Here is a 144,179-nt window from a genome sequence, read left to right on the forward strand (position 1 = left end):
AAGACAAGTGTGCTTTTGAATTCAGCCACCGGCCACCGGCCATTGACTTCCGACCACCGGCCACCGGCCATTGACTCCTGGCCACCGGCCAACCGATCGGTTGTTTTCCGACCACTTTCCGGCCGCCGTCCGGCCACAATATTCCGGCGGAAAAAAAAGTCTCGGGGGCCTCCGCCCCCAAGGCCTTTAAAGTTGCCCCTGATTCTTGTCCGTGAAAATTTTGGTTTCCGGTGAGTGATTTTCCTTCACGCACGATGGCTTCTCCTCATAATGGGGGCCTTACAAATGTGCGCTTTTACCATAGAAAATTACAAGGGTAAATCAGGCTCCATACTTAACAATCTTATCTTTCCATTGCACACTAAGTAATATACTCTCTGCTGTGTGCCTTGAGCTTCTTTTGTCTTCTCCAAGCTGTGTGTCTTGATTTGGGCCCAAACTCCTTTATATATTTTCTCAATTCTTGCAACTTCATGGCTAGCTTCTCTCAAAAAATGAACTAATAAAAATTCCATTCCAACATCACAAATTACACACAAACTGTTGGGTATGCAAGCCCGGTAATGGTGTCTTAGCCTGTGGGAACACTCTCAAAATGCATGCAACTGTAGGCCACCGGTTCAGTTGAGTTTGCATGATACACATTTGGCTATATATTTTAAGTAACAAAAGAAATGAACATATAGCGTTAGTTTTGTATTGTAGTGTCGAATTCTCTCTCTCTCTCTCTCTCTCTCTCTCTCTCTCTCTCTCTCTCTCTTGCTCGTCATCTCTACACGCTGCTTCACAGCCACCATGGCCCCTATCAAGCGACATCCTCCATAGCCCAAGGTCTTAACATATGGTATCAGAGCCCAGGTGGGCCGCCTAAGCAAGGAGGAGCCTGGCATTGGCCTTGGCTTGACTCAGCTTTGTGGGAGCAGTCGCTTGCAGAGGGAGGAAGAAGCTCGTCGGACCTACAAGCCAAGAAAAACTTGCACCAACATGGTCGCCTTGGCCTTCTGGTGACATCTCGACACGTTCTCGCCTTCTAATATACGCTCTACAGCCTGCTACAAGTGCAACCCGCCATCGCGCTGCTGTTCTGCTCAGCACTGCTACTATAGAGGGTGTTTTTTTCAATACTTGTGTTCACACTTTCATAAAGTGGCCAACCTAATTTGACAAACCTAAGAGATCATTCATACGAGCTTCTTACCCTCAGTCCCTCGAGCTTATTCACACCCTATTCCCATTTTCGGTACTCGATACCCGATTTGCAACAAGTGGTGAACTGGCGAGGAGTGTTTGCAGCATATCAAAAGGTAGCATAAGCCATCTGCAACATGTCTGTGAAGAGCTATGATAGATGTAGACCTATTTGGTACTGCAGATCAAGAAGGTGATAGTTTGCAATTGCAATACATGCGGTGCATAGGGATGTTCAAAGTGCCAAGCACGGTTTACGACATGCTCAAACACATCGACAACCACAAGAACGAAGAAGATTTTCTTTTAAGAACTTGGTCCATCACCAATTTGCAGAGTTCAAAGTCAATTTTACATGTTCAGTGTCATAGGTTTATTTCAAATTTGGTATGTTGTCAATATCAATTTCAAAGCCTTGTTTTAGCCTCTCGGTAGTCTGTTACTGTCATGCTAAAAACCTTGTACGGGTTATAGACGCTGCCAAAAAAATAAAGTGGTAAGACCACCCTTTTGTTGTTTGGTTGAGTTCTAGTATGTCTCACACTGATGGTTGTTTGAGGGAAGTGCACACACACACCTATGTTATAGTCAAGGGGGGGACTTCTACTCATAGTTTCATGTGATTGGACTCTACCATGGTCTGTCTCGAGTCCATTGTCAGTGGTTTGGGCTTGAGGGGGGGTTGTTGGGTATGCAAGCCCGGTAATGGTGTCTTAGCCTGTGGGAACACTCTCATAATGCATGCAGCTGTAGGCCACCGGTTCTGTTGAGTTTGCATGATACACATTTGGCTATATATTGTGAGTAACAAAAGAAATAGCGTTAGTTTTGTATTGTAGTGTCGAATTCTCTCTCTCTCTCTCTCTCTCTCTCTCTCTCTCTCTTTCTTGCTTGTCATCTCACCATGGCACCTCTCAGGTGACATCCTCCATAGCCCAAGGTCTTAACACAAACCAGGCTCAAGAGCAAGTAAGATATATGCTTTTGGGGTGCCCCAAAGCCAAAAAAACTCCAAAAACAAACACACACACAAAAACACAAAAACAAACAAACAAACACACACACACATAGATACCACTCTTCTCTTGTGTCAAGCAAGGGCTATGTACACACACAAATGAAAAATAAAACCTATGCTATGACACAGAGAGGCCCATTTATACACAAATCATCCTCACGATCTTACGTCTTCTCCACTCTCCATAGATTCTTGCTTCTTGCATTGTAACAAAAGAGGGACAATAACAAGAAATAAAGAGATTCCTACCAAGGGAAGAGAGAAGGGACGAATCAAGGTCTTAGAAGATAAAGGAAGGGATAATTAACCAACTTCCAACCTTCCAAGACCCCAAAAAAATCGCATGACACGCTCTATGCAAATATCAAAACAATTTTATGAAGGTTTAAATGGCATAGGCTTCTCATTGGCACTATACTTGTTGGGCATGAGTAATTGGACTTTTGAAAGAGAAATGTTTATTGGGTTTGTAGACCTATTATTTATTGAGCCAAACATTACTAATATGGAAGAAGAAGTTCTTGACGAATAGCATCGTTGTCACACATTGCATTGATTGAAAGAATAATGCTTGCAGATTTAATACATTTCAAAGGCCATTGGAGTACAGTGCCAAGAAACATCGGGATAAGAAATGAATACTTGTTTACAAGCACGCACACAAGAAGATCTAGAATTTTTCTCATGTAGAAAAATAGAGTCTTTTTCAGTGTTTTTCAATCATACCTAGCTAGGTACGATTGGGGGCAAGGGGACCCCCAGCCCGATGGTCCCTTGCCCCCAATCGTACCTAGCTAGTCACAATGTGGGAATTATTGTGAGAATTTATCCAAAACTTCTTGTGTCAAAAAGCAAGTTTCATACCCATGGGATCTCAAATGAGGGTGGTGTTCAGAAACACCAAGACTGCCAAATCTATGAGGTCCAGATGTACCTTGAGATTTGTACAATCCCATATAAAAATCATATTTTTGCTTTATGCGAGGCTTTTCTGTACTCAATAAAACAAATGTCTTTTTCTTTAGAAAACAAAAATAGAGCAAGAGAGTAGAGAGGGAAAGGGAAAAACCTATTCTATAAGCTACAACAACCCCTTATATGTAGGGAGAGAGAGACTCTTCGATGTCGCATAAAATGGCATGATCCTTGTTCTAGGTCACAAATCGCATGAGGCCAAGATGTGAAGCATCCTCTCTTGCAATCAGAACACGTTCTTTACTCCTAACAATCCAAGAAACACAAATAGCATTATTATTATTTTTTATTTCTATTCTAAACAGAGAGAACTTTTATAGAGATTATTTACAAAGTGAATTTATTTCATTTCCAATTTAGAGGTTTTAACTTAGACGATATAGAATATGAGTTTTCTTTTATTCATATCTAATTATGGAACATGAAAAAGGCATGCCTTAAATTCTGGTTTGAATAAAATCAATGCTTAGTATTATCTATACTTGCTTCTTTTAATTATCTATATCGTAATCCAATTCGAGCAAAATAAATCTCAAAGTGGCTCTATAAGTTTATATTAATTTGAAGGCTTTGCTTGCTCGAAATAGGGCTGCACAAACTTTCACGCTGATTTTGGTGGTTTTGGTGCACCCCTACATCAGTTTCCATGTCAACAAGAGTAGTTTCTTGCGGGCCACAATCTCAACACTATTTAAAACGGGTTTTAAAATTGTAATATGGAGGGAGAAATTAGAGTATGAAGGGCATTAGAAGGTGTTTTTTGGAAAGGGGCAAAAACATGGAAAAGAGAATGAGCAACAAGACATGGTATTTGGAACAAGCAACGACAGGAAAAAGAAGAGTTTTTGCAGATAACAAGCAGCAAGGGCGAGGAGAAGAGGAAAAAGAGGTAGGACCTCAACCTCGATCTCTTTCCTGCTTTGGATCTCTCCTTTGCTCTTGAACTCACTCTCTCGACATCTAAAGGAAATGGAGAGTGGGGTGGCCTCTAAGAGGAGGATAGGAAGGCGAGGAACCAATTTGAAGAAGGAGAAATAAAAGATATATAATTTTTTGGGGATTTTTGAATGGTTTTTTGGAGAACAACTGATTGAAGGAGACTCTTTGGTGCAATTTCAAGACAAAGGTGTATTAGAGCATCCAAGTGTGCGCATTTTTGTGATGAAAGCTAAAGATCAAGGGAAGTTGGCAGGGTGAAGTAGACTACAAAAGCAAGGGGGAAGAGCATAGAGTAGGAAGAGGAAGAGTACGCCCTCTTCCACACTCTCCTTTGATTGCAGCTTTCCTTACCTCTCTTTCGCTCATGATTACAACTAAGGGAAAGAGACATGCCCGTTTGAGGTCAATTTTTGTAATCAAATTTTAAATTTATTAAAACATATAATTTTACAGGGTTTCAAGGTGTCTTTTCTGTAACTTTTGTGTGTCAAGTATCTCTCTCTCTCTCTCTTTCCACAGCCAAAGGCCTCTTGCCTTCTTGGCTCACCTCTCAAATCCATATCCCCTGACATCTTTGGTGAGCCCGACACGAAATGAGATGGGGTGGGAAATTTGTGATTGGGAAGATGTTGACATTGCAAGAGGCAACCATGCATTGGATGATGCAACAATTTGCTACTTTCATGCAGTAGAGCAAAAGGTTATATCAATTGCAGCTAATGAATCAAAACTTTGGTACAAGTTTAGTGTAATGGAAATGGCCTATGAACTTTGAGAATAGCGGAATTAAAAAATTCGAGTGAGCATTTTTGTGAGATTACTTTGAGAATATAGAGGGTGAACTTAATTGATGGTAGCAACATAAACATATACTTAATTAACTTGGCATGAACAATAATTTTGCAAGAGAGAGAGAGAGAGAGTATTAGAGAACATGACAATAGTTGAGGACCAGATTTACTTGGAGCCGGGTCCCCCCTCCAAAAGGCCTTTGTATTATAGATTTTCCCATCAAGAGAGACTTGATACAATACAATCTTTGTGTTCCTTGTGACCTATGTGATGCAATGAAGATGGAAAGCTTCATGCATCACAAGCATACCATAAAATTTGCAAAAAGCATTAACTATCCCAAGCCTCGATCCCAAGGCCTCAAACACCTTCGAAGGTGGAGAGAGCTAGTGGGGAATGAGGATAGAAAAGAGGAAGAAGAATCATCCATAGGAGAAAGAAATAGTTCATCACTTATCATCACTCTTCTTGCTTAGCATAGTAATGAAGATGAAGAAGATGGCAAGCTTAAGCATTGAAGCATGGCTCTTGGTTGGATTTGCATTTCATAGCCAAGGGTGTTGGTATAGGCTCTCCACTTCTCAACGAACTTGGACAAGGAGATGGAGCTCTTGAATTTTGCACTCCACACAATGAGATAATGTGTGTGTGTGTGTGTGTGTGTGTGTGTGTAGGAGAGTATACCCCCCCTCTCATGCTTGGTCCACACCTCTCTCTCTCTCTCTCTCTCTCTCTCTCTCTCTCTCTTTTATTATTTAATTATTTCATTTGGACACGTGTCCTCTTTTTCCTCTTTGAGAGAAAAAGCTTAATTATTTATTTTTATGCATCTAAATTCTTATTGGACCCCTTTAAAACTTATCCAATAGGATTCAAGCACCTCATGAGGGCCACATGTGGAGGATCATTTGAACATGTGTCTTTTATGCTTCTTAAGTCATTTGATTTGAATTGAATACTTCAAGCACTTAGTCAATCAAGCATGGAAACCCTTGATGCCTCAAGATGAGAGTTTATCTTTGAATTGAACATTTCAAGAACCTTAGTTATTTTAAGCATAAAAATCACCTCAAGCTTTGGGCAAGGTTCCCACAAACATTTTAAGCACATTAGTTAGCAAGCCGACAAGCACCTCATGCTTGAGTAGGGTTCCCACCTCAAGGTCAACCCTAGCTTGCCTAAGGTCAAATGACTTTTTAACACTAACTTTTAAAGGTCTTTAATGAAGCTAACCCTAAGGTCTTTAAGTTCCATTAGGTAGCATTGCTCTTTAAGATACCATCTCTCATTTGGACCCCTTTAACCTTGGCCCAGTGTTGAGACAGATCCATAAATATGTGTCTATATTCTAACCCTTGTTCTCGTTTATTATCCCACATTAAATGATCAGTTTAATATGAGAAAATCATTTGGATTGGTTAGATATTAGATTTTATGACATTACCTTTCTTTTGAAATCATAGTCGTCCTCGACTATGAGATAGAAGAGATAAAGTCTTAGTCATTAGTCTACGTTTCTTAGCAGGTAGAGGATCTCTTTTCACCCTATGACATCATTTTAGAATGGATGACTAGTCCATTTGGTGCTTGGGAGACGTAGCTGTCGCAAGCATGTCTACTCTTTAGTCCATATCATACTCCCAAAGTAGAGTGACAAATTCTACTTAGTGTTTGAGTGACGCCGTCATCACAAACATGATTCCAAGCATGCATACTATTTAAATTTGTGCAAAAAAAGGATACATTGTTCATTTAGAAAGCATTTACATTTGCTTACTTTAGTGCAACATTGTAAGCATTAACAAGGTTCATACTATCCTTAAGTTGTATTCCTTGCATCCATCTAATATCTTCAAAACGATAGTTTTTGAACTTAATAAGATACCGTTGGATAATCTTACCATGCCGTAGTACCTTGTCTTCATGCCAAAGGATAGCTTCGGGTTGTAGCACCTCTTCTTGGTCTTCAATTTCTGGAGGGTCTTCAATAATTGGTTCTCTTGGTGGCTCTTCTTTATAGGGCTTAAGTAGGCTCACATGAAAAGCATTGTGTATGAGCCAATGGTTGGGCAACTTGAGTTGATAAGACATGTCATTGATTGGCTTCAAGATTTGAAAAGGACCATAGTATCTTTTTGCTAATTTAGCATAATACTTTTGATGGCCCGTAGGATTTTTGTCCGTCGTTTGCCTCAATCGAGCCTTGGGAAACTTAAGTAACACCCAATCATTTTCTTTGAACGTTAAGGCCCTTCTGTGCTTGTTAGCACAGAAGGGCCCTTCTGTGCTTGTTAGCAGCAGCTTTTTGCCTTTGTTGAGAGATGGATATAGCCTCCTTAACCTTTTAAAAAGATTCTTGTAGGTCACGGCTATACTCATTAGCAACAAAGATCTTCCCATGTACTTTAAGTAGCAAAGGACTTTTAGGTCTTCCCTCTATGATTTCAAAAGGTGCTTTTCCTGTAGTAGTATGGATAGTATTATTGTACGCATACTCTACAAGGTGTAAGTACTCCTCCCATTGTGAGCGTTGATCTACTTCTGTAACATAAGTCTTTAATAGATCGAGTATTGTAAGATTGGCTATCTCACTTTGGCCATCCGTTTGTAGGTGATAGGCCGAAGAGAAATTCAATCTTGTACCTAGATTTTCCAAGAGACCTTTCCAAAAATTACTAGTCATTCTAGGATCTCTATCTGACACGATGGATGTTGGTAATCCATGGTGTTTGAAAATCTGACAAATGAAGATGGTTTCCATTTAATGTGCCTTAATAGTCTCTTCGACAGGAATAAAGTGTACTTGCTTGCTAAGCCCGTCGACTATTGTCCATATTCTCGTATTCCCATGGATAGACTTGGATAATCCAAAGATAAAATCCATGGATATACTCTCCCATGGTGAATTAGGGATTGGCAATGGCTGGAGTCAGGTTTCTTCCCTCTATCATACTTAGTCTTTTGGCATACCACACATTTTGAAACATACTCTTGTATGTCCACTTTCATGGTAGGCCAATAGAAGTATATCTCTACTCCTCGAAGAGTAGGTTGAATGCCTCTATGCCCCGCATAGGGAGGAGCATGGGATTCATACATGACTTTTTTACGAAGGGAGTGGATAACACATAGCCTATTGCCATGGAGAAGATAACCATCTTGCAAGGTAAATGGTTCCTCTTTCTTTCCCAGTGCAAGGAATGACATTACATCTTTTTATAGTTAGGGTTAGTAGCATACTCATCTATTATAGAAGATAGATCATTGTGAGTTGCTATAGACATCGCATTGACTGTGCTTACAAGCAATGTGAGCAATATGAAAATAAAATTGTGAAAGAAAATTTTCCCACCTCATTTGTTTGTCGGAAAGCTTAGTTTGCATCATGAAGTACTTGAGACTTTGGTGGTATGTTCGTAAAATGAATGTAGTCCACAATAAATAGGGCTTCCATGTGTCTAGGGCATGTAGAACAGTTAAAAGCTCTTTCTTATAAATGCCCAAGACCCGTTCATCCGTATTGAGCCTTCGGCTCTCATATAGTATGTCATGCCCTTCTTGAAGCAAGACTGCTCCAAGGCAATCACCACAAGCATCACATTGGACCTCAAATGGCTTTGAGAGATCCGGAAGGATGAGGATTGGTTGTGAGGTAAGCTTCTCTTTGAGCTTGTCGAAAGCATTTTGCTCCTTAGCAGTGCATGAATACTTAACGTTCTTCTTTGTTAAGTCATGTAATGGTCCTACTATTTGAGAAAATTTTGCTATGAAGCGTCTATAGTATGCACACATACCAATAAAGCTTCTTAGTTCATGTAGATTCCTTGGATTAGGCCATGCTTTTATTACCTCTAACTTTGATGGATCCATACGGATACCATCTTGAGAAATAATATGACCTAAGTATTGAATCTTTTGAAGGAAAAATTCACTTTGCTTTTGGTTGAGAAAAAGCTTGTTCTCCCTCAATGCTTGAAAAATCACTTGGAGATGTTGCTTGTGTTCCTCCAAGGACTTGGAGTAGATGATGATATCATCAAAGAACATTCCTTTGAACTTGCGATAGGGTCTAAATATTTTCTCCATCAAATGATTGAATGTGGCAGGTGCATTGGCCAAGCCAAAAGGTATGACTAGATATTCATAAAGACCAAACGTTGTACGAAACGCGGTCTTTAGGATATCTTCATCCACTATCCTTATTTGATGATAGCCACTTTTAAGGTCAATCCTACTGAAGTAGGTAGATCCTTGTAGCTTATCAAACAGACCTTCTACCCGAGGCACGTGAAATCTGTTTTTGATAGTGATATGGTTTAGTGCGCGATAATCCACACACATACGATATGTACCATCTTTCGTTTGCACTAAAAGGACTGGAGAACAAAAGGGAGAGGATCTAGGCCTCAACATCCCTTTGTCTACCAATCCTTGTACTTGCCTCATGATCTCCTCTTGTTGAGCTTAGGAAACTCAATAAGGAGGCTTGTTAGGCGGTGAGCTTCCTAGTAGGAGTTCAATTCGATGGTCATCATCCCCTTGTTTTGGAGGTAAGTCCATAGGGATATCATCAATGAAAACATCTTGGAATCCATTTAGAAAAGTATACAAGTCTAATTCTTCTTGATTCTTACCATTTTCATTTGATAAATCATTAGCATCATTAGTGGATTCTTTGACAAAAATCATGTACGCAAACATCGAGCTTTTCATTGACTTATCAAAAGCTGGTGAATTTACAAGTGGTATAATACAACCAGACTCATTAGCATCTATATACATGTTCTTTTCTCTATAGGTGAGGTGATTCTCCTTTCAGGGAACTTCATGTTGGCAGCCATGCCATCAAACCATGGCGTCCCTAGGATAGCATCCTCATGTTGGAGAGGAGAGATGAAAAAGTCTTCTTTGTCAACATAGCTTTGGACATGAAGCCTCAACTTACCAATCAAGGGAGTAACGGAGGCTAGTTGTCCCTTGAAAGTTGTGTGAGCCATTACAATATCTCCCATCTCGAAATCTTGAATGCCCAACTTGGTGGCCAACTCCATTGATATGAATTTGTGAGTAGAGTCAGGGTCAAACAAGATGAAGGCACCATGCTCCCGTACCTTTCCCCAAGCATAGGAGAGAGATGATCCTTTGCAATGAGCATTCTCTATTGGAGCTTCGATGATGGAATCCCTAGGAGTCTCATTGCGAGCATTTTTCTTGGGGCAAGAACAATAGCCATGTCCTTGCTCCCCACACTTAAAACACTTATGGTCCTTGCAAAAAGTTTCAAGCTCTACATGAGAGAGTTTGTTTTTACCTTTGTAAACTTCCTTCTCCTTGGACCTATTGTTGTTGCTGTAGGAAGTGCCTTGGGAAGTATTTTGCCCCTTGTTGGAAATTGATGCGGGAAGCAACCATGGTGTGGTGGATTACTTCGGTGATAGAACCAGGCCGTTGGGAGTTGACATACTCGGCCATTTCTTCAGGTGATCCTGCATAAAATTGTTGCTTTTGCTTGGCGAAGTCTACTTGAGATGTAAATCGCAAAACTTGTCCACATATTTGTGAATAGACTCATGTGAGAGAAGCTTCAAACTGCACCATTCGGTAAGTACTTTGTCCTTTGCATCGCTTGCAAGGGATGGCTTCATGATGGAAACTTGTAGAGTTTTCCATGTCTTTGGGGCTTCACCGTTGCCACGAAGGCTAGCCCATCATTGGCGAGCCGATTTATAGGAGTGCATAGCTACATGATGGTGTAGCTTGAAGGACTCTGTGAAGCCCTCGTCTCCAAAGGCCACATCAAATTGTTGGATGAAGGACAATACTTTGTCGGTGGCCAAATGTGCCATCATAGGTGATAAAAGAGATACTCTTTCCTCCCTCTTTGAACTTCTTGAGCTTTTGTGATCTTCGCCATGCAGGGTATGATTTGCGATGTCATCCCCTCTTGGATTCTCTAGGAGAATAGCCATAGCTTTCGTCGTGAGAGGAGGAAGGTGAAGAAGAAGGATAAGACCATGACCTCTTTCTTGACCTTTTCTTCATTTGTTTCCTCTCTTCCCTTTCGGAGTGACGAGGAGAAGGACTATGTGTTGATCGTCTCCTCATGGGAGGAGTTGGCAATCGTCTAGACCGCCATCTTTGTGGAGCCACATCTTTAGAGGAACTTAGGGATTCATTGATTTCTTGCTCTTTGGATTCCTCCTCTCGTATGGAGAGAGTCTTCTTTTGGGTCCTCATCAAGAGGCCTCCTAAGCTCTCTCTCCTCTTGGAGAGGAAGGGAAATCCCATAAGCACGAAGTTGTTGAGTAACTTTGGCTTGATGCAACCTAGTAACAAGATAATTGATAACATGGGGGCATCATCATTAGCACCTTCATGTGCAAAATCAAAGTTATGGATGTTCATTCTACTCTCTTGGTTATTGTCAGCCATGCTATTATACTTATGTGTTTACTTAGTGTATTCTTTGGCAATTCAAAACCTTAGTTGCTACTCCTCTTAGCCTTTGAAATAAGCACCTAAATATCTACACCCGCGGCTCGAATTGGTTAATTATAGAGAGTAGTAGGGTTGGTCTAACATAACAGAATTGTCAAGGCATAGCTCCTTTTGGACTTCTTATGGCTCAATAATGGAAAATCCGTAGGCAAGTCTAAAAAGACCCTATTATTAAGACCAAAGCTCCCGAGGTGTGCACCATATCCCACATGGTGGGCTCAACAAAACCAATAATAGATCCCAGTCCCACTTACCCTAATATAATTAACAAAATCAATCATTAATAGGCTACCTAAGGACCTCTCTTCTTAAGCAAGAAAAGAGAAACCAAATGCTCTGATAGCAATGTAATGGAAATGGCTTATGAACTTTGAGAATTGCGAAATTAAGAGAAATCGAGTGAGCATTTTTGTGAGATTACTTTCAGAACATAGAGGGTGAACTTAATGGATGGTAGCAACATAAAAATAGTACTTAATTAACTTGGCATGAACAATACTTTTGCAAGAGAGTATTAGAGAACATGACAATAGTTGAGGACAGGATTTACTTGGAGCCGGTCGCCCTCCAAAGGCGTTTGTATTATAGATTCTCCCATCAAGAGAGACTTGATACAATACAATCTTTGTGTTCCTTGTGACCTAGGTGATGCAATGAAGATGGAAAGCTTCATGCATCACAAGCATACCATAAAAGTTGCAAAAAGCATTAACTATCCCAAGCCTCAGTCCCAAGGCCTCAAACACCTTCGAAGGTGGAGAGAGCTAGTGGGGAATGAGGATAGAAAAGAGGAAGAAGAATCATCCATAGGAGAAAGAAATAGTTCATCACTTATCATCACTTCTCTTGCTTAGCATAGTAATGAAGATGAAGAAGATGGCAAGCTTAAGCATTGAAGCATGGCTCTTGGTTGGATTTGCATTCCATAGCCAAGAGTGTTGGTGTAGGCTCTTCACTTCTCAACAAGCTTGGATAAGGAGATGGAGCTCTTACACTTTGCACTCAACACAATGAGAGAATGTGTGTGTGTGTGTGTGTGTGTGTGTGAGAGAGAGAGAGAGAGAGAGAGAGAGAGAGAGAGAGAGAGAGTATACCCCACTCTCATGCTTGGTCCACCTCTCTCTTGCACTTTGCACTGCACACAATGAGAGAATATGTGTGTGTGTGTGCGTGTGCGGGAGAGTATACCCCCCTCTCATGCTTGGTCTACCTCTCTCTCCCTCTCTCTCTCTCTCTCTCTCTCTCGTATTATTTAATTATTTCATTTGGACGTGTCCTCTTTTTCCTATTTGAGAGAAAGAACTTAATTATTTATTTTTATGCATCTAAATTCTCATTGGACCCCTTTAAAACCTATCTAATAGGATTCAAGCACCTCATGAGGGCCACATGTGGAGGATCATTTGAACATGTGTCTTTTATGCTTCTTAAGTCATTTGGTTTGAATTGAATACTTCAAGCACTTAATCAATCAAGCATGGAACCGTTGATGCCGCTTGAGAGTTTATCTTTGAATTGAACACTTCAAGAACCTTAATTATTTTAAGCATAAAAATCACCTCAAGCTTTGAACAAGGTTCCCACAAACATTTTAAGCACTTTAGTTAGCAAGCCGACAAGCACCTCATGCTTGGGCAGGGTTCCCATCTCAAGGTCAGACCTAGCTTGCCTAAGGTCAAATGACTTTTTAACGCTAACTTTTGGAGATCTTTAATGAAGCTAACCCTAAGGTCTTTAAGCTCCATTAGGTAGCATTTCTCTTTAACATACCTTCTCTCATTTGGACCCCTTTAACCTTGGCCCCGTGTTGAGACATATCCATAAGCACATGTCTATAGTCTAACCCTTGTCCCCATTTATTCTCTCACATTAAATGATCAGTTTAATATGAGAAAATCATTTGGGTTGGTTAGATATTAGATTTTATGACATTTAGAAAGCAAGAAGTATAGCGTGGAGCAATCAAGAGGAGATAAGAATATTTGAAGAGCAAGATGTAATATATATTTTGTAAGTATCCGAGTCAGCGATGAAAAAAAGGAAGTTTGATGAGCCAAAAAGCTAGAAACAATAGATAATGCAATAGTTAGCTCTTGAAAATGCCAAACACTCAGTTTTTGACAAGCGAGATATCTTTGATGGCTATGATCTAGCAAGATATCTCGAGTGCTATGAAGAGGAACTGAAGTTACATGACATATCAAAGGAGAAATAGATTCAAAAATATGATAGATTTGTGATTCCAAGTTTTGTTGAGCGAGTTCAGGAGCTTCAACAATAATATATCTATAGCTAAAGTAAGTTTAAGTGAGCTATTATCTAAGAGCATCGAGACCCAAGTATAGATGATGATGAATTGGATTGTGCTAATATGTATACCTATGCATATGTTTCAAATAAATTCAAGCTAAGTTTGAAGCCTTTGTAGATGAGTGCTTGCTTGAGAACAACAAGTTATTAAAAGTTGAAGATGATGAAGAAGTTGCAAAGGTTGTTCATACAAAGCTTGGAATTTAGATAAGAATTTACAAGGTCTAGAAATACATGAGGAACTACAGATCTTGGATGTACAAGTGCATGTGTTTGATGAGGTTGAGGATTTATAGAGCTTGGATGTACAAGAGTATATGTTTGATGAAGCTGAGGATTTACAAAGCTTGATGTACTATTGGAATTAGGGTTGCACGAAAACACACACAAATTGGAGAAGACGAAGGAAGCTCAAGAGGGCACACAACAGAGAGTATATTACTTGTGAAACGGAAAGATAATATAGCCCTAGAGTGATGGGAGTATATACAATGCACAAGGGAAAAAACCTCATAATGAGGAAAAAAATGCCACGGTGGTCCTAGATGCGTTCACACACATCACTACCACATTTATATGGTAACAAATCCCCCCTGAAAGTGATGCAGTGAACAAGAGCTGGCACATAGAGTATAGGGAAGTGCCATGTCCTGAGGACATGATCAATGCACAAAGGGGAGTAAGTCCAAAGCTTTGCGAAAAGCTTCAAACTTCTCAAAAGAAAATGCCATTGTGAAAAAATATGCAAGGTTGTCCTATGTTGGCACATAAGCCAAGTCGATCTCTCCTACTAAGAGCCTCTCCCTGACATAGTGGTAATGCACCTCAATGTGCTAATTTGTGCGAGCATGAAAAACTGGGTTCCTCACAATTGCCAATGCATTATGACTGTCAGTGTAGATAGTGTTGGTAGTGCAACCAGCCTAATCCAAGTTTGAAAAAGCATGTAAATATGGCGACAATGATCCCCCCTTGAGATAAAACAAGCCAAGACGTAAAGTGCCCCTCAAGTAGCAAAAAATCCTCTTGACAGCCTGCCAATGCTTACACCCTGGGCTACGCATAAATTTGCAGACCTGAGAAACTGAATATCCGACCTTGTGTTGTGTACATAAATAAGGCAACCAACAACAGTTTGGTAAAGAATGGCATCAACAAGATCACCAACATCATGAAGACTCAATTTCAAACATGCATGGGAGCGGCAATAGGTTTGCAATCCTCAAGTCCAACTTACATAGCAATGTCTCGATGTAACTTGTCTGACACAAGGCAATACCACCATCACACTGCTTAAACTCTATACCCAAGTAGTGCAACAACCCCAGATCTTTCATCTAGAAAGGAGAGTTCAAATCAGCCTTAAATTTAGCAATATGTCTCTCATTCGGTCCAATGATCAACAAATCATCCACGTAAAGAACCACAATGAGAAGTACATCATCCTGACACTTTCTATACAATGTGCTTTCTGTTGGACTGTTACCAAAGCCACGTTTGACCAAATGAGTGTCGTACCAAGCACGAGGAGATTGCTTCAAACCATACAAAGCTTTCTTACATTTGATCACTTTATCTTCCTACCCTTTAATGAAAAAACCGCTAGGCTGCGTTACATAAACTTCCTCAAATATGTCACCATTCAAGAAAGCAATAACAATGTCTGACTGATATACTTCCCCAAACAAAAGAAGCTGCCAATGCACATAGAAAATGCACAGTAGTCATACGACAAGTGGAAGCAAAAGTCTCTTCATAGTCTATACCTTTTTGTTGTGCATAACCCTTTGCAACAAGTCGAGCCTTATAGCGATGAATCTCACATCCGGGTTGCATTTCAACTTGTAAACCCACTTCGTACCAATGGCCTTTTTTCCAGGAGGCAAAATCATGGCACATAAAGTCCATGTGTAATTTTCTATAAGGGCATCATATTCTGATTGCATGGCAACCATCCAATTTTTTAAATTTTGTGATTCATCAAAAGATAGAGATGCCTCAGCATCACATAAGCTGGACATAGTCAAAGCATAACAATCTGATGTATAAGATGCATGGACATAACCTGAAGGAGTACGACTAGACAAAGGTGCATCCAATTTACTGTCACACAAAGTATGCACCAACCATTTTGGCATACCTCTAGCCTGCTCATTCTCAGCCCTTTCCTCATCAAGTACATCATGTAGATCTGCATCAGTTAATAGGCTGATCTGTAACATTTTCAAAACCCCCCATAGACTGTACATTTGCCTTATTGGAATTTACATTCAAACTTCCACCACTGAAAGGAGACAGCAGAGTGTCATAAATGTCCCGTGAGCTTACGTTATTGTCTCTAGTACATGACACCAAGGGCTGGACAAAATCTTCCACAAATATAACATCTTGTGAAATCAAGACACGCTTGTTTGTGGATGATACAACCTGCAACCTTTACTTTCAACACTATAATCAACAAAAAGGCATTTGACAGCCTTATAATCCCCTTTTTTGCGTTGTGTTTGTGGTACAAAAGCATAAGCCAAACAACCAGAAATGCCCATGTGACCATACATCGTTCCATTTTTGTAAGTGACATGTTTTTCCTCTCATCAACTTTTGCTGAGGTGTATAAGGCACTGTACATTGGAGTTTTATCCCACGACTAGCCAAAAATGCATTTAGTTCATGAGACATGTACTCCTCCCCTCGATTTGAATGGAGGGTGCCCATAGAACATTTCGAGGCATTTTCAGCAATAGCCAAAAATTGTTTGAAGCACATAAACACTTCAAACTTATCTTTAAGCAGATACACCCATGCATGACTGGAGTAATTATCAATGAAAGTCACAAAGTAAAGGTAATTGCCTAAGGACGGAGTTTGCATGGGCTCACAAACATCACTATGCACAAGTTGCAACCTGCATGTGGCCCTAATTGAACCATCCTTTGGAAACTTTAAACGTTACATCTTACCCAAAATACAACCTTCACAAACATGTTTGACATGTGCTTCAAGAGGGGATAACAACCATTTCTGCAAATGCAGCAAATTGGCAAAATTCAGATGCCTAAAACGTTCATGCCAAAGTTTTGTATCTGAAACAACCTCTGAATCTACAACATCATTTGCAAAATTTTGCCCAGGCTTGTCATACAAAGTGAGCTTATATAGCCCACGACATCAAATTCCAAATGCAACAATTTCATCACCAAAAGTGAGATCATGTATTGTACATATGTCATTCACAAATTTGACTACAAGACCAAGTCTAGCAAGTGCAGATACAGACAAAAGATTCTTCTTGATCCCAAGTACATACAATGCATCAAAAAATGTGAAAGAACTACCATTTGCAACAGTAAGCGCAATCTTTCCAACTCTCTGAACTGGATAAGAGGCGTTGTTGGCACAAGTGATTGAATTCTGGCACAAGTGATTGAATTCCCTTGAGGGACAGATTCAAAAGAGGTAAAAAATGTGCTTGTAACACCACTGTCAAAATACCACACATGTGAATCTGCAGCAACTCACATGTATGCATCATGGACAATAGGATCATAAGTACACTCTACACTAAAAGCCCACTCTACATCTACATTAGTATCATAATCTCTTTTCACAGAAGACTCCACAATAGCTGCACTTGTATTGGACCATGTAGTTAATCCAACCTCTTTCTTCTTAGCCTCTTTTGCCTTCAATTTCGGACACTACTTGATCAAGTGATATTAGCTTTACAATAATGGCAACACATTTTCTTTTTTCCCTTTTCACCAGAATTGCCAGACAAATTGCTGTTAGCATAAGCATTAGAAACACATGATTTACCAATGGTAGAAGAACCATGAGAAGTGGCTACATTGCTGTTACCACCGTTTCTTTGAGCATCAATAAAGGCCTGTTCAATTGCACATTGTTTAGTCGTGTTTTTTTTTTTGAAAGTGACTCTTGTAGCAGCAATGTGCACAATGCATCGAACTTGACAACTTCTGGATTTCCTTGGGTCATAAGTCTCCAAGTAGTAGAAAAAGTCTGGTAAGAATTTGGCAAAGCATCAAGAATAGTCTGCACAAAAGAACTGTCAGAAATGACTTCGCATGTAGAAATAAGTTGCTGATTGATATCCTTGACACCAGCAAGGAAAGTGTCCATCTCATCTTCCTTATGCATAATCTCCGACTCTAGATCTCTATGCAACAATGCAATTTTAGCCTCATTGTGAATTGCATAAAGACCAACCAGAATATCCCAAGCCTGTTTTGCAGATTTTGTTGAACAAATATGAGGAGTAATAGTGCTTTTCACAGAAAACACAATCAAAGCATGATCTTGCACATCTTTTACATCCCAACGAGCTTGCTCATTCGTAGGCAAAACAACTCTAGCATAGCAGCAATCCTACCACCAAAACCTGCAACATTCTCAACATCGCCTACATCCTCAGAACCAAGACGTACATCAATGCCCTGCACAATATTCCAAACGCCCTTTGACAAAAGGAGATGTTGCATCATATAAGCCCACATAGGGTAATTGTCCCCATCCCATCTTTCCTCAACAGCAAACATCTTGAACACTTATGTGTTGTTGTCAGCCATGGAAAATGTTACACCTGATGTGAAAACTGCCCAAAAAGAGGAGAAACGAAGTGGGAACAACACGTGTTATATAGCACAAACTATAGAAGACTGTAAGGGACCTGTTAAGTAGAAAATGACATTGACAAAAATTCTACACAAAATGACAAAATTGTCTATGCAACACTGCATGTAGTGGAAATATAGGCCGAAATGAACCTGAGTAAAAAATATGAGCAGACCAAGCTCTACGAGCTCACCCGAAGCACTTGTCGACCTAACATCTTACGGTGTTGGAGTAGGCAAATGTTATTTGTTGTTCAATTAACACAATGTTTGCAAATAGGGCCTATAATTCCAAATATTACAGAAAGTGGAGTCCATTTGTAGCCAAAAGTTAGGGAGTTTAGAAGGCAAAAGACGAATGCAAAGTAGTATAAGTACGCCCCAAAGTTTGAGAAGAGGAGAGATGGGGTGGAGAAGGCATCCACGACTATGTATGATAGAAATGGCAAGGCCAATGGTCTGGTGGTAGCAAGTATGCAAGATGGAAGACATGGTGAAAAGAGGCTGGGAGAAAGAAGAAGGTCCAAACTTGGAGAAAAACATGGAGAACATAGGGATTAATAGAGAAATTGAGAAGGCAAGGATACAACTCGAGATGACGTGATTATAAGGCATGTCACAAGGAAAGTGCAACAGAGAGGGCCAAATTATTCAAGTCCACAAAAAACCACCAAAAGGGTGATACGATGCAACACTAGACAAAGGAGTGGTTTGTAGGTCCAAGAAGTTGTGGATAGTGGTAGTTTTCTTCTTTTTACTGTTAAGTTTTTTCAATGCTGAATTTTTTAATACTCTTTACTAATCTTGTAAATTGAGGCATGAGGGGCGGGGAGGGGGGTCTCGCCAACAGTCAAAACTCATAAAGTTTGGTGTTGTGAAGGGGTGCCAAGAATCCTTACACCATAATATTTTGTTTTAAAGGGGTGCTGAAAATCCTTACACCGAAAGATTTTGTTGCAGCATAGCTTAACAGATGGTGGTGCTTTACTAGTAATGTTGAGTCAGAGAGGTCTTTAATGCTTTTATTTTTTGTTTGGTTTTATGTTGGTACTTGGAAGTGGGAGTCCTTGTTTCTTACTTATAAAGTATGTGGGTTTGTGTGGGCAAGATGTTGGTGATAATTTTCTTGATCCTATGTCTTTGTTAGAGTGATGATTTTAGCATAGGTCAGTTAGTAGGCATTAGATGTAGTGAGTGCTAGTTTGGAGAGATTACGAGATGTGTAATGAGGTTATGGGGTTTCATTTAGTTGAATTGGTGTGGGAAAGTGTGATGGAGATATGGAGATGATTAAGTATGCACAAAGGGGATGGGAATGGAAAGAGCTTTTGGAGGGAAAATTTTCAATCCTTTCATTGGATTAGTGTTTGCAAGGAAAAAGCTTTGCATGCCCTCATTGGAGAGAACTTTTTGGAGGGAGCTTTCTTTGCTATTTTAAAATCCAATTGAACCTTCAATATTACATGTACATTGAAAAAAATTATCCTTCAAACTTAGGGCTAGGACAAGAAGATACACACCACCCTATTAAAACATAAAATTCTCCATGGAGAATTACAATATTAAATTGGCATCTAACATGTAGTAGCCAAAAAATATGATTCACACATAGCAGATGAACATTAAGACACAAGCCACCCTCTCAAGTTATGAATTCCCACAAAAGGAATCACAATATTAAATTAGTAGTTACAGTTAATGCCCTACAATTAAATGTGGGCACCCGTGGATTTGATCGAAACAATTTAATTATAATTATTTTTTATGATGTGCGATGATAGTTGAACACGCGAAGCAGATCCTCATTTGTCAGCTTTCTCTGATGGATAAACATATTGTGGTTTAAATCCAAGCCAAAGCAGTAAATGAAGATGAAATAAATATGCTTGTAGGTCATGTATGCATCGGGCTACTTGCAACATGAACTTTATACCTCTCGCCCCGAACTTGTGAAAAAAATGTCTCTACCATGAATTTAAATCCAAACCGAAGCAGCAAATGAAGATGAAGTAATTATGCTTGTAGGCCATATATGCATCGGGCTACTTGCAACATGAACTTCATGCCTCTCACCCTGGACTTGTGAAAAAAATGTCTCTACCATGAATTTTTCATGCATGCTTGCCTTCACGACAATGTGCTACACAATCCGAACTTCCATTGTTACTGCCGACTCAACTCTCTTGGAGGCTTGTATTGGTACTCCTGGATGATAGCGCACATTTGTCCGTTGCCCAGTTGTCTGTTGCCTAGCAACATCGAATTCATCATTTCCCAAAACATGATCTACGTCTATGTGTCTTCTTCCTTCATCTTGCAGATGGCAATTGTTTGCATTTCTTAAATCCTACAAAGTTTAATCATTAAACAATGCTACAAATGAACAAAGGAAGAGTAGGAAATTGTAGAGCTGGCCTTATGTAGGATCATAGACATGTGCTGCCATTGTTATCCACCCCACTACCCTACTAGGTGATCGAAGAAAACCCAGCTTCTTCGCAAGCCTCCACTTCCGTCTTGTCGCATTCTATTTGCTAGGTTGACACCAGATCCAGGCCCATTGACAGACATTTTGAACATATGACATATTTTGTTATGCTCTGTGGATTGCCCTAAAATAGTATAATGTGGAAAAACCTATAGCCGTAGTGGTTTTTGAGCCGAATCAATTGGGACTCTGCACCGTCTCCAATTTGTATAGTAGTTTCTTCTCTCATCCATTGTTTAAACTTGACATTAATATTACGTACATGCATGTTAGCCAGATGGAAGTGAAAAAGGTTCGGAGACAAGAAAATAAAACAACACCTTTGCGTACGGATCAATGGATGCATCTTCTCCAATGTAGAGAAAAGCTCATTGCTTGCTTCCCATTTTCTCAAACTACTACTCCCATCACCATCTGCTTCGCAAGATTCAATTGCAAATGCCTCGATCCAGTCATCACTGGTGATTCAGACACTACACAAGACACAAGTCCTCTTGTCTATTGAATTGCCGACCGCAAAGCTCCCTTTTGCGACGAGGTGGTTATGCTTACCAATGTGGATGAACATTGTCAGCAAAAACAAGTAATAGAAAGCACAAGAACACTCTCAAAGCAGAACTAGACTCTGACCACAATGGAAGCATTGTAGTGTTCCATTTTTGGAGATCAACATACCAGTTGATGAAATTGAAGTTAGAAACTTCCCTGTCCAAGAAGTCTCATTCAGCCGTCCGCTCATTGCATTGATCGAGCACGGGCTATTTTTGCAGATGAGATGCCCGCCACATTTACTTCACTTGGATACCTCATTCTAGAATGAACAGGTTTGACCCAACAATGGCCATCATACTTCTGCTCCATCCCCAACATTTTGGGGACACCATCCAACACATCGTCCAATTCATAAACGCAATCTCCATTGTACACTTGGGGAACTTCACCTACCTTTTTATTAATCAAACACCTAGAAATCATGCGGTTCAACTTGGGGTATGTATCGCTATTAAGCACAATGTACTCCAGTGTGCCCTATGTTCTTTCCACTTGGTTTGAACTCGAAGATATTTTGTTGTTTTCTTTTTCTTCTTCTAGACAAACATCTTGCATTGACTCCTGGCGAACAAAAAAAGTTTCATGACGTTTCTTGGTTGACTTTCCAGCCAAAAAAACTTCTTTTTCACCATTGGAGCTGTCAGATAACTCCACAATTGAAACATTTGTTCTTGAGGACATACCCACACCCATATTTTTTACCTACATAAACTTTGTGGACAAGGTTGAATCCAATACAAATTGAAATTGATCACCTAATATCACATCTTTCACTTGAATCTTAATGTCACCATCTGAATGAGAAATGATGGCAAACATCTTTTTGTTACTACAACCCCCATATTCTCTAGTATTGACCATGGCAAATCTTGCACGGAAATCAAGTAACAAAGGTTCACTGCTATTAGAATTCAAGAACAAACTCACCTTGCATCATGAGATTGAAGCCATTGTTGGGAGAATCTATTAGAGCTTACACGCTATCTTGATATATTTCACTTGACACCCAAGCCTATATTTCTAGACAATCTCTATTTGCCCAACTGTCTCTCTCCCCTTTCTATATACCTCCACATCTCTCTCTCTCTCTCTCTCTCTCTCTCTCTCTCTCTCTCTCTCTCTCTCTCTCTCTCTCTCTTTCCTTATCTCTCTCTACCTCTCTCTCCATGCGCTCTATCTATATCTCTATACATCTTTCTTTTATGTCCCTGCTCTTTTCCCGTACTCTCTCTCTCTCTCTCTCTCTCTCTCTCTCTCTCTCTCTCTCTCTCTCTCTCTCTCTCTCTCTCTCTCTCTCTCTCTCAATTCCTCTGTCTCTCTTCCATCTTTCTATCTATCTCCATTTCTTTCTCTTTTCCCTCCCTCTTTTTTGCCATTCTCTCTCTATCAATTGCTCCCGGACTCTCTTTCTACCTCCATCCCTCTTTTCCCCTCTTTCTCTCCCTCCCTCCCTCTCCCTCTCTCTCTCTCTCTCTCTCTCTCTCTCTCTCTCTCTCTCTCTCTCTCTCTCTCTCTCTCTCTCTCTCTCTCTCTCTCTCTCTCCCCTCCCCTCTATTTATCTCTCTCCATATCTTTCTCTTCTCCCTCCCTCTTTCTGCTATTCTCTCTCTCTATTTTTGAAGGACTCTTTCTCTACCTCCATCCTTCTTTCTCTCTCTCTCTCTCTCTCTCTCTCTCTCTCTCTCTCTCTCTCTCTCTCTCTCTCTCTCTCTCTCTCTCTCTCTCTCTCTCTTTTAATGTGCTTCTCTCTCTTTCTCTCCCTCTATCTCTTTCTCTTTCTCTCTCTCTCTCTCTCTCTCTCTCTCTCTCTCTCTCTCTCTCTCTCTCTCTCTCTCTCCATTTCTACTTGACTCGCTATCTCTACCTCTCTCCCTATTTTCCCCTCTTTCTCTTTCTATCCCACCAAATCTCTTTAGTTACCTCTTTTCTCTCTCTATCCCTCTCTCTCTCTCTCTAAATAGGGAGAGAGGCACACACACACACACACACATTTATATATGTATATATGTGTGTGTGTCTACCTCTCTCCCTATTTTCCCCTCTTTCTCTTTCTATCCCACCAAATCTCTTTATCTATCTCTTCTCTCTCTCTCTCTCTCTCTCTCTCTCTCTCTCTCTCTCTCTCTCTCTCTCTCTCTCTCTCTCTCTCTTTGTGCCCCCGTGCACTCTCCCAAAATAAAATTAAATTTCGCCAATTGTTCATATCTTCAGAATTTTAGAAGGGCAGAGGTTTTTCAAGTTTTCAGACTTGCAGTAAATTCACAGTGGCAGAGAATGTAGTTGGGTGTGGCAAGCATGTATGCATGATGTGGAAACACAATACAAAGGTATACATAATGTGGAAACACGTATGTGCATAGTGGGGTCCCCTCCCTCCCCTCCCCTCCCCCACGCTTTTCTCCTCTCTATCCCCCACCGTGCTTCTCAAACATGAAGAAGCTTGCTGACAAAGGCGACCCCTTGGAGCAAGCCATTCAAAAATGCAAAGAAGAAATGAGTGAGGTCATTAAAAAAAATTAATTGCAATCTCCTAGGCACAATAAAGGTGTTTGAAGAACGCGTGTCGACCCAGGAAAGCAAGATAAACACACTTGAGTGTCGTGTGACCGCCCAAGAGGTGGAGGTTGCATTACTCAAAAAGAGGTGCAATCACGAAACACAGTTGAAGAGGGAGAGCTTTCAGTAATTGAAGAACTCCACATGATCAAAGAGCAAGTGCGGGCCATCAAAGAGGGTGAGGAACAACACAGAGAAATGACAACTTCTTGGGTGGATGTTATCACAAAGACCCAACAGAAAGGGACGAGGCCGAGAAATGGATCGAGGTTGCCAAGAAAGGGAAAGGCAAAGAAACAACTTCCACACCTACCATTATTAACTTGACACTCGAAGAGGAGCAAAGACGTGTGTGTGTCTTACATGTGAGGATCTGTTTCCTTAAAGACAAAGATCATGTGGAAGAGGAAGTAAAAGAACTTATGGCTATGATGGGGGTTAATGAGTCGACGCACACAAGAGCTTGGAGAATGGGCAATAAGAAAAATGGCAGCAATGGAGAAAACTCAAAAGAAAGGGCACTTATCCTTCATTTCCCCTCCATGGAAGCGAAGGACTTCCTGAAGAAGAGGCCAACTCTTAAGAAGACAGGCATCTTCCTCGGAGATGATCTCACCCTATCACAAATTGCCCATATGCAGGAGGTAATGTCAGATATTAGAGCGGTAAGAGAAAAGGGAAAGATTGCTTTTTATCGAGACAGAAGAGTGGTGATATTGGAGCGACGCCCCGCATCATGGTGTGAGACCTATGGACCACACTCAAAGTTGCTACTTGGAATTATAATGGATCCCTATGCCTTGAGGTGGGTGCCGTGGAGGATAGTTTCATGGGAGGGACATCATCTTCTAGTCTGAGACACATTAGGCCCCCGGACAGTCTATGCCACATGTCAGCGGATATAGATGGGAGACAACCTGCAAATATGAGACTCAATTAGAGCATAGAGGATGGGGCTTGGGGGAGTGGCAGTTCTCTTTAGGGAGGACTTGCAACCATTGGTACATATAGCTTGCACGGATGAGTAGGCTAGGTACATGTGGGTGAGACTGAGGGCAAAGACAAGCATATATCTCTACATTGCTATTTGCTACTTTCCCCTAAGTATATCAGTATATGCACCACCTAAAGGACTTTGACATATGAAAGTTCTCACGGGATGGTGACATTATCATCCCGGGGGACTTCAATGCTAGGATTGCCCAGCACCAGACAATATTTTATGATACGTCAGAGGAGATGTTGAGGGAAATGGATACTATAGAGATGGGCATATCTAGACTATCACAGGATGTGGAGCATTGTGAGTATGGATGATACTTGATAGACATGGGAACTACACATGGCCTAGCCATCTTGAATGGCCTACAAAGATTTCTTGTTGCGCGAGGTTTTACATGCTTTCCACACAGACATGGAGCCATCACAATGGATTATGTCATGGCACAACCGAGCTTTATCTCTAGTATCCCAGGACCCCACAATTGGACCTAGACCTGTTGGAGTGGCGGTAGATCATGCCCTTGTGTCGATGACCATTTGTTTCCACTTTAGTGTAGCACATATGCCACGGGCAGCAGCCCCTATTCGCTACACCTTTACGCGGGAGACGGACTCTGTCTACATAGAAGGGATCTACTGACACTTTTGCATTGAGGAGCCTTGGCTACCCCTAGAGCAACTTACTACTATACTGACATAGACTCTACATGATGCAGCAATGGAGGCATACCCACACTCCAGCCTGAGCAGAGATGACGCTCTGGGAGAATGCCCCATAACAATTGGTATGATGAGGAGTGCCGCAAGATGAGAGCGAGACTTTAGATGGAGGTGCTTTTGGGGGACCTCACTTATAGACAGTCTCAAATTGCCTTTCGGTGAACCGACTAGAGTAGGATCTATATCATCTATTCCTTAGTCAGGACTCACGTGAGGCATGGCGACTCTTTCATGAGCATTTCCCCCTTCCTGCCATTACTTCTATAAAGCTTGGGGTCATTATGCATCATCTCTGTACATAGTTCCTGCATAGCCACCTCTTCTCGATCCCCTCGAGCCATGCCCACACACGTGTGCTTTTTCACCACTGAGATGGTGAAGAAGGCCATTGGGATGAGAACTTGGAGAGCATATGATCATGGTGGCTTAGTGGTGGAGCATTTTATACATGCCAGGGACCTGCTCGTAGAAGGGCTATCAACATTGGTTCACTCCACTATCGAGGTGAAGCAAGGCTGCTCGCTCTCCCCTACTCTATTTGGTATGTATGTGGATGGGGCTCGGATGGGGTTTCTAACTATATGGAGAGACATGGTGATAGAGGGGCACAATTGGCAGGGACATGGATTCCACTATTGCTATATGTGGATGATATTGTGTTGATATTCGACTCTTCAGAGGGGATGCAAACTTGAACGCATTGCATAGGTTTGCCCACGACAGTGGTTTGTCTGTCAACCTTGATAAAACCAAGGTTATGATGTTTGACACCACCCACAGTGGACCAGGAAGGAAACACCCACATTCACCTATGGCCATGAGACAGTGGAGTATACAAATTCTTACACCTACCTTGGGGTGGTGTTTGGTAGAACAACATTCTCATTGAGGAGAGCAGTAGAGACAAGACCGATAGCCTGTGGAGCATTGGGGGGATTGGAGAGGATGTGTTCACAGAAAGTTTCAGGAGCCTCGGATGAAGCTCTATCTTTTTGACACCTTGGTGGCCTCCACATTGCTCTATGGAGTTCAGATATGGAGTCCCTCTTTGGACCATCGTGGGAGGTTGGGTCGCACTGATGGATGGAGAGACATGGAGAAGCCTTTGGTCTCTATGATGTCGCGACTCATCAAAGCCAAGGCTTCAATACTACATGTCATTATTTGAGCAGAGCTAGCTGTCCCCCACTAGTGGTTGAGGTGCTCATCAGATCAATCTCCTTTATACACTGCTTATGGGACCTCGTAAGAGAGAGATATGCCCACCTAGCACTTGAGTCCTCTCGACAGTTAGCTATGCAGGGAGATACAACATGATGGTATGGGGAGATGACATCATGGTTTCAGGGACATGGGTTCAACATGGATAGATTCCCCCCTTTCCAATACTCATTAGATGCACCCTCTCCAATTCTTACATAGTCTGAGATCACCAGGCTCATCCGCCAGGACCTCACTCAGCTTGATACCAGGAGGACCTGTATACAGCCGTCGTCGGCACAAGAACTGAGCACGAAGATGGCTTTCTATAGAGAGCATCTTCTCCAGCTCACTAAGGATGGTTTCTACCACTCTTTAGAGCCCTTTTTCTCTTTGTAAAATTTTCCAAAGTAGACTTTATTTTCCAAGTCTAAAGTATATTAATAAAACATAATCTAAAGAGCTCAAAATATATATTAAAAAAGCAAAATCACTCTCTCCCTATTGAGCTTGGCGCTAGCACCCATGCTGAGAAAGAAAGTGAAAACCCTTAAGGACAAACAAATTGGATTAGATTGCATGCACAACATCATGCATCATTTGAGTCAGAACCATGGGCAATAGAGAGCTTATGACCCGTGCTATTAGCCGATATCAGCATTAAGGGTGAAAAAGGTGAGAATAGTGTTGATGAACAATTGATTGTTGTGAAGAGGAAAATTGTGGCCTACCATACCAAAAAGGGGGATGGTTTGATTCTTGGAGAAGTCCGGTTACCACCTTACCAGGTAGACCGTGGAGTCGCAAACTTGACATAGAGTGCCCTGCCCCAAGGAGCTTCATGGATATGCTCTCATCTTTGAGGAAAAAAACATGTAAATGTTGTTGGGTAAAGCCTACATGGTGCACACCTCCACCCCTTTAGGAGTTCAGTGGGATTTTTGCCATGCTTGTAGGGTCTAGAGTGTGGGGTGTGGGTGGAGCTTGAAGCATAGTCATTTTATGTTTCTTGATATCGAAAGAGGGAAAAGAATAGGAGGAAGAGGCATACCTTGAGAAGGTGGAAGACTTGTTAGAGGTTTTGATGCCATTGGGGATAATTCAAGATGCCACGAGTCAATAGAAGGGGCTTCTTGGGGCTCTTGGGAGAGGTTAAGGAGTTTTCTTACCCCGAAGAAGTACTGTTCAACAATGAGAAGGGAGGAGGAAGGGCGAAGATCAAACGAGCATGAAGTGAAAAGCATGGGGGGTGAGCTTGGTGATAGTAAAAGAGCAAAGGCAACAGGCACAAGAAGTTTTGGACAAATTCTCACAATATTTCCCACATTGTGACTTACCTCAACATCATTAGCTTCTGCAAGGGAGGCGCTGCATAACTAGCTAGGTACGATTGGGGGGGGGCGGTGGTCCCCTGCCCCCAATCGTACCTAGCTAGGTATGCGGTGCCTCTCGAGCAGAAGCTCATGATGTTATGCATTGTATGAAAAACACTGAGAAAGACTCCGTTTTCCTACATGAGAAAATTTCTAAATCTTCTTGTGAGGTGAGCTTGGAATCCTTGCATCTAAGGAAAAGGTAGCAAGGTTGCCACCGCTAGGTTATGCAGGCACTCATTTCACTATTCCTTAATGAAAAATTCCAGTTAATTTTCTTTTACATATTGGGACGTGTTTATAAGCAATTGGTCTAAGCTTCTTATGGATTTATCCAAAGTATTAAGCTTCATGTTCTTGGATCGATTGAATCATTTTAGAAGGATTTTGCTATGGTCTTTAGATATTCCATAAAGGCCAAAAACTTTACATCCAATACATCCAAGATTGACAATAAGTGTTAATAACTTTTGGCCATAGACAATTTAAAGGGCGCGCTTTCCTTGTGGTGGAGTACATTGTCAATTGTTTATTAACATCTGAGGAGGCCTAAAATTGTGTCGTTAGGAAAATAGAGCTATCCAAAAGTCTACAAAAGCATAGATCTCTGTTATATAAGTGAGCACTTTATGATGAAAAAACACTTTTTTTTTTTGGAGAAAACCTTAACAGCTTGTGATGCTTTTATGTTTTCTTGCATACAATGAAATATGCTATTTTTCTAAATCTATCAACAATAGTCAAATCATATCATGTTGTGATGATGTGAGAGGAAAACCTGTAATGGATACCTAGTCTTGCCAAAACCAAGAAGAAACTCGCGAGGACGTGAGAAATTCTTGGGGCTTGCCATATGCACGGTATACACATTGACGTACAATGTAAGTAGACACAAAGTGACACACATTGTGTTTCATATTAGGCTGATCAAATATCCTTCATGAGCATACAAGGTAGTTAAATTATCCATGTGATAGAGTCTAACCATAGCTCGTGTGAGTTTTCTTGAGCAAATAAATTGAACAACCCCCATGGATATAAATGGGGTCCCAAAAACTATGAAAACTACATTTTTCCTTTCCTTCATTAAATGACCAAATTGCAAATGCCCATATATACCTCCCCCTTTCCCCTTCCTTCAAAGGAATGCCTTAAAGTTATGTAGTCTAAAGCAAGAATAAAAGGTTCATATCACTCTTTTTCTATATCTTTTGTTTAGATAGAGACTCTCCCTCCATTCCATCTTGCTTATTCTTTTGCTTGCTTGCTGAGTTATCACCATTTTTGTTTGTGTGTGTGCATGCACATCCATCATACCACCAACAAGTGTGCTCGTGCACTCATGCATCTGCGCACACTGGAGTCAATTGAACAACATTAGTGCATAATAGTCGACGAGGGTGTAGGAAGAGATGTCATACTCTGACAACTTATCAAATAGGATGCAAAATGGTGCACTAATGCACGAGTAGTGAAAGAAGGAAGAAAGAAGCTCTCAAGATCCATGATGAGGAAGCTGCGTGCTTGGTTTTAAGCTTGTGGCAAGTAATTACAGTGACAAAGAGCTCTATGTTAGTGTAACTATTGTAAGTTGACCAAGCACCCATAGTACAAGCACTAAAGTCATTTTCCCTTCTCCCCCTAATGTTTGCAAATGTAGCCTGCACCGCCTTCAAAAAAGAAAAAATCTTTCTTCAATTAAAAAGAGTTTTGAGTGTAGATAGGGATGATATATTATTGTTTTCTCTATAGAAGCTCACAAGAAGATTTAGAAATTTTCTCATGTAGGAAAACAGAGTCTTTTTCAGTGTTTTTCATACAATGCATAACATCATGATTTTCTGTTTGAGAGGCACCACATACCTAGCTAGGTACGATTGGGGGCAGGGGACCGCCGGCCCCCCCCATCGGGCCAGCGGTCCCCTGCCCCCAATCGTACCTAGCTAGGTATGCGGCGCCTCCCTCACAGAAGCTCATGATGTTGAGGTAAGTCACAATGTGGGAATTTGTCCAAAACTTCTTGTGAAGCTAAATCTATGTCCCAAAATCCATTCTAAAGGATGTAGAAAATGCCATATTCTCTCTTCTCTCGTTTAGAGGAGACCATTTTGTAGAGGATAGAGAGGGTCGATTCTTTTTGGTATGTTAAAACATGACTTGCAGGACATGGAGAAAGGCGTACAAATCCTTTCATGCAATGTTTATTATATGAATCCCACCCTTCGTTCAAGAGTCTTATTTTTCGTTTCGACTTTTTTGTTTTAAAATGCAAGAGTGATCCTTCACCTTGTATTATCTACGACTTTTGTTTTAAAATGGAGCCAAAAAGAACTTTCTCAAATGGTCCATGCCGCATTAACGGTTTAAGATTCATATGTGACCACCCTCATTAGAAATTGCACAATAGCAACATTAGAGAACTAGGTATGCCAACCCATATAGCCCGTTGGTTGTTTAAGCTCTCATCCTCTCCCTGCTTAATTAATTTTCCACGTGTCGAACACTTCAACCTGAGCGTCAAGGGCAATGGATGCTTGGCCAACGTTTCTATGGTCAAAACTAATAATATGGGAGCTCTAACTAAAGATAAGTTGATACAATCAAAGTGAAGTGTACACATAGTAGCAAAGGGGAGCATAGCGAGGATGGGGGACAACCATGACCAAAAGTTAGAAAACAAGGCCTTGAAGGAGAATGCACGAGGAAAAAAATTTCAACTCTTTCCCTTGTTGAATTTATCCATATTGGCACACCCAATGTTCGAGGGGAGAGAGAAAATTGGTTGCCTTCATATTGCAATTGGGTTAGCCATTATTGCTCATGGTCTGGTGAATGCAGCAAGGTGAGTGTCTTCTTTGAACTATAGTATTGCACCCATGTGCATTGGGTAACACTCCTCTGGTGCTACCACATGATATTACAACAAAAGTAGGACCCATAGTGGATGAAAGTCGCAACTCATGGGATCTTCATTTCAAAGCTTGCATCTTGGATGATATGATGGTATTAGCCACGTTTTCATTATATAACGCCGAGTGAGGCAACACCAACTCTTGCGTAGATTTCCAACTGAGGCCAAATTGTATAGATTGTTGATCGAGGTAGCACACCTAAGGACAATTGCTTTCAACCTTAAGGATATGTTATGAAAATAGGAATTACTTGTATACTAGTAGGCTCTTTATTCTATTCACCCGAATCTTTGTGGATACCTTAAGATTCCATGCATTCTAGGCTATCCCGAGTAAAACTCTAATGCGGCTCCTAGATTTGAACCACGAACATCTCGTGCAGAAGATTTCTGCGCTAACCATGACGCCCATGGCTGCTCGGTGTGCGCTACACGGCCGCCTTAATATAAAAAAAGAAGAGCACCTGGCTGTTCCCCTCCGATACATTCCCCTCTTCAAACCACTCAATGCATCAGCTATGATAGCATCTGCTCTAAGATGATCTTCCACCTGTCAAAGATCCTTTTCCTCTCGCCACTTCGTCTTGCAGGCCACACTATCAAAGGATTTCACAAGATTCGTATCAATAGGCATTTTTTAAAAATCGTTAGCACATACTAATGATGGTTTATTTTTAATCCACATTAGATATAACTTAAGTGAGAATTACGAACTATCATACGATTGATGTTGTATTGATAAATGAGTAGACTGGATATGAGCACCCGTTCACTTTAGATGGCTTCACTTCTACAATAAAGACTAAAGCCTATTTAGCTCTTACATCATGGGAAACCTCTTTTAATCCATGCAAACTCTATTTTCAATAAAATGAATTAATACATACATGAGGGAGGAGCTCACTCATTTGTAATGGCGATATCGTCTCCTTCACCGTTGTCTCTATTCTGCACACAATTTCTTTTGCATAGCCATATTATGTCTACATATCATCGATCACAACAAATGTACATCAAATTTGTCAAGGTTCACATAGTTCATATTTTTGTAGATCTACTCGTAAAACGACTACCCTCTGAGAAGATTGCAACTTTGCACATTGTGAATGCTTTTGGACATTGGGTATAGATTCACACTCTACATGCCTTATTTTTAATGCTTACTTAAAGGCACATTGGCATTTAAATAAAGGGTCAACGAGCCCCACCATTCATCCATGTCCAAGAGATTGCACAACTCACTAACAAGACTAACTTATATTTTATCTTTACACATAAAAGAATAATGGAGCTCTCTCTCTCTCTCTCTCTCTCTCTCTCTCTCTCTCTCTCACACACACACACATACACACACACACACACACACACACACACACACATCCTGTTTGTGCATGCCTTTGTAACCATCCTCCTCCTTTGGCTTGTTATATTTCCATTCTTCTGTTTTTTCTTGCTTCTGTCCACCTACTTCTTGAAGGACTTCTTTTTCTTCCAGCCCAATACTCATTATTAAAGGAGCACAAGCTTTATCTTCTTCTTTCCATTATAACTCTTCATTCTCATTGTTGAATTCATCAATGTCTCTTGACTTAGACTTGAGCATTGTTTTAGCTATCAATACCGATTGTACTATGTCATTAAAGTCATTAGCGTTTCATAGCACTTCCTTGAATGTAAGTCCTTACTATAGCAATCCGACAATTGCTATGGACTTGTTTTGATTATTCAAGAGCATGTTCTAAAAATTTGAGAGTAGTCTCATTTGACGACTTCTATTTAAGACTCCTGATCTTGAAAACATTCTCACTAGTTTTCTCCTTGACGATTGCCAAGAAAGCTCTACACAAGGCTTCATAATCTCTAAGTGTGCAAACCCACATGGGTCGACTAACTCATTGCTTTCCCTTATAGTGTGGCTCCAAAATGCTGGAAGTCATTTTTTATGAAATTCAAAGCCACCTGCTTGTCATCTCGTCACAAATTACCTGGCATGACCCCATAGACACCGAGAGTTTAATTGGTTGATCCTTGAAGTGCCGAAGGGCAATCCCAACGCAAACCGTAGACATTGATAGTTCCTCTAACGAGGAGGCCCGCCCTTTGCCAACCTCTCCAAGAAGGTTATCCCTTACGGGAATCGAGCCCGTTTCTTCGACATGAAAAGATGATGTCCTAACCACTAGACGAAAGGGACTTGGCAGGAATGAAATTGCTTGACTATCAACATTGGATTTCAAGGTGCACATTTGTCATCCCTGTATGAGGAGGTGATTTCCTAAGCAATGGATGAAATGTCGATTGTGGGGTCAACTTCAAGACTTGTGCAACCAAGGCCTTGACAATTGTAAATGTGGGCATTGGCTAATGTATCTATTTGTTCAAAATTCAGGTCTTTGTCTTGCTTTCATCAGGATAAGCCCTCCTGAGGTTGAAGAACTTGGTGATTTCTTGGCAAACCTATCTCTTGTTCTCGATCTTGGCTTCTTGTTAGGTTAAGCCTCGTGGTATAGTGATGAAGTACAACTTCGAATTGTTGCTTTTTGTCACTCGTCCACATTGAGTGTAATGCTTGAAACGATTGTAGTACCAACATTCCAAGAAACACTTTGCCCTTCATAGGGCTTTGGGTACTCCAAATGGAAGTCATCCTACCAAATCACCTCGACGCTTCAACGCTTATGAAAACATAAGCTCATGTACCTCAAAGAGTTGACTCATGTACACGGGGTGTTTGGGTGGTGGGGGGAGGGCGCGGGGGTTAATAACAACTTCCTAAGGCCTCAGAACAACACACTGTGATTGTAACTGACCAGAGCTTAGGTATCCTGCTGGAGTGTAGCTGGTCGTTCCAAAGCTTTCATTGGACCTCACATGCTCGTGGCAAAGCACACCCAATGCCAAAGGAAAGAGGAAATGTATCTGCCTCTCTTGGAGCACATAGCCAACCATCCACCACCATCTTCAAGTCTACATGGTGTATAAATGATAAGAGCAGGCACCAACGGATGCCACAGCTGCTTGCTTGTTTGTTATAGAGAAAAAGACAGGATGCCAAATCCACAGAAAAGTAGGAGCCATCAGATGACATTCACCAGAAACAAAGCTCCCTAACATGGGAGGGTGAAAGGAGGAAATTCTTCATCTGCTACTTGATTTTACGTCTATGACTCCACCACGGTCATTTCAAATGTTAAGCCCATACACTGTAGTAGTCTCTACCTACCTCCACATTACTTGGAAAAGCTCAACTCACAGCTTAAAGGGACACTTAATTTTTACCTTTCTGACATGCTAGCTCTGATGGTAAAGGCAACTAACTAAAATATAGTATGTCTATGAAGTGGCCCTGTTTACAAATCCCAAAGTCTTTAGCTCCTGCAAAAGCTGTATTTCTGCCTGTGCCTGAAACAAGCCCGTAAACCAGCAAGTAAAGGAGAGACCACCCAAATTTAAGAAACAAAAGCTTTCAGATATTAATTACCTCCAGGTTTGGCGAGTTCTTTGGAAGATTACACGCCAACACTATACTCCAGCCTGTTTTTAGAGCTGTCAGTAAGGAAAACAAAGTTCATTGTTACAATCTTCACTTTTTTTATTAAAAAAATTAAAAACCATGACAGCAGAGGTTAAATGCATTCACAAAATTACCCAATCTACGGGCTATGCTCGCTCCAACATTGTCTGCAGTCCCACCAATCAAAGTTGCTAAACTGGGAGTCCTCTCCTAGCCAATTAAAAACAAGTGTTAGTCACAGGACTGGCCGCATGACGTGGATGTCTAATACATGTAGGTCACTCAACCAATAAAGTGTGGTATGTACCAGGAGAAAGGCTGGAACAATGCCAAACAAAACCGTTGTAAGACACCACTGAAATCATTTGGAAGTGACACTTCGAGATTGTGTACGGCATGAAGGAAGCTACCCTCAGTATGGCTGACGTGTAACAGCCAGCAACTTGCTAGGCATCCACGCATTAGAAGACCCCGCTCTGTAAAGGCTACTTTAATTTCTCCTCTCTTGGGCATAAGTTTGCTATTGAGCTGAAGCCTATTAAAATGAGAAGGGTACATTATGCATTATTGAGCATCCCCCTCAAGGCTCAAAGTTTAGGCACACCAACCAAAAAATAAAATATACAAAGGTGTCGTTTAATAAAGAGGTTTGATTTCAAATATGGCTAGATATATCAAATCAAAACCAAAAGTATTTCTTGGCTAGAGACCTAATATACAACCTTGTCAGATACAAGAGGTGGGAAATTTTCCTCTTCTTGCCGACATAGCAAAAAACATCTCATGTCTATCAAAAGGTCTCTTCTCACAGGCCACTCCATCTCGCTCTCCAAGTTGCAGAACTGTTAAAAGCCATTTTCGGGAATTCCCATTTCGAAGTACGTCATCCAGCTGGATACTGTCAAACCATCGGTATCCCTGAAATCCAAAGGAAAATCAGTGACTTTATTCCATCTGGGTAACCTATGACAAAGGAGCGGAGTGACTCCCCTCTTGTGAAATCCCGTCTGCATCAGATTCAACCTTGCTAATCCACGGGATCTCTCGGAATAGTCGAAGCTAGACCGAAAATCTCAAGGTAAAGTTCCAATATTTGACGAGTATTTGCTAGGTCCTCCTCCATCCACTTCGCATCCAATGCCGGATAGATCTTGACTAAGAACCGCCAGAACGAGAATCTCCTCGCTCTCTTCCACTTCAGGTTGCTCTTCAAGCTCCCTGTCAATTGGCACCTCACCCTTGAAAGGTTTCAATAGGCTCACATGAAAAGCATTGTGAATCTTCTAAGTATCTAGCAACTTTAGTCTAAAGGATACATCATTTATCTTCTCTTGAATCTGGAAAGGGCCATAGTACCGCATTCTTAGCTTTGGAAAAAGCCGCTCCTTTCCCTTTCATTTCCTTAGCCGTGCCTTCTCAAACCGTAAGAGCACCGAATCATCTTTCTTCAACTACAAGTCGCGTCGATTCTTGTCGGCTGCCTTCTTATGCCGTGCTTGAGACTTCTCAAGAGCCTTGCCAACCTTGGCAAAAGCAGTGTTCAAATCTCTCGTATACTGATCCGCTTCAATAAATCTTATCCTGGGCCTGACGAATTCTCTGATCTACTAGCTGATTCCCTTTTTCTTTCTTTCCTGTGCCCTAGGACGTGTAAGTAGCTTCCCCCGTCCATTCGCACGTCAGTTTCAATCATCGGAACTCTATGATGCACTATCATCTGATCCCCTTTTTCTGGAATTCTCTGATGAACTTGCATCTGGTTCTTTTAGTTCGTTGGAACCTTCGGATGTGCGGCCATCTGATTTTTTTAGAATCCTGTGATGAGCTATCATCCAGTTCCCCAAATTCATTCTCTTCACTGATAGACTCTTGCCTTGTTGAGGTGGATACTATCATGTCCGTAGGATAAGTCAATGAGCCGGCATGCGTTTCAAATCATTGCTTAGCATGCCCCATAAGGCTCTGAATGTAGTCAGACTTCTGGTTCAGACAATAGTCTCAAATCTCTTTTGGCAAACCACAACAAAACCGCTCAATATGGTCTCTCTGGCAACTAAGTATCCCAAAACCTCTGGCAGTACTCATCCAATGTATCTTTCTTAGTCATTCTCAATCACCTCAAATGGCGCTTAAGACTTCAACAAATCCAAAACCACTGAATTGGCTATCTCGAATTTCCCATTTGTCTGCGGGTGGAACGAGGATGAGAACTGCAACCGCGTGCCAATGTTCTCCCAGATGCCCTCCAAAACAAGCCAATAAACCGGGGATCTATGTCCGAAGAAATGGACTTCAAGCATGCCTTGTAATCGGAAATTCTGTTTCGCCAAATGATCGGGCTTTATTGTCTTCTTTACCGGAATAAAGTGGGCCTGTTTACTAAATTTGATGACTGTCTAGATGCCATCATGCCCACTTGAGAAGATCAAAAAATAAAATCCATGGCAATGCTTTCCCAGGGATGGGAGGGTATGGGTAAAGGCTATAGAAGTCCTAGGGCCTTATGCCTGTCAAACTTGACCATTTGGCATACTAAAGAACTGCGAACACACTCCTCCACATCCTTTTTGAGCCTTGGTCAGCAAAAGCAACGCTCAACACCCTTCAAGGTGGCATCTATGCCGCGGTGGCCGGAAAAAGGTGGACAATGGCACTCCGTCAAAAACCTTTTCCCTCAAAGGCTGTGCAACACACAATATCGTTTTCCGCATCAAATAGCCGTCCCGTATGAAATAGCCTACAACCATCTCTCCACTTTGTAGCCGGTGAAAGATATCTGCAAAATCAGGATTTGTGGCGTACTGATCTACCATATCCTCGAAGCTTCAATGATGTATTGCGGAAATAGCTAGAACCCAAGGCTTTCTAGACAATGCATCTGCCACTAAATTCTTTTGTCCCTGAACATGAATTATTTGGAAGTGGAACTGTGACAAGATGTTTGCCCACCTCATCTACTTTTCTGAAAGTTGCTTCTGCGACAAGAAGTAGCGTAAACTCTGACGGTCTGTGAAGACCGTAAAGTCAACTCCGAGTAGATAGTGTTGCCACTGCGTGAGAGCATGGATAACTACCAAAAGCTCTTTCTCATAAATCTGTGCAACCCGTTCAGGACGTGAAAACATCCTGCTCTCTTAAGCTATGGCATGGCCTTCTTGCATCAAACTGCGACCACAAGCATCACATAAAACTTCGAATGGCTTTTGCAAGTCTGGCAAGGCCTACAACCATCTCTCCACTATGTATCCGGTGAAAGATTTCTGCAAAATCAGGATTTGTGGCGTACTAACCTACCATATCCTCGAAGCTTCAATGATGACTTGCAAAAATAGCCAGAACCAAGGGCTTTCTAGACAATGCATCTGCCACTAAATTCTTTTGTCCCTGAACATGAACTATCTGGAAGTGGAACTGTGACAAGATGTTTGCCCACCTCATTTGCTTTTCTGAAAGTTGCTTCTGCAATAAGAAGTAGCGTAAACTCTGATGGTCTGTGAAGACAGTAAAGTCAGATCCGAGTAGATAGTGTCGCCACTGCGTAAGAGCATGGATAACTACCAAAAGCTCTCTCATAAATCTGTGCAACCCGTTCAGGACGTGAAAACATCTTGCTCTCGTAAGCTATGGCATGGCCTTCTTGCATCAAAACTGCTCCCAGATTGCGACCACAAGCATCATAGTAAACTTCGAAATGCTTTTGCAAGTCCGGCAAGGCCAACACTGGTCCCGTAGTAACTTTTCCTTAAGAGTTTGAAAGGTTGCAATCTCTGTTGGTCCCCAAGTAAAAGGAACTCCTTTCCAAGTCAACATATGCAAAGGAAAAGCTCTCTCTGCAAATTTCCGAATGAGCTACGGATAATATGAGCACAAGCCCAGAAAGCTTCGAACCTCATGAACATTCTTCAAATCACACCAATCGCGAATAGTCTCAATTTTGGCCAAGTCCATCTTTACTTTTTTTGCTGAGACGATGTGTCCCAAGAAATGTATCTCATGCAAGAAAAACTCGCTCTTTTTCGCATTTATAACCAACTTATGCTTCCACAGTGCCTGCAAAACCTGCAACAGGTGGTGTCTATATTCTGCTTCATTCTTGGAGAAGACGATAATGTTGTCAAAGGAAGTGCCCACAAATGATTGGTACTCTCTGAAAATCCTATCCATCATGCGGTTGAATGTAGCCGGAGCATTCGTAAGGCCAAAAGGCATCACCAATATTCATACAAACCAAAAATCATCCTGAAAGTTGTCTTGTAGACGTCTCTAGGAGCAATTCGGATTTGATGATAACCACTCTTCAAATTCAGCACGTAGAATCCTTAAGTCTGTAGAGTATATCATCGATCCTGAATCTATTCTGGTTCAATTATTTCTTCATTGTGGGCTTGGCTAGTTGGTAGTGTACTATCAAGAATCAAATCAATCATATGGTTTTCAGGAGGTGGTAACTCGCTTGGTAAGCCTTCAGAGAACAATCAACCTACACATGTAGAAATTCTTGTCGTTCCTTTTCTAGATCCTTTGTTCATCATTCAATTCTTTCAAGAAAATCGAGTAAACAAAAAGACAGGATTTCGTTAATTTTGAAATGGTCAAAGCCGATACCAGTGGGACAGACTCGCCCTTCGGTGCAATCTCTTTGTCCTTCTCAATCTTCAAGATGGCTTTCCTTGCCCTGTAATCGACCACGGCGTTGTTCTTGGGCAACCAAGGGATTCCTCAGAGGATGTCACGCCCTTCCAAAGGCATGATGTAAAAGTCCTCGTGCCCTAAATACCCCTGACAATGGACACGTAGTTTGCCAATGGCAAGTGTAATGGCAACATCCCGTTCGGTTGCCTCTAGAACAGCCTCACCCGGTGGCCCTGAAACCGGCCTGTAGGGCAGTAGACTTTACCTTTCACCCGATTCTTTACTCTAAAAACTTACTCGAACTTTACGACACAGAGGAAGACTTCACGAATAGACCTATGACTGGAATTAACACTTCAAACAAAGCAAGGCTTGGCAGCTATAGTCGACACCCTGTAGGCCCCAAAGACTGGCGCCCCTTTCGATATTTCTTTATTGTTATAAAACTTGGGAGAAAACCTGCAAGTTCCTACGCGTTGTCCCGCTTTTCACGAGTTGAAAATGGCCTACTCTAACCGGATTTCGGCAACATAACCGCAATAGGAGGCTTCACAGACAAAATCCCCATGCCAAAGGTGACTTTCCCGGCACATACGGGCATTTTCCCAAACCTGGCGTGAACCAGCAGCATGCTGAATTCTCTGTTTTTTGCCCTAAAAATGCACCCGATCACCTGTACAATGATCCCAACGCTTCCCCGAAGGTCTTGGGGGTATTAGGGAGATCAATTAGGGTCAAACCCCTAAACCTGCAAAAATACACAGCAAGCTGTATTTTTCTGTTTTGGGCTCCGTTTCATGTGCCCGTTGCATCTGTAGCAAGCCCTCGAGCTCCCGCACCTGTAGGGCTACTTGCCCTTTGAATCGGACAAGATTTCTTGTGTGAAATCTCTCCAAATTCACCTATACCTATGGGGGATTAGCAACTAGCTAATCCAGACCTGTGCAAGAGGCTCTTGCCTCGACAATCACACATGAACCCACACAAATGTACATACGTATGAAAAGCCCTCGAGCGGGGCATCACGTTTCCGTATTCAAAGGGGGAAAGAGATGCACGAGAGCGGAATCATCGCGCTACATTTCCATTAAAGTTGTGAAACCTGCACCCACTACTCACCCACTCTGTAGTCACTTAATGAAGCAAAAATCAGCTCCTCTCAAAAATGGGCGCCCCCTCTTCATGCTGACTTAGAAAAGCGATCTGGAGCCGCCATGTGTCCACTTTACCTCTTTTGAGTTAATTTCCTAGTACCCACCGACTTATAAGTGTAGCGAGGGGGCCTAAATGACTTTGAACTGAGCCTAGACACCCTTTTACTGCTCGGATTCCAGTGCCGACTGGCCCGACCATCTCGTGGCAACCTGCCCTTCCCAACTGCGGGTGAAACTCTCGGCCGTCGGCCATTTCACACTGGCCACACAATGTCAAGCCATTTGTGACTTCAAAAAGAGGGTCCCAATAAAGATCAAGGGAAAGAAACCAACAACTAAGATTAGTGGTTGCCACAACCTCGTGACACTTGCCATAGCCTTGTAACATACCCCCCTTCAAATCGCAAACGTCCTCGATTGCATGCCAGATATACATGCCATAGATAATTTAGTGTGATTAGCACCCTTTTATCATCACATGTATCCGCAGGAAAGGTCATGAAATATAGATACAAATAACTTAATGAGACTTTCATACTTTTGTCATTTCATCTACCGTAGAAGTGAGCATAATACCTTTAGCATTTATAGAACAATGTCCACTTCTATTGCACTGAATCCATATGTACATTTGATGCGCTAGCTCCATCATTACCTATACTTACACCACTTTGCTGCTTCACAAGTCTAGGGCATACATGTACGGCTAGTGTGCCTCCAGGTTGGCTACCCTTTGCATATGCATATAGGCTGCATTGTCCGGCCGCCCACCTTGTCCGGACCCCCTCATATTTCATTTATTTCTTGTTGGGTCGTGGGGCATTTTTCCAAGCATTGCCCTACCTCCCCTTGGGCGCCTATGTATTGGGGCAGGGGGGTACCCACTTCCATCATCTGGTTATTGTGTATTGGGTCTTCTGCTCATGGTAGTCATAGGGGGCTTATCGCCCCCTCTTCACCATATCAGTGTTTTGGTGGTCTACTGTCTCTCTCTCTCTCCCCTCTCAAACGCTTCCATGCACACGCACTCACATGGTATCAGAGTCTAGCTCTCCTTGGTCTGGGTGCTTCCCGCATGAGGTTCTCCCTCCCAAGAGGAAGATCAGCCTTCTAGCGTTTTTGGATCTGGCTGCCGTTTTTGCTGCTTCAAGATGTGATCAGCATCTCCCCTTGCAAGCGCCCCCCTCCTTGCAACAAAAACGCCCCAGATTGGCACCAGATCTGCCTAGCGTTTTTAGGCCAGATCTGCGTTTTTGGGACAGCTTGCGTTTCTTGGTTTGCAGCTGCGTTTTCAGCAGAGGAACCAACTTGGCATCCCGGGCCTTGCCGGCCGTATCCTCTCCATTTCCACCAGATTTCAGCCATATACCACAACTGTTTTCTTTGTTACCAGCCCACTTGGGCTTGTGCCAGGGATTGACATCCTTCTCATACCCTCTGCACCGCTCCGGACATGCCGGGAGCGTACGAGCACGCTGAAAATCGCTGGACGGCAGCTTTTTCATCACCTTGCAGTTGCGTTTTTGGGTGGACAGCAGCCACATGGCTTGTGTTTTTTCACAGAGGATGAAGTTACCTCCTGCCAGGACACCATCCGGTGGTGGTCCGTGCGGTCTCTCAGTAACTGCTGCAATACACCGTATCTTCGACATCGGCTTGATCATCTACGGGCGTACAATCCTTGGGAGATCCATTCATTCCGGCCATCAGTCGGCGGTTGCGCACTCCAAAGGGGATGGTGACTTGTGGTTTGCTATGGACACACCTATGCACTCATCAGAGGAGTTCACACAAGATATGGCCATGCTCATGGCATATGGGATTTCAACATTCCCAGAGAAGACGTGGTACCACCATCTTGGGTGGGCAGACACTTACCACTTGACCTTGATACGTCAGAGTACTTGCTTACACAAGAGCATCCACATGGACTTAGGGAGAGGATCTTGGATCTCTTCTTGGACAGGTTAATTGCTTGGATCTACAAACTGGAGTGGGATTTCAATACTTTGGACTCTCTTTGAGAGTTTACCCACGAGATGCGGGAGATCACGCATCACGAGACTACATTCGGAGTCACCCAGAGCTTAGCTTGGATGGTAGTGCACTTGCTCTTCTACACTCCTGATTATTTGGATTGCAACCTTCAAAGTTGCTTACACTCACCCTGGTAACCTATTCAGCAAACTTATTCCCCGACCTGGGCAGTAGGCGTCACAGGGACGTGGCAGTTGTTAACTATGTCACAAGGACGTGGCAACTACTAACTTTAGTTGTTGGTTTCTTTCCAATGGGTTTTGTTTTATTTTTGAGACTTCTTTTTGAAGTAGCAAACAGTCGGACATTGTATGGCCAATGTGAACGGTAGTTTCACCCGCAGATGGGTAGTGGTCGGCACTGGAATTCGTATGGTAAGAGGATGTCTAGGCTCAGAGCAAGATCATATAGGTCCCCCCGTCGCACTTAGCAAGTTGGTGGATACTAGGAAGTGAACTCAATAAAGGCCTAAAGTCAAAGTGTGACTACCAACAGAAAGTATCCGACAGTTGGGCCACATTGCATTTTTGGATGCGGTCCCAATGAGGATAGATGGTCAGATGACCACAGAGAGCCCAACGGAATAGTTTCCTAAAATTAAGGGAACTACTATTTTGGGCCATAAAATGTGTTCGCGTCATTACCTCCGGTATGACTAGGGGAACACTTTACAACTCTGCCGCGAAGTCAACTAGGCGACCAGTTGGGAGATTTTTAAGCGGCGAATCCGAAACGGGAAAATGCTTGAAAATGCGAGTGTCAATTTTTCATGCACTTTCCTCCTACAGAAAAAAGGGGGCTGATTTTTAAGCTGGGAAGAGGCCTCATTTGCTCTCTCTCACACAGGTTAGAGCTATGGAGTGCTTCCTTTCCCTCTTATGTACAGTGCAGTGCCGGGAGTGATGCCCTGCACGCTATGCACTGCTTCTCTCTCCCCTATGAGCAGTATCTTATACCCCTCTAGTGGGCTTTTCATTTGACCAATGTACAATTGTGTGGGTTCATGCGCGATTGCCGAGGCAAGAGCCTCTTGCACAGGTACTAGATTAGCTAGTGGCTAATCCCCCGCAGGTACAGGTGAATTCGGAGAGGTTTCACGTGCGAAATCTCGTCCGATTCAAAGGGCAAGTAGCCCTACAGGTGCGGGAGCTCGAGGCCTTGCTACAGATGCAACCAGCACGCGAAACGGAGCCTAAAACAGGGAATTACAGTCTGCTGTGTATTTTTGCAGGTTTAGGGTTTCGGCCCTAAACGGTCCCTAATACCCCCAAGAGGTTTGGGGACGCGAGGGCACTGCTGTAAAGGTGATCTGGCGCATTTTCGGGGCAGAAAACAGAGAATTCAGCGTGCTGCAGATTCTCGCCAGGTTTTGCAAAGTGTCCGTATGCGTCGGGAAAGTCATCTATTGCACGGGGATACTGACTGTGAAGCGTCCTAGTACAGTTATGTTGCCGAAATCGGGCCAGAATAGGTGTTTCTTAGCCTTGATTGTGCGGGGCAGCTCGTAGGAGATCACAGGTTTTATTCCCTCTGTTAAAGAATAAACAAATACCGAAAGGGGCGCCAATTTTGGGGCCTACAGGTTGTCGGTGTCTGCTCGGAGCATTCTAGCTTCCGAGTGCTAAGTGTGTACTTAGGTGTTAATCCCCGTTACAGGTTATCTTGCAAAGTGCTATGTGTGTGTCTAAAGTAAAGAATTTCGGGTGAAAGCCAACGCCTACCACCCTACGGGCCGGTTTCAGTAGGCCACTCCCAGCTCATTCACATTGAGAGCCACACCGAGATGCGGTTTGGTGGCGTTGTTGGCATGGATTCTATTTTGGTTGACATCAGAGGATTGGAGGCAGGAGATACAGGCAAGATGGCGCAGACAAATTGGTCTGGCCTTTCCTCTTCTCAAAGGATCTTCACAGACTTCTCAGTCCGGCTTCCCTACTTCTACAAAATGATTAGGTGCAGACAGCTTGGTCTAACCATACCTCTTCGCAGAGGCCCTTCACAACGCACACTGTTGAGTCTGGCTTTCCCCTCATCTTGGATTACCCTACCTACTAACAGGACACCATCCGGCAGTGGTCCGTGCGATCTCCCAGTGACTGTTGCAGCTTACGGTAGCTTTTGTAGTGCAGACTGTTTAGTCTAGGTTTCCTCGATTCAGAGGACCTTTACGGCCAGATTGCTACATCTCGCCTTCTTGGAGTTTTACACAGCTTAGCCACCTGGCCACACAGGGTTACAGATTCATGCCTTTACAAACTTCCGGTCATTCTCATGACAGTTTTTGGGCTTCCCCTTTTTCTCGAGACGGTTTAAATACAGACACCACAGATCCTATTGGGCAGGACACTTGCAGGTCTATTGGCACTTCTTTCACGACAAGGAGTTGTTTTCACACTCTGTTCGCGACCTTCATGCAGTATCTTCACCCTGTATCGGCGGACTACAACAATTTTGCTATAGTGCTTCTGACGGCATCACACCATGGAGATTTCTTGGCGGTCTGGACACCCCATGTTAGGTGCAGCGGAATGAATGTTATATTTTCTCAAGATTAGTGATCTTTATTGCTCAAGGTTCCTTTTAGTTCTTGGGGAAAGAGAGAGCTTTCCGTCTTATGGAGAGTGCTATGATCACGAACAAAGTGAGTGGATATTGTGCATGCAAGTGAATGAGACTGAGAGAAGGAGAGAGAAGAGATACGACACCCGAGAGGTTGTAAAACCCTCCTCCGAAGGCCCCACTCTCGTCGGCGAGAGTGGTCTACTTTGATTGCACGAAGCTGTACAATGCGTATGCAATGGACTGATGCAATGGGACTATGCCGATGACGACGACGGTGATGACGACGGCGACTTGATGGCTGAAATCTGGGATCTTCTAATCGTTGAATTTCGGGACTGTTTCGGTGGCTGAAACTGACTGTTTTGGTTGCGTTTCTATGGCTGAAAATGGGGGAACATCTGCAACCAACTTGGGGGCTGATCTGCTACTGTGTCATAGGCTGAAAACTGTGTGTATCTGCTGCGGTAAGGGGCACTGATGAGTCCTGCTGCTAGCCAAAAACGCTAGGCTGATCTGATTCTGCAACTCAAAAACACTGATGGGCTGATGTGAAAAAACGCTAGCAATGCTGAGGAATCTGTTGGCGATCATAGGGATCTGCAAACGCTAGGGTGCTGCTATTGATGGGCGATAGCCTGCTGTGAAGGGAAGCGCCAGGGATGGGATAGAGATGCAAAAACGCTAGATGGTCTGAGGGGGTACTACTGAGAAGTTGCTTGTTGAGCAGGAAGCTCCTGCTGCCTCTTCTGCCAGAAAGTGCTAACTTGGGTTTGCTTATATATTAACTTAGCAAAATTGCCCTACCTACTTTTGTTGGAAAGTCACTTAAAAATAATAAGTGAAAATAACTAATAAATAGGAAAATAGGCTAAATGCACTGGAAAACTCCCCTAACTGATGCTAATGGATTCTGATGGGAATTCCGATGATCCTGCTGTGTGCAACCGGAGGATATGCATCTACACTAAGTGACTGGGCATGCACGGTCTACGAATAGACTCACAAAAGTGCCAGATCACTGCTAATCTAAATTGACTGGGCTGACTAAACCCTGCTATGGTGTAGCTTGTTCACGGACACATAGGGTTGGGATGTGTCACGTGACATCCCCTCCTTTTCAAAGTGAGGTACTGGTACCGAACTGTATGGCGTCGAGGGAGATCGCCAATAGCATCTGGAATCCTGGAAGGGACTCTTGGCCGGCCCACTCTGATGTGTGGGTCGTGCGGTACTTGAACTTCATAAAGGTCTGCAACGCTTACTTCTTTGGGCCGCGCCGAAAGCAACACAAAGTCTTCTGTGGCTCCTTTGATACTTCAACTTCGTCTAGAGTCCTGCTTCTTTCGTCTTCAAGAATCTCCATGGCTGAAAATTCCCGAAACCATTTTCAACACAAAAACATGAACATACCCATTCCATGTAAAGTGAAGGGAAAAAATCATGTCTTCCTCAAAGACGGTGCATGCAATGTGGATGAACAAAGAGACAGAGTGCCAAACGGTTCACCACACACACACAAACAATGAGATCGAATCTTTCTCTTTTGATCAATCAACTGTGGCAATTCACAACGGAAATGCCCATGCTTCGTGCTCATACTTTCATGTGCTCGTTCGGACACTGTGTCATGCCAAGGAAGAGACATGGAATGCAACTTCCTTACAAACAGACTTTTCATGAAAATTCCGCATATATACGTGCTCATCCATGAGAGAAGCGTGCTCATCATACCATATGTCATGCCTAGTAAAAGGGATCACATAACGATGCTGACTAAAATACAGGAAACCGTCACGAATGAAACACTCGAACAATGCGTGCGTATCAATCATACGAACACACAATATTTCCTGTGAGGGTTCTTTGGACCAAGGCTCGAGGGCCAAGATCGCTTCTTCAGGATCTATCGAATCTTCTTGTGGGGGATCTGTGGACCTCGACTCGAAAGCCAAGATCGATTCTTTGTGATTGATCGAATCTACAACGAGGTTAGCTTCGCTAGAAAAAGCATCAACAACCACATCATCCTTGTGAACAATCACATCTTCTTCATGCAAATCATCATGCTTGTCATTGTCATCCAAATCATTATGCACATCATTATCCTTCAAATCATCATGCTTCTCATAATCATGCAAATCCTGTGTATCATGCTTTGGAGAAAAAGAGATTGAGAGAATCTCCTTATCCCGAATCCTTTCAACCTTGTCCTGCATATTAGCAATGAGAGATGGAGAAGGAGCAATGTCCTCTTCATGAATGACAATAGGAGAATCACTGCCGGCATTGAGAGTTATAGTGTTAGCCGAAAATTTCATGAGAGCGTCATTATCACGAAACCATCGAATGCCCAAAATCATATCACATCCTGAGAGAGGAGAAACAACAAATCTTCTAGTGAAGGCAGTCTGTTGAATTGCAAACAACACATCAAGGCACTCCTCCGTGATGAGAGCGTCCATACCGGGACGAAAGCCAGAGACCTCGATAAGAGATCTCGGACTAACTTTGAGGCGGGCTCTCTCAACAAGAGAGGGGCTGATCACATCATGTATACTACCTGGGTCAAACAATATGACAAAACGGTGCCCCGACGTACGACCGTAACATTTAATGAGTGAATCATCAATGGGAGGGTCCTGACAAACTTTGGGCACAATCGTGTTATTATTCATTGCATTGACAGATGTAGTGGGTGTTGTGGGTTCTTTAGATTCATTCGATTCAAGCTTAGGACATGTTCGTTTTATGTGACCCTTAATGTGACAATGAAAACAACGACCTTCCTTAGAATAAGTGCTTTGTTCTTCCGAAGTGATGTAACCTCCTACAATTCCTTGTGCTACCTTTTCATCTAGCTTAGGTTTAGCAGTTGTGCTAGCCTTACCCTTAGATTCATTGGAAGAATTCTTTGATGAGATACTGTTGGTAGATTGGTTAGAAGAGTTATCATTCTTACCATTCTTACCGTTCTTACCGTTATGAGGAGTCTGCGCGGTACTTGTGGAAGTCTTGTTCTCCTTAGGCTTTCCCTTATTGTGCTTCATCTCCTGTGCGAGACCAATTGCTACCGCCTTGTTGAGATCGATTGGATCGAGTACCTCGACATCGTACTTGATATACTCGTCCAATCCAAAGAGAAAAGCCTCTTTGTGCTCATCATCCGACATGCGTAGTGGGTACCTAGCTGCAAAACACAATTAAAAAAAGACATAACTGGCATACCATTTTGCTTGAGAGCGCACCAATCGTCTTTCAATCGTGCGAGGTACTGAGGTGGCATAAATCGCGTTCAGCTTGTCTTGGAAATCAGCCCAACTAAAAGAGGGGCGTGAAATCGTCACCTACCTCCAGGTGCGCGGCTAGCTATGCCTCTTGCCATGCGTGGTACCAATTAATGGCATCACTGGCAAGGTACATAGTTGCCGTCAAAACTTTGCTATTGCTTGTCTTCTTAGTTGTCGCAAAATAAGCATTAAATTGATGCAACGAAGAATGAATAACTGTAGCATCCATCTTACCGTCATACTTACTGAAAATCAACTTTTCTGTAACTGGATGGTTGGAATCCACGTCGTGGCTTGCGCCACTTGATGAATTCCCACGATCTTTGGGTGGTTCGGTCTTCGAGGCTAGGACTTGGACAATCAATTCTTGAGTGCGTAGCTCTCGTCGAGCTTCACGCTCGGTCTCCAAAGCCAATCTATGAGCGGCACGATTGGCCTCCAATGCTGCGTTTCGTGTTGCCGCTTCTTCCTTCCTTAGTTCTTTTCTTTATTTTCTTGCGTCGCGCTTGCGTTCTAAAGCAAGGCACTTGTCTTCCTGTCTATCCATCATGGCCATCATCTACTTCATCATTGCCTCCATAGGGTCTGGCGGCATAGATGGCGAAGGGGTAGGGTTGAAGAAATCATCTCCGGGTGGGGACGAGTCTTCGTCACCTCTCTCATGCTCATCACCTGTATGCGAAGTATCCATTCCGCTTCGGGTGACGACCATGCACTATGATCTTGGGTTCTTAAGCTCGCGAGAAACTTGCGTTCTTGAGGTTCTTGAGTCTTGAGGGTCTTGGGTTCTTGAGGTTCTTGAGTCTTGAGGGTCTTGGGTTCTTGGGGTTCTTGAGGTTTTCTTTCACTTGCAAATCGCGTTGGAGAAGGATCTTCTCTTCACCCGAGTTCTACTCCTTTCTGCGGGAGCACCCCTTGGCGGCCTTGCGCTCACACCAAGGTTGCTTTTTCCCACCTCACGTCGATTGGCCGGCCGCTAAGTGCACGGTCCGCTCTCAATGAGTGAAAAGAGACACAAGGGGAGGCTGGACAAGCCCTTCTTTCTTGGGATTCCTGTTACTCTTCAACAAAACACGATTAGGAATCGCCACGCCCAAGTAAACTTGGGTTCGTGTGACCTCAACAAGCAAAAAAAAATAAATCTTGTGGTTCTTTCCTTGAGTAATGCAGAACACTTCCAAAGCTCTGCTACCAATGTTAGGTGCAGCGAAGTGAATGTTGTATTTTCTCAAGATCAGTGATCTTTATTGCTCAAGGTTCCTTTTAGTTCTTAGAGAAAGAGAGAGCTTTCCGTCTTATGGAGAGTGCTATGATCACGAACAAAGTGAGTGGATATTGTGCGTGCAAGTGAATGAGACTGAGAGAAGGAGAGAGAAGAGATACGACACCCGAGAGGTTGTAAAACCCTCCTCCGAAGGCCCCACTCTCGTCGGCGAGAGTGGTCTACTTTGATTGCATGAAGGTGTACAATGTGTATGCAATGGACTGATGCAATGGAACTATGCTGATGACGACGGCGACTTGATGGGCTGAAATCTGGGATCTTCTAATCGCTGAATTTCGGGACTATTTCGGTGGCTGAAAATGACTGTTTTCGCTGCGTTTCTATGGCTGAAAATGGGGGAACATCTGCAACCAACTTGGGGGCTGATCTGCTACTGTGTCATAGGCTGAAAACTGTGTGTATCTGCTACGGTAAGGGGCTGAAACTGAAAACGCTGATGAGTCCTGCTGCTAGCCAAAAATGCTGATGAGCTGATGTGAAAAAACGCTAGCAATGCTGAGGAATCTGCTGGCGATCACAGGGATCTGCAAACGCTAGGGTGCTACTGTTGATGGCGATAGCCTGCTGTGGAAGGAAGCGCCAGGGATGGGATGGAGATGCAAAAACGCTAGATGGTCTGAGGGGGTACCGCTGAGAAGTTGCCTGTTGAGCGGGAAGCTCCTGCTGTCTCTTTTGCCAGAAAGTGCTAACTTGGGTTTGCTTATATATTAACGTAGAAAAATTGCCCTACCTACTTTTGTTGGAAAGTCACTTAAAAATAATAAGTGAAAATAACCAATAAATAGGAAAATAGGCTAAATGCACTGGAAAATTCCCCTAACTGATGCTAATGGATTCTGATGGGAATTCCAATGATATTGTTGTGTGCAACCGGAGGATATGCATCTACAGTAAGTGACTGGGCATGCACGGTCTATGAATAGACTCACAAAAGTGCCAGATCACTGCTAATCTAAACTGACTAGACTGACTGAACCCTACTATGGTGTAGCTTGTCCACGGACACATAGGGTTGGGATGTGTCACGTGACACCCCAGATTGCTGCTACACTCACCGAGTTTGCCGGAGTATCGTCCTTCACTGGACATTGTAGTAGACATCTTCATCATTTGCCTCACATCTTCGGCTTCATGCGGTTTGTTTAGCATCCGATGTTGAGAGGGGGTGTTAAGACTTACACCACTCTGCTGCTTCACAGGTCTAGGGCATACATGTACGGCTAGTGTGCCTCCGGGCTAGCCACCCTTTGCATATGCATATAGGGTACATTGTCCAGCCGCCCACCTTGTCTGGGCACCCTCATATTTCATTTATTTCTTGTTGGGTCGTGGGGCATTTTTCCAGGCATTGCCTACCTCCCCTTGGGTACCTATTTATGTGGCCAGGGGGGTACCCACTTCCATCATCTGGTTATTGTGTATTGGGTCTTCTGCTCATGGTAGTCATCGGGGGTTGATCGCCCCCCCTTCACCATATCAGTGTTTTGGTGTTGTCTACTCTCTCTCTCTCTCTCTCTCTCTCTCTCTCTCTCTCTCTCTCTCTCTCTCTCTCTCTCTCTCTCTCTCTCTCTCTCTCTCTCTCTCTCTCCTCACGCTCCCGCACACGCGCACTCACATTTTCAAAGCGTTGAGTTGGGGCATACGTAGGCTGTAACCCAAAGGCCTCAAGGTAAAGCTGCAATACATTTGGTGACTCTAGCAGTTCACACTCTTTTATCCACTTTGCATCCATCGGTGGAGAGTTCTTGAACTTCATCTCCTCAACTTCTGGCTGATCTTCATCTGGCATATCTTCTGGAACATTGAATCTTCCAAGTATCAGGCAATTTCAGCCTATAAGCAACATCACTGATCTTCTCAAGTACTTGAAAAGGCCCATAGTAACGCATGCTGAGCTTCGGAAATAACCATTCCTTGCTCTTCATCTTCTTTAACCTTGCCTTTTCAAACTGTAAGAGTACCCAATCACCAGATGAAAACAACAATTCACGATGGTGACGATCAATAACCCCTTTCTGCTTTGCCGGAGTCTTCTCCAAGGCAAGCTTGATCTTCTTATACATTTCATCCATCTGGCTCAAAAATTTTGTCCTTTGTATGCAAAATGGGAGGAACCTTCTTGCCACCCTCAACAATCTCAAAAGGTGCCTTGCCTGTTCACGAAGCCCCATTCCCTCGGGCGTAATTCCAAGTCAAGCCACCAATTCAGTTGAAATGAAGTTGGCCTTGATCGGAGCTCCAGGTGAAAGTTATGACCATCTAAAAATTTACCCGGGGCCAATTGTGTGCCCGCCTGGTAGTATTGAAAAGCATGCCATCTGGAAGTTTCGGAGGCTCGCCAAGGTTCCCAGGGGTAGTACACTGCATGTGGAGTTGATGGAAAGTGACAGGTCATCAATCGGAATTCCAAGCAGCAAGTTATACTAGGTCGAAGCTCTGGGCACCGACTCGGGGTGAAGTGCCAGATGCTTTTTGCCAACTTTGGTGGCTTGGGTTTGCAGGCCCGGAAATCTCGAGATCCAGTGAGTTCCATGCGGATTGAAGCCCGCAATGGGGGGTTTTAGGTGTGCTTTACGGCTCGGGGACTGGACCCTCAAGTACTAGATGACAACGCATCGAAAGCGGGTGGAGAGAAAGCTCCACGAGTTCTTGGCTATGGTGTACATGTGTGATGGCCGCGAACGGCGCCGTGTTGGTGGCGGTCTCCACGACGTGCGATGCCTATGGGCAGAACAATGGCCGGTTTTGGGCGACAGCAGGGCACGGACAGGATGGTGACATGGCATGCAGGCTCGAGAGGGCGCGTGGGTCCCTCCCCCAAGTTTTTTTTTTAAACAAAAGAACTCAAAGGGAGCAACGACGGCGCCGGTTGCCCCTTGAAAGTAAAAAAGAGAAGTGCAAACTCTATCTGGTATAACTTGTGCAAAAATATTGGGCAAGGTTAGCAAGGACAAGACGCTCCATAAAATCACTCTCATAGGTAAAAGGATAGAGATAAGCAAGAAAAACAACACAATTGGTGCCCATAGGGATACCAATTGTTTGCTTGAAAAGAGAGTCACCGACAGTTATATACAAATTATCTAAAAGAACATCTAACCAAGATATGATGTCAATGTCATCTACAATCCTAGTGAATCTCTTTCTTCCTTTGTCTACGTCTACATTCTTACTTTTTTACCATGAGAAGTCAAAGTTCAAGGCTGACTTTTCTACAAGCAATGCCTTATACCTATCCTTCTCGAGCTTGTGTGCGAAAACCTTTGAAATAAGAAACTTGATTCTGAATTTAAGGTCCTCCAAATTTAGCTTCGTATATAGCGTTGAAAAGTCAAAAGTTTGGAGACTGAAAATAAACAAAGAAGTACAAAGATCCAAACTTGACAATATGTGACCTCAACTTCGCTACTTGTCTAAACAGGTTTAATAAGATTATCACCTTTATCATGCATAGCGTGACATTTGTAACGAGACGAGCACCACGTGCCAACAGAAAAGAACAAAATGAACAACTTTAGGCACTTCAATAACAACTGAACCGAAAGAGAGAGATGACACGGGGAGTGGCGAAGTTCCACCCTAGAGAGTATTGGCCCCAAACCTTGGCGCCCCTTTCGGTATTTCTTTATATTACTTGAGCTTGGTACAATGCCGGTGTAACAAACTTGGACACTCCAAGTCAAGAATCAACCGCGACAGCACCAAATAACCACTTCAAAACAATTCACAGATCACAATAGATTTGCACTGGCCCGGCGGAGTTCCGTGCCTAGAGATATTGGCCCCAAAGACTGGTGCCCCTTTCGGTATTTCTCTTTATATTAATCAGATCAAAGTACAAGAGTGTGGCTAGGGTTTCACTCTCAGACTCTGCGTCTAGATGCTCTGAGAAGTGAATCCCTCTCCACATATTTAAAAGTACAAGGGATGCCCAAAAGCAGAGCCCCAAAAGCTTTTAAAAATAGAAAGCATCAATTCTCTCTCTCTCTTAGAGAGTATCTTTTTTATTAAAAAAAAAGCAAGTTCTCTCTCTCTCTCATGGCGTGGAGCCCAAAAAGCAACGCCCAAAAGCTTTCAACGCAATTTGCGGCGCAAATTCCAGAAATCCGTACGGCCCTGCCACGTGGCACCCCCGGCAGTTTTTAGGGTTTCTGAATTAGGGTTTCAGCCTGAAATTAGGGTTTGCTGCAAATTAGGGTTTTTGGCAGATTTTAGGGTTTGCAGGAATTTTAGGGTTTCTGCTGTCCGCCACGTCATCACTTTGTGACATACCCCCCTCTTGAAAGCATTGTAATCGACCGCGATTACGCCTGCAAAACCGACAAGCTATAAACCATCTTAGCAGACACTGACTGTTAGTACCTACATACTAGGAAGACACATCTAGCACATGTACCAAATCGACAGTCACATCACACGACATCACAAAACATCACCATACATCACAGGACATCACATGACATTCAACATTCATTCGGATCTTAGACCATGATTTATCGGCAATGTAGCTAGCAATCACATCTAGGTCCATTCGGGACCTCATCGATGTCCGATTGGCTAACCCCTATTGCAACCATGTCTATTCGAGATCAATCAAACCAAAATGCTGCAGTCATTTCGTCTATCACTTCCTGCACTCACAAGAAGTCAAGAACAAATCAGTATCATTATCAGGAATTCCATTTCACAAAGTCATACAGCAGAATACTGTCAGCTCTCAGTATCCCTGAAGCTCAAAGAGACATCAGTGACTCTAGTATCTAAATCAAGGCATCTGTTGACAAAGGAGTGGAGTGACTCCCCTCTTGTGCATCCCACTGCACCAGATCTTCGGCCAAGCTGAATTCTGGGTTCCATTTGGAGTAGACTACGCTAAACCAAAAGCATCGAGGTAAAGTTTCACAATCTGAGGAGTATCTGCTAGGTCCTCCTCCATCGACTTCGCATCAAGTGCAGGATAATTCTTGAACTTAACCAAGAACCGCCTTCGGACTTTACCTTTATTCTTTGTATCCTTATGTGCCAAAATCTGTTCAGGAACAAGGATCTCCTCGTTTTCGTCCACTTCGGGTTGCTCATCAGGCTCCCCATCATCAGGCACATCACCTTTAAAAGGTTTCAAGAGACTCACATGAAATGCATTGTGAATTCTCCAAGTATCTGGCAGTTTCAATCGGAAGAAGACATCATTTATCTTTTCAGTAATCTGGAAAGGGCCGTAGTATCGCATACTAAGCTTTGGAAAAAGCCTCTCTTTTCCCTTTTTCTTTCGTAGGCGTGCCTTCTCAAAACGTAAGAGCACCCAATCATCCTCATTCAATTTCATGTCGCGACGATGGCGATCCGTTGCCTTCTTCTGTCGTTCTTGAGACTTCTGCAAAGTCTCGCGAACCTTGGCAAAAGCCGTATCCAGATCTCGCGTATATTCATCCGCTTCAAAGATCTTATCTTTCGTGCTCAGGAAGGGTGGAACCTTCGCAGCACCTTCAACAATCTCAAATGGCGCCTTCCCCGTCGAAGAGTGTATCGTGTTATTGTAGGCAAATTCCACCAAAGGTAAATATCTTTCCCATTGAGTCTTCTGATATGAGATGACTTCAATAAATCTAGAACCACTGAATTGGCAATCTCGGATTGCCCGTCATTTTGCGGGTGGAACGATGACAAGAACTGCAACCGCGTGCCAATGTTCTCCCAAATTGCCTTCCAAAACAAACTCGTAAATCTGGGGTCTCTGTCGGAGACAATCGTCTCAGGCATGCCATGTAATCTGAAAATCTGGGCCACAAACTGTATCGCTAAGTGATCCGGCTTGACTGTTTTCTTCACTGGAATGAAATGAGCCTGTTTGCTAAATCTGTCAATAACAGTCCAGATACCATCGTGACCACTCTGTGTTCTCGGGAGTGTAGCAGGGCTACAGTGTCACTTCACAGGACAGGCAGACAGTTGGACAGTTAACTACAGTTGGTTTGGTTCACACTGGACGGACCCTTTGGGCTAGGAGTGACACGTGGCAAGGTACCTACGGTGGTCTAGTGGACATCGTGGCCAGGTCACCACCACCACTCAGTTTGGAGATAGACTTAATTGACTAGACATTTATGAGCTGTTGGTGGCTCTTTATGGTTGTACATATGAGTAGTCGTTTTGGGCCAGTTCTATTATCTTGTACGTGGTCGTCTAGAGCGAGTCTTACACAGAGCACTGCTTCACAATCCCAGCACATCTGAGCCTCGACACCCCATTTGTACCTGTGAGTCTTGGGCTGGAGCTGAGTGTGCTGCCACGCCAGAGTCTGTACATGGTCCTTTGAGCTAGTCGAGTCCACATGTTCTGGTCCACTGTTGTGTCTCTGTTGTTATCCATTGTTTCTGTGTTTCATTCTGTTTGAGAGAGTTTCCATTTGTTTGAGTGAGATTGTCACGCACATTGCACTGAGGGGCACCCACATTGTAGAGAGCACGACACATTATCCGCGCTACAGGTGCTCTCATTTTGGCGATCACAGTGGGACCTCAACTGAAGTCTCACTCTGTTGAGTAGCTGGTTTCTTCGCTTCGCCTGTGCAACCTGTTGGTCTGGTCCAGTTTCACCCTTGGCAGCTTAATCTAGCTGGTCTAGTCTCTCGCCTTGTTGGTCTGGTCCTCTCTCGCCCTGCTCCACCCAGTCCTCGTCCTGGTCTAGTCCTTCCTCGTCCTGGTCCAAGCCAGGTGGTCTAGTCACTCGCCCTGGTCTAGTAGAGTCTAGACCAATGTTCAGCCAAGTTAACGTTGTCTTGCCCAAGTGAAGGTTTTCTTGCCCAAAGCTTGGTGGGGTTGGCGGTTACTGCATGACACATACAAGGAGGTCATTGGAGCGTCAAAGTGCACTACTGAGTCCTCTGAAGTACTACCACAAACGGCGTCAACCCTTGGTGCCCAGTAGAAGCATCTTAACCCCATCACCCATACCTACTCATACGACTACCTCCATTCCTTCGACCGGTTCTACATCCTCCAGGTCACCTTCTACGGTAAGGCTCTCCCCCATTTTGTTACAACAAGCTAGTGAACAACAGACTCAGGAGCAAGAGGCCATGGAGGAGCTCACAAGTGTTCTGGCAAAGGTGAACATCAAGTTCCCTACCTTTAAAGGTCTCTCCACAGAAGATGCAGACGACCATGCTCGGAGGTTTGTCTCTCTTTGCAGAGGTCGTGGCCTCAACAGAGAAGACGCATACCTGGTGCTCTTTCCATCCACCTTGGATGGTCTTGCAGATAAATGGTACAGTCAATTTGCTGAAAACCACTTTAGTACTTGGACCATGTTAAGAAAGCAGTTCTGTGAAGCTTTCCGACCAGGAGATTATCAGGAAAAGATTCTAGATGAGTTGGCCAACCTGTTGCTCCAGCCCAAGGAGACATTTGCAGAGCTCATGACCAGAACAAAGTCCCTTGTCGCCAAGCTGCCTCAGCAACCAGGGGAATTCATGGTGAAGAAGTGGGTAGAGAAGGCTCTGCCTAAGACTTCTCAACAAAAGCTCAGAGAAAGTCTCCGTCCTGAAGCCAGTCTGGAGGACTTTGTTGCTACCGCTACTAGAATAGAGGGAGCAAGAAGGCAGTTCACTGACTCTCCTCAGTTATATACTGCCCCTGTACTCATGGACAGTCCATCAAACCCCTTGACTTCTTTACGAAGGGAACTGGAAGCCCTAAAGTTACAACGGGCCCTTCAAGAAGAGAGATCCTTCTCTCTCAGACAAGAGAAGCCTCCACATCAAGAGGCTTATGATCAACTTAAAAGAGAGTTAGAAGAGCTCAGGTCTCAGCAGGAGACTAAGGCTATGGTATGGTGTAGTTCATGCCGCTCTCCAGGACACCCTCCACAAAACTGTCCCCTTCGCTCTTATTGTCACTTCTGCGAAAAATCGGGTCATGAAGATAAGGATTGCTACTATATAAAGGGATTGCACAAAATACAGCAAAGTCTTGGTCATACTCTCCAACAGGGGTTAGCACCAGCATCCAACATGGTTTCCCACTACGGCCATCCCAACTACATGCCACCTTTGCTCAATACCCCTGTTGTCCAAGGTATATCAAGTACTTTCCCGACTCAAAGTTTTTATAATGCTAACGCCACCTCAACCCCTCAGAGCTTCTACACTTCAGCCTCCAACTCCATGCAGCAACCACCTCGTCCCCCGTTTCGTCCTTCCAATCGGCCCATACTCTGCTAAAGATGCGGAGAATATGGACATTATCAGAGCAAGTGTCCTTTACCTGAAGGGTCCCCTCCTTGTCGTCATTGCCCTGATTCGAAGGATCACTACAGTAAGGATTGTCCCACGCAAAGGGCATCCACATCTTCAGGCTCGACTCAGAACCACCAAGATTTCACCTTCCCGAAGATAAATTTGATTACTGTGAACACCGTGCCTCAACCATCACCTGCTACTCATGTGGTTAAGCCACTGCAAGTGGAGGAGCCTGCTGGTGTCCTTACTCGGGCACAAAGAGCAGCTCTTGGTCTCAGTCTGCCCACAGGTCCACCTCGCCATTTCCCACTTCCTCAATCTGGTCTACCTGACCCAAAGGACGAGTCCTTCAAAATTGCTCAGAGAAAACCAACTTCCCTGTTATCTGACATTGATGGAGCCTTCTTGGAAGCAGTGGCTGACTTGGAACAGATTAAGCTCCCAAAGGGAGCCCAGTTCGAAGGCGACAAGCCCACAACAGAAGCCATCTTGAAAAATACTTTTCAGCAGGTGTCACTATACGACATGCTAAGGCTCGATGCAACACTTAGAAGTGACACCCTGTCAGTCATTCAGTCTCTGTACCCGGGGGCTGGGCCTAGTGGCGGGCACCTCCCTGTACAGCCCTCAGAGTCTTATTTGATTTCCTATCCAACTGCTCCCCTCACCGATTATAAAAGTCCTCGTCTCACTGTATCTATTTTTGGGCACCAGCAATCCGGCGTCATCGTTGATGGAGGATCTGGAGTCAATTTGGTGCCCGAATCACTATGATGGCCTTAGGTCTAAAGCCTACCCGACCTGCTCCTTTCACTGTTACATTGGTAGATCAGAGAACAGTCTACCCAGTGGGCATAGTCGACAAGGTGCCTCTGAAGGTACAAGATTTCACGTTTAACTTGGATTTTGTGGTAGTTAATCTTCCCCAGGTAGAGGGAGATTATCCCTTGCTGATTGGTAGGCCATGGTTGCGACATACGAAAGCCCTTCACGACTGGGGAAACGACGCCATGTGGATACATACTCCTGGCTCTCCAACGCAACAAATTCGTCTCGACGGAGGTATGGATCCGGTCGTTCAGCATAGCTCTTTGTCAATAGAGTCCAACCTTGACTTGGAGCAGCCGGTCCCTCCTGATCGGTCCGATGAAGACTTACTGTAGTGATTAGTGTTGGGGTATAAAGCCCAATGTGGTCGCCCAGGTAAGTGGGCGGGCCGCCAGGTATGTACACATATTCTTTTGTAAAAACCTAATAAGAACTCACTATGCTCTACACATTACAGTAGAGCGAGTTCACCATATCGTCGTGCTCTTCTTCTCGCACTCTTTCTCGCGTTGCACTTCCGCTCGTACTCCTTCAACTGGTATCAGAGCTCAGATCGAGGCTCGGGACAGCACTGCAGGAGGCTAGAGTCACCAGCTCAGATTGGAGTGAAATTCGACAGGCGAAGACACGGCCCCAAATCCTGTGGGACAGCCCAAAGGGCTTGGTGTTCTCAGAATTTCATTATGAGGTCATCTCGGCCACCGTTCGGCTTCGACAAAGGTCTGCACAGGCCATTTTCGACTACGTGGTCTCGGCGGGTGCAGATCCGACTCTGCAAATTTGGGGTTTTCGGCCTACGACTGCAGGTGCTGAGGATATCGACACTCCCAGAGTGTTGATTTGTGGCTGTCTACACATCGAAGGACGGCTCACAGTTCTTGGAGGCGTGTCACATACGACACGGGCGCATCTACACACGGACTGTAGGCGACATCCACTAGTTCATCAGGTTGATATTGGTTCAGAGGTCAGTTTACAGGGAAAACTCTACCGAATTTTTTCGAGGAAAGTAAACCACTGTGAAGCGTAGCTATGGCTGGATCACAGGACACTGCTCTTTACAATATCAAGAAGCTGGATGGAACCAATTTCCCATTGTGGAAGAAGCAGATTTGGCACGTGTTGGTACAAAAGAAGCAGATAAAACCTATAAAGCTCAAGGGGATAAAACCAAAAGATATGGACGAAGATGAATGGAGCGAAATGGATGAATTGGCACTTTCTACCATTATGCTGACTTTGGCAGAAAGCGTTTACTCCAATGTAGCAGACGAGATGTCGGCTTATCGAGCATGGTTAAAGCTCAGTGATCTTTATGAGAAGCAGAGTGCAGCTTCAGAGGTATACTGGCTTAAGAAGCTTGTTGACTTGAAGATGAAAGAAGGGACACCTATGTCCAATCATCTGAATGAATTCAACACAATCTATAGTCAGTTGTCAGCTCAAGGTGTCAAGTTTGATGAACCTGTTAGAGCTATGTTCCTGTTGATCACATTGCCGGAAAGTTGGGACACTTTTCGCACAGCTTTGAGTAATTCTGCACCTCCAGATGGTTTGAACATAGCAGGTGTAGAAGGAAGTCTGCTTACTGAAGAAACCAATAGAAAGACAATGGACAAAGGCAAAGGAACAGCCTTAGTTGTCAGGGGAAGGACCAAAGAAAAGTACAAAGGTGGAAAGAGGAATCAGTCTCGTAGCAAGTCCCGCAGTGCTAAAGGCAAGAGTGACATAGAATGCTACCATTGTGGCAAGAAGGGTCACATGAAAAGAGACTGCAGAGAATGGAAAGCAGAAAAAGGCAAAGAGAAAGCTGAAGACCATGGTGAGAAGAACAAGTCCTAAGTGAAGATTCAAGAAATAAATGTGACAAACACTGTTGCAGTGGATGACAGTCTAGTGTGAGGAGACATCTACTTCTTGAAGAATACAATGGACTCAGCTCTTCTTACAGCATCTGATGGAAATGCACTGAGTGACTGGATTATAGACTCTGGGGCATCACTTCATGTGTCTCCAAACAAGGAGTGGTTTACCTCTTATGTGCCCACTAAAGATCATGTTCGGCTAGGCAATGGGCAGACATGTGAGATCTTAGGTGTTGGAGATGTTCAATTGAAGTTTCAGAATGGCTCTTCTTTCACGCTGAAGAATGTGAGACATGTTCCCGCAATTACAAAGAGCTTGATCAGCACAGGTTTACTTGATGATGCTAGCTACGTCACCACTTTTGGACAGAACATGTGGAAGATATCCAAGGGTTCTATGACAGTAGCACATAGAGTAAAGTCTGGAGGACTTTACATGATTTATGTATCAAATGTCTCTAAAAATGTAATCAATGTAACCGAGCAGCCGAACGTTTCTTTGTGGCATAGCCGGTTAGGACATATGTCCAAGAAGGGAATGGAAATCTTGTCTCGTTCTGGTTATTTGCCTGGCTTTTCATTTAATGATTTTGAATTCTGTGAACATTGTCTGTATGGTAAGCAAACACAGCAGCCACATAAGCATAGAAGCAGTAGAAGAGATACACAGTTGGCACTTGTTCATAGTGATTTGTGTGGACCTATGTCTAACCTATCTCTAGGGAAGGCTTCTTACTTTATGACATTTATAGATGATTACTCGAGGAAAGTATGGGTTTACTTTCTCAAGCACAAGGATGAAGCGTTTAGTGTTTTCAAAATGTTTGTGACACTTGTGGAGAATCAGAGTGGCAAGAAGCTTAAATGCTTACGCACTGACAATGGTGGAGAGTATGTTTCACTGGCCTTTCAGGACTTTTGTGAGTCAAAAGGTATAAAACGTGAACTTACTGCTCCTTACAATCCTCCTCAAAATGGTGTTGCTCAGAGGATGAATAGGACCATACAAGACAAGGTCAGAAGTATGTTGTCTAATGCACAGCTGCCAAATGGGTTTTGGGCTGAAGCTGTATTAACAGCTGTTCATCTTGTAAATAGATCTCCTAGCAAGGTTTTGCAAAAGAATTTAGTGCCAAAGATAGTATGGTCAGGCAAAATGCCCTCATACAAGCATCTCAGAGTCTTTGGCTGTGAGGCATATACTCACGTTCCAAAGGAATTTAGGAACAAACTTAAGCCAAAGAGTAGAAAGTGCATCTTTCTAGGCTATGGTAATTCTGGTGAGATGGGGTACAGACTTTGGGATCCCGAATCCAGAAAGGTTGTCCGCAGCAATGATGTTCACTTTAATGAATCCAAATATCATTCTAAACCAGAGAGGGTTGAGGAGATTAGAAGAGTTGTCTTCCAAGAAGATGGACCTGCACGTGCAAGACAAAATGTCAGAGCTCAAGAGGAGCAAGGACAGGATAGAGTGGAACCACAGGTTGTGGCTGAGCCTGAGCCACCTATTGTGCGTAGATCTGGACGTGTCACGCGACCTCCTGATAGGTTTGTTCCATCTATGAACTATGTCATGTTGACTAATTGCAATGAGCCTTCGTGTTACAAGGAAGCAGTGCAAATGAAGGACTCCGGGAATTGGCAATTGGCCATGCAGTCAGAGATTACAGCTCTGCATAAAAACAAGACATGGAAGCTAGTTAAATTACCACGGGGCAAAAAGGCTCTACCTTGTAAATGGGTTTACAGGTATAAGATCACCGCTCATGATAGTCAGCCAAAGTACAAAGCAAGGCTTGTTGCCAAGGGCTTTAAGCAAGAACAAGGCATTGACTTTGATGAAGTCTTCTCTCCGGTGGTCAAGATGACTACATTGAGATGCTTTCTTGCATTGGTTGCCATATTAGATTTGGTGTTGCACCACATGGATGTCAAGACAGCGTTCTTGCATGGTGATTTAGATGTGGAAATTTACATGCAGCAGCTAGAAGGGTTTGTTGAGAAAGGCAAGGAAGATTGGGTATGCCAGTTGTTAAAGAGTCTTTATGGCTTAAAACAATCACCGAGGGCATGGTACCATAAATTCCACAAGTTTATGCTTTCTCAAGGCTACAAACGTAGTGAGTTCGATCACTGTCTATATACAAAGAAGGCTAAGGATGGCAGTTGGCTGATCCTTATTTTGTATGTGGATGACATGTTGATTGCTGGCAAGCACTTGGAAGAAATTTCAGCTTTGAAGTCAAAGATGGCAAAATCGTTTGACATGAAAGACATGGGTGAGGCAAGTCATATACTTGGTATGCGCATTGAGAGAGACAGATCAAAGAAGTTGATTTGGTTATCTCAAACAGAGTATATTGACAAGGTTTTGCAATGTTTCAATATGGAGAAGGGAAAGGCACTGAGTGTTCCATTGCCACCATATGTGAAACTTAGCAAACAAGATTGTCCTATGTCTGAGGAAGAACAGGCTGAAATGGATAAGATTCCATATGCGTCTGCAGTGGGTAGTTTGATGTATGCAATGATTGCTACTCGCCCAGACATTGCATTTGCAGTGGTAGTAGTAAGTCGATACATGTCAGACCCAGGCAAGAAACATTGGGAGGCAGTGAAAGGAATATTGAGATACCTGAAAGCTACAAAGAGTATGCGTATATGCTATGGGAGTCAGGAGCTAAGTGTAAAGGTTTTTACAGACTCAGATTATGGAGGTGACTTAGACAACCGAAGGTCTACGTCAGGGTATGTCTTTACATTGGCTGGTGGAGCAGTATCATGGCGTTCTAGATTACAAGATTGTGTTACTCAGTCTACTACAGAGGCTAAATATGTTGCAGCATCAGAGGCATGCAAAGAATCAATTTGGCTTAATCGACTAGTAACAGATTTGGGAATCAAAGAAGAGATGCCTGTGTTATATTGTGATAGTCAAAGTGCTATACAATTGGCTCGCAATCCAGTTTATCACTCAAAGACAAAGCATGTGGATGTGAAGTATCATTTCATCAGGGAAATGCTCGAGGATAAGCAACTTCAGCTTGTCAAAGTTCACACCACAGAAAATCCTATTGATCTACTTACAAAAGGACTTCCCTCAGAGAGCTTTGCGCATTTTCGCAAGCAGTTAGGTGTAGGGTAGTACATCACTTCTCTACATCTCTTGTATATTAGCTTGTATAGTAGCTTCTCTCACACTTAAAGTACCACATTGGACTTTAAGTGGGAGGTTGTTGGGGTATAAAGCCCAATGTGGTCGCCCAGGTAATTGGGCGGGCCGCCAGGTATGTACACATATTCTTTTGTAAAAACATAATAAGAACTCACTATGCTCTACACATTACAGTAGAGCGAGTTCACCATATCGTCGTGCTCTTCTTCTCGCACTCTTTCTCGCGTCGCACTTCCGCTCGTACTCCTTCAATTAGAAGCTATCTCTTCGATGCCATGCTATGTAGTGTCTCTTCAACCTTTGCCAACAGATTCACCCTCTCCTCCTTATCCTACACCTGAAGCTACACCTGAAGCCAGTAATCCCAGTCAGCCCAGTGCACCAGAACCAAGTGGACCGGTCTCTAGTGACCATCCTTCAGAGGGTCCCTTGGTGGAAACCGTCGGGCTGGGTGAGCCTATAACCCACCATAGAAGGGGGAAAAAGTCTCCCTTGCAAGAGTTGGCCAACACCCCAGCTCCTTCCTTAGCCTCTACTCCATCTGACTCTCCACCCATGCCGGAGCACTTTGAGGTATCTGAGGATTTACCATTCGCAGAGCTTCCATCAGGATGGTTGCAAGAAGAGTATGTTGATTTCAACATTGATCAGATGCCAGCTCATAATGTCCAGAAGCTCACAGAGGCGGCACGGTCTTGTCTCCCTGAAGTAGCCTTGCCCACGGCACCGCCTGACCCAGTCAGAGAGGTCAACCTAGGCGGCCCTGACAACCATCAGCCCATCTTGTTAGCCGCTTGGTTATGGGATCACCCCGCTCTACTCGACCTGGTAATCCGCTCTTTCAAGGATGTGTTTGCCTGGTCTTACCACGATTTGGAAGGAATCCTAGTAGAGCTAGGAGTTCACACAATTCCTCTGTTTGAGGGGGCTAAGCGGGTCAGAGGACGGGCTTACAAACTGAATCCCAAGTATGTAGAAGCAGTCAAAATCGAGTTGGAAAAAATGCAAGAAGCAGGTATTATTGTACCAGTAGAGCACTCAGAATGGTTGTTCCCTATGGTTATTGCCCCAAAGAAGCAATCCAACAAAATTCGAGTTTGCATTGACTACCGGGCTGTGAATAAGGTCACAATCCCGGATGGATTTCCGACCCCTTTCACTGAGAGAGTCCTCGAAGATGTCGCTGGCCATGTACTGTATAGTTTTATAGACGGGTTCAGCAGCTACAATCAATTAGGAATACATCTTGACGACCAAGTCAAAACAGCTTTTGTGACTCCCTGGGGTATTTTCATCTACACTAGAATGTCTTTTGGGCTTAAAAATGCACCGCCTTCTTTCAATCGCATAGTATATCTCATCTTTTGTCCTCTACTTACTGATCACCTTCGCATATTCATGGACGACTTTTCCACCTTCTCGGGTGCTCAATGTTCGACCCCGGTAGAAAATCTAAAGGAGCATCTCGCTCAGCTCTCTGCAGTCTTCCTCAGGTGCAGAGAGGCACGTTTGAAGCTCAATCCGAACAAGTGTCATTTTTTGGTCATCGAGGGCACACTGTTGGGCCATGTGGTGTCTGCTCAAGGTTTAGCACCTGACCCATAGAAGATAGTGGCCATCTTGAAGTTACCTCCTCCCATAAATCCCAAAGGTGTTCAGAGCTTTGTGGGCCACACCGGCTATCATCGCAGGTTTATACGTATGTATGCACAGGTGGCTCAACCATTGACCCGGCTCACCAGTGCTGTTGTTCCCTTCCAGTGGTCAACACCCGAGGCTGAAGCATTTGCATACCTCAAAAAACGCCTCACTGAAGCGCCTATTCTAGTTGCCCCAGATTGGGCCCTACCTTTTCATGTGCATACAGATGCCAGTCTGCTAGCTGTGGGTACTGTGCTGACTCAGCCTAGCAAAGAGTTCAACTTGGATCGCCCTGTACATTATGCAAGTCGCCTGCTCACCAAAGCAGAGCGCAACTATAGCACCACAGAGAGGGAAGGTTTGGCTATATAGTGTATGCTCTACAAAAATTTTGTCACTATTTGCTAGGGTCCACTTCATAATTATTACTGATCACCATGCCTTGCGCTATCTGCTTAATAAGCCACAGGTCGTAGGTCGAGTATGGCGATGGCTCCTCCTATTCCAAGAGTTTGATTTTGAAGTGGTACTCCATCCTGGTAAGCATCATGTAATGGCTGACCACCTCTCTCGCATTCACACAGGTTAAGAAGCTACAGGGATTGCGGATGACTTTCCAGATAGCAGTCTTTTTAAAATAGATACAACACCGGAATGGTATGGCAAGGTCTTACATTTTCTATCTACTGGGCTGTACCCAGAGAAGACATCTCCACTGCAGAAAAGGAGATTGTTGTTGCAGTCCAGGCCTTTCACTCTAATTGGGGGCCTGCTCTACAAATCGGGACCAGATGGTGTTCTGAAGCGTTGTGTCTCGCCTCATGAGGTGGAGCATATTCTGGAGGATGCCCACAATGATCCCACTGGTGGCCATTACCCTGGTCATATCACCGACCAGAAGATTCTACAGAGTGGTCTATGGTGGCCCTACGTTTTTAAGGATGCAATAGCATATTCTAAGGTTTGTGATGTGTGCCAGCGCTAAGGGCCGAAGCCAAGTAAGCAATCCAACCGTCCTCTGCAGGTCTCGATGGCGTGGCTACCTTTTGAGAGATGGGGCTTGGACTTTGTAGGTCCAATATATCCCTCGGCTCAACCAGGTAATCGCAAATATCTGCTAGTGGCTACAGACTATGCAACAAAGTGGGCAGAGGTACTGGCGAAAGTAGATTGCACTGGCAATACAATAGCCAAATTTTTATATGAAAATATTTTATGCAGATTTGGATGTCCCTTAGAGATCACCAGTGATAGGGGCAGTCATTTTGCCAATGACATGATCTCAACTTTGCTGGCCAATTACAAGATTTTTCATCGCAAGTCGTGCTCTTATTACCCTAGAGCCAATGGGCAGGCCGAGAGCACCAACAAGGTTCTGATCGCCCTCCTACGGAAAGCATGTCATCTCCATCCAGCATCGTGGGCTCAGGCTGTGCACGGCACTCTTTGGGCATACCGCATATCTTTCAAAGCAACAACGAATCACACGCCTTTTCAACTCGCTTTCGGCTTGGAAGCCATAGCGGATCCCCTAGGGTGGGCAGTCTGCGTGCAAGTTGGGGCATGGAATCTGCTGCTATATCCCGTCTCACCTTATTGGATGAAAGCCGCCGTTTAGCTTCACATGCTCTGCAAGCGGAGCAACTTCGTCGCAAAGCGTGGCATGATCGCCACCTTAGAAAGCCAAAAATAACGCAAGGCACACTAGTGCTACTCTATCAGACAAAATATTTGAAAAAAGCAAAGAAGCTGGTTCCAGCTTAGCAAGGGCCCTTCAGAGTAGAGGAAATTTTGCCATAGGGGGCTGTCCAATTAGTCACTTTGGAAGGCGTTCCTTTGCCACTGGTAAATGGCTCTCGGATCAAATGCTATTACTCCTCTGAGTAAAGTGTGCAACTATTCCAGAAACTATTCCGCCATCTGTAGGTTCTAGGTCCCATCTCTCTCCTCCCCACTATCTTTCCATCAGAACGGGTGTTCAACGGGTGTTCTGTTACTGTCTCAATTTCTGCCATGTCTGTAAGTTTCCGCCTTTCTTCTAAGATATCTTTTCTCCACTAAGTCTTGGTAATTGGGTATTGTCGTGAACTTCTACAGTCCAATCACTCCTCCTCTAATCGTTTCTATCCTCAGTGTTAATTGCTGTTAAGTACTAAGATCTTTCCAATTCGAGAGTCGACTCTCCAAAAGTCGTGGTTTTGTTCAGATTGAACGGGTGTAATTGCTTAGATGGCGATTGAGACAGGGATAACATGTAATCAAGGACTTGGACTTGATGAGGCTCACAATGCAAAACTCTCTATGTGAAGAATATGGTGGAGTATGTCAAAAATCTTTTGGTCCCACTAGCAATACTAGCCGCAGGAATCGGCCATTAGAGTTCTGGACTTTTGACTCCAAAACTTGCTTGGTTGCTTGAGAACCTACACTTTTCTTCTCCTTGCATCTGACCACTGCATCCTTCTCTTCTCAGTTATCTGCGCAACCTTTACTCTCTCCCTGGACCCTATCCCTCTACCCAACCTCTCGCCCTACTCTCCCTCACCCCCTCGACTCTAACTTACCCTAACCCCCTCCCTTTAAATTCTCGACCCTACCCTCCCCGTACTTCCCTCGCCCCTACCCTACCCCACCCCCTCTCGCCCCTACCCTCTAACCACCCCCCTTGCCCCTACCCTACCCCACCCCCTCTCGCCCCTATCCTCTAACCACCCTCCTCGCCCCTATCCACCCTCACCCCCTCCCCTACCCACCCTCAACCCCCTCGCCCCTACCCTCGCCCTACCCACTCTCAACCCCCTCGGCCCTATCCACCCTCACCCCCTCGCCCCTACCCACTCCCTTTCTACCCTCGTCCCTACCCTCCCTCTTCACTCGCCCCTATCCAATCTCTACCCTCGCCCCTACCCTCCTCCTTGCACCCCTCGCCCCTACCCCAACCCAACCCCCGCCTTACTTCCCTCGCCCTTACCCTACCCAAATCCCTCGTCCTCACTAGTCCCCTCGCCCAAACTCCTCTTCTTGCATCGTCCGCCTGCATCCAGCGCTTTGTTGAAAGCATCGTCAGCTGCATCCATCGCTTTTTGAAAGTACAGGCTACTACTCGCTTCTTGCTTAATCAAGCTTTTCCAAGTACAGCTTTTGGGAAATAGTATACTCCAACTACAGCGCTACATCTCTCATCTCTGAATCTGGGCGTTCCAGAGTTCACCCTGCACACTGCACATTGACCAAGCCAGGGAGCTAGCTTTACGATGGCTGCTACAAGCAAACAAGTAAGGAAGAAGAAAGCTCTCTCTCCAGAGAGGCCAACTGAGACATCCCAAAGTTCTGCAGAGGAAGAGGATGTGGATACCTCCAGCCATGGCCTCACCGATGTTTCTTCCACTGATCACAGTGATGAAAATTACAAGGCGTCCGACTCAAGCTCTGCTTCCGAATCAAAATCTTCTAGCAAAGAGGAAGAGGAAGAGGATGATGAAGAAGAAGAAGCTGTAAAGAACCAAAAGAAGAGGAAAGCCATCATGCAGGTATTGAGTCATCAAATTCCTCGGCCTCCTTCTTCCAAGACCCAAACCAAGTTCACACTGAATTTCCATCTGCAGCAGCCTCATCCGTCTCTTAGAGAAGTCTTATCAAAAGACCAGCTACACAAGCTAGGTCTATCAGCATTAGCAGACACCGATCTACCTTCAGATATTCCCATGGATATGGTGCATGCACTCCTCAAGTTTTTTCCCAAAGTCAGAGGACACCCACTGACTGCTACACGAATTGGTAACACTTTGGGGATGACAACCTTTCCGGCAGTCAAACCAGCTACGAGAACCTATTCACAACTTTCGAAAGATGCGACAATCGAGGCATGCAAAGAGCTACTTAGTACGAGTCATGCTGATTATGCAAGGAATAAAAAGCTCTGGGCCATTTTCAAGTATTATTTTTTGGTCAAAGATCCTAAAGTCAGCAAGGCCAAGGCCAAGGGCAAGGGCAGATGTGACGTGCCTACTATATTCTCGCATTGCAAAGGCCTATACTGCCTCATCCACACCATCCCGTGTGGCTTTCATCAAATTTTATTTACCTCTTTACAGTCGCGGGCAAAAAGATTCAGAGCTCAGGTGCAATCTCTGCAATCTAGCTTTCAATGCTTCGCAGCTCCAATGTTGGCCTGGGTCATTAATATACTTGTTAGTCCTATGGATGTGGATGCGGCGATGCGGCGTAAAAGCTCTAAGGGAAAAGGGAAAGATATTGAACAAACAATGGATCTATCTGAAAAGCCAAAGAAAAAGAGAGCAAAGGTAGTGAAGGACACAGTAGAATCTTTGGTATCCCTGCCAGTTTCGGAAAGCCAACAGCTTCGAGTGAAGCAACTTGTTCGACGTTCCTCGCATACGGTTTCTACTGATTTGATGGTAAGTTCAGGTGGTGCAGATCACACTATGCATGTCACAGCTATGGCTTCTACAATGTGTGTTCCTCTTTCTACTGCTGTTATTTTTACCCCTACCACAGTGACTAGCTCCCACGTCCCAGTGGCAGTTGCTTCTCCTATACCTAGTCTTGCGGCAACCACTCCCACCATCTCTACGTCGACAAAGAGGCATGCGCCTAGTCCACTACGAGCAGTGCCACTTGTCACACCAGTCCCACCAGCTGTACCACTTGCCAGCTCTCTTCACCCTGACACTGTTACAGGACCTTCCACAGGGTCGGACTCTACATCATTTTTTCGGCTATCTGTGGATATATTGCAAGAGTCTAGGCAAGCCATTGCCACCATTGAGCTGGGAGCAGAGCGTTTAGCGGCCACACACCAACGTCACGCAGCTACTTACGCACCTATGGAGGGAGCTCTGAAGGTTGCTGAGAGCGCCATCGCTGATAGGGATGCCGCTATTTTCGCACTCCAACAGGCCCTGAAGTTAAAGTCTCAAGTGATAAGTGACCTTCAGAATCAACTACAAGGATTAAGAGAATTGTTGTTACATGAAAATAGGGCAACGCAGCCTACGATGATGGGTATGGGATATGGGTGGACTGGAGCAGGTACACCAGTGCAGCATGCAGCAACGGGTCCTTCTCAGCAGTTTATGGGACTTTACTCACAGACTCTAGTTCCCGTTCAGTACTACAATCAACAACAACAACAGTATCCTCCTCCTCAAGGGTTTCAGTCTTCACCATTGCCTAAGATGCAAAATATGACTTGTTGTGATGGAGTTGCTAAAGCACATCGCCATGGTTGTGTTACTCGACGTCCTCAGTACACTACAGGACAAGTGCTACCATCTGCTCAGCAGCAGGTGGCTGGTCATTTCTCAGGAAACACACTTACTGACAAGAGAGCTCACATCCGCAAGGCCCCATTGATGGCTCCACCTCCAGAGGCTGATACTTCGGAGGCAGCAGTGGCCACCACTCTATCTCTTGGATGACAGATTGAGGAGCTCACCATTGTACATACTAGTAGTTTTCTTTCACAGTTTCAGTCTTCCTCTCACCGAGACGGTGAGCGGTCTTATGGCAGGCATTCTGTAGCAGGGCTACAGTGTCACTTCACAGGACAGACAGACAGTTGGACAGTTAACTAGAGTTGGTCTGGTTCACACTGGACGGACCCTTTGGGCTGGGAGTGACACGTGGCAGGGTTCCTACGGTGGTCTAGTGGACATCGTGGCCAGGTCACCATCACCACTCAGTTTGGAGATAGACTGAGCTGACTAGACATTTATGAGCCGTTGGTGGCTCTTTATGGTTGTACATATGAGTAGTCGTTTTGGGCCAGTTCTATTATCTTGTACGTGGTCATCTAGAGCGAGTCTTACACAGAGCACTGCTTCACAATCCCAGCACATCTGAGCCTCGACACCCCATTTGTACCTGTGAGTCCTGGGCTGGAGCTGAGTGTGCTGCCACGCCAGAGTCTGTACATGGTCCTTTGAGCTAGTCGAGTCCACATGTTCTCGTCCACTATTGTGTTTCATTCTGTTTGAGAGAGTTTCCATTTGTTTGAGTAAGATTGTCACGCACATTGCACTAAGGGGCACCCACATTGTAGAGAGCACAACACATTATCCGCGCTACAGGGAGATCAAAAATGAAATCCATCGCTATACTTTCCCAGGGGCGGGTGGGTATGGGTAAAGGCTGTAACAATCCCTGTGCTTTATGCCTGTCAAACTTGACCTTCTAGCATACCAAGCAACTGCGTACAAACTCTTCCACATCCTTTTTGAGTCTCGGCCAAAAGAAGTATCTCTCTACCCCTTTCATGGTGGTAGCAATGCCGCGGTGACTTGTAAAAGGTGGACAGTGGCATCACAACATAGTCTTTTTCATCAAGTAGCCTTCCCGAAGGGAGTATCCAGCTACTGTCTCCCCATCCCGTATCCATGTGAAAATATCTGCAAAATCTGTGTCTGTGGCATACCGATCGACCATATCCTCGAAGCTCCTATGATGTATTGCGGAAATAGCCAGAATTAACGGTTTCCGAGACAAAGCATCTGCCACCACATTCTTCTGTCCCTGCACGTGGACAATCTGGAAGTGGAACTGTGACAAGATGTTCGCCCACCGCATCTGTTTTTCCGAAAGCTGCTTCTGTGACAAGAAGTAGAGCAAACTCTGATGGTCTGTAAAGACAGTAAAATCCGCTCCGCGTAGGTAATGCCGCCACTGAGTAAGAGCGTGGATAACCACCAAAAGCTCTTTCTCATAGATCTATGCTGTCATCTCCGGCCTAGAGAACAAACGGATCTCGTAAGCTATGACATGGCCTTCTTGCATCAAGACCGCACCCAGACTACGACCACAAGCATCACAATATACTTCAAATGACTTCTGCAAGTCCGACAAAGTCAAAATAGGTCAGGTAGTCAATTTCTCTTTGAATGTCTGAAAGGCAGTCACCTCTGTGGGTCCCCACGAAAAAGGTACTCCTTTCTGTGTCAAGATATGCAAAGGGAAAGCAACCTCTGCAAACTTTCGTATGAACCGCCTGTAGTACGAACACAGTCCCAAGAAGCTTCTAACTTCATGGACATTCCTCAAGTCGGGCCAATCACGGATAGTCTCTATCTTGGCCGGATCCATTTGCACTCCTGCTGTTGACACAATGTGTCCCAAAAAGTGTATCTCTGGTAGGAAAAAATCACTTTTCTTTGCATTAATCACTAACTTGTGATCTCGTAATGCCTGAAAGACCTGAAACAGATGATCTCTGTGCTCTGCCTCATTCTTGGAGAAAACAATGATGTCGTCAAAGAAAGTGCCAACAAATAGCCAGTACTCTCGAAAAATCTTGTCCATCATCCGGTTAAATGTCGCAGGAGCATTGGTTAAGCCGAAAGGCATCACCAAAAACTCAAATAACCCAAAAGTCGTCCGAAAAGCTGCCTTGTAGACGTCTCCTGGCGCTATCCTGATCTGATGATATCCACTCTTCAAGTCAATCCTGCTAAAGCACGAGGATCCCTGTAACCTATCGAGTATATCATCGATCCTAGGAATCGGAAATCTGTTCTTGACGGTGATTTTGTTGAGAGCTCTATAACCGATGCACATTCTCCAAGATCCGTCTTTCTTCAAAACCAACAACACTGGAGAGCAATACGGTGAAGTACTAGGCTGGACAAGACCCTTATCCAAGAGGTCTTTCACTTGGTTCATAATCTCTTCATTCTGTGCTCGGCTCACACGGTAGGGTGGCCGGTTCGGTGGTGTACTACCAGGTATCAGATCAATGGTATGATCTTCAGGATGAGTAGGTGGTAACACTCCTGGGAGGCCTTTTGAGAAGCAATCGGCGTGAGAGTGTAGAAAATCTTGGCGTTCTTTATCAAGTTTAGACATATTTGTCCTATCATCATCACTCAACTCTTTCATAAAGATCAAGTAAACAAACAGACTGGATTTCATTAATTTTGAAAAGGCCGAAGCCGATACAATAGGGACAGACTCGCCCTTCAGTTTAATATCAAGTACAATTGTTCTGCCCTTTTCTGTAGTCAAAGTCGCTTTTCTCGCCCGATAATCGACCACGGCGTTGTTCTTGTGGTACCAGGGAATCCCTAAGAGAACATCACAACCCTCCAAAGGCATTATGAAGAAGTCCTCATGCCCTAAATACCCCTGACAATGCAACCGAAGTTTGTCAGTGACAGGTGTAATGGCTACGTCCCTGCCGGGTGCAGTGCCGCTAGAACTGCCTCTGCAAGTGGTCCCATCCGATCAAGAGTAATCTCAAGCCGCGCCGCCAATTCCGGTGAAATGAAGTTGGCCTTGGCTCCTCCAGCAAAGAAAATCAGGGCCTCTTGATCTTTCACTTTGCCCCAAGCTCGGCAAAGTTCTGTACTCTCATCCATGGTGTCGGGATCAGTATCCACACAATCTGGAACCAGTCCTGTTTTCATCTTGCCTTTTCGTACACAGTCCTCAGTTGCTCTCGAACTCTCAGGCCTTTCGTCGTCCTTGTCATTTTGTTCTTTCTGTGCCTATTTAGGGCACTTCGAAGAGATATGTCCAGTTTCCCCGCATCCAAAGCACTTCCCCTCCCTGATGAAGCGAGCTCTCTCCTGAGGAGTAAGCTTGGGTCGTGCATCCTTTTTCTCTGGGTTGCTCTTTCTTTTTCTACTTTCATTTCCAGAAGTCTGTCCGGTTCGTTGTGTCGTGACCTCATCTGTGGCGTAGGTCAGACTGCCAAAGTGAATTGCAAAGCCCTGCTTCGCATGACTCATCAACTCCTGAATAGAAGCTGACTTCTGTTCCAAGCAGTGGTCTCGGATCTCTGTAGGTAGACCCAAGGTAAACCGCTCAATCTGTTCTCTGAATGAGATCTTCTTGAATGAAGAGGCGGGTAGAAAAGAGCTCCAGAATCTTTCACAGTAAGAATTCACTGTATCGCTCTTGGTCATCCGGAGATGGTTCCAAGCAGCTCGTATATCTCGCTCAAACTCTTGAGTCAACCAAGAAGAAATAAAAAGCCTCTTGAATTTCAGCCATGTAACTGGCACAGTCTTGCTTAATAGAAGCGTGGACCACCAAGTGCGAGCATTCCCCTTAAAATAAGAGGCAACTTCCCGAATCTTGGAGTGCTTTGAATAGCGTCCTCCCACGAAAGCAATGTCAAATTGCTGTATAAAAGACAAAGCCTTCGAAGTGTCGAAGTATCCAGAAAAAGTATCAAACGTAAGTGCTTGGCCACCTTCCTTAAACTCTCGGATTTATCTTCGAGAAAGTCATACTAGTTGGCTTTGTAAAAATTCTTCTTGTTCGCATAAAAGTTTTCGTTGTCAGAATCTGAACTCTCCGTAGACGAGTCCTCTGTAGAAGTGTCACTCACTGGGCGAGACTTAGACTTCCTTGCCTTTTTCTTGCCCTTTCCGAAGCGTTGTTTCTTGCTTCGCTTTTTGCTTTTCCTGTCTTCTTCGCTCGAGTCTGAAGAGCTAGAAGAACTGTCAGAAGAAGAAGAAGAAGAACTGGGTAGGCCTTCAAACTTGACGCGCTTCTTCAGTTTCTTTGCCTTGTCGAATGTTGACCGACGACCCAAATATCCCGGGAAGTCAGTGCCTTTCTTCTGCTTTTTGCCGTGCTTTTTGTCCTTCTTTTGCACGTCGAAAAGCTGAGCAATCCATGCATCAACCACGTTCTCCAGTTCCTTCTCCGTATATTTCTTAGAGGCAGAAGGGTTTCTTGAGAGCGGCTTTCGGGAGTGGTGTTGTGGTTCTCTGCCACTCCGTCTGTACCTCTTCCAAAGAGGTCTGGTTCATATATTTTGCCATCTTCGGGTCCTTGGCAAAATTGAGCATCATCTTTGTTGCATCATCAATCAATTTTCGACGCTCCATCTCTCGGTGCTCCGCTAGAGTAGGCCTAGGCAGGCCATACTCCGTGCCGAAATCTTCGTTGTGATCCTTGCCCGCATCTCCAGATGCAGAGGGAGTCAACTGATCATTGCCTGAAGCCATAGGTGCCGCGGAAAAAAAATTCGGGGATCCGATTTCCCGTAGAAGAGAAATCGGCCGTGCTCTGATACCACTGTAACAGACTTTGGACACTCCAAGTCAAGAATCAACCGCGACAGCACCAAATAACCACTTCAAAACAATTCACAGATCACAATAGATTTGCACTGGCCCGGCGGAGTTCCGTGCCTAGAGATATTGGCCCCAAAGACTGGCGCCCCTTTCGGTATTTCTTTTTATATTAATCAGATCAAAGTACAAGAGTGTGGCTAGGGTTTCACTCTCAGACTCTGCGTCTAGATGCTCTGAGAAGTGAATCCCTCTCCACATATTTAAAAGTACAAGGGATGCCCAAAAGCAGAGCCCCAAAAGCTTTTAAAAATAGAAAGCATCAGTGCATCAGTTCTCTCTCTCTCTCTCTCTCTCTCTCTCTCTCTCTCTCTCTCTTAGAGAGTATCTTTTTTTTTTTTTTAAAGCAGGTTCTCTCTCTCTCATGGCGTGGAGCCCAAAGAGCAACGTCCAAAAGCTTTCAGTGCAATTTGCGGCGCAAATTCCGGAAATCCGTACGGCCCTGCCACGTGGCAGGGTTTCTGAATTAGGGTTTCAGGCTGAAATTAGGGTTTGCTACAAATTAGGGTTTTTGGCAGATTTTAGGGTTTGCAGAAATTTGAGGGTTTCAACCAAAAATTAGGGTTTCTGCTGTCCGCCACATCATCACTTTGTGACAGCCGGTACTCCATCCTCTGCACCTTCGTACTGAAGCATGCCAGAGAATGAGCCCTCTGCACATAGTTAAAGGCCCTTGGCATTGAAAAGCAATTACATGAAAAACAGTCAAACTCAAAAGCAACTGGTCCCAAAAGCTGGCGCTCAAAACTGCCCAACGTGAATCACGGAAATCCGTACAGGCTGCCTCGTCAATTGATCAACGTAAAATCCAGAAATCCGAACAAGCTGCCACGTCAACAATCATCACAAAATTCGAAGATCCGTACTGATGCCACGTCATCAGCTTCTATGCAAATAAGCGCGCGTGTGTGTGTGTTTGTGTGTTGGTCCTGCTTTATTTTAACATCTTTAGGTCACTAGGGCCCCATCGGACGGGGTCCCATAAGTTGGAGGGAATTCTTCTTAAAAAATAGGCCACTCGGCAAGACTTTGCAAGTTGGTAAAACTTCTTCTGTTGCTTTTGCTTCTTCACTTAGGGTTTAGGCCCCTCGGCCAGGATTTGCAGGTTGGCTCTGTTCTTCAGTGGCTGGATGTAACAAACTTGGGCACCCCAAGTCTAGGTTTTGTCGCGACACAATAGAGATTCACTTAAAACACTTCACAATTAATGAGTCGACACTGCCCGGCGTACTTCCCTGCCAAGAGAGATTGGCCCCAAAGACTAGCGCCCATTTCGGTATTTCTTTTTATATTAATCTTTGAGCAAAGTACAACTTCCGCGGGTGCTCACTCTCCAACTCTGCGTCCAGATGCTCTGGGAAGTGAGGCCCTTGGGCTCCTTATAAACTTAGAAGGGATGCCAAAAGCAGTGCCCCAAAAGCAGGTAAACTCAAAAGTATTAACCCCAAAATCAATCGGTCCAAAAATCTGCCAGTAAAAAGCATCAGCGCAATTTGTGGAATTCTGTACAATTTTGCCACGTCAGCAATCAGTGCAAAAAAGCGAGAATCTGTACAGGTTGCCACGTCAACAGTAAGCGCGTTTCACGGCCGTCCGTACAGCTGTCCCGTCAGCGCCATTTGCGATCGTTCGTACTGTCTGCCACGTCCTCAGACGGCTGTGTGTGTGTGTATGTGTGTGTGTGTGTCCGGGTGGCACTGCCACGTCATCAATTTGTGACGTACCCCCCTCTTGAAAGAATTGTAATCGTCCTCGATTACGCCTGCAAAACAAACAAACCATAAACCATTTCAATAGACAATGACTCTTAAGTACCGACGCACTAGACAACACTTCTAGCACTTGTACAAAGACGATAGTCACATCACTGCACATGACATCATAGGATATCACATGACAAATCAATCACAAAAAAATTCATTTCAAATCTCAGACCATGACTGCCAGCAACGTATCTAGTAACCGCATCTAGATCCATTCCGGACCTCACTAATGTCAGATTAACTAATCCCATATTGCCATCATGTCTATAGAGATTTTCGACTCAAGCACTATCGTGTGCGAGTAATCATTTGTCTCAAGCACTATTGAGTGCAAGAAATCATTTTCAAGGATCTACTTCTCTCATAAAGTCATTCAACAAAATATTGTCAACCCATCAGTATCCTTGAAACCTAAAGGGAAATCTATATATATATACCTAGATGAATCCAGGATATACCCCGATTCACCCTTGAAGGAAAGTGCAAGGTATAGACTCATGGTAGTCACCCACGAGACAATATAACCATCAGCTCCATCATGCATAGTATTGACTAAATACCACGACATCCCCGCTATACGACTAAAAAATATACCTAGATGAATCCAGGATATACCCAGATTCACCCTTGAAGGAAAGTGCAAGGTATAGACTCATGGTAGTCACCCACGAGACAATATAACCATCAGCTCCATCATGCATAGTATTGACTAAATACCACGACATCCCCACTAACGTCGTCAGTGCCCAATAGTGGGTGTAGAACTAGGTACAAACATATGCTCCCAAACACAACACACACCACACGCACACACACATGAGCATACATCAACACAAAGTTCAGCGTGCTGAGTTTCTGTCATGACTCCGGAGATCAAGGGCAGACTCAGCCATAATGAAGCCTAGCACTAAGAGAAGCGTTAAATTGGAAAAATTAGCACAAAAGAAAAAGTAGTTGATAGGGCATACGCACCACAAAAGATAGAAAAAATTAGCACAATATCAACCCGTTGATCTGTGGGAACTCTTGGAATAGCCACTGCTAGACCAAAAGCGTAGAGGTAAAGTTCCAAATCTAAGGAGTATCTGCTAGGTCCTCCTCCTCCATTCAATTCGCATTCAATGCTGGATGGTTCTTATCTAAGATCCACCGTTCACTTTACCTTTCTCTCTCCTGTCTTGGAAAGTCAATGTTTGTTCTTGAACGACTATCTTCTCGCTCTTTTTCAATTCATGTTCATCCGAGAGCTATCACCGCTCCAAAGCCATCATCATCATCTCATTCTTTCTTTCTTTCTTTCTTCATGTCTTTCTTTCTAAATCCTGTTACTTGTTCGCAAATAGCAGGTTCTTCCATACCACATTGGTTTCAATCAAAATTCATGATACTTATCGGACTCATTCTAGAGAGGTCATTGCTCCCAATTGCATTCATCGTCATCGATTTCACCTGTTATCTACACACAACTAGCAAGTTCTTCAAGACAACATTAATCTCATATAGAAATGAGATTTACCTTGGGAAATTCCTGTTTCAAAGTTCTTCATTCACACACTTAGTTCATACTGAACACAGTGTTTCAATCATCTAGTCATCTCATCCGTCCAGAAGTCTTGATGCACCTAGATCCCTATGTAGCCATCTCATCCCGCGGGAACTCTTGATGCGCTCACCACAGTATCCAGTCATCTCATTCATATGGGAGTCTTGATGTTCTAAGATCATTCAACATGCGTCATCATCCATTCAAATTCATCATTCTTATCTTGAATCGAAAGGATATCCAATCCATTCCTGAGTTGTCGTCGCTCTCGATCTCACCATCTCATCCTTGATTTCACCTGCAAAGCAGGCAAGGAGATGGCTCACCTCGTTGCAAAAGAGTGGATGTCCAGCTCCATGCTTCCCAATCCATACAAAAGCGAGTTCCTCGCTCCTATTTCCGGTTATCTGTCACAAACAACCAGATTGTCAGTGTATCAGTACCTCTTTCAGTGTCCTTTCCAATATCTGGTTCATCTTCTGGTCAACAATTCTGTTCCAGCTCTTCCTGCGAGTAAAGCTTCCGCTTTCTGCACTCATCTGTCCTTTCAGCTTTCCACCCTGTCTTGAGAGGAGATTCAATGGACTCAAGCCATCTCGAGTGTTAAGACTTACACCACTTTGCTTCTTCGCAGGTCTAGGGCATACATGTACGGCTAGTATGTCTCCGGGCTGGCCACCCATGGTCTAGGTTGCTCTTGGTCCGACTGCCCGAGTTTAGGGCCAGCCGCCCACTTTGTCCGGGCGCCCTCATATATTTCCATATATCTCATCTCACAGAGATCATATTGATTGTACAGACAGGGTCTTCTCCTCACGGTGGTCATGGGGGGCTGATCGCCCTCTCTTCACCATATCTTGCGGTTGTGGTCTATTCTCTCTCTCTCTCTCTCTCTCTCTCTCTCTCTCTCTCTCTCTCACACACACACACACACATGCTATCAGCAGCTTTGGCTTTCCATGGCCTGGGACCAACGCTTCACTCTCTCTCTCTCTCTCTCTCTCTCTCTCTCTCTCTCTCTCTCTCTCTCTCTCTCTCTCTCTCTCTCTCTCACACACACACATGCTATCAGCAGCTTTGGCTTTCCATGGCCTGGGACCAACGCTTCATCATCGCATCGGGTACCCCTCCCAAGATTAGATCTGCCAGTGTTTCTACAATTGTAGGCAAATCTGCCAGCGTTTTGCAAAAAGCCAGGCAAGCGGCAAAATTTGGAGTTTTTCATCGCGGAGGACCCCCCCCCCTCCACCTATGTTTTTGCAGATCATGCCAGCGTTTTTGCTTTTGGCAGCAAGCGTTACACTTTTTGGGCTCTTTCGTCGCAGAAAATTACCCCAACCTATTTGCGTTTTTGGGGAGCGGGAGCACCTGCGTTTTTGGCAGGCTGCAGCGTTTTTGCATAAGAAGGTGCAACGCACACCCTCTGCACCACTCCGGACTCTGCCGGGAGCATACGTGCACGCTGAAAATTACTGGACAGCAGCGTTTTCATCACCTCGCAGTGGCCTTTTTGGGTGGACAGCAGCCTCTTGGCTTGTGTTTTCTTTTTACAGAGGATGAAGTTACCTCCTGCCAGGACACCATCCGGTGGTGGTCCATGCGGTCTCTCTGTGACTGCTGGGGTACATGGTATCTTCGACATCGGCTTGAGCCTTGATCATCTACGGGCGTACGATCCTTAGGAAATCCATTCATTCCAGCCATCATTTGGCGGTGCGCGCTCCACAGGGGGTGATGACTTGTAGTTTGCTATGGACACACCTATGCACTCATCAGAGGAGTTCACACGAGATATGGACATGCTCATGGCATATGGGATTCCGACATTCCCAAAGAAGACACCACCATCTTGGGTGGACAGACACTTACCACTTGACCTCGACACGTCAGATCACTTGCATACACAGGAGCATCTACATGGACTTAGGGAGAGAATCTTGGATCTCTTCCTGGATAGGTTCATTGCTTGGATCTACAGACTGGAGTGGGACTTTGGTGCTTTGGATTCTCTTGGAGAGTTTACCCGTGAGATGCGGGAGATCAGGCATCCCGCAACTACATCCGGAGTCACCCGGAGCTTGGCTTGGATGGTAGTGCAGTTGCTCTTCTACACTCATGATGCTACCTTCAGAGTTGCTTACACTCACCCTCGATAACCTTACAGCAGACTTATCCCCTGACCTGGGTAGTAGGTCACTCCCAGCTCATTCACATTGAGAGCCACACCAACTTGCGGTTTGGTGGCTTTGTTGGCACGGATTTTGTTTTGGTTAACACCGGAGGATTGGAGGCAGGAGATACAAGCAAGACGGCGCAGACATCTTGGTCTGGCCTTTCCTCTTCTCAGAGGTTATTCACAGCGCAGACTGCTTAGTCTAGCTTCCCTACTTCTACACAATGATTACGGTGCAGACAACTTGGTTTGACCACACCTCTTCTCAAAGGCCCTTCACAGCGCAGACTATTGAGTCTGGCTTTCCCCTCAACTTAGATTACCCTACCTACTGACACTGGACAGGACACCATCCGGTGGTGGTCCATGTGGTCTATCTGTGACTGTTGCAGCTTACGGTAGCTTCTACAGTGCAGACTGTTTAGTCTGCCTTTCCTTGATTCAGAGGAGTTTACGGAGCAAATTGCTACATGTGGCCTTCCTAGAGTTTTACACAGCTTAGCCACCTGACCACACTGGGTTACGCGTTCATGCATTGACAGGCTTCCGGTCATTCTCATGACGGTTCCTCGGCTTATTCATTTTCTCCAAACGGTTTGACTATAGACACCACATATCCTATTGGACAGGACACTTGTAGGTCTATTGGCACTTCTTTCACGAGCGACAAGGAGTTGTTTTACAATTAGTTCGGTACCTGCACGTAGTATCTTCACCCTGTATCGGCGGAGTACAGCAGTTTGCTACACTGCTTGACGGCACTTTACCATGGAGATTTCTTGGCGGTCGGGACACCCCAGACTGCTGCTACACTCACCGAGTTTGCTGGAGTACTGTCCTTCAGTGGACATTACAGCAGACATCTTCATCATTTGCCTCACATCTTTGGCTTCACGCGGTTTGTTCACTATCCGGTGCTGAGGGGGTGTTAGACTTACACCACTCTGCTGCTTCACAGGCCTAGGGCATACATGTACGACTAGTATGTCTCCGGGCTGGCCACCCATAGTTTAGGTTGCTCCTGGTCCCGCCCGGATGCACGAGTTTGGGGCAAGCCGCCCACTTTGTCCGAGCGCCCTCATATATTTCCATATATCTCATCTCACAGAGATCATACTGTACTGACAAGGTCTTCTACTCATGGTAGTCATGGGGGGTTGATCGCCCCCTCTTCACCATATCTTGCGGTTGTGGTCTATATTCTCTCTCTCTCTCTCTCTCTCTCTCTCTCTCTCTCTCTCTCTCTCTCTCTCTCTCTCTCTCTCTCTCTCTCTCTCTCTTCCCCGCACGCGCACTCTCACAAGATTGTCAGTACATCAGTATCTCTTTCAATGTCCTTTCCACTATCTGGTTCATCTTCTAGTCAACAATTCTGTTCCAACTCTTCCTGCGAGTAAAGCTTCCGCTTTTCTGCACTAGTCTATCCTTTCAGCTTTCCACCCCGTCCTGAGAGGAGATTCAATGGACTCACGCCATCTCGAGTGAATCTCATCAATCGGGTAATTCTTCGGGTGTTTCGCAAATCTCAGGACTCTAGAGTACTTCATCACTCTTTTCACACCCATGTCAACCTGCACTTGACGCTTGTAGTTCGCTCAGGTAAACTTCTCCACCAAAAAAAAAAAAAAACGCTCAAATCTTCATTCTTTTCCTGAGTTTCCCGCGCCGGATTTCAACTTTTCTTTGCCTTCCCGTTGAGAGGTGTTATCTCCATCAGATTCTTCACAAGAAGATGTGTAATCTGGGATTCTTTATGGCTTTATGCCTTGTAAGACAGAGCGATGAAGACGGGAGCGCGCCCGATACGCGATGTACGAAGGGTGGGAGTGGCTAATAGGTCCGAGGTCGGGGCACGAAGATTCTTTCAAAAAAAAATGCGCGTGTTGCAAAAAAGGATCAGATCCTCCATAGAAGAAGAATCTTTCTATGCTCTGATACCACTGTAATAAACTTGGGCACCCCAAGTCTAGATTTTGTCACGACACAATAGAGATTCACTTGAAACACTTCACAATTAATGAGTCGACACGGCCCGGCATAGTTCCGTGCCAAGAGAGATTGGCCCCAAAGACTGGCGCCCCTCTTGGTATTTATTTTTAAATTAATATTTGAGCAAAGTACAACTCCCGCGGGTGCTCGGTCTCAGACTCTACGTCCAGATGCTCTAAGAAGTGAGGCCCTTGGGCTCCTTATAAACTTATAAGGGATGCCAAAAGCAGAGCCCCAAAAGCAGGTAAACTCAAAAGCATTAACCCCAAAATCAATTGGTCCAAAAATCTGCCAATAAAAAGCATCAACGCAATTTGCAGAATCCTATACAGTTCTGCCACGTCAACAGTCAACGCAAAAAGTGGGATTCCGTACAGGCTGCCACGTCAGTCAGCGCGCTTCACGGACGTCCATGCAGCTGCCATGTCAGCGCCATTTACGAACGTCCGTATTGGTTGCCATGTCATCAGATGGCCATGTGTGTGCGTCCGGGTGGCACTGCCATGTCATCAATTTGTGACACTGAACACGTTTCTTGATAGAAAGTAATCGTCGGCGATTACAACATATCTGCAAAACAACTCAAGTTAGCTCAAAAATTTCCGAGGGTCATTCCAAGGGACAATCCGAGGCACAATCAATTTTCTCATTCCAAATCGGAGCTCTTGATTTCCTGGGTCGTTGGCTTCCCAGAAGAATCTCATCCAATAAGGATTCTCATTCCAGATGGTAACTCTTGATATCCTGGGTCGTTGACTTCCCAAAAGTTTCTCGTCCAATAAGGAATATTCAGTGGTTGGCACATCACAATGCAACACAAATGCTCACATATGCATGTTACAAAACACAACGAACAACGCCGTTGAGCACTCCTCCAATACAAACGATTTGCGGCATGAAGCTACTCAACCACTACCTAGTCACTCCCCCCACAAATAACCTAAAAAGGTCTGAGCCATGAGCTCAGAGGATTGGTACAACCAATCGCTCCACAGACCGTAGCCTGAGTCGCTTGGAGGTTCAAGCATACAACCAAACGCTCCGTAGACATCCAATCTGCATCGTTCGAAGGTTTTCTAGCATACAACGAAACGCTCCCCGGACATCCTATCTGCGTCGTTCCGAGGTTGTCAAGCATACAACGAAACGCTCCCCAAACATCCCATCTGGGTCGTTTCGAGGTTCAAACAATACCAAAAGAGCATTTCTCACTACTACACCCAAGAGTAAAATCACCAATCATTGAAACCAATATCAAAACCAGAGTCAAACATTTCAAATCGGGACCAAGACAGGTTCAAAACAGATACCATCCATTTCAAACAAATTCTAAACATGATCACCAAACAAGTCCTCAAACAGAACTCAAAACTTAAGAAGCAATCTCGACATCAGCCGAGCTCGAAAAATCGACTGACTTTCCATGCTGAAACCTGCACCAAGATTAGGGTTAGATTTCATTCATAAATTTGTAGTTGACCACAGCATGGTCCATCAGCTCTTGGAGAGTCAATGTTCCTCTGGCAGTGATGATAGTCCCAAGACATAGCAATCTCATTGGACCTCCAAGGTCATCAACAAGAGACACCTACTGAGAGATGTCGAAAAAATTTCAAGTTCTAATTTGCTAGGGTTTTCATGGCAAGCATTTCAGGCTACCCCACTCTGAAGAAGTTGCACTCCGAAGGAAGATGTCAGAAACCATATAACTTCGGACAAAAAATTTCTTGAAAGCTTGCCAAGTCCTTGGAGTGTGCGGCTTGGTAGCTATAGACTTCCACCACCACTACATGACACTGCCTCTGAGAAAAACGGCAGCTCGAAAAAAAAGTTTTGATCCTTCTTTGCAAGTGATCTTTATGGCTTATGCCTTGTAAGACATGAGCGATGAAGATGGGAGCGCGCCCGATGCGCGCTGAAGTAAGAGTGGGAGTGGCTAATAAGTCCAGGGTCGGGGCACGAAGATTCTTTCAAATAAAATTTCCATGAAGTTTGGAAGTGCCATCTTGTTCTGTTTGCTCTTTGGTAGGACTGGTATGCTTTGAGAAAAGATCACGCCTGAAGCTCTGATACCGCTGTCACAAGAAGGGCACCACGCCTGAAGCTCTGATACCGCTGTCACAAGAAGGGCACCACGTGCCAACGGAAAAGAACAGACTGAACAACTTTAAGCACTTGAATAACAATTGAACTGAAAGAGAGAGACGACATGGGGAGTGGCCCAAACCTTAGCGCCCCTTTCGGTATTTCTTTATATTACTTGAACTCGGTACAATGCCAGTACTCCACCCTCTGCACCTTCGTACTGAAGCATGCCAGAGAATGAGCCCTCTGCACATATTTAAAGGCCCTTGGCCTTGAAAAGCAATTTCATGGAAAACAGTCAAACTCAAAAGCAACTGGTCCCAAAAGCTGGCGCTCAAAACTGCCCAACGTAATGGCTTTTAAGCTCCCCACTTTTATTGCATTTACTATTGATTATCTTGAACATTCCAAAAGAAGAAACATTAAAAATAAACTTACTACGATGCAAAAATAAACTAACATTTTTCATGATTCTTTTGGATATCCTTTCTCGATGAGAGAAGAAATAAGATGGCACGACTAAACAACAAAAGCACCTTCACTAGAACAAAGATGAGAAAATCTAAATAACTGAGAGCAAATGACAATGTATTTAGCTAAAAGAGAAATGTTAAAAGAAATGTGAGGCACACGGATGATATTTTGATTGGTATATTCTGGTTCAAGGCGTTTATCGTAGATATCTACTTCTAATCCCAAGGGAGTTTGAAAAATCTTAAGATCTAAAAAAGGCTCAACAATCACTTTTTGTGGTACAATTCACAAAACTCCTTGGGATGAATTCTCCACCTACAAAATTTAAATTCCAGTACATAAAATCTTGAAAAGAGGGAACTTTAGGAACAAACAGATCATCTACAAAGCGTCTTACATTGCATAACTTGTGCAAAAATATTGGGCAAGTGTTAGCAAGGACAAGACGCTCCGTAAAATCAAACTCATAAGTAAAAAGAGAGAAATTAGAAAGAAAAACAGCCCAATTGGTGCCCACAGGGATACCAATTGTTTGCTTGAAAAGAGAGTCACCGATGGTTATATATAAACTATCCAAAAGAAAATCTAGCTAAGATATGATGTCAATGTCATCTACAATTCTGGTGAATCTCTTTCTTCCTTTGTCTCTATGTCTACATTGTTACTTTTTAAGCATAAGAAGTCAAGGTTCAAGGCTAACTTTTCTACTAGCAATGCCTCATACCTATCCTTCTCAAACTTGTATGCGAAAACTTTTGAAATAAGAGAGTGGACTCTAAATTTAAGGTCCTCCAAATTCAGCTTCATATGCATTATTGTAAAGTCAAAAGTTTGGACACATAAAGAAGAAGATTTCTCCTTGATGCTTCTTGAAGAGATCAAAAACTTTATAACAGTAATTACACTTATTAAATCCAACTTGAATCGGTAGTTAACTCTGCTTCCTTTGGAAGATTTTTCCAAAGTTTATTTACGGTAGGTAAAATGGCTTTGAAACAATACCTAAGTCGTTTAGAAACCTCTGTTAGAGAGGTGTTACATGAGGTAGCTATAAATCTAGGTTTTATAGGATTTTTGTGAAACTTCCAAACGGTATACAAAAATGGTAATTTAACCTGGCACTTGTAATTTTGAGAGTTTACTTCACCTAACAAGCATTCTAAATAGAACTTTTTGCACTTAACAACAAAGTTATTAGAGCACTTCCATACATAAGAGATTACAAAATCACGATAAAATTTCCTAAGAGCATAATGATCAGAAGAAGATAAGCCATTCGTTCCTGAAGAACATTCCAAGAGCAAGATGCTAATTTCAAAGAAGCTTTCTTGAGAACTACAGACTTCCAATGCGTAAAAACATTTTGAACTCCTAAAGACTCCTCAAACTTTACTATGAAACTAGAAATTCCTTTCTCTATGGCTTTGAGAAGGCAAGAGTCATTCAAGGAAGGGAGCCTATATTTAGTACCTCTAGAGAAAAGGTCTTTCAAGGAATCAGAAGGAAGAATAGAACAATTGGAAATAACTACATGACCCAAAGCTCCATTTACACAAGAAAAGGCAGCTTTACTACAAGGATAATCAATACCAAAGATTGCTAGCCTTTCTTGCCTTTTAAGATTGCATCTAATGTCACTATAGTTGAAAGCTTTTTGTCCTTAAGTTTTCACATATTTGAAAGCTATGACGGGATGGTCCATCATACCTTTCTCACACAAGGAGGGAGAGCATTCAAAGCTTCTTGAGATCTCAAAATAGAGCTTAATCCAATCTTGTCTGAGTCAAGGGAGGTAAAGATAGTTATCAACAAATCTTCCTTTCCAACCAAGGGACTCTTCAGACTAAGACACTTGGACTTCAGAAATTTACCTAACAATACTCGAAGTTGAGTACTATGAGACTTTCTTAACTCCAAATCTTCATGAGAGTAGTTCTCAAAGGTATACAGAAGCTTAAATAGGATATTATACCTCTCAAAGAGTTGAAAGACAAATCTATAGTGTCAAATATAGATCCCCGATTTACGAGCTTGTTCTGAAGAGCAATTTGGGAAAATATAGGCACACGGATTAGACTCCCATCCTCGTTTCATCCACACATAGATGGGCAATAAGAGATAGCCAACCGAGTGGTTTTGGACTTATTGAAGTCATATGTCTCTGATCATAAGACTCGCTGGGAGTTTGTTTACAACACCACGATTCATTTGTCTACAGGGAAGGCACTATTTGAGATCGTTGAGGGTGTCAAAAAGGTTCCATCGATTCAAAGCACCGAGGACAAGATTTTTGAAGCACGTCAGTATACACAGTATTTGGACACTGCTTTTGCAAAGGTAAGGGAGGCTTTACAGAAGTCTCAAGCACGACATAAGAAGGCAACGGACAAGCATCTACGACTTGCAGTTGAAGGAAGATGATTGGGTGCTACTTTGGTTTGAGAAAGCATGCCTTCGAAAGCGGAAGGGTAAGGAGAAGCTTTTTTCAAAGCTAAGTATGCGATACTATGGGCCCTTCTAGATAAAGGAAAAGATAAATGATGTATCCTTCAGACTCAAGTTACCAGATACTTGGAAGATTCACAATGCATTTCACTTGAATCGGGTGAGCAACCAAAAGTAGAAGCGACGGAAGAGATTCTAGTTCCGAAACGGATACTGGCTCACAAGGGAAGGAAAGTAAAAGGTAAGCTAGCATGAAGATATTTGGTCAAGTTCAAAAATTATTCCCCTCTTGATGCCAAGTGGATGGAGGAAGAGGACTTAGCAGATACTTGTTAGATACTAGAGCTTTACCTTGAGCCTTTTGGTTTAGCACCGACTATTCCAAAAGTTACCCATGAATCAACAGGTTGAATCTGGTGCGGTGTGGGTTGCACAACAGTGTAGCCACTCCACTCCTTTATCAGAGGTTACCTCAATGAGAATAAAGTCACTGGTTTCTTTGAGATTTCAGGGATACTGACAAGTCCGATCATTTTGTTCTTACCTTCAGAGTTGTCTACCCTCACACTCGGTAACCTTACAGCATACCTATCCCTCGACCTAGGCAAATATGATCTCCTAGCTCAGCACGAGGATAGCCACTTTGACTTGCAGTCTCGTGGCTTGTTGGCGTGATCATGCTTTGGTTGACGTCAGAGGATTGGAGACAAGAGATAATGCATTTTTTGGCTTAGAAAAATTGGTTTGAGCATGCCTCTTCTCAGAGATTCTTGAGGACTACTATAGCGGAGACTCTCGCTTGGAGGATCATTACAAGCTGACAGCTTAGTCAAGCTCTCCTCTTCAGCTTGGAGAGCACTCTACCTACTGACAAGACACCATCTGATGGTGGCCCCTGTGGTCTACTAGTGACTATTGCAGCACAAGGTCACGACTTGCGGTGCAAACTTCTCGATCTGACATTCTTGGAGTTTTTGTGGGTCGATGACCTTTTCTCTTCAATGAATGACCACAGATCTTCTTCAACACAATTGGACATTTACACACCTTTTGGCACTCCTACGGCTATGCATTCTATGACGAGTTGTTTCTACACACAATTCAGGGCATCTTTCTAAGAGCGGTACACGCTAAGCAGAGGCGAAGCACAGTCGTTCCTCACACTATTTGTGACGGCATCTGTTGCTAAATTGGCTTTATCTGACATAAAAATAATTCTAAATGAATTATTGGTTTTATAAGTGAGGGTTTTCTCGCTTGGAACACCAGGAAAAATAATTCTAAATGAATTATTGGAATTAAGTGAGAGGGTTTTTCTCACTGGAGACATCCGAGTACAGAGTATCCCTAGTGCGTCATTCAAAGTAATGACAGGAGCACTGTGAAAGGGAATATCTATAAGGCCACCAGGAACGGGTACTTCTGATGCATCAAAACGGATGGGTGACAGGGAGCATCGGGAAGAAGTATCCGACCATCCGGGAACGGACATCTCTGATGCGTCATAGGATGGGTGACATAGAGCATCGTAAAGGGGATTGTACCGTAAGTTTGGTAGGAAAGGACTAGGTAATGGGTATTCCTGATGCGTCACAAGGTGGGTGACGGGTGCATCGGAAAGGGAGTATCCATAGTTGAGAGAAAATCCGAACTGGAAAGAGGAATACGTGTAAAGACGCAAGCACAAGAATAAAGATGGGTTCTGAGAAGCTTTTCTTAAAAAGCGGAATATTTTAACGAGTTTTCCGGGAAGAGCAGACGCTTTCCCGCGAGGAATCTATGTCTGCATTGCATTTGTGCATGTGGTTGCATCCAGGGACACCTAGGAAGTGTTGTGAGAAGCATCGTTTTAAACTTATAAGGTTTTATTGAGTTTTTGGGCAGGTTCAGACCAATTTTAAAATATGCCGACCGCCCACTTAATAAGTGGGCAGCCACTTAGAAAATAAAGCAACAAAACCAGCCAGCGAATTCTCTCTCCCTATTTCGGGTAGAGCAACGCCCAAAAAAAAAAAAAAAACGGCCGCGATCTCTACGCGAGCAGCTATTCGTGCCATGGTCAAGGAGCTATAAAAGCACCACATGCCCTCACTGAAAGGGAGTTACCAACGTCAGCAAGAGAAGACTCTGCCACCAAATAACGCAAGAGATCGCGAGACTACGAAGCACGGAAGTCGCTTTTCCCGCGAAAGAGCGACAGGTATCTATTGTGGATTCCCATACGAATTGTTGTCGAGTGTTTGCGTGTGTGTTTGCAAGTACTTCATCGCGAAGGAGAAGCGAGAAGGCTTCGGCCTACGCTTGGGAATTCCAAAAACGGAATTTGGAAATTGTCTACGGAGTCTCAACTCCGAGTACAAACGGAAAAAGGGTTGAGAGCTCGTCTCTCGGATTCCCTTACGGGAAGGAACGACCATAGAGTCAGAGAATTAGAACGGATGGGTTTTCTCCGGTTCTTGTGCTTGTAAAAGATTCTCCCTAATAAAGAATTCTCTTTAAGGGGGGGGACCAGCCCATCTTCCAGTCCCCAGTATTGTGTCGATCTTCACTCTCTATCTCTCTCTCTATCTATTTCTCTCTATATCCTTTGGCTTCAGTAATAAGTGAAATTCTATTTATCCGAATGTATTTTATATTGTTATGCGCTCCCGTTTGTGACAGCATCTACTTGGAGATTTATTTGCGGCTTTAGTTCCCTAGACTGCTGCAAAGCAACAGACATCTTCATTCGAGGCCTCACATCTTTGACTTCTGACAGTTTGTTCAACATCACTTGCTGAGAGGGGGTGTTACTTCATCTAGGGTAAGGGCATAATTGTATTGGCTAGTGTGCTCCCCGGCTCGCCACCCATGCATTACATTGCAGTTAGGTTGCATAGTGTCCTGGCCGGGCCAGATTGTTGCCAGCTGGACCTCACCTGGTCCTTCTATCCCAGTTTGATGGGCGCCTATTATGGGCTTTTCTGTTCTGCCATTTTGTGTCGTGGAGCCCTCTGCCTGTCTGGCCGACCAGCCCACGTTTGCGTATATAGGTGTGGGCAGGGGCGCGCCCTCACACTTATGCCTTTGCACTGCCACCTGCATGGAGGGTGCGCCTTCACGGTCACCATGGGGAACATGGCCCCTTTCTCTATGATCTCTCCCTGTCCTCTCTCTCCCATTCTCCTTCTCACTTCCGCTCTACTCTGACAAAATGAAGAGGGTGCTCCAAATCAGCCCCAAAGGGAACAAACATAGCAGCAATCAGAATCCTTCTTTGAACCTTCAGCCATCTCCATTGCATCCGGTAAGAAGTTGAGCACGTAGAGAGTCAAGAGCAGGAAAAACTAAAGAGAGTGCTCCAAATCAGCCCACAACAGTAGCAAATCAGCCTTAAATACATCAAAGACCAGGGATTGGCTCCTCTTTGTTGTGAAAAATTAGCACCTTGAACAAGTTCTACCTGAAGCTTGAGCACATTATAGTTCTGACACTATGTCAAAGTGGCACCAGAAAAGGTAAATCACATGATAAACTGGGCTGGGAAGCAACCGGTGATGACAACTCTCTGAGAATGGAGAGCCACCTGGCATCAAACATCTCACCATAGATCTCTAAATCTGTCCACAACAATAGAGGGCTGTGCCAATGTAGACCTAGGGATGCATGGGAAGCCCGTGGAACCTCCGTCTACACATACTGTCCCCTCGTCCTGGTTAAAAACCGCAAGGCCAAGAGGTGATCTGACAGAGGGAAAGAACATGGAGATAAAAGGCAAGAGAGAGATTAAGAGGACGATCAGCCCAAACACTAGCACTATGCTATATGAGAAAAAGGAGGGGGGTAAGGAAGTCCTTATACAGAAATCCCCCCTATCTACCTAACTCACACACATCCCCCACAACCTGGTTAAAAGGGGGCATCCTCTAGAAATATGCACACACACATCATCGTAAGTTGCCACATACCATAAACTACACAAAAAGGAGATGCTTGACCCCACAAAGGGACTGGACCAATTTCTACTCGACTAGGGCAACCAGGTGATGCATACAACAACAGCATTGCTTTGTCCTCTTCGTCCTTTACCCAAATGAGGCCTCTAGGGCCCCCAAATTTCTCCTCTCTTTAGATTGCACCTTGTCAATGGAAATGTGCTTGAAAACCTAAAACGTCCACTGAAATGGTACCTCTATCCACTCATAATGTTTGGTGTGCCCTATTTTGTGAAGATCGTGTCTTTTAGAAAATGACCTCAACTCTGTACTCACGTTCGCTGCTGGTGCTCTATCTTGGAAAATATTCTTACAGCTCTCATTATCCACCAAATGGCATCTGGCAAACTAAATTTTTCCTTATGCTTCCAAAATCTAACACAACTGCTCAACTTTCAGTAATAGGATACATAAGAAGATCAAACTTGCAGCAACAACATAGTCAGATTATTCATTTCGAAAAAATTTCTGGACTCAACTTACAAAAGGAGTTGGCATGCTTGCATACAACTGACCCAGTTTTGCAGAATTGCATCCAACCCATATATAAAGCTGCAAAACCGACACAAAATTGTCAAAATTCAGGCTCTGTATCAAATCCAAAGCTAAGCAACTTGTTTTTCATAATGTTCAAAGAAACCAGATAGATTATGGATTCAAGGGAAAAAAGACTCAAAAACATTTGCACAGTATTTAGCAAACCTTGCACATGAGCACATGCATTCATCCACCCAAACACACATGCATTAGAATCAAGGAAAACCCAGACTCATCGTCAGAAAAAGGCGTTACTAGACTCATGATAGTCATCCACAGGATAATAATGCATAGGAATAACTATAGACAGTAAAGTTAAACCTGAGCATGTATATATACTTAAATACATATATATACATGCGTATACATACATAGATGTGTCTGTATGGAGGAAGGATCTATCTATGTAGATACACATCTTTGTACATAAGCTCCGGTTCTGTGGGACCATCTATATGTGTGTGTCTCTAATTACACATACACACTACACATCCATATATCTATAGATATGGTGTGGCATTCACAGGGCAGGGCAAATAGGGAGCCATGTTCAAAGCTTGTTGTATTGATGGACATGGTATTGATCTTTGCCATCAAAATATTTGGAAGCTCGCCCATATTAGACTACAAGTGATTGATTTTGTCAAGCTTAATGACGATCTCTCTTCTCGTTCAAGAGAAAGAATGAGGTTAACCTGCTTGTCGAGCTTGAGAATCTGGAAATGGAGGAGACCATCCTGAACTTCACGAGAAAAGGTGTGGAGGGCTTTGGGTTGTTGAAGAGTGCAGGAGGACGAAAAGGAGGAGAGCGTCGACGGTAAGCCCTCACCATCTTTTCCCACGTCAAGCTCGTTGGTGGACTCGTCCATTGTCTGTCAATCTCCCGTGGCAGGCAGAAATTTATGTTAAAACTCACCTTGTAAAGATTAAAAAAAACCTCTAAGATGACCGGTTGGGGCTTCAACTTGAAGGCTACCTTACAAGAAGTAAGGGTAGCCTTCCATTTTCAGGCCTGCTTCGCTTATTTTACATAGCAAATCAAGAGGGGACAACGATTATGAGCACAAGGGTGGTTTGATGCACTTCTACAAATACAGCAAATTTGTAAATTCAACATAGCAAATCATGAGGGGATCAACGATTGGGAGCACAAGGGTGGTTTGATGCACTTCTACAAATACAAGTAAAATTTGTAAATTCAACATTGGAGGTAAATTTGTCCGACACAACATCGCCCCCCCTCCCCCCCAAAAAAAGAAAACCTTGAACCTAAGAGTCGCTCTCAAGAGTTTTGTGTCCTAATGACTTCATTTCATGCACTTTCTTAAATATATACGTTGAGTTTATATTCCCAAACATCGTAAATTCACGTTATATAAGAAATTCATACATATTTGTGAATGCAAGTTGGCACTTCTAAATTTAGGGTGCTAGTCGATCCAGACCCTTGTAAAATAGAGATGAGGGGAGAGAGATTATAATAACTCCACTATTTGCGACTACATTGCAAAGCCCTAGGGTAGAGGAGCCATATTAGACATGCCAACATTCTCCGATATAGTACTGACCCAACCAAGGGAGTCTTCAAATGTTCAAGAGCTCATTTGAAGCATGCTTTGATTTGTGCCTACATTGGACCCTAAGAGACATTTTTGCATACAAGAACTCCATATAGGAATGTTATGGCTCCACATTCGTTGAATGGTTTCAAACTTTGATCTATAGACTGAGATTAATACTAAAAAATATGTGCAAATAAAAGCTCAATTAAGATAGCGTGATGACACCAAATCCCATGTCGACAAAATCTAGGACTTTTTTTCGGAACATTAACTTACACCCACATTGGGCCCTTGGAGGCATTTTTGCATACAATGCCATATGCAAAATCTTATGGGTCCTCATTTATGGAATGGTTTTAAATTTTAATGTAGATCTTGCGATTGATTCTCCAAAATGTGTGCAAACACAAACTCATATAAGTTAGCATGATGCATCCAAAAGCTTGCTACCTAAGACAGAACTAGTTTCTTGTTCAAGCTTGAAGGCTTTTTGCAGTTTGGTTCATGGCCTTGCTAGTGTAATTTGCAATCAAGATGGTTCTTTCCATTGGTGTATGTATGTGTATGTGCTTGTGCCTCTATGTGTGTGGTTGGGGTGGGGAAATGGCATGTTGGAGGGGAAGTGTTAAAGGATTTGGTGTATATAGCAAAGAGGCATACATAACTTAATCATTAATGAAGGCGAGCAACTAATTACACACTTAATCAAATCATGCACCAGGAAAGAGAGTACACACAAAGTAAGCTTCATCATTGAACTAGAGGAAACTCTACATGAGAGCACCTTTAAATAGGACTAGAGAAGGTTTGAGAGTTGAAATAGGCTTCAAATACCTTGCCTAGGATGAGGCACATGACTAGATATTGGAATCCATGTAGAAAAACTACGATACATACCAAGAAGCATACAATATAGGCCAAAGCCCACATTCCCTAACAATCCTCCCTTTGGGTTTTGGCCTAAGATAGGTGACCTATTGAGAGAGCATGCTCCAATCCGAGAACAAAATAACAACCCCAAGTTAGGAGACAAGAAACGTCTCTAATTCAAGAGACAAGTTGTGCATCTCTAATCCAAGAGACAACTTGCAAGATTCCTCCCCTCGAACAAATATAAGCAAGACAATAACCATTCTCCTCTAAGCAATCTCCAACCAGAATACACCACGAGAGGCAAACGGCTTAAAAGAAAGCTAAATAATTTCATCACTTTTATAGCCACAAGAAACGTGATTGTTGCCTAAATCTTCTTCTCCTTGGTCTTGTTACATGAACTGATGCTTCGGACTTTGAATTGCTATTAATTCTACCTTTGTTCTTCTTGAAGCACTTGGAAGGAGGATGACCCTTCTCCCACAAATTGTTCAAGCCAGGGATATGAAGCAATCCTTGGCTAGGTGTCCTTCTCTGCCACATTTGAAACATGCCTTATTAGATGTAACTAGTAATGCACCTCCCCTTGATAGTTGATCTCTCTCTTTCCTTTAAATTGTAGAGAATTAATGACATCTTGCATGTTGGGGGATGGATCCTTTTCCTTGACAGTGGTGACAATGTTCTCATGATTGGATGGCCAAGCACGCAATAGAACCTCAAGGTTTTCCCTCTTAAGAAATCACATTTCACATAAGTGAGTTTGTGTGGTCATTCTCTTGAGGCAGTTGACAAACCCAACTATGTCTTCTCCGGGAACCATCTTCAATTTGTAAAGTTCCTCTTTAAGGCTTACTTTGTTTAGGCCCTCAAATTCTTTTCCAATATCTCCCATGCTCGTGAGGATGTCTCACATTCCTCTATGAAGTGCACCTAGTCCTCTAGCAAGGATATGATGATAATTCCTAAGTCTTTGGCTTGATATTGTGCACTCATAGAAAGTCTTTATGCACCTTCACTCAAAGAGGGATCGTTTATGGTAGGCTTACTATGCCCCATAAACCCTTTTTCATTAAGTAGCCCTTAAGTTTCATCTGCCTAATCTGAAACCTATCACCATCCAACCTATCAATCCCCTTTTCTCCCATAATTTGCAATAGATGGGTCTTAATCAAAGAGAAAATCCCTTGATTAGTGTCTAACCTCTTCACGGAAGCACAATAATGAAATCATCTCCATAAAGAAATATAAGGACTTACATTATGATGTTGTGCTTGTAGATGCAAAATTTTAATCTCTTTTTAGCTCAAGAGAGAGAGAAGAAGAGAGTAAGTATTTTACTAGAGAAAATATCCCAATAATTGAGAACATTGATGAAGGTAATTATCCTTGAATTACTTTATTGGTGTGAAAGCCCTCTCCGATGGAGTTCAGAATCTATCTTTATCAAATGTCATGTGAACAACCCTTGAGCTAGAGGTGACAACACACCTATTATGTGTGTAAGTTCCCTAAGGACAAAATGGCACCAAGAGGAGGGTCGGTGTTGTCTTCACCCACAAGAGTGATCCATTGTAGACCCAACTCAAGGATCGAACTATTTTGTATGAATTTTACGTGTGCTTGGTCACAAAAAAACTGCCCAATGTGGCATATCCCTTTTGGACCCCAATATCTTATGTAGCATGGTTTCCCACACTAATGAAGTTCGCCCAACTTTTTCAAAGGGCTAATCACCCGTGGGACACACCACCGATCAGACCCAACAATAGAGATTTACTATGATTTTGATTCAAAACTTTGAAATCTGCCCACATGTTCTTCTTCAAAATTGGTAAGAATTGAGCCCATGGTTTTCAACACGTGCATCTTTAATAAATTGGGCTAGCCACCAAGCCTCACATTGTTGCATGTTGGAGAGAACCAAAAAGAGGACCTTATGACTACAATAATTGCCTTTTACACACACACACACACACACACACACCTTATAATAGAATTGTAACTAAGCTTGTGATTAAGGAGGATTGTGAAATCCAAATAAAAAGTCCAAGGATTCAATTGAAAGCTCTTGAGGAACACTCTCTTCACAGATAAGTTAAATTTAATATATATTTTGTGGGATTGAGTGATGAAGTTCACCAATTAAGGGAAAATAGGTCTAAAAAACAAGTAATTAGAGACTATTAAAGAGTGTCTCCTCTGATCCAAACTCAATTAAACATTGGGTGATCTTATGAGCTAAGTGTGATCAATCAAATTTTTCCCAATGATTAAATGAAGTGGAATTGGAAGTAGATTTTATTGAGTGGAGAAGGACCTAAATGCAAGTGCACAAAACCTATACAAATCATTCTATCAATCAATGGAAAAGTTACCCAGGAGAGTAGTGGCTCAATTGGCTTTCATGGATTTGCTCTCACTTAATACATTGCACGATGATCAATGAGGTGCCTAATACCAACAATGAGCTTAGGAATTAGAAAATCTACTAAGAGGAATAATCCCCTTTAAGCTTTGATACCACTCAAAGGCTTGGTGGATATAGCAAAGAGACATTCATCACTTAATCATAATGAAGTAAAGAAACTAACTACACACTTAATCAAATCATGCACTAAGAGAGAGTAGACACAAAACTTGGTTATTGAACTAGATGAAACTCTACATTAAAGCACCTTTAATAGAGCTAGAGAAGGTAGAAAAAATTTATAATACAAGTCTATATGCTAATGATTTTTTTTTTGACAAATCTCACCATTAATAGTAACAACGATATTAGCATCAATATCACAATCTATAAATATCAATTGTGATATCAATGTCAATATCAACATGGTTATGTGCAACCAAAAATTTCAAACCACCTTAGCAAGAAATAGAGAAGGAGGTAGGATTATATATTTAAGCAAGGTCACCCCCCCCCTCTCCACATTCTCCTCTTCTTTCTCTCCCTCACACACACAATTTGTCATTTTACTTGGATGAGATTGTTTCATCCAGGTACAATCTTCTAGTTGCCATTGCGTGTTTTCTTTAAAGAAACGCACACTCTTATGTCATTTTACTTCTGCTAGTAGCTACTTCAACCTGCTATCTTTATTTGTGCTTGACGCTGATTCCCCCTCCTTGATTACCCCCAATCATTGCTACCCCATTCAACTCCCCTTGGGAGTCCCAAACAACTCTCACCTTTGTAGTCTGTTTGCTTTCACACTATCTCAAACAAACCCTCTTTGAGCTTGATCTAACTGGTTTGGTTCGATTACCCTCCATCACCTATTGGGACGTATCTTGGGGCTTGGCTTTACTTTTTTATTGCTTTTCCGGGTGTGAGAAACCCCGAACAGCATTGTACTAGTAACTCTCCTACCCTTTTGACAATTGAACGGAGTGGAATTTTGGGACACATAGTATCCATCTTGTCCAAGGTCTCCTCCTCCCTTGTAGGCTTCGTGCCTTGATGAACCACTACGCTATTTTTCTCTCTCTGACTATTGTTGATGCACAACATAGTCCTGCACTAGATGGTCCCTCCTCCCTTGGCTTTGTCATGCCTCACACAGAGGTTTTTTTCTCACCTCTTGTTTCTCTTCCCTATGCATACTTGGATATTTGCCCCTCCCCTTGCACGAACAAAGGCCTTATTCCTCCTCTTCCAAGATATGGTAGCATCGTTTGTCACTTTGATTAGCTTTTTATAATGGGTATTAAGATTCCACTGTAGGGGTGTTATGCATTCCTTCTCTCTTCGCATAACCTTGAACATAGAGCACTCATTTAAGTTTGTTTGCCTCTTCTCTTGCACTATTGAACCTAATGATAGGTGTGACACTTAGGAGCTTTCTTGAATGTATATATATGCTCATGGAATCATCTCTTCTACTTGGTTATGGTATGAGCAAACCCTTTGCTATATTCTTATGGAATCTTAACATTTTTGTCATCCTTGGCTTGTCATTTGTTGTGGCTTGTCCGAAACTACTTGCAAGGACCAATTGAATCGGAATGGATGGTTCCTATTACTAATTGCTCCACATAATCTTAGATGTTGGAATATGGGATGTCTTGTTGATCCCTTCCTAATTAAACATGAGAGATACCTATCCCTCACTTAGCCTTGGATTTTCGTAATGTGATGTGTATCAAAGAAAGATAGAGTGAATGAGAGTAAGTTGTGATTGTGGAATGTGATACCATTTTGTTACTACATTGAAACTATGCATTTCTCTCTCCTCTGCTTCTCTACGAAGATTTTGGATAATGCCACTTCTACTAAGGTTATTTATGAAGAATGTTACTTATGGCTTGATCTAAACTTGGAAATTGGTACTTTGCTTTAAAATTTGGTCGTGTTGCAAAAGGCGCACAATACCAATACTAGTGTCGGATATGCATGGTTGCTTTCACTAGCTTGGAGCCCTTGAATGCTTGAGATTGTGTGGTTATGGGTTGGTTGCATGCCGGTCTATAGGCTACAAAGTGTTGCTTCTACTGATGTTTTATTGAGATTTTTTGTTGCTTTTGGAAAGATCACGGCACCCTGATTTTTTCAACTTTTTTGGATGAAACTTAGGCAACTAATTTCTGTTTTTGAAGTGGAATACCAGCTCCGTTGAATTTTTAAACTATCATAGTAAAGTGGTGATCATGTGAGTTATTACTAATTGTTAGTTGGCTTATAAACTTCCATACTAGCGTGGTGGCCATCTTAGGTTTTACTAGTTGTTAGTTGGGTTAATTTTTTGGTTGCTTTACCCTAACCTCACCAACAAGTTCTGAGCTCTAATTTTTTCTAGCAGTAGCCTTTGACTTTAAATTACTTGCCGATGCTGGTCCTCAACACTTTGAATTGTATAAAAAATTGATAGTTGGGGCTTTAACTATTGGTTATCGGTATGACCAATCTTTGTGGCTACAATGAAGTAGGAAGGTTGTATGTGGTATGTTATTTGCTGACCTTCTTACCTTATTGGCTCTAATGTACTACCTCAGTAAAGATTCTTGATACTATGATTTCTAATGGTCTGCATATGGTAGTGCTCTTTTGGGATGATGTGGTTGTGATACACATGTTTCATCTCGATGGTTTGCGTCACAAGGACATTGTTTTAGATTAATATATCGTGGTTAACCCTTGATTGTTTACTGCTTATGGTTTGATTCGAGATAAGGGTATGAGTATGTGCTAGGGTTTGAGCCAAGATACGGGTTGGGTGTAAGGTTGCTTCTCGACCCTTTCAAGATCTAACAGATAACAAAATTTGGGGTTTGATTTGTTTTCTATTGTTGGGCCCTCTTAAGTTTTTGCTACCTTTGTGTGATCTTACTTACATCTCACAAATCTTATCTATTGATAATGCTTCTCGATGAAGTCATGGCACTCTTATGTTTTGGTATTTATTGATAAGGATCAATTTAATTCCTTTTGCTTTTTTGTGGGCTAGTACCTTACTAATTTGTGGGTTGTTTTACCCTATTGATGCTTTTTTGAGAGTTGGGTTCCTGAATTTAAAGCCTTATGAAAAGGAAGTGGTGGGCATCCCCTTAGGACACTATGAATTTGAGCGGACAAGGACTTTGGGAATCACAAAATCCATGCATGTTTGTGAAGCCACCCTAAGGCCTCTGTCACACACGTCTACATGGACTTGTGTGCAAGTGAGATGAAGAAAATCCATTGGCTCCTACGACGTCTGCCAAAGTAGAGAATTGACTGCTCTAACCCCCTTGCCAATCCATGGCAAAGAGAAAACATGAGAAAAAGTTTTGGCACAAAAAATGATTAACGGATGTGATTTGGAGACCCTTCAGTGTTGCTATCACTTTAGGTGGCTATTGCTGGTTTGTGAAGATAAACCAAAAAGTTAATAATTCTATCGATTATGTGACACAAGCCTAAGGTTCTGAAAAGGAATTTTCTTGAACATGAGTTCATTTGTGCTATTCTACTTGAAATCTACAAGGGTTCTTTAGGAGGGAAAATGTAGGTTGGAGCTTGGAAATGGACGAGCTGAGTTGAGCTTGAGGAGGAGCCCGATGTAAGGACACGTGTCCTACGCCACTGGCACGATCGTACAATGTGTATGCTAGGGGGAGACTATAAGATATCATGGTTGGGTGGAGACTAGCACACGACATTACTCTCGTCCTTTCACTAGTATCCGAGCTATTTTAGAAAAGGGAAAAGAGGGTTGCATGTGCATGCGACACGCATCTCCTCTTTCAAGATCTGCAAGCAGCAGGCGGGGAAGACGAGGCCCTCGACAACGCAGCAGAAAAGAAGGCAAGAACAGGGTTCTATGCATAGCACTAGAGGACAAACAATGAACAGCAATTGCAACTGCCCCACGGACACCCTCCACAGCGGGCGACCAAGGAAAACTCGATTGGCAACTCTACGGCACTGAGGCTCCATTGAGGCCGTTGGCTGCACGCGTAGGAAGGCCCTCTAAACCTTTGCATAAAGGAGGGTTGAAGCCACCCCATGAGGGTAAGAGGCCAACACCCTACCATCCGAGCTATTGAGCCTTAATGTATACAACAAGGAAAGATAGCATACTTGAGTTGAAAAAGAAAGCTTGAAGGAAAGGAAAGTTGCAAACTTCAAGGAAGTAGTTTCACCCTTCCTTTTCACTCCTTAGAGAAAGACAAGTTTTCTTCCAAAAAAAAAAAAATCTTCAAGGAAGAAGCTTCACAAGTGAACAAAAGCCTCCACAAAAAATAAGAGCAATTCGGCTAAGAGCCAATGGCAAGGTAGATCTCCCACACGTTCCAAGAGAAACAAGAGACAATCTACCTCTCCGCGCCCACAAGAGGATAAGAAGCCTAAGCAATCACCAAATACTCCACGTTCCAAGAGGAACAAAAGACAATCTACCTCTCTACGCCCACAAGAGGCTAAGAAGCCTAAGCAATCACGAGATACTCCACGTGGGTCTCTCAACACTGACGATTTTGAGCGTGCAGAGAAACACAATTTTTGTTTCAGACGTCTTTCGAACCAGCGTAACAAGAAGGATTGTCCTCTTTTGCAAGGCAAAGAAAAAGCCATGCACACGGTGCAACATCTCCTTAGATTCATCTCCTAAATATTGTGTTGTAGAGGTTTTTCACATGGAAGAAAAGCACAAGTGTTGTGTACCTTCTTCAATGTGGCAGCCCAACCTTTGGCCCCCATGAGTTGATTCGCATGCATGGCACTATTAACGGACAACGCGTTTGTATTTTAGTGGATGATGGTGCAACTCATAACTTCCTGAACTATAAGCTAGTCATCAAATTGAAGCTTACACAGATTCCTTGCTCCTACAAGTATGTGGTATAACAGATGTCTAGAAATGATAAAGAAGTATGGGACATGGTAGTTCAAGGGGTTGAGCTTATTGTTCAAGATCATATGATGACCCTTGACTTTCAAGTTTATGAACATGGACTGTGCTGATGTAGTTTTAGGACTGGAGTGGTTGCATGGAGGAAACACTAGTTATGAACACAACTCCTTATCCTATATGGCCAATCGTTAAACATGTGCTTTTGCTTGGTGAGAAAAATTTACCATTTGCACCTTTTATATGTACAGTCGAGCTTTCTATTTTATAGAAAGCAGATTTAATAGATGAAGTCTTTTTGTATTACTGCTTGTCTCCAACTCACGCCATGTATGCTAAGCCAAGCAAGTGTGGTTTCTTTAAAATGGAGATACATTACGTCGGTCATGTGATCTCTTATTCTGTCCTCAAGATGGACATTGACAAGGTCGCTGCCATTCTTCGATGGTCACATCCCAACTCGGTTGAGGAGCTTCAAATCTTCTTAGGCATGGCTGGATTTTATTGACAATATATCCATGATTATGACAAAATTGATGTTTTTATGACGGATCAACTTAAAGCAAAAGGTAAGACCTTTTCTTGGGAAGAAGCCCAACAACGTAGTTTTGAATAGCTCAAGGTAGCAATTGTTCACCCACTTAAGCCGTTTGTGGCCGAAACTGATGCTAGTGATGAAGCAATTGGTGTGGTACTTCTCCAGGAGGGAAGACCTATAGCCTTTGAAAGTAAAAAGTTAGATAGAGCTCAATAGAATTATTATGTTCTATGAGAGGGAGCTCTATGCCATAGTTCACGCTTCACGAAAGTGGAGATACTATTTATATGGTGCCGAGTTTGAAGTATTTCTTGTGAGTGTGCGTGTGCACGGATGTGTGCGTGCTGGGAAGGGGAGAAGCAAGAGACGATGTGGGTGGAGCAACCTCTCGAAGAAGTGAGAGAGAGGTGCTCCTTATTCTTTCTATATGAAGAATAAGGATATGTACACATGGACGGGTTGCCGAACACTAGACGTTCGGCCCATGCATAAGGCGTAGTGCCTTTACCCCAACAATCTCCCACTTTAAAGGCGATGCGTCGATAAGTGAGACCTACTAGCTAAACTACTAGTATGTAGAAGAAGACAAGTGAGAGACTCTCTCGACCTACGTCCACTGGCTCACTCCGTCGGTCTACATGCAGTTGTATCGGCTCTAGTGGTAGGCGAGTGTGCGTACCCATGCTAGAGCCTGTATGTAAATCTCGCAAACTACTCTCTATGGTCTACAAAGCTCCACAAAGCATCATGCTAGTGTCAGTCATCGTACGACTGACTATCCGTACTGCAAATGCTCCCACTGCAGCTGCTAGATCGGGCCTCGACACTAACAAGTCAAATATGAGACATCCGAACATTGACGAAATCTTTGCACACCTGGATGTGCTCGCCTCCCTTGCACTATCTGCAATCACTGCATCATCATGACTACCCATTATGTATGGATGTGTCAACACTGACACTAAGGAAGCTACGTCCCTCTCATCCATAGGCAAAACTGTGCGTCTTGGCACTAGCTCATCAGCCTCTAACATGAGCATGTAAAAAAAATCCATATCTATCAGCTTTGTTTGTGTCTCTAGGGAGTAGATCTGCTCTACCTCTGCCTGTACAAAGTCTAACAACACCTGCTGTGTCTCACTAGAGCACTGCCGCTCTACTCTGTCTCTACAGATTCTACTTGCATGTCTTGCACAACTAAATGCTCTGTCTCATGAGCATGGTGAAGCTCATCTGCGAGAGAGAAATGTCTCGTCTCTCACTCAAAGCATGCCAAGAAAAAAATCAAGACTACGCCGTCTCAAACCTCAGACACATGCATATGATATACCAGGCCGTTGCGGGCTCCTCTGGCAATCACTATGAGCTGCAATGCATCTGAAAAGATTTCTCTCTAAGCAGTACCTGACAACCAAAATCTGCTAATTGTCTCACTGAGATCAAGCTCTGTCTCAAGCGAGGAACATAGCGCACATGCTGTAGCGTGTATGATGTACCACTGGGAAAAGACAAACAAACGTCTTCTGCACCCTCTATGTCAAATGCCGAGCCATTGGCCAAGTGCACACATCCAAGTCTCCCACTAGAAAATGTGTTGAACCATTAACGACATGGTGTGATGTGGAAAGCAGCATCGCTATCTAGTAACCACTGTGGAGAAAGTGTGCTATCCATAGATAAATCTGCAAGCGATACACTCGAGGCAAGCATCACATCACCGTCACTCGCATAGACTAACACTAGAATTGCCTTTCTAGCACGTGTCAAAGCCGTATTTGCATCTCGCATACATCTCTGTTGTCGTCTCATACGTCTGAAAAAATGGCGTCTAAGGTGCCATGTGTGACCACAATGCCAACAACGCAAGTATCGACAAGAACGAGACCACCGTCTCTCAAAAGTCACCGTACTGGACTCTACACTGTCACACATATCTGCAACCATAAGTGAAGGGCTAAGAACCAAAGTATGGCAAGAAATATGGGAAATATTTGGTAAAATCTCCCTTGTATACTGAGCAAAACCTCACGTACAATCTCCACCATAAACCATGCCAAAAATTGGCAACAAACTGGGAGGTAACTCAACCACTACACAAAAGCATGATCAATCGCATCAAAACTGATGCTCACATATACATAAAACCAACTCCACAATCTACAAACTCTGCAAGCATAAACTGGGACAAACTGCTCAACCGAGCATAAAGTGCATAACCATATACGCAAGTAGAGAGCAAACTAGCTCAAGACACAACCCACCACGAAACTGCCTGCAAAAAAATTGCAAAAAAATTGTGAAACCTGTGACTAGCAAAGTCTGTAGCCACACAAGCATACGTAATCCTCACTCCTGCGAGAGTGGGTACAAGAACACCAAACTGTGTCCAAAATGACAAAACTTGTCAAAATCTGTCAAAACTGAGAGTAAACACTCGATCACTATCAAAGTGGAAGTCTAGTTCAACCACTAAAACATTAGAGAGCAAATTGTAGATACACATAAACCATAGAGAGAAATCTTAAGAAAAATCCGGTAGAGTTTCCCCTGGAAACTGAGCAAAACTCAAAAAAGTATCACCAAATTGCATAAAGAACAGACACACAGTGTCTCAGTAAACAGATCCACAAATGGTCTACATGCAATACCAAAAGCCTGGAAAACTGGTTCACTCCTGATCAAGTAGTTCTATGGACGTGTACCTATCTAAAAATGGCTACAAACCTGTCAATCTGCTACTTGCAAGCTACACCTAGCTCAAGTTGTATCCACATAAGCATACAAAGCCTGAAACTGCACAAGACCGTGCAAAAGCTGCTCTTTAGTGCTCCACACAAGCTGCAATGTAGCCCGTGAGCAAAACCGTTGGAAAACTAGCAACTACTACCTTATTGATCGGTAAACACGTTGATCGGAAAAACCTGCAAAGAGCTGTATGCGCTCATGGGAAAACCCGCTTCGGAATGGGCCATCGGAGCCGAAAATGTCGGTATGTGCCGTCGAAGCCAAAAACTGAAAAAAAACGGTCAAAGTTGGAGATCCGGGGATGGCTGTCAGAGCCGTCTTCCACCGACGGGAGGAAGCACTGATGCTGTGCCAAGAGAATGCTTGATGTCGGCTTTCATCGCTGGGCAAAAGCGCGCTAGTCGAATAGCCACAAATCGGTGTTGAAATCGATGCGTCGGGATGGCTAATTGCCGTGCTCAAGGCTGATGTCCGTGCTGACTCACCGCATGTAGCTAAACACACTGTGTCTTCTCACACATCTCTCTCTCTCTCTCTCTGTCTCTCTCTCGTTGCTTGCTTTCAAAACCAATGCCAACCCGTAACCTCTCTCTTCCAGTTGGGGTCGCTCAATCTCGCAAGCTCTCTCTCTTTAAGTCTGGAGATTCGGGGTCTGAGGTAGCTCATGTCAATGAGCTTATTGGTTGCGATCCCCGGGCGGGGGGAAGGGGGTTGTGCACCCACCCTTGCACACAAGGTGTTAAGTCACTTTTTTTTTTTGACTTTCACTGCAATTCAAGCTAGTTCCTCTTACGATATCTTGTCGATTGTCGATTGTTGACTGCAGGTGCTCCAAATTGGGTCTCTGTTCACCTTGCTCCAGCCTTGGTCACAGGCTCTCAAGCTTACGGCGTTTCATTGTTGGCTCTGCCCCGATTCAATGCGGCCAGCATTGTGCTCCCCTAATTATATGCACATGTGTGTGTGTGTGTGTGTGTGTGTGTGTGTGTGTTGTGATCGACAGCTGATTCTTCTTGCTTCAATTTCTCCAAACCGTTTGTCGACTGGCTTGTATGTCCGTATTGGATGCTTTTTTGCATTCCCTCTTTGCTTGCCTCTTGTCGAGACTACTCATGGCTCCTACAGAGCTTGCCTTGACTTCCTTGCAAGCCTCAAAATTTCCTGCTATTATGCTCCCGACTCTGCCCACTCACAAGCCTTCTGTCGAATGTACTTGCTTGGCTTCCCCTCCTTGCTCAAGCTCATTATGCAACTACAGACTTGTTTTCCACACGAGCCTCAAGGCCTTCGCTCCCCTGCTTCGATTGTCTGCTGCTGTCGATGCTCAGTGTCAGCTCCATAAGCTCAACACACAGGCCTTTTCTCAAGCTTCAATGCTTTTTTTCCTGTTTTGAATGTCAGCAAATCCACAGTTTCTTGCTCGATTCCTTGAGAATCTCATGTTGGGGTATAAAGCCCAATGTGGTCGCCCAGGTAAGTGGGCGGGCCGCCAGGTATGTACACATATTCTTTTGTAAAAACCTAATAAGAACTCACTATGCTCTACACATTACAGTAGAGCGAGTTCACCATATCGTCGTGCTCTTCTTCTCGCACTCTCTCGCGTCGCACTTCCGCTCGTACTCCTTCAACTGGTATCAAAGCTCAGATCGAGGCTCGGGGCAGCACTGCAGGAGGCTAGAGTCACCAACTCAGATTAAAGTGAAATTCGACAGGCGAAGACACTACCCCAAATCTCGTGGGCGAGCTCGAAAGGCATGCTGTTGTGAGAATTTCATTTTGAGGTCATCTCGGTCACCGTTCGGCTTCGACAAAGTTCTGCGCAGGCCATTTTTGACTACGTGGTCTCGACAGGTGCATATCCGACTCTGCAAATTTGGGGTTTTCGGCCTATGACTGCAAGTGCTGAGGATATCGACGCTCCCAGAGTGTTGATTTGTGGCTGTCTACACATCAAAGGACGGCTCACAGTTCTTGGAGGCGTGTCACATACGACACGGGCGCATCTACACACAGACTATAGGCGACATCCACTAGTTCATAAGGTAGCTTGTGTTTGCTGCTTGATATTCCAGATTTCATCCTGACATTGCAGGTACTTCCACATGGGATGTATTGTCAGAGATGATGTATGTCTGTTGAGGGTTTGTTGGCTGTGAGTCACGTAGCAAACAACCGCCGCAACGGTTACAGTATACAGTGGGAAATTTGTGGATGTATGACTTTGTGGGAAGTCTATGTACTGTCAGATTTACTGCAGCCTTTGTTGAGGATCGAGTGAGGTTTTATTGAGCTGGGGGATTCTCGAATGTTGAGATCCTTTCGGTGATACAGGTCTTGGAGCGAACCCTCGAGCACCCTTAGATAGGCAGCTAGGATGTATTGATTGTGAGTTAGACAGTTGGGATTGCATCTTTGCTTTACTGCCGTTGAGGCATTGTCACAGTCTATGCTTACAGGACAGTGACAGGACAGTGAGAGACAGTACAGGTGCAGGACAGGTTTACCCGCAGCTTACAGTGTCAGAGAGACAGTGTTTTTTTGAGCTGTTTTTTGGTCTGTTTTTGAGTACACCAGAGCCATTTTACAAAGGAGACTCTGTCAAAATTTATGCAGAATCTGAAGCTTTCTTGGTTCATTTGACAGGTTGATATTGGTTCAGAGGTCAGTTTACAGGGGAAACTCTGCCGAATTTTTCCCAGAAAAGTAAACTACTGTGAAGCGTAGCTATGGCTGGATCACAGGACACTGCTCTTTACAATATCAAGAAGCTGGATGGAACCAATTTCCCATTGTGGAAGAAGCAGATTTGGCACGTGTTGGTACAAAAGAAGCAAATAAAACCTATAAAGCTCAAGAGGATAAAACCAGAAGATATGGACGAAGATGAATGGAGCAAAATGGATGAATTGGCACTTTCTACCATTATGCTGACTTTGGCAGAAAGCGTTTACTTCAATGTAGCAGACGAGATGTCGGCTTATTGAGCATGGTTAAAGCTGAGTGATCTTTATGAGAAGCAGAGTGCAGCTTCACAGGTATACTGGCTTAAGAAGCTTGTTGACTTGAAGATGAAAGAAGGGACACCTATGTCCAATCATCTGAATGAATTCAACACAATCTATAGTCAGTTGTCAGCTCAAGGTGTCAAGTTTGATGAACCTGTTAGAGCTATGTTCCTGTTGATCACATTGCCGGAAAGTTGGGACACTTTTCGCACAGCTTTGAGTAATTCTGCACCTCCAGATGGTTTGAACATAGCAGGTGTAGAAGGAAGTCTGCTTACTGAAGAAACCAATAGAAAGACAATGGACAAAGGCAAAGGAACGGCCTTAGTTGTCAGGGGAAGGACCAAAGAAAAGTACAAAGGTGGAAAGAGGAATCAGTCTCGTAGAAAGTCCCGCAGTGCTAAAGGCAAGAGTGACATAGAATGCTACCATTGTGGTAAGAAGGGTCACATGAAAAGAGATTGCAGAGAACGAAAAGCAAAAAAAGGCAAAGAGAAAGCTGAAGACCATGGTGAGAAGAACAAGTCCTCAGTGAAGATTCAAGACATAAATGTGACAAACATTGTTGCAGAGGATGACAGTCTAGTGTCAGGAGACATCTTCTTCTTGAAGAATACAGTGGACTTACCTCTTCCTACAGCATCTGATGGAAATGCACTAAGTGACTGGATTATAGACTCAGGGGCATCACTTCATGTGTCTCCAAACAAGGAGTGGTTTACTTCTTATGTGACCACTAAAGATCATGTTCTGCTAGGCAATGGGCAGACATGTGAGATCTTAGGTGTTGGAGATGTTCAATTGAAGTTTCAGAATGGCTCTTCTATCACGCTGAAGAATGTGAGACATGTTCCCGCAATTACAAAGAGCTTGATCAGCACAGGTTTACTTGATGATGCTGGCTACGTCACCACTTTTGGACAGAACATGTGGAATATCCAAGGGTTCTATGACAGTAGCACATGGAGTAAAGTCTAGAGGACTTTACATGATTTATGTATCAAATGTCTCTAAAAATGTAATCAATGTAACCGAGCAGCCGAACGTTTCTTTGTGGCATAGCCGGTTAGGACATATGTCCAAGAAGGGAATGGAAATCTTGTCTCGTTCTGGTTATTTGCCTGGCTTTTCATTTAATGATTTTGAATTCTGTGAACATTGTATGCATGGTAAGCAAACACAATAGCCACATAAGCATAGAAGCAGTAGAAGAGATACACACTTGGCACTTGTTCATAGTGATTTGTGTGGACCTATGCCTAACCTATCTCTAGGGGGAGCTTCTTACTTTATGACATTTATAGATGATTACTCGAGGAAAGTATGGGTTTACTTCCTCAAGCACAAGGATGAAGCGTTTAGTGTTTTCAAAATGTTTGTGACACTTGTGGAGAATCAGAGTGGCAAGAAGCTTAAATGCTTATGCACTGACAATGGTGGAGAGTATGTTTCAAAGGACTTTCAGGACTTTTGTGAGTCAAAAGGTATAAAACGTGAACTTACTGCTCCTTACGATCCTCCTCAAAATGGTGTTGCTCAGAGGATGAATAGGACCATACAAGAGAAGGTCAGAAGTATGTTGTCTAATGCACAGCTGCCAAATGGGTTTTGGGCTGCAGCTGTATCAACAGCTGTTCATCTTGTAAATAGATCTCCTAGCAAGGTTTTGCAGAAGGATTCAGTGCCAAAGATGGTATGGTCAGGCAAAATGCCCTCATACAACCATCTCAGAGTCTTTGGCTGTGAGGCATATACTCACGTTCCGAAGGAATTTAGGAACAAACTTGAGCCAAAGAGTAGAAAGTGCATCTTTCTAGGCTATGGTAATTTTGGTGAGATGGGGTACAGACTTTGGGATCCCGAATCCAGAAAGGTTGTCCGCAGCAATGATGTTCACTTTAATGAATCCAAATATCATTCTAAACCAGAGAGGGTTGAGGAGATTAGAAGAGTTGTCTTCCAAGAAGATGGACTTGCACGTGCAAGACAAAATGTCAGGGCTCAAGAGGAGCAAGGAAAGGATAGAGTGGAACCACAGGTTGTGGCTGAGCCTGAGCCACCTATTGTGCGTAGATCTGGACGTGTCACGCGAACTCCTGATAGGTTTGTTCCATCTATGAACTATGTCATGTTGACTGATTGCAATGAGCCTTCATGTTTCAAGGAAGCAGTGCAAATGAAGGACTTGGGGAATTGGCAATTGGCCATGCAGTCAGAGATGACAGCTCTGCATAAAAACAAGACATGGAAGCTAGTTAAATTACCACAGGGCAAAAAGGCTCTACCTTGTAAATGGGTTTACAGGTATAAGATCACCGCTCATGATAGTCAGCCAAAGTACAAAGCAAGGCTTGTTGCCAAGGGCTTTAAGCAAGAACAAGGCATTGACTTTGATGAAGTCTTCTCTCCGGTGGTCAAAATGACTACATTGAGATGCTTTCTTGCATTGGTTGCCATATTAGATTTGGTGTTGCACCAAATGGACGTCAAGACAGCGTTCTTGCATGGTGATTTAGATGTGGAAATTTACATGCAGCAGCCAGAAGGGTTTGTTGAGAAAGGCAAGGAAGATTGGGTATGCCAGTTGTTAAAGAGTCTTTATGGCTTAAAACAATCACCGAGGGCATGGTACCATAAATTCCACAAGTTTATGCTTTCTCAAGGCTACAAACGTAGTGAGTTCGATCACTGTCTATATACAAAGAAGGCTAAGGATGGCAGTTGGCTGATCCTTATTTTGTATGTGGATGACATGTTGATTGTTGGCAAGCACTTGGAAGAAATTTCAGCTTTGAAGTCAAAGATGGCAAAATCGTTTGACATGAAAGACATGGGTGAGGCAATTCATATACTTGGTATGCGCATTGAGAGAGACAGATCAAAGAAGTTGATTTGGTTATCTCAAATAGAGTATATTGACAAGGTTTTGCAACGTTTCAATATGGAGAAGGGAAAGGCATTGAGTGTTCCATTGCCACCATATGTGAAACTTAGCAAACAAGATTGTCCTGTGTCTGAGGAAGAACAGGCTGAAATGGATAAGATTCCATATGCGTCTGCAGTGGGTAGTTTGATGTATGCAATGATTGCTACTCGCCCATACATTGCATTTGCAGTGGGAGTAGTAAGTCGATACATGTCAAACCCAGGCAAGAAACATTGGGAGGCAGTGAAAGGAATATTGAGATACCTGAAAGCTACAAAGAGTATGCATATATGCTATGGGAGTCAGGAGCTACGTGTAAAGGGTTTTACAGACTCAGATTATGCAGGTGACTTAGACAACCGAAGGTCTACGTCAGGGTATGTCTTTACATTGGGTGGTGGAGCAGTATCATGGCATTCTAGATTACAAGATTGTGTTACTCAGTCTACTACAAAGGCTGAATATGTTGCAGCATCAGAGGCATGCAAAGAATCAATTTGTCTTAATCGACTAGTAACATATTTGGGAATCAAAGAAGAGATGCCTGTGTTATATTGTGATAGTCAAAGTGCTATACAATTGGCTCGCAATCCAGTTTATCACTCAAAGACAAAGCATGTGGATGTGAAGTATCATTTCATCAGGGAAATGCTCGAGGATAAGCAACTTCAGCTTGTCAAAGTTCACACCACAGAAAATCCTGCTGATCTACTTACAAAGGGACTTCCCTCAGAGAGCTTTGCGCATTTTCGCAAGCAATTAGGTGTAGGGTAGTACATCACTTCTCTACATCTCTTGTATATTAGCTTGTATAGTAGCTTCTCTCACACTTAAAGTACCACATTGGAATTTAAGTGGAAGGTTGTTGGGGTATAAAGCCCAATGTGGTCGCCCAGGTAAGTGGGCGGGCCGCCAGGTATGTACACATATTCTTTTGTAAAAACCTAATAAGAACTCACTATGCTCTACACATTACAGTAGAGCGAGTTCACCATATCGTCGTGCTCTTCTTCTCGCACTCTCTCTTGCGTCACACTTCCGCTCGTACTCCTTGATCTCCAAGATCCCGCTCATGTCCGAGAGGGGCTACGCACACCGGGTAGCCGAGTGCTCCGATCTCCTCTGAGTGCACTGACCGTGTTGGATTTGCTCCCACTGCCAAGCTCAAGCATGAGCTCTAAGCTCTTCCATAGCGGGTGAGTTTCGTCACTTGAGTCTGTCGTTGGGAAGAGGTTGCGTGCGCATTGTTCGCCGATGTATCTTTGATACCAATTGTGAGTGCGCATGTGCATGGATGCGTGCGTGCGTGGTGCGGTGCGTGCGGGGAAGGGGAGAAGCAAGAGACGGTGTGGATGGAGCAACCTCTGGAAGAAGTGAGAGTGAGGTGCTCCTTATTCTTTCTACATGGAGAATAAGGATATGTACACATGTGAGCGAGCGGTTGGACACTGGACGTCCGACCCGTGCAAAAGGTGTAGCGCCTTTATCCCCAACAATTTTTGACCATGAGAGTATAAAATGGTTTACTACTCAAACAAACTTGAAGGATCGTAAAGCTAGATGGGTGGAGATCCTTCAAGATTATGATTGTAAGCTATGATATCGCAACGGGTGATATAATGTACTTGCGGATGCACATCCTCTTAATTTTGTTTGCCAGATGTGAAATCCCCGGATGCATCAATCCACTTGCTTTCACGGAAACAAAGAGTGAATTTTTGGAGTCATTACGTGGCAACTGTGCACAAGATCAATCATATATTAAAGTGTGGAGTGCAGTTTTAAGAAGGGATCCCTCACACTCACATGTCTTTGCACAACCAAATCAACATGTTTCGACACGTGTAGATAAACACTCCAACACATAGAGCTCCGCCCCTACTTAGGAAGAGCTTAAGCGATGGAAGAATTTTTCCATTGACGATGGCTACTTACTCCACAAGGGTAGAGTATGTGTGCCAAAGGACTCAGACACTAGGCACCAAATATTATTTGAGTGTCACGATAGTCCAAGTGCTGGTCATCCAGGTATTCGTAAGACGTATGCCTTAGTTCAACGGTAATTTTATTTGCTGGGCTTACATCATGATGTTCAAGAGTACGTACTAAAATTCCAACAATGCCAAGTTTATAGGGCAGAGTGCCTCAAGATAGGTGTCCTTTTACATCCTTTAGAGATTCCACAAGGTAAGTGGGAGAGTATCTCTATGGATTTTGTAGTAGGACTACCTAATATAAATCATGGCCATGATGCTATATGGGTAATAGTAGACCATCTAACAAAGATGCGTCGATTCATCCCCACTAAGACTACGATTAAGACACCAAAATTAGCACGGCTATTTATAGAGCATATATATATAGACTCTACAATCTTTTAGCTAGTATCATTAGTGATAGAGATTGAAAGTTCGATAATCACTTGTGGAGAGTTGTGTTCCAAAAGTTGGAAACTACACTTAATCTTAGTACGGTTGATCATCCAGAAATAGATGGTCAAACTAAAAGAGTTAATCAAGTGCTAGAGGATATGCTATGAGAGCACGTTAGCAAGAAGCAAACCAATTGGGAAGACTACTTGCCTATATTGGAATTTGCTGATAATAGTTCAAATCATGTGACTACAACGTTTAGTCCATTTATGCTTTTATATGGTTTTCAACCTAGATCACCCGTTACGATGGGGTTGGCTACAAAGAAGATACAATAAGCAAAGGATTTTCTCTAAGACCATTTTGATATGCTTCAAGTTGCTCGACAAAATGGTAAGCAATCTCAAGATAAAGATAGCACCACACAATAGACAAATAACCACTTGGAAATGCAACCAAAACACAAGAACAATTGAAATTGAAATCATGGGCGAGAATCAACACTCGATTGCCAAGGCGTTGCCATTAATGACATCGTTGGAGTTTAAGCTCCTTTACAAAGGGTTTAAGCCTAATTAGTTTAGCATGAACTGTTTTCTAACACCTGATGATGATGAAAGAGCACCCAACAAAGGAGATAGAGCTCACGATGATGAAGGAAAAGCCCTCCTCTATCACTCTCCTCCCTTCATTTTCCAAGAGCTCCCCTTCTCCAACTGCCATGTTAGCACACCACTCACCATTGTCCGATGGCATGTTTGGCCAAAATCGCCTCAGGCGACACCCTTGGCGACAACCACACAGACATGTGCGCGCATCAGCACCACCGTTCCTCAGCAAGCTCATTGCCATAGCTTCACGAGCTCAAAGGGGCCCATCTTTGTGTTGCTTATGAGGGCCACACACACTACTATATATTCAGTGATCTCTTTACTTGCTTCACCACATATGGGTTAACACGATGCCATGTGGCAACTGTATGGTCCCTAGCCTCTTAAGGCTTCACAAATCCCACCAAAATCCATTCAAAACTTGAAAAATCTCCCTTTTCATTTCAACAACTTCAACACTATGCAATTTGATGCCTGACATTCCAATTTCCAAGCCGTAAAATCCCCATAAAAGATGTAGTTGCCAACTTCAATCTACCACCAGCCTACATAACATGCACACAATAGATTATTGTAGCCATAGACTATTTAACCAAATGGGTTAAATCAAGATCTACTAGGAAGAATGATGCAATAATAACTTCTACATTCTTACATGAATGTGTCTTCACAATATATGGAATCCCAATAGAAATTGTTATTGACATAGGGACTCATTTTCTCAATGAATTTATAGAAAGCTTGCTAGATGAGTTGGTCATCATGATATGATTGGGAATTCTAGATGCACTAATTGGGAAAGGAACCTACATTCCACTCTATAGACTCTTCATTTTAGTTGCTACACCCTTCAATCTAGCCTATTGTTTTGATACGATATTTTCCATTGAATTATTGCTTTCAACACTTAGAGTTGCAAAAGATCTTGAGTGGATGGGTTAGGATTGTCTGGCAGACTAGAAAACCTAGAACAATTGGATGAATAGATAGCTACTGGCATTGCACATATTTATGCTCAAGAGAGAAAGAAAAACTATTTTTTTGATTCACACCTAGTGACCAAAATCTTCAAAAGCGGAGACCTTTTGTTGCACATTAATTAAAAAAGAAGGGATATGGTCCATTTGTGGTCAAAAGTGTTTCTCTCGGTGGGGTAGTTGAATTAGCCAGTGTAGATGGAAAAGTCGGGGAAAATTGAATAAGTGGTTGTCAATTACATAAATATAGTCTATTACTAACAAATGGTCTTCTATAAAGAATTCATACAACAAAAGAACTCAAGATCAATCACAAATAAATAATTGATAAAGCTTAAAAAGAAGCTCACATCACGGTATTGAAGAGAAAAGCAACAATGAAACTAATCAGAGAATTGGTAGTCATCACTTTGTAGATTCAAGTTCTATAATTCGTGACTTTGGAGATGGATGACCAATCAAAGTAGAAGCTTATCACAAGGAATTCACTCAAACTTTGGATACGATTAACCTCAACCTTTGGGTGAATACATTTCCCTGCCCGCATAGTTTTATTGGCATTTTAGATGAGCATATGTATGAAGATGTGGTATTGGAAGTTCCCTGGATGATTATGTATAAGGAAATTCAAGGTTGGGACACTAGAATCTCAAAAGTTTCACTCAAAGAAGGACAAGTATGAATATCGTTTTCATATAGCAAGGAGGAGTGGAAGGTTAAATTGTAGGATTCTAAGTCAGCAAACCCATGTCAAAGCATCCTACCTACATCACACGAGAATCCACACTATCGTGGCCTACCCATAAATTATCCTCAAAGGATAGACATGCAAGGAACCTAGAAATATTGAGTACCAAAACCTTAATCTCATGAAAATATTAAGCAATTTTTGGGTGCCCAAAGAACCTAATACATCACACAAAACCTCCAACTACACACACGCTAGATGCAAAGCTAAGGTTCCATCTTTACAAGGAGAAATAGAATGCAAGTACTATCACTTGCAACCAAATGGGTTTTTAAAATCCCTTCTATTAATGTAGGCCTATAATTTTCTTGAAATTAAACAACCCTCTTGATGAACTCACATTCTATAGTTACATATTTTAAGGTGGACCCCCTAGGCACCAAGTGTGGCCCAAAAGAGAAAGACTATGAAGCAAAAGCTACAAAATCTTCCAGCATACCAACTAGGAAAAGAATCGATTAGGATACCCAAGAAGACGTATGTGGTGGAAACACAACTTGAAGAGCATAGTGTGTCCATAGTCCATGGAAAATTTAGAAGTGAAGATGGTCAAGCAGTAGAGCTCAAGATAATGCAAAAAGAGATCTATGATCTGGCCAATGCACCAAGCACTACAAAGGCTAATAAAAGATTAGGACTACTACCTTTATATGAGATGGAACCAAGATCTCCAAAGATCCTATGAGCTTATGAACACCATCCAAGAGGATGTCATGTCTAGAATGACCGGATCTCCAAGACAAATATCCAAGGTGAACATTACCAAGGAGATTGTGGCCGAAGCCTTGAAGTTTCCCATAGAAGGGACTTAATGCAGTTCAAAGAAAAGAAGGACACTCGAGTGTTGTCCAAAAACACAGGTGTCACAACATTTGCATATATGATTCACTAACCTGCATAGGAACCCACAAGATTTATCATCAACACTTCCATTTTGTGGCAAAGAGATCATCAAGGTACACTACACCAAACCATGTAGCGGCCTCTACATTCCCCAAATCCTTGGTCAAAATAGCCAATATTTATAGATGATGCACACTATGTGTTGAACTCCTTTAAGAGTACCAAGAAGAGCAATGGTGATACATACTTGAGGGGTCCAAAATTTCTTACAAGGAGAGCTTACCTTGCATAGATGGCTCATTGCAAGAGTTAGGAACAATGAAGTTAAAGAAGAGGAAGATTAAATAGCCAAGTCACCTACTACCCACTCTAAGACAAAGTTAGTACATATATCAAAAGAAGAAAAAAATCTCAAGTTTTTGATAACTAAGATTATGTCATTGTTTTTTAGAACTTTGCACTCTTCTTATAACTTTTGATGTTTGTATCTCTATCATGGATTTTTTGTTTGGAGTGTCGTCTACTCCTACACATCCACAAGTAGAACATCTACGTGAAAATTAACTTTCTTGCAATGGTTTTTTTAACACTAATCCTCTCACTAATTAGGTCATAACTCATCATTTAAACTAAGAAATTGCATTTTAGTTATGGGAGAGGTATTAGGACATCAAAGCTAAGCTCCCAAGTGCAATTTGGACCAAAACCGACTAGGTCAAAATGGGCTAACTAATGATAATCATATTTTTTGCAAGTAGTCAAATAATGGATCTGAGGCCCAAGAAATGTGTGCCTAGACCATATCTACTTGTCCTATAAGTTTGGTAAAGATTGGAGCTCGAGATCTTAGTGAACTATCATGACTTTCTTGATGCTTTTGTTGTTTGTCATACAATAGAGTAAGGTAATCAGGTAAAGGTCCCCGCCATTTAGCAGGAGTCTTCACTTATCCTCCTCATTTAAGCTGCTTATGTAATCAGGACTTTAATTTTGATGCACAACCAATTATTTTGCAATTGTGTCTTTATTGCATAAGATATTTTGAATAGTGTAAGTTTTCAACAATATCAAAAGGTCTCAGCATACGATTTGAATTGATGGGATTTTTGAATTTAAACACACACACACACACACACACACACACACACACACACACATGGCTAGTTATAGCGTGTTGCTATTTCCTTGGTATAATTAGCTGAGGATTGTTGGCTTGCAGAACCTTTGGTGGAAAAAATATTTGAATTTACTTACCAAATTTATGAAAAGATATTAGTAGGTGGTACGTTAATGGTACCTAACCCTTAATAGTTAAATGGGGTTATGAGGTTGGGTGGGTTCCCTGGCTCTGTTATTAACGCTGTCCTCTTCTGTGCAATATCATAGTGGCTGCCCCCTGGCAGGTTTGCGCTACAATGCTATCTAAGTGCGCTCTGTGTGTGTGTGTGTGTGTGTGTGTGTGTGTGTGTGTGTGTGTGTGTGTGTACAAGGCGGCGCTGCTGTATCTTCTCCCTCTTGAAGCTGGGCCCGCCATACTGCTATGAAGGAATGTGGCCACTGTACTGGGCGGTGCTGCTATATCTTCTCCCTCTTGAAACTAGGCCCGCCATACTGTTGTGAAGGACTATGGCCACTAGCACCAATTCCTATAAAGGTGAGCTTTCATGCTCACTTAGCATTGGTACTTTGTGCTTCTGAGGTGTGCGTGTGTACTTGTGAGTAGTTTTTTGTACATTGGGGTTGTGAGGGTGTTACCCGCAAAGGGTATAGGGTTAAGTAGTCGCCTATATGGCAAAAGGCAAGGATAAGCAGGCTATTGTGGAGTTGGCTGCTTTGGCTCAATCTCAGGTGACTTGTAATATTTAATGGCCTAATAACTTATGTGTAGCGGAAATTAGCATGAACATAGTGGGCATTTCATTAGAGTAGATTCCTAATGAGAATTACAAGAGTGCTTGGGTGGAGAGAGCAACAAAAAGCATAACACTTAGTTAGATAGCATCGACAATACTTTCAAAAGAGCATTAGGAGAAATATGAACCTTGCATGGGCCTTGTAAGGAATCCTAATTTTTAGGGATTAAGGCTAATGTTGTGTGGGGTTTAGGGGGCAAGGGCATTGAAGAAGGTAGTTTTGAGTAGGCTTTTCTAGCATTTTTTTTAGACAAATGTAGGATGTGGACCTAAAAGGTTGCTTTCTCTCTCTATCCTTTTTTAAAGTGAAGGAAGCATAGGGGTGTGTCCACATCAGCAATTCCGTGGGTCAAAAAGAGTCAAAATTTGACTTTTTTTAAAAATTTTCATTTTTATTTGTTTTTTACTTAAAACTCCCTCCCAACATATATACATATCCAAAAATCATTTTTTGACCCATTTTTTAACCCACAAGCTTAGAAAGTCCATTTTTTCAAAAATCTTTTCCCCCAAAAAGTAATAAACATTTTGTTCTCTCATCCTCCTCCCTCCTCTCTCCCTCTCTGCCCCTACCTTCCTCCTCCTCCCCAATCTCTCCCTCCCCTCCCTCCCTCCTTCTCTCCTCCCATCCTGCTCGGCCTCTCTACCCTTCCCCCTCTATCTTTTCATCATTTGCTTCCTCACGCAACAGCTTCCATGGTGCTCACGGACATCACAAATGGTTTGCTTCCACCACCACGTACTCCGCACACCAAAAGCATACATATTCGCTTACCCACGGCATTTGCACCGAAGACCACTAGTGAAGGTGATCAAAGGTCATCACAGGAACGTCGCACCGCTTGTGAGACCAATGTTGACATTTGGGTGGATGGCCATTTGTACCCTTACGATCCTATAAGCCGCTTCCATCCACCGTTTAATAGCCTTTCCACATTTCTTCAATTTCTTGGGAGGGGAGAAGCAGGCTTGTTAAGCTATTGCAAGCGGCTGTGTATGGGTGCAGGTGCTTCTTTGCATATGTGGATGCACGAATGTCAAGCTCTTCACCTCAAGACGTCGGCATTACAAGAGAGTGTTGCCTCTTCGGAGAGGGTAGTTAAAAGTCTTGAACAACAAATGCAAGAAAAGGAGTCCCACATCCAGAAGCTTACCAACACCATCACATACTTGAAAGAAACACCCCTTGGTGCAAAGGAACGCAAACGCCCGTATTCATCCATTGAAACTCTTGCACATTCCGGAGGAGCACGCAAACGACGAGTTACAGCCACAAGGTGATTTGGTCTTTACTTGCATGCTGCATTCTTACTTCACACTATTTTCTAACATTTATGTTTATTTGTTGCTAGAAACTTCATCCAGGAGGCATGCGGTGGAACAAGCCAAGATAATCGAGTCAACCTTCTCACTAGTTGTCTCAATACCGAGGACGTTATTTCTATCTTACAGGATGCAGTCACCAAGGACCTTATGCGTAAATTAAGAAATGTGGTTAATGATGATGACGTTCAACAAGCTTGTGATGAGGCTGGAATCAGCACCAAAGCCTATCAGGCTATTTTTCAACTCCTAAAGGATGCCCTCAAAGAACATGGCATTGTGGAAAACCTATTTCCCGTTCCTCACAAGGTCAAGCTCGCAAAGAAGGCTACAAACGAAGATGTGTTCTCCCGCATTGGGACATACCTACACATTGAGGACACAATGCCAACTTCCCTTTATGCTTCGTGCGCAACAAAGACAAGGGGAAAAGGTAAGAAACAATCCATAAGACCTTCGAATAAGGGCTTTCCTTACACAATGTGGAACAATATTTTCGTGGATCTTAGAAGGCTTCAAGAAGCCATGTTTAGATTTTACGAGTTACCTGAAGAAGGTGACACACTTTACTTTTTTCTTTGGTATTATTCTTTTCATAGAAGCTGAAGTTTAAGGTCTTAGCACTATTTATTTTGTAGTGCTTGGCACAAAAGTCGCTTTTGTGCTGAAACTCGATGAGTGTCAAATAGTGAAAGGCCGAAGGTTAGAGAGGCTAAGTGTCACTCTAATGAACGAGACCCTTCTGCAAACCAAGCGAAGGGATTCAGTCGAGCCATATCCCACCCTATCTTTTAGCGTGCAATCAGAGAAAGACATTTGGTGGTTGGGTGCTATTGAGGTGCCCAAAGAGACCAATGGAGTACTTTCGTGGATTTTTGAGAGAACTTTATGGATCACAGAAGTAATACACTCCCAAATTGCAGGTTAGAAGTTGGAGATTGAGGGCTTTGGTAGTTATGATGTGGAGTGGCACTTAGGTGGGGATTTGAAGACCATAAAGTGTTTGCTTGGATGCAAACAAGGGGCTTCTTCTCTCATGCCTTGTCCATTTTGCACTCGAGGGTACAAACCTAATGGACAAAAATCACATAAGAGCACTGCAAAGGCCAGTTACATGCTTCCATGGCAAGGGCATGGAGAACAAGGGTTAGATTGTCATGATGTCGGAGATGAAGGTAGAGAATGGGAAGCGTCTATTCTGAGATGTCCCAATCTGCGGACATTCATTACAATAAGCATCTAATGATCGACAAACCATGATGTATTGAAAATGGGGTGGAAGGATTCTCACCTTGTGACCTTGTAAACGAAATTGTGCTTGTTGAAGGGCCTCAAAACCCATAATAACCAAATGTTCTCGAACATTACTGAGAGTCCAATGCTTGTTCACTTGGACTGCCTCCAAAGCATCGTTGGGCATCTTCACTGCAATGTCAAAGCTTGCAATAGCGCCGTCTACACTCTGTAAGGGAGTCCACACTCCAAGCTTGCACATCCAACGATCATAGTGAAATCGTATGTACAAGGAGGTGCGGGATTTCATATATCGCATTCCAATACCTGAAGCTCCAACCTTACAATGGTACCGGTCCCCGTTGTGCATGCCCTCCACAAAACCCCAGTCCTCTTCTAAAAGCCTTCCTAATTCCTCGTAATGCGCATCTTTACATACAAGCATTGTGGTAGTCTCCACAAATCCAAACTCTTTAAAAACGTGCACAAAACAATGAATAGGCAAACACCAGCTCAAGCCCACAGACCTAGAAGCTTTAGAGTATTTCAAAGAGTTTTGAACATCCATTATCATCTTTTGCTTGAAAGATGCTACCGACCACAAATCTGGGACCGGCCACTCCATACTTAATAAGGAAGTTACTTTGATGGGTTCAAGCGTTCCAAATGCTTGTGTAGAAGTAGGGACAATATAGGAGTGAGAATAGAAGAAAATCCTTCTTTGAACCAGTTTGGTTGGGCAAAGATGAGGGAACATTATTGCTCCAATATCCGCATGTATAGCATTGAATGTGCCGGAGAGACTATGTAGTGGCTGCTCCTCCACCAACGTGGATGGAAATATGACTATAAATGCATGACAAATGTTAAGTATGAATCCATAATAACATTACACTGTGATTTCACACCTAGCTTTGTATTCTCAAAACATGTACTTACAATGTGTTGGAAATCGAGGTGGTTGTTGCAAGTGCATGGTTGACATTGAGAAAACATGTTGCACAATGGCTATGGTCCCCTTGTCTTTGCGGTTCTTGAAGCCAAGGAGCTTTCCTTTCTAATGAAGATCCAAGTTTGCACGATTCCGCACACGATGAGGGCCAACAGCAGATGGTTGTATGTATACCCAAGCACCTTTGGTGAACTCTTGTGGCACCCACTCATCATCTACACCTCTAGTGTTGTGGCATGCAAGTGCTGTGACCTCATCCTTTGGTCGCCTTTGCGAAGTAGAGTTGGCCATGGTTGAGCAAAGCAAACTAGGAGGAGGAGAAGAACCTTGCTTGTTGCTACAATGTAGGTGTGATAAAGTGATATGAGAAAATGGTCAACCCTTGTGGCAATGGGAGGAGAAGGTGGACAACCCTTGCTTGGTGTGGCACTGGGAGGAGAAGGTGGATAAGCCTTGCTTGGTGTGGCAATGGAAGGTGGTAGGGGAGGAGAGAGGAGCTTCCTTGCTGCAGCAATGGAGATGGTGTAAAGAGAGAGAGTGTTGGAGTAGAGGATGAGTGTGATGGTTGCAACCAAGGAGGGGTTGGAAAAGGGGTTCTAGAGAGAGAAAATCCCTTTTTGCCTAATAACTAATTTTGGGGGAGCTCTGGATAGCAAAAAAAGATTTTTTAAAAGTTTTTTTAAAATTTTGAATTTTAGGGTTTTTGGATGCACGTTTTGACTTTTTGAGATCAAAAAATGCTTTTTTGACCATAAAATAGTTTTAGGGGGGTTTTCAGAAGATGAAATTTGAGTTTTGAAATTTTTGAAAAATTTCAAATTTTTGAAAAATTTCAAATTTTTGGGATTTTTTCAAAACCGGATCAAAAAGGAGGAAAGTTGGAGGTTCCATATGGCCCACCCCCCCCCCTACCCCCCCCCACCCCACCTTCTCACTAGGTAAGAGCCCATTTAAAAAGTGTAAGACTACTTTGTCCCCCTACATTTTTGAGGGCGTATAGTGTGTCCACCACCCTCTTCTCATTGACTGGCCTCTAATTAACCTTAATCCCAAAGGGCCCCTAGAGGGTTCATATTTTTCCTAATGGAGAGCAATTAAGCTATTGACAACAGTTGAGGACCGGATTTTCATGGAGCCGGTCCCCCCTCCAAAAGGCTTTGTATTATGGTTTCTCCCATCAAGAGAGACATTGTACAATACAATTCTTTGTGTTCCTTCAAGACTAGCTAGTGCAATGAAGATGGAAACTTCATGCACTAAGCAAAACACTTAACAAACACAACTTGAATTATCCCCTTTCTCAGACCCAAGACCTCACACACCTTCGAAGATGGTGAGAGCTAGCAGGGTATGAGAGTAGATTGAGAGGAAGAAGGAGTATCTTACGAGAAAGATGTACATCTCCTCACATAATCACTCATATGTAGCATAGCTTAGCTTAGTAATTAGCTTGGTAGAGGAAATGAGCATGCATTGAAGCTTGGCTCTTGGTTGGATTTGCATCCACATGCCAAGAGAGTGTTGATGTAGGCTTCTATCTCACAAGCTTGGAGTAGGTGATGAGTTCTCCATTAAAGCTTGGGAAGAGATAGTCTTCTCTTTCTTCACACATGAGATTGTGTGAGTGTGTGTGTGATAATGCCTTGCAAAAATCAGCCCCCTCTCTCTCTTGGGCGAGCCCTCTTGCTAAATGCTCTTCCTGAAGCCTCATTGGCCCTCCCCAAGTCAAGCCAATTACAATTAAGCAGCATAAGTGATAGCCTTCTGACATGTGTCCCCCTTTCCCCTTTTGTGAGAGCTTTAGGTAATTAAATAATTAAACTAAACTCTCATTGGACCCCTTTGCCTCCTGGCCAATAGGAATCAGGCAAGCCATGGGGCTCCTGAATGCTCATTGGACCCCTTGGGAGACTGCCCAATAGTCTTCTAGGAGACTTAATTCTCATTGGTTTCTTTTTTTAAATGTTTTTAAATTAATTAAAGTAGATTTACTCTAGCTTAATTTTCATTGGTCCACTTCAAGGGTCATCCAATAGAAATTGGGCACACCTTGTGGGCATCTGGCCTAGGGAGCTGACATGTGTCCCTCATTCCCTTTGTGTAAAGGGAGCCTATGTGTGTGTGTGTGTGTGTGTGTGTGTGTGGCTTTATCTCTCATCCCCTACCTTTAGGGCTCGCCCCCTCCCATGTAGGGATGTGCAAAGACTTTTAGGGCACACACAAAGCATCCAATTTTCCCTAGGGTTGACCTTTAGACACAACCTTTGAATTTTGGAACCTTAGCATTTTGGAAGTCTTAATGGGCTAAACCTTAGGGTCTTTTTAGCCCATTGTTGCACATGGCTCTTTTGCAGATGGACCCCCCTTTGGATCCCTATTTTCCCTCCTTTGGATCCCTACTATGGCCGGTCTGCTAGCTTAACCAATATTCTAGCTTTTTCTCCCCTGGCCTTCCCCACATTAAATGATCAGTTTAATATGAGAAAATCATTTAGGAGAATTAGATATTGATTATTATGACATGAATTATGGCATTGATATGGATTGCTGTCCGAACTGTTTGGATGTGTTGTGATTCACTTGTTGTTATGGTAATATTCCTCATGCATATACCGGAATGTGTACATGAATGGGCAACTTCTACTGAACCTTTTGTATCTACGACACTATTTTTTTACTCGCCTTTCGAGTTTACGAAATGCTCTCAATTTGTGAATGACTTTTCATAAGCATTTATATGAGCACCCTTTTGATATCTGCGGCTTTGGTTTTGTCAATGCATATCTATGGTCTTGTCATAGGCATGTATAAAAAAAATCATTAAAAGGCGGTATCTTCTTTCAATACTGGATAAATGTTGCCTTGAATTTTTTTAAAAACTAAATAGTAATGATAGCTTCTTAATACTGATCCTTTATGGTAGGGTTGATCTACTTGTGGGGTGTAAAACAACGGCCTGGTATATTTTGTTAAGGTTGCCACAACGGTTATTCTACTGATGATGTGCCTCTAGGTTTGTTATCGAGCGTACCATTCTTGCTTAGATATGGTCTATGCCGTTTTAGTGTTGTGTATATAGATCTTTTGCAAAATTGCTCAACTTGACCAAATATGGTTATAAATGGTTGGTTGTGAACATGGTTATGATTGATTGTGGCCAAATATGGTTAAGAATATGGTTGTGTAGGGTTGTGGAATATGGTAGAGGTTGTAAATGGGTTGCTCATGAGGCTGTAAATGGTTTCTTATTGCATCGAAGTTATGGGCCTTGGCAGCTCACTCCCCTAGCTTTTGGAACAAATGTGGAACTATGGAATATCCCATCTATATGTAGTATGATTTAGGGGATTAGCACTCATGCTTACTACTTTACATGTGGTTTCAATTCCGTTTAGGTAGGTGTAGGAATCACTTACTAACATCTTTTTATGTTACAAGTGACTCCAAAGTATAGATTGACTACACGTATGAGCACTGTCACTGACCCAGAAAAAATAGCCGCAACTAATTCGAAACTCTATAAAGTCAAGAAACAGGTATATGTGGCCCACTTCGAGGGTAAATTGCCTCATAAAAATCGTCTCTCCGGCCTTATCTCATGAGACCTTGCAAAGCAAAAGGGGCTCCAAATGGTTTTTCCCCTTGTAATTGAAACCATCTTTGAATATATGAGTAGCTTTACCTTTCTTATTATTTATCTTTGAGAGCAATCTAGTTGGGTGACATCTATAACATGTGGGATACCCATGCATCACCTGCATACGGTGCCAATGCTAACTAAAAGTTGTGTTGTTTCCATGGGTGTACGTGAGGGTTACCATCTCAACTATGGTTTTCAAAGTTCCTTGGCTTGAAGATGGCGGATTTATAAATCTTCAGGCTCTTGATTCTCTTGTACTTGTGTATAAAGCCTGTTCTGTACTATGAATGGTGTGGGACGGGTGTTTAACCTCACTCCTATCTTATTGTGCAGATTTAGCGAGAACCACGATTAAATTGTCAATCCATGGGACGAAGATGACTTGACTAGTGCATGAAGGTTACAAGAGGTTGTCAATCTCTCAAAAAACAACAAACAGCTCGCATCTAACTCAAGCTACACTCAAGTGACTGAAATCACCAAAAGCCAATCGCTCATCGGCAAACAAATCACATCCGTTATAGCATCAAATGACATCCAAACGTAACAAAACTTCTAGGACATGTTTATAAGACCTAAGCACACATGCTTCTGATATCAAATCCCACTTTGAGTCAAGTGCAAAAATCACGATTATTAACAGTAGTGGATTTTTGACCTAGTCGTTTTCAACCCAGAATGCATCTAAATGGTTAGCAATGATGCCCCAATACCCCGCCTATGCTTAGTTTTTGATTTTGAAGTGTAAATTCCTACTTATGTTGAAATTAGGTCGCGGGTTGGCGATGCCAAAAGCTACGAAATACTGTGAAATGCTTACGTCAATGCGTAGAACTCTTACCTGCGATTGCAACGCAACAGACACGACTGCAATGTGGCAATCGGGGAGGGGCTGTGTATTTCATTATCCAAAACTTGAAAATAACTTACAAAAATTGGCTTTTATATCTTAGCCAAGGTTTTTGGTGGTCAAAACTAATAATCTGGGAGCTCTAACTAAAGATGGATAATGACAGGTTGATACAATCTGGAAGCTTGTAGCCCCGGCTCATCAATTACAAAGATTTATCCAGAAAATAGGAGTTACAATATTCTCGATTTATCAAAATAATAAGTGTTTTTACAATGAGAGCTCCAAAAAATGATATCCAAGTTAGCTTGATGCTAACATTCCCCCCCTCCTCGCCTATGTCGTCCCTTGACACAGCTTTATGGGCTATAATAGTCTTCGGGTTGAGGGCTAGTGAGGCGGTAAGTTAAGTGCATGTAGAGCCTTTTCGTATTTGATCTTTTTTTCTTTGTCTGTCACCTCCAAAAAACTGCACAGTGACTCTGTTTTTAAGCTCGACTGTGGAGTAGCCTACAGATCTTGAAGCTAGGTTGTTGATCGCTGGCCCAAAAATCTTCTTTCGCCAAGTGAAGAACCCTGTGTAGAACGCTTTCTCAAACGCCAACATATTATGAGACGGTAAAAACATGCAACGCGCGTAGAAGCCATAGAGGACTTCTTCAAAAGGTTGGCCACTGAGATCGTAGCATAAACCTTTATTGCCCTCGAGGAAGGACATCCACGGGGCTCCTGCTTGCTCTGGCTCATGAAAGACTTCAATGTAGGTGAGGAGAATTCGGCAGATTTTGTAAAGCATAGCACATGATAGATCAAGAAGACTTTTGAAGAATGACATGGCGCCCGTTAGGGTTTTCACCATGTATTCTTCTGTTGGCGATCTCTTTTTTGGAGCTGGAAATCTTGGATAATTTAGCCGTGTTGGCCGCTTCTTTGTCATTGCCTCATGTGCTTGCCATGTCCTTACTCTTGGTACAAGACAAAAAGTTGGATCCTTTTGAAGTGCTGCAGGTGCTCTTGTGAACAAAATCAGGTATCTTGGATTCTTGTTCAGCCAGCTCTTTCTCCACTTGGGGTGGACTTCATCTGCACCTTCTATTTGCATGTCTTTATAAAGTCTTTCTTTGACTTGGAGCACCTCTACCTTTATCAAGGGATATGGGAGGGATTGATGATGCCATTGTGCATTGATTTGATTGGGAGTGAGTTGAGTAACATTGACAGAGTGAAGAACTCTCAACTCCCAATCCATCGTTGCTTTCCACTGCTCATCCACCTCCTGGGTAATCTTCTCTTTAAGTGCATCTTCTTCAGCTTTTGATAGCTGGACCATGGGCACTTCATCAGCTTGTGTTAATGGTACTTGGAAAACTTCTTCGCCACTTAGCCCTTCTGTTGGCTATGTTTCGATCTCAGTGAAAGTGACTGAGGGGATATCTATGTGTGGCTGCTCTGAAGTACCTGCTTCTTGCGGTTCTTGCTGTCCATCTCGCAGTAGCTGGTTGACTCTTTTCAGGTCGGCTATTTCCTTTAGCAGCTCTTCTTCTCACTGTACCTGCATTAATGCCAGGTCTGTGCGTTGTGATTGCTCCAGCTTTAGCTCTAGCTGGAGATCCTTATTCTTTTTCTCTAGTGCTTTGTACACTTCATCTGTACCTTTGATCGAGGCAACTACGGGATTTTCTCTAATCTATCGCGCAGAAAGGTTGCCTGATCATTGATTCTCTTCTCTAAATATTGCAATCAGGCATTCACACATCTAGCTTTTGAACTGACAGAGTTGTAGTCAAGAGTTCATTAGTAACCTCCGTCAGCTGTTTGTCTTTGGTTTTGCAAGCATCTGTTAACTTCATGAGAAGTTCGCCTAGCTCTTCCATCTCTTTTTGCTCTTTGTCTCTTGCTAGCTAGTGTTGTTTAGCTTCAACTTTCAGATCTTGGACTTGCTTTTGAAGATCAGTGATTACATTTAATCTGTCTTCTAACTCTCCTTGGAGAGCGTCAATCACCATCTCCAACTCTTTAGCCTTTGTGCTGCGGCTAAGTGCTGCTGATCATCGAAGTTTTTCTGTCATGTCCTGCATCTGCTTAGCATACTCGTTAACTTGCAGAATCACCTCGTCATTTGTCTGCCAATCTTCATTTCTTACGAGCTGTCTAGACGTTTTGGCAGTCTCTTATGATTCTTTTAGTGGGGAGTTGGTGGCTGTTTGTGGTAACGACCAAGTTTGTTCTTCCCCTGATGGCTATGCTTGGGCCTCTTCTACTTTGTCTGTTTGAGGCTTCGTGGATACCTCAGCCGTTTCTTGCTCAGTGGTGGTAGAAGGGGTTTCCTCTATTTCCTGTTCTTTTTTTTCCTCAAACTTTGTTGTCTCCTTTGGTGCAGGACTTGCTTCCCTTTCCAGCTCTGGTTCTTTTGCTTTAACGTGCTCCGGAGTAGTTGTTGCCTGTTGTGCAGACTCTGCTGCCTCTTGTGGTTCACGCTCCTTTTCTTTGGTGGGCTCGCCCTCTGTGGGTCTATCTGTTGGTGAAGGTGGTGGGCTTGGCATTGGGTGGTCATGCTGTTCTGTAAATGGTGAGGATGGTCTTGGGGACATCCCACCTTCTTCGTGCTGGGCTTCACCTTGGTGTATTGCTTCAGCTTGTTCTTACTGCTCCTCCGCATCTTTAGCTTTTCTTTCTGCTTCTTGGGCTTCTTTCAGCTTCAATGCTTCTGCTTCAGCGTACATGCATTCCAAAAGCTCTGTGGGGTCTTCAGCCTCTTTCCTAGCTGGGTAAGTTTGTTCTTGGCCCTTTTACTTCAATGGGTACCCACTTTGCAGGGTCCTTTCTTTGAGCTTGGCAGCTTCGTTCATAAGAGTGCTTCTCTCTTGCAAACCTTGCCTGTTTCTGGTGAGGCTCCTCCTGATGTACGGCCACTGCTTTTCTTTTCATCTCTTCAATTTGGGCTCTTCTTTCCTCCTTATCTGAGCTTTCGCTACTATGCCTTTTTGTAGAATCTTCATCAGATTTGTACGTTCTTTTGGTGGACCTTGTGGCATGAGGGGATGGTTGTGCTGACACTATCCATGTGTTTTGATATGGGGCAGGTGGAAAATTGTCTGCCATGCTGATAGCATGGTAGGCAATTCTGGTGAGTACCTCAGGTGCACCCATATATGTTATCTTGCCCTCTTTATTTGTTCCCTTTAGTGTGGATAATACATAATGTGCATGGTCGATTGGTTGCTTGTGTAAATGTAGTCGCAACTGCATGATTAGGTGTTGTGTACCTTGGTGGTCTCTTTGCCAGAAAATGGAAGTGTTGATGATATAATCTTGCTGGTTCTTCCACCTGTTTTTGGATGAGATCAGCAAATGTTGCAGCAGCAATCTCTTTGGTGAAAGTGCTGTTGTTTTTCTATCTCTTGCCCTCATGGTCATTCCTTCTGTCGACAATTTGAGAGCTTCGGCCACTATCTCTTTTGTAAGGACCACTTCTACCTTGTTCCCTTGCTAGTCAGAGATCTGGGCTGTTCCATCTACTTTGATTGTGGATAGGAGCTCATAAGCTTTTTGAAAATCGACTCCACATGGCCCTTGGTCATAGAACTCTCTGAGCCCAAGCCGTCTGTTAGCTTCTTCAGTCTCGAGCTTTGCTGTGACATCATAGACCTCTTTTGGTAGAAGTTGTAGTTCTATATGATGTCCTTCTTCCCTTTTGAATCTACCTGTGAAAACCGTTGTGTTATTTTCCTCAAGCTGTTCTTTCGTCAGGTAGGTCGCTTTGGCCGTTTTTACTGAATTGGGGTCCAATTGGTATGGTGCTAGCTCTTGCAGCTTCTCCTTCTGAGAGAAACTCTTCTTGGCCTTCTCTGCAGCTTGCATGGCTCCTGCTAAGTGAATAGAGTGTAAAGTTAGAAAGTTTGGTAGGTTCCACTCTGAAATGACCTTCAGTCTAAATTGTTGACAATTTGAGTCCAATTTGCTTCAAATCAATTTTTGAATATGCATAGATGCATAAAAACATGTAAAGATCAAATTCTTGAAGTCCAAACAAAAAATTGCAACAAAGCTAATTATTTACAGCTGAGTCATTTTTAAAAACTTTTTGCAAAATTGACATTATAAGCCTGAAGTATATACCAAATAGATACTCTGAGTGAAGTGTGGGCTCATTTGAGTGTACATGATGAAAATGGTACCAGATTTAGGCTTTAGGTCTCTGAAACAACAGATGTAAAGGAATTTTGAGATTTTGAACTCCAAATTTGTTGAAACTTGGCTAGTGGGCTTAGAACATCATGTACTTTGGTCCCATGATGGCAAAGTTGCAAATTTCCACCATCTTGGCCAAAAAGTAAATAATCGTGATTATTAACTTTTTCATCCAAAATAAACATGTTTTGGTACAACTTGGTTCTTAGCATGGTGTAGACCTTGTGTATATAATATGAGGTGATTTGGATCGAAAAATGTGACTCATAACTCAGAAATTGGTTTGCAAGGATTTCTTTGCGTTTTTTTGCAATTTTTCAAGTTATACTTGATCATTTTGGCTCATACTTGAAATGTGGCATCTAATAGGTGTGTACAAGTGATAGATGAGGTGATGATACCATTTTCAAGCAAAAATTTTGCAAAAGTAAATAATCACGATTATTTACAACAATCATTTTTTTTCTTGCAAAACTTGAAAATTTTGACCTAAACATATTCTATACACCTAAAACAAGTCCTAAATTGAATTTGGTAAAGTTTTGTGTTGCCGGCATCACTTCGTGCTTTGTCGACTCTAAAATCAACGATTTTTGTGACTACATGACCTGTAGAGTTGGTAAGTTACTTTTGAGGCTATGGACTTGTCCGCTACATAGTCCTGAAGCAGCTCATCCAATTTTGGCCCATTTAGAGTCAGTTTGACACTCTTTGTAGCCTTCAAGCCGTTTTATGCTTTTTGAGGGCTTGGCTTGATTGATTTTATGAAACCAATCATATACATTGTGTATAGACCTCGTATATAAGCTGTCTGTGGCATCAGAATCCAATTCTGGCATCTGCCAAAAACCAAACTTTTCTACTTGGGACCCCCTCGACCCTTGCCGAATGGTCAACTGTTGATATAGAAGTGTTCTATTATGTTGGGGCATGCTACAATCCAAGTCTCATCTAATTTGGTTGAGCTGACAGGCCGCTATGGTCAATTTTTGGTCGTAGGTCTTCGTGCACTGCTCGGATTCTAGGGTTTTTTCTAGGGGTTTAGACTAACTACCGGCTGTACAAAATGGATCATTGATAAGTATAGAACTTACCCCTCATGTCTCGTGTGAGACAGCACTGAAAACAAGCAACTGTAAACTCCGAAAAATGTGCACGAAGAAGGCTGAAAACAAGCAACTGTAAACTCCGAAAAATGTGCACGAAGAAGGCCGAAAAGCTCTCTCTCCAAAGGCAACAAGTGGAAATGAGGTAATTTTAGCCTACCTTGGGTATCTATACTCGGACTTTCCGAACCATTTTTCCCCAAATTCCTCTGTTAGTCCTACTAAGCCGTGAAATCTATGTTAGACTCAAAAAATTTCCCAATTGGATTCCTATAGCTCATTCTGCAAGAATTCTGCAAAAGTAGGTCTGGCCGCCTAATTTAGGCTTCCCGCTTCCATCTGCCGATTTTATTGAAATTTTTTGTGTCTGTCCTCCTTGTCCTTCTGATCATCAGTGTATCTTCATTTTTTCCATCTGAGCTCCTTTCCTATTTATTATTATTTTTTGATTTGTTTATTGAAAAAAGCAAAAAAAAAAACAAAATACACTAAAAAAGCAAAGTGAAAATCCAATAATTAAGAAAGTCTATTGAAAAATACATCTTTATTGTTTTTTGTTGGATTTCTCCATTTTTAAAGTCCCAATATCAAGAAAAATGATGAAAAATAACCAAAAAGGACTTTTTTTGACGATTTTGTGATAGTATTTACACTCATAGGGGAGATATTATCAGTTAAATTCCGTTGTTGATGATTTATAAAGGCATTATTAGGTAATTTTGTAAAAAAATAACACATTAACATCAAAATTTTTCCTCCCTCTTCAAACATTGCCCTTGATTACTTAGTGCCCTTCCACCCTCCTAGATGGTGTACTCTGGGACGACTGTGTGCATGGGTTGAACAATCGTGTCTATGCATAGCCTTGGTTGGCTCTACCGTGCTTTGAAGATCAATGCACTTTAAACCATTATGTTGTGCAAGAGTTGGGTCTTGAGTAATTAACTCAAAGGTTTCTGATGTCGAGGCTTTCTGATGTTGTCTTTCAAAGAGAAAATCTTGTAGCTTGTGTTCTCTCTGCTTGATTGTACCATTAGGATGCTTTAGCACACTGATTGCCTGAGCTGTTGGTATGAGTAATGATTGTTGTAGAGCTTTTTCTTGCCATTGATAGCTTGGATTGCTTGGTGCAGAATGGTGTGGTGGAGTCTTCTGAGACTTAACTCTCCATTGCTTGATCTGTTTTACGGTTTGCGGAGAAGATAAGTGCTCCTTTTTCTTCCAAATCCATTTCGTGTCAGGTTCCTTGCTCGGATATGTTCGTCTCTATATTTTGAACCTTGGAATCACCTTTGGTATTGTTGATGATATTTTGGGTACCCAGATTTGAATCGGCTTGTCCTTAAGCTGTGCTTTTGGTACCAAAATTTACCTAACTCCTTGCACGCTACTTGTAGCATTTTCTTGTGGACATGATGGAGAAGATTGATTGCTTTGTTGTTTGCTCTACCGATTACTACCTTTCCATTTCTCCTTGCTTGGTGCAATTGGAACAATAAGTTGTCCGCCTTTAGGTGATAGTTTGAGCTGATTAGTATCCCAATCTGGTACTGCTTTGTACGTTCACATCCATGAGATTCCTAGAATCATTGTCTCATTCATGTGTTCATCTGGTAAGCATACAAACTAATGAGGACATGAACATCCGTGTACGATCACATTTAAGTTGACTACTCCCAATGTTGGTGTTGGGTTTTTGTTGCATCTTTTGATAGTCGCTATTCCTGCTGTCAAAGACTGACTTGTTGCTTTCTTGTAAGTGGAATAACTAACTGTATTTACTCTAGCTCCTGTGTCGACCAGTGCATTCGTGCTATGATTGTTCAACTATACTTTGATGCAAAGGTTTATTCCGTCTAGCCATTCATCATCTTTTGACACTGCATCTTTCTGCAATTCCCATTGTCGATCATCTATTTCCAGAGTGTTGATGGGAATAGGTATTTGTTGATTCTTGAGAGCATCTTTTCTTTTGAGTACTCAAAGCCGAGCTTCTTCTTGGGTTTCATCAATAACCTGCTATCGTTTTATCCTTCTTTGCTTGGTTACATGCATCCTTTCTAGCAATTCATTGGTTAGTGGCAAATTGTACTTCTTTAAACGACATCCACTAATCCAATTAGCCATTGGTTCACCATCTAGGGTGGACAACTTAACTGCTCCACTTGGAGATACATCTTCAATAATAAACGGTCCATTTTTCTTTTTCTTAAACTTGGGAAGATGTTGCTTAAGGGAATAGACTAAAACTAAGTCCCCTTTTTTGAAGATTTTTGTAATTAGACGGGATTCAAAAAATTGTTTTTGTTTTCACTTTTGTGCATAGATGTGAGCTACAGCAGTTAGCCTTTGCTCATCTAGCTTCTCTAAATATTCAAGTCTCTCTGACAATTCATGTCCAGTCCACTCAAGATCCTTAGCTACCCTCGATGTCGACAATAGAAACTCTATTGGCAATATGGCATCAAGACCATAAACAAGGTTAAAGGGTATAGCATTAGAGCAGCATGGAGATTCATTTCCCAGTCTGTCCTTCCTTAACTAACCACTTTAGTTAGTACCGAGCTAAGAATTTTATTCGTATGCTCAGCTTGTCCATTTGCTTGTGGGTGATAGGGCACTGATTTGTTATGGATGACCATAAATCATTAATTAGATACTCTATTACCTCATTGAGGAAATGAGTTCCCATATCACTAACAATTTCTATTGGTAGTCCATATCTTGTGAACACATACTCATATAAGAATGCGGCATTGGTTCTGACATCATTCTTTTGAGTTGCTTTAGCTTCGGCCCACTTGGTCAAATAGTCCGTAGCTACAATGATATATTGAGCTTGGGTTCTATAAGCAGGCGGCTGTATTGGCCCAACAAAATCTATACCCCATTTTGTGAAAGCTCTAGCCCCCATCATTGGTCTTAAGGACATGCTATCTACACGTGTTGGCATTTTTGCTTGTTGACAAGCATCACACCTTTGAACATATTCTTTGGCATCTACAAAAAGTGTTGGCCACTATATGCTTGCCCATTAAGATTGCTCCTGCAGTGGTCTCACTAGAAAAGTGACCTCCAGCTAATTCTGCATGTGCTTGTTCTATAATTAGAATATATTCGTCTTCATTTGCACAAAGACGCAGATGTTGATCCTTACCTCTCCAATAAAATTGGTTTCCAATAAGAGCATAATCTCCTGCTTCAATTTCAATTGCTCTTTGATGGCGTTTACTCATATCCTCAGGAAATGTTCGGCTTGATAATTAAGTAACTAGATAGTTACTCCACTTAGGAACATGTGACATTTGGAACAATGTTACATGAGGTATGGGTGTTTTTTGTGTGACATTGAGGACAATTTTTCACAAAAGAATGAACATCACTCCTCATAGTTGGCCAAAATACTCCAAGTCTTAAGATCCATCGCATAGTTTGATCTTCTGCAAAGTGAAGTCCTACTATGGTAATATGTGCTTGACTTAGGTATTGGGTTTTATCCTCAGGATTAATGCATAAAAGCAGTATTCCATTTCGATTTCTTTTGTATAGCCTACCAACTAGTAATTGATATATAGCCGATTGCTCAATTAATCCGATTGTAATAGGAAGTGGTATTTGCAAATCCATTTGAGCTATTGTCATCAATGATAACATGTTTTCCGACCATCTAGGTATCATTTCCACGGAGAACAGATAGGCATCTGGTAGATCATCGTCTACTCCTTTAGGTGGTTCCCTTGAAACAATTTTTGACAAATGACCCGCTCTTTATGTGTAGTGCCCTTTTTTACAACTACAATGAAATCAAATTTCATAAGAATGATGAACCATCTCACTATTCTCCCTGTGCTGCATGGCTAGCTGCAGTCGTGCCGCGCTCAACCGCTTCTCCGCCGTCGTGCCTTCGTAATGCTCGATCGCACACACACTCTCCCTCTCTCTCTCTCTCTCACATACACACACATACGAGGAGGTGAAGAAGAAGAAGATGGAGATGGAGATGGAGCAAGAGCACTCTTCTATTGCACAAATGAGAGAATGAGTGAATTTTAGGTTTAGTTGGCTTTTATATGAGCTCACCCCATTCACACTTGGGCGCCCATGCTTAGCCAACTAATCCCTTGAATGTCCCAGTTAGAGTGCGCCTCTCATCGGCGATCACTCTTACCCTTTTCCTATTGGTCCGACAAGCCCGGTACTTGACTCTACCAAATACATAATACACGTCCCTTGTAAGTGATGGGGTGTCCGTGAGCCATGAGGGTTAACATGCCCCCCTTCCTGATGTAGATTCCGTCCTCGGAAGCTATTCGAGTTGAAGCTCGTTCGTCGAGGTGGAAGAGCATTTGAGATGAATGTCCTTAGCCTTCTGCAGTCACTGTAAAATCAAACAACATTGGCACAGTAATTGCATTCTCATAAGTGAGTAAAAAGCATATGCAGTTTTAGGTAGACAAATTGATTGGTAAAAGAATTTCAAACAATTTGTCAGCAATGAACATTAAATTGGAATGTAATCAAATGCATAAACATATGTAAAGGTAAAAAATTAAACAAGTATGGGGTCGCTAATTTGACAGTCGAAAGACACTAGAGATCGAATATTAATACCATGGGTAAGCTTCTTAATTATCTGTGGTCAATTAAGTTGTTTAATCGCGAGAGCCAAGTATTCATGTTCGAGGGCTGACTAGAGGCTATATCTAGAAGACCTTGTAGTTAAGCTACCATAAAAGTAATTTCTCATGAAATCATTGCCTGACTGATTACTTTTTCTTTGACCCCCCAAAGTCTTTTCACAGTGATTCAATTTTGATGTGTGTGCTTATTTTGTATGCCTCGGGTTTTTTGCTTTTCAAGTAAAAGCGCCCATACTGGGAACCTCTAGGGCTCTAGTACCATAGGCAATACATGTGAGTGAAGTACCAAATCAAGCTGAGATTTCTCTTCCAGCTTAAGATTTCACAGTGTGGCACTTTGATTTTTTGTTTGTTCATTTTCAGCATTTTAATTTTGTAACTTTGGGGGGTCATATAACACTGATACACCTCCCCAGGCTCATCACACTAGTAAACTCCCTTTATAATACTTAAGCTAAAGGTCAATAGGGTCAAGCCCACTAGAAAGCCCTAGTACATTTCACACAATGCTGCCTAAATCGGATTAAGAACCTAAGTAACCATTAATTATTAGGAAGGCATTCCCCATGGTATTAAGAGAAGATTTCTAACACCTAACTTGGTTAAACTAGTTTGTCAGACTGCTTGATTTTTAAACCTAGACAAGTGATTATGACAAAAAATTACATTGAATTAAATGTTTGATACTAAGCAAATGCGGTGAATATTAGGCTACCAATCACAATTAAAGCTGACAATCATAGATGCAAAAAAGATAAGGGGCAATGCTAATGGACAAGAAACACCTGTTTGTGTCGATGTTCGCGCTTGATTTGAAGAGTGAGTCGAGATAAAGATTCCATGAAGGTCCAAATCCTACCAATAGCAACACGCTCCTGTACACACTAGGAAACAAAAGGAATACCTCCAGGAGGCACATTAGTGGAAAAAGGTACCAACACTTATTGAACACAACAAAAAACATAAGGAACCCTAACCTAATTATTTGCACTCCCCCTAAAGAGTCAAGGGAATAGGATATTGTAGAGGTTGGGGGGAAACCCTAAGGCTAAACCCCTATCCTCGTCGTCGAGATAAACAAAGTCATCATCCATGAGACCATATGTGCCATCCGTGTAGTCCTGTAAATTTTCTTCTTCATCATAGGTGCCCATGTTTACTAAGAAGGTCACTAGATGCCTATAGTCATCTTGGTCAAAAGGGTAGGCTTGTGCAATGGGAGAAACGCTCTCTACTAAGTATGGATCACACGTGGTCAAGAGACGTATCAACCATTCTAACTCCTCAAAATTCCTCTCACATGCTAGCGTACCTATCAAATCCCATTCACATGCAAGCACTGGAAAGACCATGTGAAATATTTGTGAAAAGTAACGAGGGTACCTCTCACCCAAGGTAGGAGTGGATGACTCTAGCGTACTAGCCATATCTGTACACGCAAATAGATGATGGTTAGAGTGCCAATATTACAAGGGTCGTGTTCTTGTGCATAATTTGTTTTTATGATTTGTGTTATGGCTCTTGCTCTTTTACTTTTTTATCTTGTTTTTGTGAGTATAAGGCTTTATATATACATTCCCTAAGATCGGAGATTAAGAGGTCAGGGAGAAAGGTTGAGAGGGAAGCAAGTGAATGATGGATGTCCACAAACACTCCCCCCTTCCTTGGGTAGATCATACCGTTTGAAATGATGTCGTCACCCTTTGAAACCAATTGTTCCAGTTGGTAATAGGTGAGGATTTTTGCCAGTAGTTTTCTATTACCCTAGGTGCCTCGTCAAGTTGCAAGGGTGGTAAGGTACTCTCCCAGGATCGAACTTGAAGTGGTTCATCAGGTGATTTTTGAACACTGGGAGGTGTGGATTCTTTTGTAGCTTCATTGAGGTCCATTACTATAGATGGAGGCTGTGTAGAAGCTTTTACCTCTATGGATGTATTACATGAGGAGCTAGAAGCTTCATGGAACTCCTCCCTTCCTGAGCTAGGTGGAATAAATTGGTTTTGCCTTGGAGCCCAAACTAGCTCTGGACTAGGTGTGTAGCATTCTGTGATCTTTCCCTTCCCACGGTCTGCCATTGGCTTTAGCGTTACACTGTTTGACTCATATGGGTTTGTTGTCGATAGGGAAGGACACATTTTACATTTAGGTACCCAAATTTGCTCATTTCCATCATAGTAGCCTTGGGCTTCTAATAGTTGTTTTGCAATCCATCGTGAATTGGTCTTGACTCTCCTAGGGCGCGCTCTTGGTTTTCCCAGGAAATTTTTTCTTGGAATGGATGGGAGGGTTGAGGTAGTTGAAAGTAAGGCCTTGGGGACCCATTGATATGTACTCTTAGGTCGTGCAGGTTGAGTACTTGCAATATTACTGCTTGCTGCAACTATAAGTGTTGAAGTGCTAGGTTCATGGGTAGCAGGCAAAGACGAGTTAACCACCTTGGCTTGTGAATGTTGGCTATCCTTCAACTTTGCTAGAGTTTGCAACGTAGGTGACTTTGCTTGAATGATAGGGGTAAGAGTTGGTGGTCGCGTCGTGACACTAACAATATCCCAATCAATAGTGCATTTGGTTGCCAACATCCACGTGCGTCCCAGGTTTACGTTGCCTTCCATAGCTCCCGCGGGCATGACTAGAAACCTCTGCACTATGCTTCCATTGTCATAGACAACAGGGGTCTGAAGGACTCCAAGAATAGCAGTTTTCTTTTTATTAATGCCCTTGACTTGCATCGTACTCGGGGATAGGGTCGGTTTTCCTAATTGACACCAAACTCCATAGGATAACAAATTGTGTTTAGCTCCCGTATCTAATAAGGCATTGTATAGTACTTTCCCATAGGGGCTATTTAGCTCAATTGGGTATCGTAGGGGTGGCTCAGATTCTAATGAGTCGTCATCTGTGTCCTCGAAAAATGCTTGCGTGATTCCCAGATTAGCCTCTCGTTGGCGTCTAAGACGCTGTTGTCGTTCTCGAGCCTCAACTCTTGCTTGGATTTTTTAAAGCTCTGCTTGTTCCTTGGCAGCCTTCTTTTGATGGATGGCTTGCAACTCTTCCTGGCTTAGAGGATCATAATATCTTTTGAATTTACTCCCATTAAGGAATCCAATGGTTTCAACTCCATCTAGAGTCTCCACACGAATGGTACCTTGCGGGGTAATTTCACACACTCGATATGGTCCCTTACCAGCATATTTCAATTTCTTCTTTTCATTACGTACCCCGTACACAAGAACTTTATCACCAACCTTGATGTCTTTATCCTTTAAATGGCTATCAAACCACTTCTTTCTCCTATCCTTCTCCACTAGAGCATTTCGCACAGCTAATTGCCTTTCTTCATCTAGCCTTTCCAGGATATATAATCGCTCCACTAAGGGGTTACCATCCCAACCTTCTTGAGAAGCTACTCGAAGACTAGGAATGACAAACTCCCATGGCATAACTGCTTCTTGGCCATACACCATCTTAAACGGTGTGCAATTAATAGCAACTTTATACGTAGTACGATAAGCCCATAAAGCTGATGTAAGCTTTAGGTCCCAATCAGTGCGATGAGCCTCAACTGTCTTTGTCAAAATGGAGATGAGAGTTTTGTTGGTACTCTCAGCTTGGCCATTTGCTTGGGGATAATAGGGTGTAGACTTGTGGTGAGATATCAGGAAGTTTGATGTGAGTTCTTTTATTACATCATTTATAAAATGAGTTCCATTGTCACTCACAAGTTCAAAGGGGCATCCAAAACGTGTGATAATGTTCTCAAAGAGGAACTTAGCTGTTGTTTTTGCATCCACCTTTCGTGTTGCTTTTGCTTCATCCCATTTGGTTACATAGTCGGTAGCGACAATGATATATCGTGATTGCGTGTTACGTGCAGCCGGACTAATCGGTCCTACAAAGTCTAAGCCCCACTTTTCAAATGGTTGGGTTACCTTGATGGGATGTAGAGGCATCCTATCACTTCTTTGCGGCTTCTTGAAGCGTTGGAATTCATCACATCCCTTTGCAAAAAGTGATGCATCCTTAAACAGAGTGGGCCACCAATAGCCTGACTGTAAGATCTTTCGGGCAGTCAAGTTTCCTGAAAAGTAACCACCAACTACGCCCATGTGTGCCTCTTGTAGAATATATAAATACTCATCCTCGTGGGCACAACGTCTAAGACCATTATCTTTTCCTCTCTTATAGAGAGTTCCAGCTAGTAAGCAATAGGGTTCACATTCCTTGATTAATTTTCGAACTATATCTTTTCGCAGTTCTTTGGGTGGAAAACCATTAACTAAGAAGTTAACAATCTTTTCACTCCATTCAGGCATTGTCTCAACAATGAACAAAGGAGTATCAGGCAATTCATCATCAACCCCCGTAGGAGCTTCGCCATAAGGGATACGAGATAAATGATCCGCCATGACATGTTTCCTCCCAGGCCTCACAACAACGGTGAAGTCAAACTCAAGAAGAATTAACAACCATCGTGTAATTCGACCTATGGAACACGGCTTGTTTACCAAATATAGCAATGCTTGATGATCAACATAAAACACAAACTTGGTAGCAAGAAGGTAATAGAGAAATTTCTTTACTGCGTAAATCATAGCTAGACCTTCGCGCTCTGTAGTAGTGTAGTTCATCTCGGCATCATTTAATTGGCGACTTGCAAAGCTAATAGGGTAGTCCAATTTATGTTCTCCTGGTTGAGTTAGAACACACCCAATAGCAAAATTTGACGATCAATATGCACATGAAAAGGTACATTCCAATCGGGTGTTCGAAGGATTGGAGCACTTGTTAGGGCCTTCTTTAATAACTCATAAGATTGATGACATTCTTCCGTCCAGTGAAACTCGATAAGAAGCTTGTACAATGGACGCGCTATCTCGGCAAAGTTTAAAATAAATCTTCGATAATAACCAACATGGCCCATAAATCTTTGAACTCCTTTATAGTTCGTAGGTGGTGGCAAATCGGCAATGGCTTTAATCTTACTCTCATCTGTGGATATCCCGTTCTTGGACACTATATGCCCTAGAATGACTCCATGCTTAACCCAAAATTGGCATTTGAAAGGGTTCAATGAGATGCGATAAAATCTGCACCTTTCAAATATTTTTCGTAGATATAACAAATGCTTCTCCCAAGGAGAATAAACACAAAGGTCGTCTAAGAAAGCTTCACAAAACTCCCTTAGAAATTATTTAAAGGCAGTGTTTATTAATCGTTGGAATGTAGCAGGGGCATTCGTTAAGCCAAAAGCCATAACACGAAATACAAACACTCCAAACTCTGTGATAAAAGCAGTTTTAGCTTGGTCCTCTAATGCAATTGTGATTTGATTGTAACCACAGTACCCATCTAAAAAGCTATAAGCTTCCTTGCCCGCAACTCTTTCAAGCACATGTTCTGAATATGGCAAGGGATAATGATCTCTCCTAGTAGCTGCATTAACTTTCTTGAGGTCCACGCACACTATTAGTTTCCCATTCTTTTTTGGCACAATGACTATTGGAGAAACCCATTCTGAGTGCTCAATAGGGTATATGAATCCACATTGGATAAGTTTTTCAATCTCCTCTTGTACAATTTTGGCGTACTTAGGATTCATTGGATAGGGTCGTTGCTGGACGGGTTTAGCAGTGTTGATCATGGGAATTGTATGTTGCACCACAGAAGGTGGAACGCCCTTCATGTCATGATATGTCCAAGCAAAGATATCCTTGTATTCCTTGAGGAGCTCCTTAAGTACAACCTCTTCAGTTTCGGTAAGGTCTTGAGCAATAAAGACTGGTTTAGACTCCTCACCTGGTTTTGCTAATTCTATCTCTTTAACTACCGCTGGACCATCATAGACTCCAATGCTTCCATTGGTAGGTATTCGTTGGGCTTTGGCATACACAACCTTTCGCTCCCCCGTGGTATAAGATTTAAAATGTTCAGGAGCCGTATGTAAGTCAGCAGGCTCTTGTCCTAACGGAGACCTTTCTTTTAGTTCTGCCTCCTTTTGTTGTTGTGCTAACTCTCGGTTTTGACGTATTCTTATAGTTTGACTCAATTTCGGCTCTGTAACCTCCAATTGAGCGAGGTCAATGGGTCGCGGGCTGCACCACATGACACTCTGGAGATGTTCACCCCGATTGTCTACTAGCTTTCGATGAGCGTCACATGCCCCTAGATAGCTAAGCCATTCTGCAGTAGATCTTTCCTTGTTTATCCTAGCTCTCACATTTGCTCGATATCTTCGTCTCTTATATGACCTTTGTTTCTTGTTAAGGTTTTGATTTTGGTAAATGTTTGAACTCGACTCGCTTGATAGGTCTTCGCTTGTATCTTCTTCACTCTCATATAAATTACCATAGATGGTCGTACTAGACCTTGAGTGTGTAGTTTCTATACTTGGCTCACTCGATGTTTCCTCAGGTTCTGAATCCATTTCTCCCTGAGATTCCGTTTCTGATGTGTATTGGCATGAAGCCTTTGAGGAATCATCGGTTTCACTCTCAGGTAGGTGTGCCTCTTTCTTATCATCGGATGTTACATGCGCTACACCTAACATGTTTACTGGTGCAATGTGTGGTATCTCCTCCCCATCTGGTGTTACCCAGGTTGTTCCTCTAGATCCCCGTGTATCTATAGTTGCCGCTAGGTGTACCCAATTGACATTGTCTGACTCAGCCATTCCGGGTAGGATATCCATATAAGGAGAGTTCTCCCCAATATCCGCGTCTTCGTTACACGTGTAACAATACTGTAATGGAGCTGAGTGAATTGTTGTGTCCAATCGATTATCAATGATGAATTTATTTCCTAGAGGATGCGTTCGACCACTTGAAAGATCAACTCGAATGACAGAGTCTTGGAACTGTAAGTAGACGTGGTTTTTGGACCAGTCATGCATCATTTTTGCTTCCCTCATGAAGGGACGCCCTAAGATCATCTCAAATGACATAGGATGCTTGGAAAAATCCATAACAATGAAAGTCTGCCTTACCTTGTGTCCCAAGACCTTGATCCTGAGATCCTTAAGCATTCCAATAGGCGTAACAATATATCCATTAGCCATTTTTACCACTACGCTTGTGGCTTCAAGGCGAGGTCGCCCCATAGACTCCCAACAACTCTTTGTCACCATGCTGACTCCCGCACCACCGTCAAGGACCCCCTTTACAGTTAATCCTTTAGTAGTGATTGGTAGAGTAGCATTAGATTCGTCACCTTCAATGTATTGCCCCAACTTGTTAACGGGTACTTCAATTACAGATTCATGTCCCGCTAGGTCAGATGGTGGTGCTAAATGTTCCTCATCATTCATTACCGAGTCAGGTTTGTTCATATGTGAAAACTGTGG

The 144,179-nt window shown here is 43.0% G+C and overlaps 1 protein-coding gene and 1 pseudogene across 2 annotated transcripts; both read right to left on the bottom strand.

The window, feature by feature from the left end:
* Positions 1-34,132: 34,132 nt before the first annotated feature.
* Positions 34,133-93,404, bottom strand: LOC147437439 (proteasome assembly chaperone). 2 transcript variants are annotated; one of them, XM_086486987.1, is made up of 5 exons: positions 93,154-93,404; positions 92,405-92,473; positions 34,802-34,874; positions 34,635-34,699; positions 34,133-34,555 (listed from the first exon to the last, which is right to left on the bottom strand). In XM_086486987.1, exons 1-5 carry the CDS (start codon positions 93,325-93,327, stop codon positions 34,487-34,489), a joined length of 450 nt encoding a protein of 149 aa, XP_086343113.1. In that variant the 5' UTR covers positions 93,328-93,404; the 3' UTR covers positions 34,133-34,486. The 2 variants fall into 2 exon arrangements, with proteins under 2 accessions (XP_086343113.1, XP_086343112.1); XM_086486986.1 differs by having other exon boundaries at positions 34,802-34,877; positions 93,154-93,388.
* A 10,717-nt stretch (positions 93,405-104,121) lies between these two features.
* Positions 104,122-104,706, bottom strand: LOC147437440 (uncharacterized; annotated as a pseudogene).
* Between the last annotated feature and the right edge of the window lie 39,473 nt (positions 104,707-144,179).

This window comes from Adiantum capillus-veneris, chromosome 17 (genome assembly GCF_014529385.1).
Source record: "Adiantum capillus-veneris isolate H3 chromosome 17, ASM1452938v2, whole genome shotgun sequence".
NCBI classification, from domain to species: domain Eukaryota; kingdom Viridiplantae; phylum Streptophyta; class Polypodiopsida; order Polypodiales; family Pteridaceae; genus Adiantum; species Adiantum capillus-veneris.

Bases quoted from the DNA above. Each gene is read 5' to 3' on its own strand.
- LOC147437439 (XM_086486986.1), bottom strand. From the start codon at position 93,327: ATGGACGAGTCCACCAACGAGCTTGACGTGGGAAAAGATGGTGAGGGC. The intron at 92,474-93,153 runs GTTAACCTCATT...TCGGTTTTGCAG, and splicing joins TTCTCAAGCTCGACAAGCAG to CTTTATATATGGGTTGGATG. The intron at 34,878-92,404 runs GTAAGTTGAGTC...TTAATTGGCTAG, and splicing joins CAAGCATGCCAACTCCTTTT to GAGAGGACTCCCAGTTTAGC.